This window comes from Epinephelus moara, chromosome 9 (genome assembly GCF_006386435.1).
Source record: "Epinephelus moara isolate mb chromosome 9, YSFRI_EMoa_1.0, whole genome shotgun sequence".
Classification (NCBI taxonomy): domain Eukaryota; kingdom Metazoa; phylum Chordata; class Actinopteri; order Perciformes; family Serranidae; genus Epinephelus; species Epinephelus moara.
Window position 1 is genome coordinate 18,720,172 of NC_065514.1, and position 132,253 is coordinate 18,852,424.

Sequence of the window (132,253 nt, forward strand, 5' to 3'; positions counted from 1 at the left end):
ATTGCTTCATTCGAATTCCCCCATGACCCTCTACCACTGTGCCAAATTTCACATGGATTGACCAAGTCAGTGAGGAGAAAAACGTGGAACAGACACACAGACCGACACACAGACAGAGTTTTCGTCATTATATAGTAAGATAAGATTACAGTCTTCTCTGGTGCTCATGGTTTCAGTAAAATGAAATGAACAGAGGTAACGATATGTAGCATGTCCATATTGACAAAAGTTTAAACATTTATATTATAATCTGGTTTTACACATCCAAAGAACTTCTAATTAAGACAGGCCTTTATTTGTCAAAATGTGTAGCCACATTGGGCTAGTATAAGGGACTGGGTGTTTAATTGGGACTAGGCTTTTAACTGAAGTTTTACTGTAGTACATATTTTATATTAATAGAATAATCTGTTAAATTTAGATTAAGGCCCTCCCATTAAGATACATTAAAATACATTAACAATTGTTTTCTCTTTAGCTTGCTGTTTTTAAACCTGGAACCCCAGTGGAGTAGCTACTGCTGCTGCACAAAACTTATTATTAACGCCCACTGGCCCAGTGTTCAGTTTTAGTGGGTTTTACACTAAAGACACATCAGGTACACATCAAATAACACACTCTTATCAAACTGACCAACCTAAACCACACTGCCCTCCCTCCATCACTCATTCTGTGTCGCACACGCACACCCTGGACCTGCTGCAATATATTATAGTGGAAGCAGATTATCTATCTGACCTTTTGTTTAAGGTGTTTATGTAACCTTATTATAGACAGGTCCTCCCTGCTCTGAATGAAATCATTAACTTTCTTACAGAAGCACTAAACATCTCTCTGTTCCCACTTTGTGTCTGTGTATGCTTGTTTGTGATAGTACTATTTCATGAAAGTTAAACTGGTGTCTAGCATTTAGCTGGCTTTACACCCTCATTCTTTTCAGGTTATCACCGACTACCTGTCTCTTAAATATGATAATGACAGTCACTGCTGTGGAAACTAAGAAAGGCACTGCGGGGTGACTGCATTTAAGATTGCATGTGGAGAAAGACGGAGAGTTGGGGTGCTGAGATAATCAGCTAGTGTCCTAACTAAATAGGGCTTTATGCCAGAGGAGGCCTTGTTTAATAAGGACTTAAAGAGCTTGTACAGGTAGACCTGCATTTGTGAGAGGGATAGACAGACACAGTATACTGTACATGATGACACATAGCAAACTGAAAAACCGGAAGATATTTATGGTAAACTAAAAATACTCATGAACGTGTAATGTTTTTTCATACATATCTGTATTTTTACCTTTGATTGAATAGGAAATTTACCGGAAATACAGGAACTACTACATGTTGATCAGTCTCTCTTTAAGACTACACAAAACCTGCTTAAGATTTCTGCTATTCTTAGCATTTATTTCACAAGTTTAATCAATTTATTTTGAATATTTTCTTGTCTGCTTTTAGGGTATAAGATAGAAGTAACCAAGCCAAGATTATGTAGATTTATTCTATTTATTTCCAGCCTTATTTCATTCTGCTGTTAATATTACTGATTACAGAGGCACTGCATGTACTGCAGCACACTGGCTGCTGGATAATTTGGCTCGCATATCCGTACTAGATGATCAGCTGACAAGTTTAGCATAGGCAGATCCCTGCTAACCTTCAGCACTATCTGCTGATGACAGAAGGATTGTATGGATTCAGCCCTCTGCCTTCTCCTCAGGGCTCTCCCTCACTCAGTCCGCTCATCCCGCTAACAGGGGGGATTATTTTTTACCTGCATTTGAATGTGTCCACTTTTGTTTTCCCCTTTTGCGTGTAAGACCTGCGTCGCATTTTCTTTCTGTAGGGAATTAACTGGATAAACTGGTGGCTGTGCTTTGTTTTGCTTATTCTTTTATATCTATTCGGAGAAGTTGGAAGTAGCTCGTTCGGGGCAGCGTTGGACCGAGCAGGAGCTCCGTCACTGAGCTGAAGAGGGAGAAGACAGGGGCATTTGGGAGAAGAGGAGGAAGAAGGAAGCATGGCTGCGCAAAAGGATGTGGAAAAGTTCCTCCAGGACAACCCTGCATTTGCTAAACAGTACTTTTCCAAGAAGATGAGCCCTGCCTCCATATCAAAGGTGTCAGGACTTTCAGAGAAACAGATTGACTTCAGCCAGTTCCAGGAGCTCTCTCAGGTAAATTTAATCATTTCAGTAATTGTTTATTATGGGGAAAAAGAGCATGAAGAGACTGTTGACCAAACTTTCTCGTAAGTGATTAGCCTAGCCATATAACTTATGGCAAAATTCTGTACTTATTCTAAATCTTCTCTACTGAACCAAATTCTAAAAAGGGGCTATTGTTTTGCTCTGTTTCAAGGTCGAAGAAAGCAGAATCATGTATGACCTAATCAAAGACATGCAGGAGAACATCAACGTGGAGAAGGTGGTGTTCAAGATCCTGAAGAGAATCACCGCGCTCATTCACGCAGACCGGTGCAGCTTGTTCATGTACCGGCAGCGGAACGGCATCGGAGAGCTCGCCACAAGGCTCTTCAACGTCAGCACAGATGCAGAGCTGGAAGACTGTGTGGTGCCACCAGACTCTGAGATCGTCTATCCGCTGGACATGGGAATAGTCGGCCACGTGGCCCTGACCAAGAAGACTGTTAATGTGAAAGATGTCACAGAGGTAAGAGGGGAGTGGAAAAAATGCACCAATGATCAGTAATCCTAAGATTAGAATAATGATGGCCTATCTGTAGTAATGCAGATGTTAAGCATATCTGTACTGCTGTTGTTCCTGATATTACCACCAGATGTCGCCACATCATTCAATTTTTAAATCCCACACAGTGGCTTTAACTAATGATTTAAAGAAAGTTAATTTCCTTTACAATTAAATCTTGATCTCGTAGCAAGCAAGCTGGTTTCTGAATGCCATTGTAGCTCATAAGAGTTAGGGTGATGTAATTAACTCCTTAATACAATGTGACTCACCCAAACTGCCCCTTTAAGAAGCTGTACTGTTGAAAATGTGACATACACACAAGATAAAACTGCACATAGCACATTTTTTATATAAAAATATCAACATACAACACAAAGCGCACCATTAAGGCCATTGTCAGGGAGTTTTTTCCCAGTCCTTAGTGAAAATAAGCTGTGGCAAGACTTTGCCGTATTCATACGGTGGTATATTTCCCCTAAAATATATATACGTAGTTTTATCAGACAGTTTTGAAAATTGGGCAAAATTGAATTCATCTATGTTTACCGCACCAACATGATGATGTTCAAAAGATGATCAAAATCCAAGATGACTAGCATGCTGCTGAAAGAATACACTGGACAATACTCTTGTCCCCAAAAGTAATCCCAGTGAAACAGATATAGATCAAACCTAAAAATAGCTTGTTGTAGATGGACAGGTGCTGATTGTTCACATTTGAAAAAGGCAATAAGGCTATGGCGTCCATCATTACTGAATCGTTAGTATCGTATAGCACATGGTTTTAAATGTATAGAATTAAGGAATTACTAAGGCGCAACCTACAAATTAGGGCTGGGCAACAGAAAGATAGATATCGATATTGTGATGGATAGATATCGTCTTGGTTTTTGGATATCGTAATATCATAAACAAGTGTTGTCTTTCCTGGGTTTTAAAGGCTGTATTACAGTGGAATTATGTAATTTTCTGAACTATTATTTGCCTTTACCCACTTAGTCATTATATTCACATTACTGATAATTATTTATCAAAAATGTCATTGTCACTGTATAAATATTTTGTAAAAGCATCAACAGTTAACCCTAAAGTATCGTTGCAATATCAATATTGAAGTATTTGATAAAAAATATTGTAATATTTTATTTTTTCCATATTACCCAGCCCCACTTCAAGTGATATTTCATTGGTAGTGGCTAAAAAAAGACTTTTGACTTTTAAGTAAAGGCTCATTGTAATGCAAACTGTGTATCATCCAACCATTACCTCATAGCTCACCTCTGTAAAAGCACTGTATGGAGCAGCCAAGATTTAAAACATAGTTTGTGCACACTGAGCTCCTCCTCCTCTGTTTATCAAGTAAAAACTAGCCAATATTTTGGTGCATATCAAACTGTAACTCTATCAGATGTTAAGTTTTGACAGTAGTTAATAGCATGACCTCATTGAACCTGTACATTTCCATTAATTACATTATGCTCACAGTTGTAGACGAGCGAAGGAAGAGTTAGTGACACGTATCTATACTTGACCAAGTGAGAGTGTAAATCCCCTTGTCAGACATAATCCATTTATTTCCAGATCCCATCAGCCTCTGCTCTAGCTGTGGATTAGACGCCTCTGGCATTTAGTCAGCAGTCAGCAGGAATCTAAAACAGATCAAAACAAGTTTACTTGGCACAGCTTCCATACATACTTGCCTATAGTAAAGGGGAGATATTACATTTTATTACATTTGTATGTCAAGTTTGTACTTTAAGTTTTCTGAAATGTTATGTTTAAATGTACAAATGAGCCATCTTCTAATTAAATATGCACTAAATATGCCTGGTAATTGTTACTCGCCAAGTTAAATTTACTGATTTTAGATTCTTCCCCAAAGGCATTATTGTCAAGTGATTTGTCATCCTGGTTACTGTTACAATAATGGTCATGGTATCGTAGAGGTCTGGAACTACCTACCTACCACATGACGTTATACAAAAGTACAAAAGTCTTTCATTCTACTTCATAAAAGCACTAATTTCAAGGTAATTAATGTCAATTATCTCACCATAGATTAGAAACACAATGAACCTCTAATACCTCTACTCATGACTCTACACCCTACAATATATTAAATGAAAATTACATCTATTATATCAGGTTAGAGAACATTACTGCATATTATATGAGCAATTAATGTAATTTTGGACAACATTTCTTCTCTAAAACTGTGCATAATAATAGTAATGTAAGCAATTAATGAAAGTCCTGCAAGTGTACTTCATATGTGCTCAAAACCTGTATTTTCTGTCTTTAAGAATCAGTACTTCAGCTCATTCGTTGACGAACTCACAGAGTACCAGACCCGAAACATTCTGGCTACACCCATCCTCAACGGCAAAGACATGGTGGCTGTGATCATGGCTCTGAACAAGACCACAGGACCACATTTCACTGCTGAAGATGAAGATGTGAGTCCCACAGCCACACACGCACCGCAGCACAAAGCACACGCAGCAGAAACGCAGATCTGACATCGGAATACAATCAGAGTTTATTCAGCGTTAACAGTTGTATAGAATCTGTGTCTGCTTTTGACTCAAAGCAAAAGAAAGTCCTTTATAGTATATCATATCGTGATGATAACTGCCACCAGTCTATCACTACAGTTTGGAGGGAATTCCCTTTGAGCCGACAGGTAGATCATTAAAGTCTTTACACGTGGCACCAGTGTGTGTTCGGTATACGTCAGGTCATTAATCCCAATTAGGAGTAAACTAAGCTTCAAAATGGAAATAAGCTTGAGGTGGTCAAGCCCATGCAACACTCCAATCTACAGCCGATTAATGACTTGATGGCTACACATCATAATAACCAACATAAATAAATGATAGACTGATACTTAATTAAACTTTCAAGGTAACAAACAAGTATATGCTATAGATATATATTATAGGGAATATCTTGATTTCTGCTGCTGTCATGCAGATAATATATAATACTGACCTTTAAATTATTTTGATTTTTGTGAATGATGACCCCGTCTGTAAATAAAGTCAGCACTTTATAATAACCACTATTAATAAATCGTGAATTAAATATTTGAATACTGAATATTGTATACATTCTAACGCTTTATATACCATATTAAATATTTTTTATGATTACAGAGTGATTTTAAACCTTTAAGAAATTGTTTGTAAAAAAAAAAAAAAAATCAATAAAAACAACGTAGACAGATCACAAATTTGTAACACTTTGCAAACCCTTAATAATTGGTTTGTAAACTGACTGTAAACATTATTTTGGTGGCTATTATAAAGCTGAATTGTTACAGTATTTAAGAGGGTACTATGATCATCAGTTGCAACTTTATAATAGTCGTCTAAATAATGTTTAAAGACAGTTTACAAGCCAGTTATTAATCATTAACTAATGCTTAATATGCTACATTAAATGTTATAAAGTGAGCAACAAAAAAATCTTAAAATATCATAAATGTTATTTCTACTAATAAATAGTTAACATTACTATATCATTTCATAATTTGTTTGTATATCAGCATGAAACTATAAAATGGGTAAGACATCATTAGCCAAATAAAAGTTCAGTACCATTTATCATCTGAATGACAGCAGCAGAAATCCGGATATATTATTATGATTATTATAAGATATACTATTTCTATGGTATATACTTTAAAAGCAATTTGTTACACTGAGTTACACTCAGACTCAGATTTTGGTTCATTTTTACATTGTAGTTTTAATTGTCAGGGTTGTTGTCTGCCAGAATATCATCATTAACTTTTAAATTAACTCATTAACAATATTCAAACATCTCTGGAAATATGACCTTTTATTTAGCATGAAAAACGCACTTTGTTTAATTCATTTAATGTTACTTTTGCTTTTTTTCCAATGCTTAGCCATTAAAAGATATAATATGAACAGATAATGGGGGAGAATCCAAAGGAAGAGAAAAGAAAACGTAGAGTAGAGGTGGAGAATTTACACAATTGTTTCACGTAGAGATGAGAAAGCTCCCTGGTTGGTGGGAAATTTGTCAAAGAACAACAGTTAATCTCAACATATTTCATGAGCCACAATATTGTCATGATGCTTAATTGTAATTCTGAAGGAAGCTTTGAGTCATGCAGTTATTTTGTAAAGGATGGTTTTAATGCTTTATCTGTCTTTTAAAGCAAGGAGAATATTTAATCAACACAGATTAATTTACTTTTGCATTATTTGCTGCAACGAGCAAAAGCTTGAGTTATTAAAACTGATGGGACGTTTTGGGTTTGTGTCAAAAAAACAACCCTAGTCATCTTATTATGCTGTATCCTATGTCCACACCACATCAACACATCATTTCATTTCGTGTTTTCATATTGCTTTCCTTCCTCTTGTCTGTTTAGCTTTTTTTAAAGTATCTAAAGATTGCCACTTTGAACTTGAAGATCTACCACCTGAGTTACCTCCACAGCTGTGAGACGCGTAAAGGACAGGTGAGGGATGTTAACGCGCAAATACAGAATTACTACATGCACACTGGACTGAATGCTTCACATGACTGCTGTATGTGCGTTGTGTTTCCTAGCTGCTGCTGTGGTCGGCCAACAAGGTGTTTGAAGAGCTGACAGACATTGAGCGACAGTTTCACAAGGCCTTGTACACAGTCCGAGCCTACCTCAACTGTGACCGTTACTCCGTTGGTTTACTAGACATGACGAAGGAGAAGGTACCGTGTCTTTCTGTGTCTTTAATATAATATTTTGTGTTTTGTGTCCTTGCAGTCGTTACCATGAAGCGCTGACTTTTTCTTTGCATTTTTGTGTCTGTCTTCCTTCAGGAGTTCTTTGATATTTGGCCGGTGTTGATGGGAGAGCAGGCACCGTACTCTGGCCCTGTCACTCCTGATGGCAGGGTACTGTTTTCAAATTTCATTTATCTGACATTATTCTCAACACTTTGCTTGGCAGTAGATAGTTGTTGTTTTTTTTACTAATCTTTGTGTTTTATTTTGTCCTTCAGGAGATAATTTTCTACAAAGTGATTGATTATATTCTACATGGAAAAGAAGACATTAAAGTAATACCGTAAGTAAATCTTTTTTTTTGACTGTTTGCTTTAGTCCAAATATTCATTAAAAATGCGGTCATGGATTAATATGACAACAAAATTCTAATAAATCAGCCCAAGTTATTTAAATCTGGAGTGTGGGACCTTTACATATAAATGAACATCTGCTACACTGTGAAAAGAAACTAATTGTTTTACCTTACAGCTTCTTCTCAAAGTCAGTCAACTCAAAATTTAAGGAAGCCTGGATGCTAACTTTTTTAAGTAAAACAAAAAGTGTCTTTGCACATATTTAAGCCCTTGACAAACAAGGTCACACAATGCTGATTAAGCCTATTATAGTCAGGGAAGTTCTCACTATTTGGCAGTACACCAGAGTTATTGTTTCTGGTATATGTGGCGACTTTTCCGCACTGTCACACCAAAAGTGACGTGTTTTATGTCAAACAGCCAGGGCTAAATGGAACAGGAAGAGGGAAGAAACAATAGTGATGGCGTAGCATCGATGAGTATGGTAGAAGCTACGATGGAAAATTCTAAAAGCGTCCAACAAAGGTTTCTTGAGTGGATGCTCCAGTAACTCTGCATTTAGAAGAAGGATTAAAACCATATGCTGAAACAAGGCTGATGTAGCAAGCCCACTTGCAGGCATACGTTATAAGCATGTGCTGACATTGTTTGTGTTATTATTCTCACTGTCAGGAGGGGAGACAAAAGTTCCACACTCCAGCTTTAAAGTCATTGACAGAGCTAGCAACATTATCGGGAACAGGGATTGAAGCAAACTTGATTTATGAACCATGTTAATGAATTGTAAATTGTATTTATTTTAAAAGCATCAGGTTCAGGTTGACCACATCTGTGCTCACATCTGCTAACTTCTATCTACTTGCCCGTTTCACACACAGCACTCCGCCTGCAGATCACTGGGCCCTGGTTAGCGGCCTGCCTACTTATGTAGCCGAGAGCGGCTTTGTGAGTTTCTTGTCAATACATTACCACAATCCGTTGAATCACTAGAAACCAAATGAATATAAATGCTCATCCTCCACCTCGAGCAATCTGTTTTTTCTGCCTCCTAGATCTGTAACATTATGAATGCAGCTGCTGACGAGATGTTCCAGTTTCAGGTAAGAGATGGCTACACTTAACTAAAAGGTCAGAGAGATGACTTTCCAAAAATAAGTCAGAGACGTTCATACACTAGGCCTATGACGTGTTTTTGCTTGTGTCTCCAATGTTGCAGACTGAGCCACTCGACAGCAGTGGTTGGACCATAAAAAATGTTCTCTCGCTGCCAATCGTCAACAAAAAAGAAGAGATAGTGGGCGTGGCCACTTTTTACAACAGAAAGGATGGAAAGCCTTTTGATGATCAGGATGAGCAGCTCATGGAGGTATAAAAACACTGAACTCTGTCACTCAATGAAATGCTTTTTTTTTTTGGATGTCTTTGTGTTTAAATGAGCAGTGTGCAGGGTTAAGTTGCATCTAGCGGTGAGGATTGCAGATAGCAACCAGCTAAAACTTCTCCTATGTGCCAAGTATGTTTTTACCAGGTGCCAAAATATCCACAGAGGTCTCTTCTTTCCAAAAACAAACAGACCAGGTGATTAAAATGGGTAAACACACTGGTTAAAGAAGTTTCACATTACAAATCAGTGTTTCTCTGACACTTTTCAGCTCAGACTTACCACTAAGTGTTTCTCTGACACTTTTCAGCTCAGACTTACCACTAGCCCAGCACCTGCTAATGTGTGCGCACCTTTTTTCTCTGATAATTTAAGATCCAGACGTTCAGGAGGTTTTTATCAGGAGCTGAATTATCCACATAGGTCTATTCCTCTCCAAAACAAACAGACCTGGTAATTTAAACTGGTAAAAACACTGATTAAATCAGTTTCACGGTAAAAATCTGTGTTTTTTAACTATGCTATTTGGCTTATTGTGGAGGGGTTTAGGACTATGGTTGCCAATGCAAAATAAAGAACAGCCCTATCATGAGCCAGTGTTTGGTTTGTCCATTCTGGGCTACTGCAGAAACATAGCAGTGCAACATGGCAGACTCTAGATGAGGACCTGCTCCCTATGTAGATATAAACAGCTCAACAATTTTTATTTTCAGGTGATTATACACTAAAGAAAATATACATATTATATTCGTTTTCTGCCAATATATCCCCCTAATCCTACACACTGGACCTTTAAAATCAGAAACTGAGATATCTTGGTATGAGATGGTTAAGAATGAGAATGAATGAATGATCCTCTCCTGATACACTCTGTACATATTATGCTGATCCCTGTTTCACCAGGCTTTGACACAGTTCCTGGGCTGGTCCGTCTTGAACACGGACACTTACGACAAGATGAACAAGCTGGAGAACCGCAAAGACATCGCTCAAGACATGGTGCTATACCATGTCAAATGTCGGGATGATGAGATTCAGAATATCCTGGTCAGCACTGTAACATTTTTTTCACCTATTAATTCATTATAAATATTGCATATTCAGAGTTTTATTGCATATTTTTCAGTTTTAGATTTATCAAAATTTCCAGTGTGCACTAGCACATTTCAACAAGGCAACAGTAATAGTCCAGCCTCCATGTTGCACGCTTTCTTTTCAGTAGGACTTCCTGTATTTACCTCTGTACTTGTGCTTGCTCTCAGAACACCAGAGAAGTCTATGGCCTTGAACCAAGAGACTGTGAAGAGGAGGATCTCCTAGAAATCCTGGTAACAAAGAAACTATGACCCATTGGTAGCACAGAATCTTTAAAAGAAGAGGGAGATTTGAGCAATTCAAATATTGTTGTGTTCCAGAAAATAATTTGTCTGTTCATCTCATATTCGAGCAGAACTGTCTGTCTGCCAGCGGTATGACTGTGCTGTGTACTTTATTTTATCTTACACTGCTATTGCTCTCGTTTCCTCTTAGAAACCAATGCTACCTCCACTTATTAAGAAGTTTGAGATCTACGAGTTCCGCTTTTCGGATTTTAACTGCACAGAGATGGAGCTGGTGAAGTGCGGGATCCAGATGTACTATGAGGTTGGAGTGGTCAGGAAGTTCCAGATCCCTCAGGAGGTGACCTAGAAGCACACGCAGCATTATTATTCATTATTACAAAGCACCAAGTCTTTGTCATTAAACAGTTCTCTTCTTACAGGTGCTGGTTCGGTTCATGTACTCAGTCAGTAAAGGCTACAGAAGGATCACATACCACAACTGGCGTCACGGCTTCAATGTGGGACAGACCATGTTCACACTCTTAACGGTATTAACATTGTCAAATCTATTTACAATAAGAGCACTTTTATTTAGATTTTAATACCTGAAAGCCTAAAAAAGAGAAACTCTCTACAAAATGTTGTGTATTTTATTAGTTTGATCACTTCGTGTGTGTCTCTGTGTGCTCAGACGGGAATGCTGAAACGGTACTACACTGACTTGGAGGTTATGGCCATGATAACTGCAGGCTTCCTGCACGATATTGATCACAGAGGGACCAACAACTTGTACCAAGTCAAGTGAGTGCTGCTGGGAACTTTTTCCTTTCTTAGTAGAAAAAAAATAATCCAACCTACACTTTGCTAACCATTCCCGGGTATAAAATCAGCCCCATTCAGAGAGGTACGATAACAACACTGCTGTGTCTGTGTGCCAGAATAATGCTGAATAATTGTATGATGTAGGTACGTACATGTCTGTCTGAATGTGTATGATTCAAGGTCTAGCTTTATTGTCATTATACAATATAAGATTGTACAATGAAATGCAGTCGTAGTCATGTCGGGTCTTTTTTAGGGATGTGCATGATTCATCAACTAGGCAATAAAATGTTGCTACCTTCACTAGTCGGCACCAGAAATACTACAATAAAGTAATTAATATGTTTTTAATGTACAGATTTACATATAAATACACATTGTAAGGACTATTTTTATTTTAAATCACAGGATGGCTGTTTGCAATGCCATTACATTCACCCAATGAAAATGCTCTTGTAGCAATCAGGCATGTCTCCTAAAGAATGTTGTTTTATATAAAGATTATTTGTTAACTATTATTTAGTGAGTTGTTGTTGGCAAAGTGCCACACATTTCAGCAGCATTTAAGTTTGGTTAGTGGAAAATGTGATTGACAATTTCAGATGTTTCTTATAATATACACGATTTATTATTATAAGAAACATTTTTTTAATTTTTTAATTTTTAACCCTTTCGATTAAATTGTGCTCAATTTTTGCCGTTTTCTAAATGTGTTTTCATACTTTTAGACTAGTCAACCAGTCTAAGTTTTAACTTCTGTTTAAACCAAGTCTTTCAGTCTTTAGGGACATCCCTAGTCTTTTTCAAGCTGACACTGTAAGTGTCTTTTTACACCTGAGTTTGGTTGTCATACCTTCCAGGGCACCGTTAGCTTCCATTCATTTTAGTACAGCATGACAATCAACTCACAAACACTTAAATTGTGCTGGCAGTGAGATATCTTTCACAGTGAACATCATGCAAAAAATAATAATTAGCAACTATTTTGGTAATCAAATAATCCTCTCAGTGATTTTTTGAGCAAAAAAGCCAAATATGCTGATTTCATGATTCTTAAATCTGAGAATTTGATGCTTTTCTTTGTCATACGTGATAATAAACTGAAAAACTTTGGATTTTTGGACTGCTGGTCAGATAAAACATTATTTGAGGACATCACCTTGGCTCTGGGAAATTGCATGAACTATGTTTCACTATTTTCTGACATTTTGTTGTCAAAATGATTAATTTATTAATTGAGAAAATAATGGGCAAATTAATCTATATTGAAAATAATCAGTTGCAGCAATAGTAATAATGCAGTTTAAATGTCATGCTGATTCTAAATAGTCTATACTAATGATGTATTCAATGTCCTCACATATAGCTTGGAAAAAATACGTTTTACATGAGTGTTAGTCAGCCTAATTTTCAAAGTATTTTAGAGCATTTTAAGTCATTCAGCTTCATTACCATCCACGAGTAACAGCTTTGATTACAATAAAATTGGAAATAATGTTCACTGTGGTAAATTATCTATTTCAAGCAAGTTTCAAGTTTTTTTTATGGTAGAATATGTTTTGACAGTTTGTAGTTAATAGGTCAAAACCTGCCAATGATATGATCCATTGAACAGCTCATAATGTTTGTACTGAACAGTTATACTTCAATCTGATGGTGACTGTTGTTAATCTGGTGTTTAATTCTGACAGATCTGGCAACCCTCTGGCAAAGCTGCATGGCTCATCCATCTTGGAACGACACCATCTAGAATTTGGAAAGTTCCTCTTGGCTGACGAGGTAAGAAAGAAGAAGTGAACGAGATAATAACTCGACCAAACTTAAACTCTTGAGGATGTGAAAAAGAAGCATTTTCAGCAGTCACTAACTATGACTGATGCCCATCTCTCTCGTCTCATCTGCAGACATTGAACATCTACGTAAACCTAAACAGACGACAGGTAGACCACGTGATTCATCTCATGGACATCGCCATCATTGCCACTGACCTGGCTCTTTATTTCAAGTCAGCACGATCTCATCTTTACTCACCCCACTTTATTCTCTCATTCTGCTCATTCTCTTATCTCCAGACTTTAAAAACACATCATGATAAATAGTAAAATAGCTCCTCTGCTGTTACCTTGCCAGGAAAAGAACCATGTTCCAGAAGATTGTGGACCTGTCACACACATATGAGGATGAAAAGAAGTGGGTCGATTTCATGTCCCTAGAAACAACCAGAAAAGAAATCGTCATGTGAGTACAACAAACATGTACGCAGCTCTTTGTTCCTTCACATTTCTGTTAGCCTCTACTGTAAATCTTTTCTGTTTCAGGGCTATGATGATGACCGCATGTGACTTGTCAGCCATCACAAAGCCTTGGGAGGTACAGAGCAAGGTGAGAAGCATAACAATTTCATAACTGTGCTGTATCGCTGTCGTGTTTGTGATCTGCGTCTCTACGAATGACTGTGCGTGTATCTTTCAGGTTGCCTTGTCTGTAGCAGCAGAGTTCTGGGAGCAGGGTGACCTGGAGAGGACAGTACTGGAACAACAACCCATTGTGAGTTTACAGATCTGAATGAATCTGTTATGTGTCTGTAAAGACAGAACCCCATACATTTGGCTTGCTGGTGCATCTTTAACCAACCTACAGAGGAAAATTTGTATTTTTGATTTGGGGGTGAACTGTCTCTTTAAGCTTCTTGACATAGCAGTGTTAAACTTTAACTCACCGGAGGGAATGTCAACTTCTCAGAAAGCAGGGGAAAATAGTTTATGTCAGGCAGGTGTTTAGAAATAACAAACTATTCCTTGTTGCTGTTATTATTGATTTCCTGGATGTCAATATGATGTTTTTGAGTGCCTCAAACATTTTGTCTATAACCCACCAGCCCATGATGGACAGGAACAAGGCAGCAGAGCTTCCAAAGCTACAGTGTGGTTTCATTGACTTTGTCTGCACGTTTGTCTACAAGGTAATGTTTCATGTTACATCTTGACAGATGAAATACGCAGTACATGGTCCTTTTTAGTTAAGCAAATAATTTATATTTATTTGGCAGGTCCCCACAGGTCTGACAAAATAAAAGCTATCTGTAGTTGTGAACAAACCATTAACCTAAACTCTGTTTTCATATTTGCAATCATTTTTTAATGTATTTTCTCTTTGACTCTTTTCCATTCAGGAGTTTTCTCGCTTCCATCCACAAATCACGCCCATGCTGGACGGCATCCTGAATAACAGGAAGGAGTGGAATGCGAAAAAAGAGGAGTATGAGGCTACACTCAAAGCCCTGGAGGAGGAGAAGGCTGCTAAAGAGGCTGCCACAGCCAACAAAGGTGCAGTGATTCTTTGGAATAATCACACAACTGTGAAATGAATTAAAACTGCTGTGATGTTGTTTGCCCAGTTGCTGTTTTGTGTGTTCCGTTGCATGCCATGTATCAGCTGATGGCTTTTTTTAAGTAGTGACTTTATGTGGAGTACCAACCAACATCCCAAGGAACTCCTGGACACTGCCAAGGTCATGGCTGACCCCTCAATGTTGCTGATCTACAAATATATTGACTCTTTTCTTTGATGTGTCTCTATCTTCCCAGCTACTACAAACAACACCGGTGGAGGCTCCGGCTCAAAGACCTGCTCAGTGAGCTAAAAAGGTCAAAAAGCCATGCACAAGATGGGACGGCTCACGACAGATGACTTGAGAATGACCCGAGCACCACAGTCTGTCTCACCGCCAAAAGAAAATGCAATAAAGTCAAGAGGACGGATACATGAGTGAATGCACAGCGCCGTAGTATTTCTTCAGAAAAACTGTCTCTGATCAGGAAAGAAAAAACCTGAATGATGAGTATCTTTAAAAGACACTAACCAGGTGAGCCAAAAAGGCGGGACATCACCACCCCCTTGAAAAACATCACAGAGGAACAACAGAAACAGACAGCCATCATCTACTTTAAATTTTAAGGTGATTTTTGAATCTCAGGTTCTCACTTATCCTCATACAGTGTCAGCTTCCTTATATTTTGAGGATTAATGTTAGCTCAGATGGTGCAAAGATGCAGCATGTATGTGTGTGTGATTGTTGAGAGGATAAAACTTGTACATATATCTGTGTAGTAAGTGACGCCCATGTGTAGTAACACGTAAGAGGCATACTGTTGAATTAATTCTTTGCTGCAAAGCCCAAATAACTGTAGATTGTATATCATGTTTGGAGCTCTGTTTTCAAACATACTGTATATTGTACATTAATGTAATACTTGTTTAAGGATCCAGAATGTAAACTCAGATAGATAGAACTGTAACTGAACTACTGTACATATACTCCAGATTAATTTCATGTTCACATCTTCCAGTCACAAATGAGTTTGTTTACCTTGATCGCAGAGAGCCAAAGGTAGATGACAAGCTCAACAAAAAAGTATAGTCACTTTAAATATTAAAGGATACGGCACAAAAACTTTGCTTTGCTGCCCACAGAGAAGCCTGTAGTTGCTTAATGACGATGCCTTCAAACAGTACTTACTTCAAAGAGAGTAGTAATAGTAGATTATTATATTTTATAAAAGTACAATGTCTTATTAAATGAGTGCACGTTGAAACGTCTCTGGAAATAAGCTGGTTCCAGTTAAGATTAACTTTGCTATGGACTGAATGATTGTCACTTAATGGTGATTCTTCGAGCATAATACAATAACAGGGGCAACTATGTCTCTCCAAGAGCAACAAATATATCACTTATTAATCCTTAATGGGATATTCATCTTCTGCAATCATCTCAAGTAGGAGAGGGAGTCAGCAGTAGCACAGCACCCTCCTTGTAATGATGTGTACATATTTCATTCCTCCCTGTAAATACATATGTAAAAATATTTTTCTAGTCAAACTATAGATGCTTATTTTTTAAATAGTGGGATTTGTAACTTGCAAATGAGTCATTGAGTAATTTCTAATTCCCTTAAATTATTGAATATCTTTTTTATTTATTATGCTTGCCTCCATTTACTAATTTAATTTACAAGTATTCCACATATGGAGATAAAGAGCGGGTGTATCAGAGATAACCATGTAATCTTAGGCAAACAATGTACCTTAATATGCTGTGGACATGCCCATTAACATTTTTAAGTAGACTTAATTCACTCTATGCTTGCGTCTTCAAGTGCTCCATGTATACAACAATGACCCAATAAAGCAAATGTATTTTTATGAGGTAACTGAGTGGATTAATTGCCTGGGATATTGAAACTGACACTCTCTTACATCGCTGAACATTATCATCACTTGTTAAAGACATATCACTAGTTTAACTAAAACAAAGACTGATTTTGTTTGAGTCACATATAGCAACATAAAATAGACTAAACCCTCATCTACAGTCAGCTGGCCATCTCAGCTACAATGCAATAGCATGCACTACATAACACTTTAAGGTGGACTTCATAATGAAGGTTATAAATATTACACAACACACGAGTATTGAGGGAACACTTCTGTCCACACTGCACTTTCTACTACTGGTGGCTGACCCCAATCCTGGGATTGCTGCTAAACTAGGCCAGGATTACAACCATGCTCTTTCCCCAGGCTCATCTCCTACTGAAGGACAGCTACACACTCTCACATGAACACACACACACACACACACACACACACACACACACACACACACACACACCTGTGCTCTAGGAACTAGATACGTGCTATAGTGTGTCTTTGTTATTGTATTCCAGAAAACTGACAAACTACACCTGAAGAATGACTTGAAAATGACGACCTAATTAATTAATGACACTAACTGTTTTGATGTTTTATAATTTAGTGTGAGGATAGACCCCTACCCTTCTATACACACAAAAAAAATCAAGAACACTGATTATTACATGAAAAATAATGTTTGTTTATTGAGCTTGGAACATAATGACACAGGTCCAGAGATCATTCATTTGAGGATGGTGTCAGAATTTGCTGCAGAGAGGAAAGAACAAGAGGGGAAAACATGTCATTAAGACATTTTGTGGACATAATGTTGGAACGTGTGATGCCTCTTTGGAATAAACAACAATAAACATTACTGTATGTTTGTGTGACAGACAGGTAAAGATACAGGAACAAAGAGTGAGTCCTGTCTTACCCTCAGACAGTTGTTTGTAGATGCGTTCCTGCTCCTCTCTGATCTTCTTCTCTGCTTCCTCAATCCTCCTCTCCTCCTCAGCAATGGGCTTTAGGTAATCTGAACAAGAAGAACACCCATCAAGAAAACCAATCATTATTTCAAAACAAATCCCAAACACTTATTTAGCGTTAAGCAGTGTGCAAAATATGTTAATGACAGGGGTCAAGCATCATGTGCACACTTTACTTCAGTTGTATTATTAACATTGTAGATCATAGCAGCTGTTCTTTTAAAGTAGATATAAATCTATTGCATTATTAAACATTCTTTGTTGGGAAATGTTGCAGTAAATTTTAAAAAACATTTAAAAGGTGAAAACTTGAACTCATCTCTGAACTAAAAGTAAGTGTAGTCCAGTAGTACTTTCTTATTTTTCATTTTTATTTGTTTGTTAAATGACAAAAGAACTGTTAAAATACTAAATGTTTATCTTTGGATAAGACTGTCTATTTTGCACACGGGATGGCACTTTCTTGTTTATTGGTCTTTAAAAACTTAAAATAAGTTTTTAAAACATGAAGCAGTTTAGCAGAAGATTAGTTAAATATATAAATGAGCCTTCATCTATGATGTGCAACTAAAATACAGCACCTTTATATCCATACTAGCAAGAGAAGGGCCAGCCACATATAGCCTAGCTGCCCTTTTGTTGTGAGTCCCATTTTTTTTTTTTTTTTTTTAGATTTTTTTTGGGGCATTTTTAGCCTTTAATGGATATGACAGACAAGTGTGAAAGGGGGAGAGAGAGAGGGAGTGACATGCAGCAAAGGGCCACAGGCTGGAGTCGAACCCGTGCCGCTGCGGCAACAGCCTTGTACATGGGGTGCCTGCTCTACCACTAAGCCACCGACGCCCCGTGAGTCCCATTTTTTTAGTGCATTTCCTTACCTTTCAACATGAAATCTACTTTACAATATCAATAAATACCAAGTAATAGGCTTCATTTGTAGATACACCGTCTCTGAATTTTTCAGGGGGTCATTGGTGTTAATTAAGGGCCCCAAAATCCCCTGTATTTCAAGCACTGGTTTTGTTTTATGTTCATGGTGAACTTGCTTCATGAAGTAGCCTCAGGATTTAATTTCAACCGCCCCCTAAATAATATATTTTTTAAAATAGCTCTTTTGAGTATCTAAGCATAAGTCAAGTATTTGACAGAATTCAGGGAACTCTACTATTCCCTATTTTTGTTGAACTGTAGCCACTGAAGTTTGGACATTTGCAGAAACCCTCTGCTGGTGCATGCACAGACATGAACTTACCAAACCTCTGTTTGCCATAGAACATGCCGAGCAGGAGGGCAGACCACCTGGCCGTCTGAAATCAAAATGATTAAAAGGTGTTATCAACTGAAAAAACTATGACTAATCAGCAAAGTGTGTGAGCTGACACATGCAGCAAGGCAAGTTGTTGATGAAGATATTCTTCTGTCACTGTATCCAGGCTTGGAAATGAACTTTTTTGTCCACCTGACACTGTGGCTGATGGATTACAAAATCTACCAGCCATTCAATGGATTACCATTGTGTTTTGGCAGGTAAGTGAAGCAAATCTAGGATCCATTTACGTATTTTACCAGCATTTGGCTGGTGGCTGGTGCCAATTTCCAACCCTGTCAGTGCTGAATATGTTTCTGCTGCAATACCTCATTGACATGACTGTCACTTTTAAACACAACTAGCGGAGAGATAACAACCTCTCTGATTTTTTGGGGAGGGTCTGTCTCAACAATAACCAGGGTGTGTCCACCGTTTAACAAAATAACGGTACACAACTGTTAGCCGTGATAAGGGCAGAGTCCACTTTATCTCTGACCTTTCTGACAAAGTGGATGACGATATTAGCTGTTCATTGATATGACACACTGGACACAGTGTAGCTGTACAAGTAGCTATGATAACCACGAATTTTGCATCAGACTAATGTGGAAGACGCCCCAGATTTTAACCTACAGATAGATGTTCACCTGTACAGTCTGTCAATGTCACTGCTAGCAAACATTAGCTAGCATGCTACTAGAACAACTGACACTGACGCCATAGCTGCGCGTCTAAAGGGGACAGCTGGCGTTTTAAATTAATTTATTTATTTAATTTTAATTGACAAATTAACAGCAAAGACAATCTTAAGGGCAAATAATGTGTGTTTTGTTACCTTGATAAGCGGCGACACTGCGACTGGAGGAACCATGGTGAAGCGATGAAGTGACTTCCGGGACAGAGCGGAAGTGCGTAATTTTTTTTTTTTTAACTTGACATGAGAGAAAAAAACGTTAAAACTACATCGTTGTTGTTGTTGTTGTTGTTGTTTTTTACCGTGTTAGCCAAATATATTTTCCCTAAATGCAACATTTTATTGCCCTTTTCAACAACAACAAACAATGGACCAAAGCAACAAACAGTAACAGTTTCAGTGGACCCACCAGCTTTACAAGGTAATAATGTCCAAACAATTAGCAAACAAGTGCACAATTAGCTTAATGAATACGTAGTGGCTCGAACATGAACATTTATCATATTTATTTGAAGTGATAAAACTAATTTAATGTCGCTCTAGAGGAAATGGGCAGGTTATACAACAAGTTGGCTACTCAGACAAGGGAAATATGCAAATGACTTAAACAAGAAAGTCAAACTAGAAATAGCCTTAGTCCAAACAAAAACCCTGTTCATACTAGGCAGCATCTCATCTCCTAACACATCTCATCAGTTCTTATATGAGACACAGTTATTTAATTTTAATTAATTTAATTTATTTTTTAAATTAAATTAAATTTAATTTAATTTAATTTAATTTTTATGTGAAAACCATTCAGGTGCTCTGCTGGAAAACATCTCAGGCACAATAAATATGTAAAATCTCATGCATGTTTCAGGGCCCCTGAATTGTTCAGCATTTTCCCACTTATTGGCACCTCTGGATTCATTCATGGCATGTTTACATGATATCACTAGTGGTCTTAATCTTCTGCTGCCAGTCAAGGGGACATGCCTCATCTAGCATCATCCACCTCAACTGTGGCACCACCTCACCTGAGTCAGTTTGGTAAAGCTGTGGATACAAGCTGCAAACAAATATTATTTTTTAATTGCTAATCTGCTATGTGCACTAATCAGTTTCCCATCTTCAGATCTGCTGTTTTGTTCATCCAGCTGTCCAAAACTGAAGAGAAAGTTAGTTTATAATAGTTTAAGACAAACAAACAAACCAAAAAAACTCATAAAATTGTCTGCATTTTTGCTCAAACAGGGACTCAAACAATGAATCATCACTATAGTTGCCAATTCATTTTATGTTGGTCAATTAATCAATTTTCAGTAATCGTATCGGCTATACAAATATACACTTAGTAGCGTTGGGTAGATATCCCAGTTATAGTTCCTAGATTTTATTATCTCTACTCTCTATAATATATCTCACAGCAAAAATTAAACTTCTACTAAATTCAAATCCCATTTCTAAGTTTGCTGTTGTTGTAGTTCCTGATGGCTGCCACTAGATGTTACAATTTCCCTTCTTGCAGATAAACTGCACAGAGAGTGTCATGATTGAGGAGTTGCAATTTCTTTGTTGCAGGAAAAGAAGGTGTCCATTTAGCCCTACACACATCACACACCTGCACTCACGTTACCCAAGTTTACAAGCATCTCACCACAGTGTACTGTGCATGTTATTGTTGGATATACTCATGGAACAGGATCATCCTTTAATAGCAGATGTGCTTTTACTTCAACAACAGGACAAACTAAGATGTGTAGAGGAAAATCATATTTGTATTCATGTATTTCCTTGTTGTGTGGACAGTATTGTAGAGAAACTTTGGCACTGAGACAGTTGTTTAATTTATGTTAAACCTTGAGACAAAGATGCTGAGGTTAATTTAGGAGCTGTTAAAAATTCAGTTGGCCTTACAGATGGCAAAGTAATACACATACAGTATCATATCATGAACATTAATTAAATGAAAAAAAAAAATAAAAATTAAATCACAAGTAATGTTACAACATGTAGCGATAAAATTGCAGAACAAAACAAAAAATGCATAACACCGTAAAAGCATACACGTACATACAATGCTGCTGAGTTTCCACTAAAGGCAGACAGAGATATGCAAATACTGTTGTTATAACAAATGTTTCCCACTTAACTGAAATGCTGCAATCAACATAACCCCATTAAATTGTTTTGTTGTTGTTTGAAGAAATTTAACAGGATCACATTGTTCAGATGAATTAAAGTTAGCCTGATTCCAAATCCCTGAAACATAATCTGTATGCCCAATTTATACAGGGATTACAAATGCTGATTAATAAATAACGAGGGGAAATGAAATGGTTATCAGGCTAACCAAAAGCAGCTCCCAATGTATACCATCAATAAACATAATAAATAACATGAACAATATCAGTGTAAGACAATAAACGTGGCGCAGGATGTTTCTAGTCGTTGTCGTAGATGCAATCTGAAAAGAAAATATAATATTGATTACAAATATAATCTCTATTATGAATCATGATTTAGGTTCACTGTGTGGATATCAACAAATTATGAACCAATGAATGATTAACGATAAATCATACCATCTCCAATATCGTCGTAGATATCACCATCACTGTAAACAAAAATGAACCAATCAGTACAGACAGCATAGTGTTGAGTCTCTCTGTGTGTATGAATGTGTGAATGTTTGAGGTACTCACTCCGTCACAATGTGGCCCATCGAAACATAACCAACTGTAAAATACACACAGACAGATATTAGACTTTGGCGGTCCAATTTTATGGTGCATGGAATGAAAAAAGCAGCAGTGTGGGAGTCTTGAATACATGTTTTGATTCATTTTCAGCAGATACTCACACTTGCCCTCCTCGTTCCGACAGATCATTTTGTTATCCACGGCTTTAACGATGACGTCAAGTTTCTCTCCTGCTTTGACAGGAAGTTCCTTCACACCCCACTTCTTGTTAGTGAGTGTTGGGGCGATGGTCACCTGGTACAGCACCTGTATCTCCCCGTCATACTGAAAGAGAATTAAGTCATCAGTATTGTGACTATGAATTCATTTCATTTTAAGGTCATTTTTTAGAACTCAAGTTCAACTTTAAATTCACTTGGATGATTATACTCAACATTGTAATGAACTTTGACCAAAAGTATTGTTCTTTTTATTTGTAATTTAAATATTAATATATTTAAAGTAGGGAGTAACACATTTTTTCCCACTGTAGAGCAGTCTAAAGTTTTTCAGCGTTTGTGATCTTGATAACAGCAAAACAGAAACAAGCGTAAAGACGTAATAGAGAGACAAACTTTAAACTTTTTCCTGAATTCCCTCTCCTCCTTCTCAAGCTTTTTCTGCTTCTTTGGGTCCATCTCTTCAGTCTTGCCTTTGCCTCTCAGGTGTGGAAGGCTGGAGAGCAAAAACAAATGGCTAATGGGTTACTCATAATTTTCTTTACTTGAGTAAAATATGTCTTCTTAAAGTTTGAAATCATGGATATGAAAGGAAATTATTGTAAGGCTATGTTATTGTAAGATTGATGTAGTTGTACCTGCTGATGGGAGGAAGGGGAGGCGCGTTTTGGGAGTCAACATCATCGTATATCTCCTCATCAATTGGTGCAGGTTTGTCTGTGACAATGTAGAATAAGTTAGTAATGTGACACGTTTATCGTTTAGACTTCTGACATTAGTGGGAACATTTTTATAACAACAATAGTCACCTATAAAGGATGTAAAGAGGAGGTGTGGGGCAATTTTAATTTTGACTGGTGAAGCTTAAAGCTGACATAAAAAGATATGCTCATACCTGTGATGGAAAGTGACTAAGTACTTACTTAAGTACACATTTAAGATACTTGTACTTTAACTGAGTATTTCTATTTTCCTCTACTTTATACATTACTTCACTATGTGTCAGGCATGAGCTTGGTTATTAGTTACTTTGCAGATGTAGATTAACTAAGTAAGTACTTAAACCATGAGTATGTAATATAAAATATATAAAAATGAATTAAGATCATCTCCCCCTTTACCAGCTGCAACATTAATGGACATGATGGACACATTAATGCATCAGATATTCTACTATTATATATGGTTGGGCTACTCTTACGTTTGGTACTTTAAGTATATTTTTATGTTAATATTTAGGTACTTTTACTTGAATAACATTTTTAATTCATGACTTTTTCTCATAAGAGAGTACATCTATAGCATGGTATTGCTACTTTAACTTAAGTAAAAGATCTTAATATTCTTCCACCACCGGCTCAGACCCATTTTAATGTCATAAATAAATTTAGATCAGTAAAAACATTACTTGTTTTAGATAAAATTCATAAAAGTGTCAACAGAGTTTTTCTTAAAAACAATTGTAGCTTTACTTGAACACCCATCACAAATTATGACAATATAATGGTAAAATGTAGCATAACAGAAACACAAGTAGAGAAAAGTCATAAAGTCAGTAAAATGATTCAGGAATCACAATTTTAAAAACAAAAATTAGCTGCTACGAGCTACTGGTCATATTAGGCCAAATAATGCTGTAGCAGCAACACCACAGTGTGTATTAAATTGATCAAGAGTATGTTTAATTGCTTATGAATTAAAATTTTTATATTTGTGAGAGTTATATCTTCTTTCAGAAATTATAGTCTCACTTTAATATTGCCTACCACGAAGCCAGGCAAGGACTTTTGTTTTTAAATGACCAAAGGCCAGTTGCATAAGGGTAGATTTACCCTGCTAAAAGGGCACTTCCACATTAATTTAGAGTACAGTATGTTTTCCTTTAGTCACAACATAGATTCAAACCAGCACATCTACTTTGTTTTTAAAAGAGAAGAAGAAACTCTGAGGAAGGACATATATAGTATCTTTTGTCCATTAAAACCCACTCAACACATAGTAGTATCATCACAGTAAGTGGTACCTGAATTCCCCTCTGCAGTGAACTGGCTGGGTGGAGGCAATCTGGCACAAGAGAAGAAAAATTATTAAAGTGTTACATAATTTATATCATCACAATATCATCAATTAAAATGAGGTTAATATGATTCAAAGCAGCCCAAATTAATAATAATATTCATGTATTGCAACACAGTATTTTAATTAGTACACTTGATGGTGTTAGCAGATGGTGCCTTGATTTTCTGATTAGGTTAATAGTCATGCATCGATTACAGACATGCAAATGACTCGGGAAGATTAGTAAAATCATAGATAATCAGCTACACTGATTGTAATCACAGAACTTTTATTCAGTTCGCAAAATAACATCCTTTAATGTTACTCAGTTAGAGGTGAAGGGGTTGATCTGACCTGCGGCAAAAATCAACATTCAAAAGCAAAACTTCATCTGAGAGGAACTGTTAAGTCATTAAAGGGGAACGAGGGCTGGAAGATGAGGAATTAACAACAGCGGACAGTAGATCTGTGATCAGTCTTACTACTGAGTGTATTTTACACTTTAGTGCTGGCTGGACGTCTGTTCCGGTCAAACATCCGCAGGAAGCCACGAGGCTTCGGAGGAGATGACCTGGAGTCCACAGGACTAGAGAGCCAACCACGCATGAATAGAGTTGCATTTCTTTTTCTGTATCATTGTTTAATCTTTCCTGTGAATCCATCTCAAGCATTTTGTACTGAAACACTCATTTCAGTGCGTTTAACGTACTCGTTTCTTGTAAATAAACAAATCAGTTCTCACCTGACTTCCAGGTTTGGATCAAGAATATCATCATATATTTCTCCGTCTTCTCCTGGTAGCGGGGGCAGGACAACTACAGGGGAAAGAAAACAAATACATATGCAACGTCATGTAACTGATGACATGTTTTTAGTGCAGACTGTAACAGAATATAATGAAATAAATTATCTGAATGTAAGGCTTTAAGCATACCTCCTGGTCCTTTGGTCCCACTGTGGAGAGAAAAGAATTTTATGCAAACATTTAAAAATATAGTAAACTTTAATTTCTTACAACAGATTAAAGAGGTGTTACATGTAATAAACAGGGTCCAAAGGTAAACTTCACTAGCAATGTTATGCACTTGTTAATTAGTTAAATTTAAAGGAAAACTTCACCTGAAAAATTACCATTTGTATATCAGTTACTCACCTCATGTTATGGTAAATTTGCAAAGAAACCTTTGTTTTTCGTGCATGCCTTAACAGTGAACGAATAATCCAAAAACTGCAAAGATTCTTGATGAATTGAAGTAAATAGGGGCCGTGTTTAACGAAGGCAAAACTATATCAAAACATGCGTTTACCAATGTCCCACAACTTTGCAGTGAAATCCAGGTCTAATTTTCCAATTAAATATTTAGTGCTACTGTAACCTACCTTTTTGATAAAACCTTACTATATTTAACACTTCCGTATACGGAATAGCGCGTCTAGCCCAGCATGTACGTATGAACTCTGCTTGTGCATTCCATTGAGCTGCAGTGGCACAATACTCATCCATGAGTGAGACTGGTAATGTGGAAGTGTTTTAGATAGTAAGGCTTCAGCAAAAATCATGTGTTTGGGAAGTATTGAGCATGGTACTGGATAAATTAGACTTTTTCTTCACAGATTAAGTGTAACACTGGCTGAGTAACATGCAAATGATCATTTTGCAGGTGAAATATTTATTTCAAGGTGCCGGTGGTTGGATTTTTTTAACCTTTGGACAGAGACAAGCTAGCAGTTTTCCCTGTTCCCAGTCTTTGTGCAAAGCCTAGCTAACCAGCTGCTGGCTCTAGCTTCATTTTGATCTGTTCCTCTAACTCTCCCCAAGAAAGTGAACAACGACAAACTACTACTTTAAGATTTTTGGGCCAAACCTGTAACAAAACACCCTGCCACATTGCAGTGTTAACTTGTCTGTGCAACTTACTGATGCAGAGTTTGAATCTCTAATTCAGTACCTGTCATTAGAGGGGACCACATCGATGTCATCGTATACCTCTGGCTCGTACGCCGGCTGAGCTTGATGTTTCTTCAGAGTGTTAAAGTCGATTTCCACTGAAGTGGTCTTTACATAACCAACTGTTAAAAACAAAAAGCAAAGTGAAATTGTTGATTTGATTATTTGATTTAAATTAGGAAGTGGGGTATGATTTATTATTGCATGTCTGTTGTGCAAATACAGGCTATTGAATGAGAAATTGAGAATAGGTTGAGAATATAAAGGTAATAAGGTTAAGAGATGTTACTAAAAGCCTTATCCTCTATTTACAGATGAGACCCGATGAGATGAGATGGATGGGAAGGGAGGACAATGAGAACAATGACGGATACATGTGCGAACTTACTGGATCCATCTTGCGTCCGTCCCAACCATTTCCCCTCTGGGTTGCCCTGAACGCGGATGATGTCCACGCATTCTCCCTGCTTCAGAGCAAGGTCGGTCTTACTGCTTTTGCAATCCACACGAGCCTTCCCTTGATGGATGACCTCCAGGGGCCCGACCAACTAACACACAGCCATGCACAAACACACACAGACAATAAAACAAAAAAAACAATAGATTGTTTTTATACAGATAAAACAAGACATTTGCCCTTTTTCATGCTAAGCTAACTGCCTGCTTCATACTCAGTTCAGTCTTGTTTACTCACTTTGAACTTCTTTCTGGCATCTTGTTCCTTCTTCTCACGTTCCTTATGCTCCTTCTTCTCAGCCTCCAGTCGTTTTTTCTCCTCCTTATCTTCTTTTTCTTTCTTCTTATCTTGTTTTTGTTCAGCCGCTTCCCTTTTGAGTGGAAGAGAGAATTGATAATAGACAGAAATTATAAGTTGTGACAGACTGATAGAGAAACAAAATTCCTTGCAAGATGTGGCTTACTTGGTGGCAGACTACAAGCTGCTCCTAAAATACCAAAACTTTTTTTACTATTTAAACGAGGAGAGGCTTTTTGTCAGTCTAATTGTATCTTAGCCTGTGTTAACTTGCACAGTTAACACACTAGCTGGGCTTTTCTGGAAATAGAAAACACAGACAATGCTGGAAACACAAATTAGAATAAGAGTTTATCAAGTAGGTAAAATCCTGAGGAAATACACTTGTTGCTTCCCTGTTTTGATCAACTCAACGTTCATCCAAGTTAGAATGAATGACTTCTTGTAGTGTTGCAAAACGACCACCAGAGGACAGTGTTGATAAAAGTTTTACGCTCTGGGCATATACACATTTACTCATAAATATAAACCTAAAACTAAACCAGATTTCAAGACAGGACAGATCCAATGAGGTGTGGGATGATAATCTAAGGATTCAGTGTCGAACAGTCTCTCACCATCGTTCATCCAGATCCTCATACATCTCTCCATCAGAATCATTTTCCTCCTGGGCCAGAAAAATGGATGAAAACAGCAGTAATTAGTTTACTTTTCTAAATCATACAGTAGATACTGAATGTCCTTTACACCACCTTTTCTATATTTGCCCCAATATTCTTTTCACTTTTCTTATTTCCACTTTTTATAGTCACATATATTTGCATGAGATATTTCACATTTTTAATTTCTACTGGATTACTGCTTTTAATGCACTAATCCTATATTTTTTTATTCACACATCTCTCATACTGTGTTCTTAGGTCAATCTAACAAATACTTCCATACCTGATTTGCTTTGTTCATCACTGAAAGTTATTCTCCTTTACAGTACTCATCTTTTCTTTCTTTCCTATTAACTTACTATGTTGTTGGTGTATGTTTTCACTACATAATGCACCACTAGGTTTATTAGTCACGTCTCTTTTTCAGGTCGAAGTCACAAATTTCTTTGCTGATTCTAGTCACTTTGTTAAGATAACTTCAAAGGTTCAAAGTCACTGACTCTGCAGTTCATTCACTTCCTCTAAGCTCAAAAGCACTTCAGTACAGTATGTATACAGTAAGTGAATGCATCACCGTACATACGACCAAAGCTCAACACTATTACTGAATGTCTTTAGTTCTGTAGTATTTCAGTCTGACGATGTCACGTTCAGTTTAGTACAGAACTAGCCTATACAAGCGCTTTACATAAGGTTAATAGCTCAGTAGGAGTCAGTTCACTTTGAACATACACATACATGTTCTTATCTGAGGGTGTGTGTCAGCCTCTGCAAACATAACTGCACTCAAATCTGTTTATATGTGAAAGTAAATCAGCATGTCTCACCTTTGGCCTCTGACTGGGGTGACCTAAAGAGAAACAATGAATCAACATTACATGAGGATTTGATCCTTTTGGAGTAGCTGCGATCATCATGATCTGACTCACACTTCAGATCTGACTATTTTTGGTCCTTTGGTAACAGTCACAGGGTTGCTCAAACATTTTATCACTTGATTATGAATTATGTAAAACAACATTTAGGCTCATGTGTTAAGTTTCACATATGGGAACTAGACTGTCTAGACAGTTATTGATAGAAACCGCAAAGAAATGTACAGTTTTAGCCATATAGTACATCATATGCAAATAACTGAAATAAGCACACCAAGGCAGGTAAAAAGTTTGTAACAGTAGGACACACTTATTTCCTTTTAAGTGTGTTTTTTGATATGTAAATATGGTACAAGGTTCAGCGCCGTACAGTCCTCGTCTGTCTTCCTGTGGCACTAAAAACATAAATGCCTTGTCACATAGTCATGACGCATCACAGTTGATCAAATAGTGACTGTTACTGAACCTGCAGGTGGTGGAGGCGGAGGAGCGCTGCTAAATTCATCAACATCATCATAGAAATCATCTTGTGGGATCCTGAAAATTAGAGTCAGGATTTACCTTTTGTCACAGTTTTTCAGAAAACATCACAGGATATATCATTTGTGAGTGTGTTTGTGTGTGTGTATAAATGTGGTGCTTACATGGCTCCAGGGTGTCGTGGGGGCAGACTAGGAACTGCAGGCTGAGGGGGTTGAGTCGGGGGCACATTGTTGCTAAGGTTACTGGGGTGAGAGGCCAGAGGAGGTGGGATGGTGGGTTTCTTAAAGGTGCCAGGACCTGCAACAAAAACGCATGGTGTTGAAATAGAGAAGTTATTGTAAGTGTCTTTACCAGCGTCCTTTAATGACTGCACATGGAGATAACGTTATCAATCACCAGAGGGGTAACTAGGTGGTTGACCATGCAGACAGAAACCCCAAGTCAGACAGCTCCCAACAAACAATTTGACAGAGTGAAAATACTCTGTTACCAGTAAAAGCCTGCATTTGAAATCAATTACTAATTTAATTTTTACTCCACTAGTTACTTTGCAATCTGCAAGCTACCTCAAAATTGTCCTATTACTATCCTATTTTCTCATGTTTTTACGTCTCATTTTACATCTGACTAATGACAGTATCCAGGACTGAGCGAGAGTGCTTCAGCCAGCAGCATCAAAATGGGCGTTATGGGGTCGTCGGTGGCTTAGTGGATAGAGCAAGCCCTATGTACAAAGGCTTCGTCCTTGCCCGCAGCGGCCCGGGCTCAACTCCAGCCTGCGGCCCTTTACTGCATTTCGCTCCCTCTCTCTCTCTCTCCCCCTTTCACACTTAGCTGTCCTGTCAATTAAAGGCAAAATGCCCAAAAAATAATCTTAAAAAATTGGCTGTTATATAACCCAAATGGGCATCTAAACACTGTTTTTGCCACCAACAGGCTCAGATAATTATTCTACCTTTCTGACAACATTATGGAAAGGATCCCAACAGAGATAGACCTTTTTGTTCAACCAGAAACAGCTCTTAAATCACCACCCCCAAACCCACCATAGTCCAGTCACATAAACAGTAATTTATTATCGTAAAACAGACGTCATTCAAAGTCAACAGAAAAAATAAAACTCACAAAACCATCTTGTTATGTCTTTCTAGTGTCCCAACAATCACCAACTCTGGTTTTGGTGAAACAATTCCTCAATTCACCAAGTTAGATGTGAAAATTTGCTGACTCTACACACGCACATGTACTGTTTTTTAAATGTGTGTGGCTTTGACAATAGCGATTTTGGGGCTGTAATTGGTTTTAAGAAAATGATCTTACTCTTTGAATGAAAGGTCTAGCTCTGGAGGGTATTTTCCATAATGTTATCAGACACTTGCAATAACAATCTGAGCAGTCAGTGGCAAAAAGAGCACTTTTAGTGGATGTAAAGTGACATGCACACATGCCCAAATGGTTACATTGCAGCCTTTTCTGCAGGTGCCGGCTGCAGCAGTCAAACCAAATACTGGACCAGTTTTAGAAACTGTGGTTCCCATCAGACACACATGGGTGTCCAGATTAAATGATACCAAAGTGACCTTTTAAGTACAGTACTTGAGTATATGTTATCAAATCACAAACTGTAAAATGATCAAGTGAAGCATCAAAACTGTTATATTTGATCAGCCAGCAGCCATCCCTCACTTCTGACTGGCAATCAATTCAGATCAGGTGTGTGTCTAAAAACAGAGCCTCTCACTCGAAACTATCCCTGTTTGCTAGAACTTACTTCCTCATGTGGTGAAACAAACTCAGCTGTATCAGAGCGGAGAGCGAAGGGGGAGGAGAAAGGAGAAACAGGACAGGGAACTTGGCTGGGGGAAATAGAGGAACCAAGTGTGTTTCTGTGACTTTGCTCTCTTATCTGAAGCTCTGAATAACTGTGCGGCAGCATCTGTGTGACTTGCACTAATTTGTGTACAAAATGCAAATTCAGATGATTTACACTGTACAGATCTTAAAATGCAAACAATAATTGACTTTAAAAGCTCTTATGCACAAGCAGAATTTGTGTTGCAACTTGGTCAGATAATCTCAAGTCAACTCTGCAGGCAACACATTTCTGTGTCACTATGACCACATTGACTTGTGAAGCAAGTCCTTTCACAGTTTGTCAAAAGTAGTGCTGCAAGTGACAGCGAGGAAATCCACTTAAGACAACAAAATAAGAGGAACCCCTTCTTTATCATACTGTAACGAAACCTGCAAACTGTTAACTGCCCTCGATCTTTTAATCTTTTTGACAGCAAGCGCCTGGTGGAGCTTATAGTGTGTTGATTATATAATATGGAAACAAATTATGCGGAAACCTTTTGCAGTGGTTGGTTTGCTGTATATGTTGCATGCTGATTGGGAGCAGGAGACCAAAAACAAATGACCTCAATGCTGCCAGATATAGTTGAAGTATTCCTGCCCGTGGGGCCACATGTGTGTACCTGCTGGCTGCCAGAATTACTCTCCTAAAACTTTGTTTTCCAGCTGTTGAAGTCAAGTCATTCTTTTAACACGTTGCCTTCAAATTCATAAAAATTAGATAGGAAGGCTATCTATACTGAAAAATATGTACTTTACAGTGCATTTTTTACCTTATAACATTGTGTGATTTACATTTTGTCTGGGAAAGCTATAGTGTTTGACTGAATAGTAAGTAAGTTCAGCTTTATTTATTCAGATCAGTATCTCTTTTGCAGCAGAGACCTGAGCACAAATTACCGATGCAAAAGATCAAAGCCAGATAAGTTAGTAACCTACACCGTGCCATGAGTCATAAGTCCATATTTGTCCATGCAGTCCAACCCTACCACTCTAAGAAATGATTAAAGGAGCTGTATGTGACATTCACAGCATTAATATAGCAGCAAACAACTTTGCTATGCAAATCTGTACTGAAGTAATGGTGAGTCTCTCTGCTCATTATTGTGGTAGTCGTTAAGGCCAGGCATGCATGTTAGGGCATGTGAGTCCTTGTGTGTGTGTGTGTGTGTGTGTGTGTGTGTGTGTGTGTGTATTCCACTGGCTAGCTAATCCCAGCTGCCCTGCACTGTACTCATACGGCTGTTACTGCAAATATAGTTGTACCAAAGAAGTGGGGTTGTATGATGTCAGTGTATTACATAGAGTAGATGCTAAAAGAAAAAAGCTAGAAGCTAAAAATAAATCACCTTTTCTTTAGGTGGCTAAAATACATTTTGCTGCGGCCCCTTGTCCACAACAGTGCATTGCTTAGTTTCCATGGCTGTACTCCTGTCTGCTTTTACAAACTGGGGGCGTGTTGACCACTATCTACTGTCGGTAATACACTGACTATAGATGAGTACCTAATACAACCCCAGTTCAAAAGATCCGAACTATCCCTAGAAGATGTTATTATTTGGCGAAGCAACTTGGACACTTTAAAATACGACTTAGCAAAATGCAACGTTGTAATGCATTGCACCACAGTGACGACTGATAGATGCAAATACTGATATTCCCTTATTGGTGGTTACCCACTCAAAATCAGTTGTGTCATTGTTAAACAAACAAAGCTGTTAATTCCTGCGAATGAAGGCCTACTTACCATTATCCGAGGCCTCAGCACCTCTTTTAAACCTCTCCAGGTCGACTTTGGGGGGTCGGTTGGGCTTGGCAGGAGGAGGGCCCAAAGCTAAACTGTTGGGGAGGGGGTTACACTTTGGGCCTGAAGTGGCATCACTGTTAATGCTGTTGGACTGAGGAGAAGGCTTTGGTGGCTTCTTTATGCTAGGTTTTTTACTGGCCGGAGGTTTTGGAGCTGTAACAGAGTTATTAGCAGTGACGAGTGGTTTTTTGATTTCGTCTGCTTTCACGCCACTATCTGCCTCTTTGTTGAAGAGATTCTGAGCAGTCCTGAAGTTGGAGGGCTTAGGAATGGAGTTTACTGGAACAGAAGGTTTGTTTGCAGTCTCCGTGCCCGCACCCGCCATCTCTTCATTTTGCTGCTTTAGTTTTACAATGCTGCTGCGCGGTTTTTGTAAACCCCCACCACTGTCTTCTTTCACCCAGCTGGGTTTGGGGTTGAGTGGGGAGGGTTTCGGAAAGGCAGGTTTGGAGTCGGACACGGTGGAGCTCAGTGGGGGCTTGTTGAAAGGGGGCTTCTGTAGAGGACCTTTAGCGTCAGCGGCCTGTGAAAAAGCTGGCTTCAATGGTGTCTGGTGTTTATTAGCTATGGGAGGTTTGTTGTTGGTGTCCTCCTGCATGTTTCCAAATCTGTTAGCCAGGGCTTTAGTTTTGTTTGGTTCATGTGCGTCTGTGTCACTTTTAGTTGATACTGTATTTTTCAGAAAAGCGGGTTTTGGAGGAACATTTATCGCACTGCCTGAGAGGCTCTCCAAGACCGGTTTCTTTGCCTGTATGGTCGGGCCGGAGGAGAGGGTGGGGTGCAGGGATTGTTTGACATGTCCAAGCGGTGTGGAAGAAGTCTCGTCAGTGCTTCCCCCACTCGTTTGAAAGCGAGCCATGATGGCCTTCACATCAGCTTTTCTTTCCTGGAAAGAATAAAAGAGGTTCAGAAGCAGAGTTAAAAATCAAAACACAAACCCAGAATTGAAAATAAGATGAGGATGTACTGTGCATGCCAGAATATCTAATGACTTCACTAAACAGAGGTCCTTGAACAGAAACAGAAACTGCTGGACAAAGTAAAAGAGGAATAAAAGAAAACACGACCATCCTTAGACATGGAAGTTAACATGGGAACAGAAAGTTGCATAACTTCAAAATACCTTATTTCCAATCAGGGCATTTCCTTTTCTTATTTCCAAATTTTCATCCCATCACTGCAACTCCCGCTCTCTCTCTCTGTGCTTACTTAACGGACTTATCTGTTTGTTCTCTTTTCTCAACTCATTAACCACACAACCTTGTATACACAAACCATGGCAAATACACATAGAACAACTTCACACACAGCTGTGACTCAGAAGGTACAGGTCGACCATGTTAAATTGTCCTTAATGGGTAACTTCGGTATTTTTTAATCTGGACCCATTTTCCCATGTGTTTGTGTCTAAATAACCAATAGGATCAACATTTTTTTTAAAAAACGGTCCAGTATGGAGCGAGATTGCTGCAGCCGGGGACCGTGAAACAGGCTGTAGTATAACCACTCATGGCATTTGTGCATGCCACTTTGTGCATGTTTTTGCAACTGACAGGCTCAGATTATTATTCCAAGTGTCTAACCAGAAAGACCCCCCAAATCACCATCGCAAACCAGACTCCATTTAAATAAACAGTAATTTTAGCATGTATAGAAGCAGCATATTTTCACATCTAACTGGATGAATTAAGAGTTAATTTCAACCAAACCGGAGTTGGTGATTGCTGAAACAGTGAGAAGGTGAACCAAGACAGTTTTTGTGAATTTTATTTTGTTTGTGCTGACTCTGAATGGAGTGTGTTTTACAGTAATAAAATTGGTGAGTGTGGTGATAGTGATATTAGGGCTGTTTCTGATGCAACAAAAATGATTTTTCTCTGTTGGGACCCTTTCCATAATATTGCCAGACACTTATAATCACAGTCTGAGCTTATCAGTGGCAAAGGCAAGCACTTTTAGTGGACGTAAATTGAGGGGGGAAACGTCTGTTAACGTTAAACTAATGTTAACAGCCCATTTCATTTCATACTGAACCAGTTTCATTAATTGTTATCTCCAGTAGTCACTTTGACACAAAAAATTGGACAATGGGGTCCAGGTTGAAAAATACCTAAGTTACCCTAAAGACACTGAACCCCAAATTACTCTTAGCAGCCAGGCTAGCACCTTCGCATGGCAACCATTGATGTGTGTGTGTGTGTGTGTGTGTATGTGTGTGTGTGTGTGTGTGTGTGTCACTATCACTCTGTTATTAACTGCCAAAATGTTTGAACCACCCAGGGCTGATGGTGATGCCAAGTTAGCCCTAATTTATCACCTTTATCTTGTTGTTCTCTTTGGTTTTAACAGGAAAGTAATAAAATCAAATCTCCCCATAATTCTTTTGTAAAAATAACAGTAATGATTCTACTTCATCACATGATAAGAGTGCTCAAAAGCACCATTAGCAACCAAAAGCATGTGTCCAATACTCTAGCTGACAGAGTCCCCTTCATTCATTGAATTTAAAGCTCTTCATTTGACATAGACGCTATTGCGATTGGTAATGGATCATACTGTACAGAGGGCAGCATGGTGGTACAGTGGTTAGCCCTGTTCTCAAATCAAGATGGCTCTGGGTTTGAACCAGCCAACCAGAGGGTGAGAGCAGAAAACCAAACTCAAATGTATGTCACAAGCAAAGTTAAAATGTATAAATGAAAAGCAAATGTGATATTTGAAAAGAGAAGGTTTACACAAGCAGATAAATAAAAGTAAGAGTACCATAAAATAGATAAAACATTGACTATTGAGCAATCAACTAGCGAACATAGGTCATCATTGCTGGTAACAGGTATATAAAGAGCTTTATTACTTCTCAGACAAATGTTTGTATGACTTCCTGGAATATCTTCTATCAGTGTCGGCAAACTGAAGGAACTTTTGTTAAGTATTTACTGTTGATGAAGAGGGGGAGGGATATTTACAATGTTCCTGTTTTGAGGTTGAGCGGGCCTTGACAATAGCTTATTAAAATTAAAATAAGCCTATCGAAGGAAGTATATAGTGTTGCTTTGGCTGTGACATGAATGGGTAAACCATTTAAACATCTGGAAACTGAAAGTCTTATCAGCAACCTGAGTTGCGCAGACCATCCAAAATGTTGCATCTAAAATGTGCCCAATATAGCAGGTTTGGTCCAGAATCAGTCATGCAGCAGCTTCACAAGCTGCCACAATGAACTGACCCAGGGGCAGCCACACCTATTTTAATGAGGCAGGTTTGAATGGAGTCAGCACCCTACCAGGAAGTAAAGATAACAGCACGAGGACACACAGCTGCTCCTATATTCCTACAGCACAGCAGTGAAAGCAGGAGAAAACTGTACAACGGAAAGTACAGATGTACTGCATGAAGCTAAATGGGAAGTTAAACCACATTGAGCATCAGATCTGATAATAATATTACACACATCACCCGACTAGAATATTGTAAAAATAGTCACACTTACACTAAACCTTGTAGTTTCCAGTAATAAAAAGAAGAAGCGACAGTGTGTGATTGTAAACAGAGTGATGCATTATGGTGTCTGCGTGCGATGGAAAAGCCAAGTTAAGCTTTGTATAGCCTGATATTACATACGGCCTCTCGGTAGCCTTTTAAATCACTATGAATAAGTTGGATGTCTCCTAAAAAATATATTTATACACTGAAATTTGTTTTTTTGGTTTATATGTTGTAGAAGAAGTTAAATTGCTGCCTCTACATTCACAGGCAACATCTTTTCGGGTCATCAAAGTGCTTTTGTATGGCATAGAAGTTGTAGTAAAAGATTTTGGTATTGGTGAAACACAGAGGAAGAGGAGCTTTTCTTAACCTTAACCTGAGTTGCCTTAACTCAACCATAAAGAAACTTAAATCATGCTTTTGTTGCCACAAGCAGATATTGTGGGGAAAGCAATGTTCAGTTTGAACTTTTGTTGCATTGCAGAATATGTTCTTCGTAAACTTCTGCAAATCAAAATATCCATCCAAAATGTAGCTACAAACACTGCTTCAGTTTGAGCTCCTGAGCTGTACATGGGCACTAGTGTAACCCAGAAGCTGTTTATTTCATCATAGTAAAAGGACAGTTCACCACAAAATCAAAAATACATAGTTTTCCTCTTACCTGTAGTGCTGTTTGTCAATCTAGATTGTATTGATGTGACCTGCCGAGTGTCGGAGATATCAGCTGTAGAGATGTCTGCCTTCTTTTGAATATAATGGAACTCGATGGGACATGCAGGAACTATTTTATTTCTTCCGCAACTACACCCACCAACTGTATCACCATGTTGATGCATCTACTGCTAGCTGATCTAGCACCACTGAGCTAGCTAACATTACACCTCACCTGAAGAGGATGGCATGAACATGGACATCTCACACTGTCACAAGCACGAGCCTCTATTATGTAGATGTATTATTATGTAGATGCACGCTTTTTTCTGCTGGCTGATTTGGGTGGTGGTTGTGAGTCGGTTGAAAGAAAATAGTTCCTGCATGAAACTGCTCACAATAAGGTCTGTGGATTATCTTGAGTATCAGCTCATGACTTCTGGAAAGAGACTTTACTGTTGAGTTTTTCAAATGTATTTTTTTGGTGCTTTAAGCACCACAAGCTGAGTGCCATCTAGTTCCATTATATTCAAGAGAAGGTAGACATCTCTACAGCCAGTATCTCCAGCATTCGGCAACTCACACCAAAACAATTTAGACTGATGAATAGCACTATAGTTAAGAGGCAAAATATGCATATTTGATTTGGTGTTGAAATGTTCCTTTTAAAACATTGCTTCAGTTTGAGCACCTGGGCTGTTCATAGACATTCATGTAACCCAGAAGCTCTTTATTTAGTCATAGTTAAGCACAATACAGTACATTACAGCATACTGGGCATGTGTGTGGGCAATGGAGAAGTGGATAATGTTGGAGGATTGTGACACTTTCCATTTCATTGTGGAAAATTGTCACCATTTGATGGTTGTAAACATCTCACATTTACTAAATTCTGTACGACAGCAGTCAAGCTAGCCATAGCTGTTCTCTTTGTTGAAAAGGCCACTGCCAACTTTTAGTTTACACCAACCACTCAAGTCAAATGAAAGGTTTTGGGTTGTGTGTCACTTTGATGGTGCCAGTAACATCCTGTGGCGGTGGCATAATGACGGGTGTTAACACTTAGCCTGAAATGGTGTGGTTGCATATGAAATTAGAGGAAAGTTCCCTCATCACGCTTCTCTTTCTCAACTGCAGTAAACTAAAAATTACCCAATATGTTCTGCACCAGACGGTAGCAATTACCGCTTCTCTAAAATGATTGTGCAGTTGCACTTTTCTGAAAACTTAAAAATGCTTTCAAATCCTGGAAAACCCCATTAACACAACTCAACAGAACCACAGACTGCAGCCAAGGTGACCATAAAGTTAAATCTGCACCTCCAATTTATTCTCTTTCTTTTAGTGTGAAAAACAGATGATGAACAGCCTTAGATGTCTTCAGAAAAATAAGAGCAATTTCATTGCCTCAGTTTTTCCATATTCAGTCAGTCTACCACTCACTATCTCTACATGTTTATTTTTCCATATGTTTTCTCTCTGTATAGTAATGCTGGCATCACCACACCAAACTGAAGTGGAAGTTATTAGGGAAGCATGTTTAGCTATCCTCTGCCTTTACAAAGCATTAACATTTTAGAAGTTTTGGCAGCACCTAAGCAATTGAGTACTCCACCCACAAAATGACCATTTAAGAAGAAAAAGATATACTTTATTAATCGCCAAAGGGAAATTCAATTATTTTCATCCTGTTGTCATATACACACAGGCCCGAAATACACACACACACACAGATGGGACCTATACATGCAGTAAATGGAGAGATGTCAGAGCGAGGGGGCTGCCCATGGGGCTCTGAGCAGTTTGGGGCTCAAAGGTACCTCAGTAGTATCCAGGAAGCCAACCGGCCCTATAGCTAACACTCTGTATTTGGCTTGGATGGGGACTTGAACCGCCACCTTCCGGTTTCCAACGCAAGTCCCTACGGACTGAGCTGCTGCCATTTGTTTATGAATCAGTCATGCTGCATCAGTGAATTTGTTAACAAAACTTTTTTCTCGCATGCCCCGACAGAAAACAGCAAATTTATTGATTTATTAATTGATGGGGGACCAGTTTAACAACAGCAAAGCTATTACATAACACCTGTTTACAGACTCTCACACAACTTGCGCAGTATAATCCAAGTCTCATTGTTATCTAGTTGTATGCTCAATAAAGACATAACCTTACTAAAACTTTAGTATTAAAAAATAGTTCGCTCTCTTAAAAGCCAGACTCTAATACCAAAGGGCTTTTTGCACAAATGCATGTGTTTGGGAAGTACTGAGCATACGACAGGATAAATGAGACTTGGAGTTGTGTGAGAGTTTGTTGTGATGTAGTTTTGCTGTTAACATGTTCCCCAATTGGTAAGTATGTAAACATCTTCGCCATTTTCTGTGGAGGTATGTGAGAAAAACAAACTTTTCTTCATGAATTCAAGGTAACTCGGCATGAAGAGTTGGTTTTTCACAATAAGTATTCACTGTTTTTTCAGAGAAATGTATTCTGGTCTGGGTGGAAAAGCCTGAGAAGCAGTATTTTACATGAAGTAGCTAGTCACTGTTTAACTTGCTCCTGAAATCTGATACCTCTTAGCCTTCACAAGTGCATCAATATTAGGTGTGGGAAGTCATCCAGTGCCATATTGGACCCTTTGGCAGGTCAAACAAATGTAATGAAGTTAGGGTTTATTGTAGGCTGTTGTATTAGACTGTGTTAGTTTTGGCTAGGTGTGACTGATAAACTGACACCTGACTGCACATTCTGGTTAAGCACATGATTACATTAGTTTACCCTGTATACAATCCATTGTTTTAGCCCAGGGTCACTTTCATTTGTGTCAATTCTTGAGGAGAAGCGAGAACCACAGCATGTTGGCTTCAAACACTTAAGCCGCTGGATGATTCAGTGTTCAGCTAGTTGTCAGTAATTAAGCACAAGTACAAGTCCAATGACTGAGTGAAATAAGTCTTCTGGTCAAAGCAAAGAGGAACCATGATTTCTATTTCCAGTGTGATGAAAAGCGGAGGACAGAGTTGTCTTGCTCAATCAAGTTGACACTTGAAAAAAACTACCCTATTGGTGACAACTGTTTTTACAAAGTATATGTTAAGAAATGAAACAAAGACATAAAATCTAATTAAGATAATCTCATGGATCTTAAACATTATATTAGGATAACTAAAAGCCCACACATCACTAACGTGTTTGTTGTCCAGGTACTGTTGAATGCAAGCGTACTATTTAGATATAGTCTATAGTCTAAACACATTCAGTAACTCAAACATGACATTGTTAAAATCATGTATACAAAAATGAATGGGCACTTGAGAGTGTTGTTGCAAAGAAATACTCACAATAACCCTTTATTTACATTTCTGATCGCAACTTCCTTACATTAAATCTTACCAAGGCACTCCACAGTAGTTCTAAATATTTTTAGTTGACAGTTAAAAGTTGCACTCACCATACTGGGGACAGCAATCCCAGGCACCTCTGCTACGTCTGAATGGTTGTCGTAAAAGGTGGTGGAGAGTGTGTTTGCTCAGTCTATCTGTGTGAGTTTCTGTCGAAGAGAGAGGTACCGTGGTTTAGTGAATGACAGAGAGTGTGACAAAGCATTAAGTGTGTCAGTCTGTGTGTTTGTATGTGGGGGGGATGTACACTCCGACTCTGTCGGTGACACAGGCAGACTACTTCCTCTCTGAGTAGTATGTGTGTTCTGTATGGGTGTGTGAGTCTCACAGCCTCTGTTATCTGCGTGTTTTAATCTCATTAATTTGCCTATCCCTGGCAAACTCCAGTTTCCCTCTGTGCTCAACAACTGATGCCCACTCACACGGTGGCAGGTAAACAGAAAAAGCATTGAGAGACATTTTCCTTAGCAACCATGATAAATACTTTGAATATGATGATTTTAGGTTTCAGTTTTATGTGATCTGTGCTCTGAAAAGTGTTGTATAAATAAAGTTAATTATTGTTATTATTTTGGTAAGCAAAAATATGGAATGACTAAAAGCTATATAGTCATAATAAGCAACAGCTGGTAGACACTACAGTAAAGAACCTGGCCATATGTGCTGCATAAGAGTAACAGTCCAAAGCTATGCTACCAGAGCTATGAGGCAGCACTGAGCAAAATACTGATGCAAGCATGGCAGCATGCTCACAATGACAATGCTAGCATGCTAATGTTCCACAGGAACCACGTCCACCATCTTAGCTAAGAGTGTAAGCATGCTAAAATTTGCAGATTAGTATCATAAAGTACAGCTGAGGCTGTTGGGAGTTTCCGTAGTTTTACAGGTAAATAATTTGGTCATAAATCAAAGTATTGGACAAGTTAAGATTTTGACCTGATGATGGCAGTAGAGGTAATGTCAGGGGATCACCACCATGGGTTTACTGAAATCAGTAGCATTCATAATCTGGAGTCCATAAATGTCTGCACAAAATTTCCCAGGTGTTCATCTACAAAAGTACTGTAGCTATGGAGATATTGTGGTAAATTAGGATCAGATGTGAGCTAACTCTGGTCTGTACTGATTTTGAGTGTTGACTCTGTAGCTACTTTGGACTTGACAAGGTTTTGGTTCAGTGTCAGCCGGTGTATGTTAAAGGAAGAATTCACCCACAAAATGATTATTTATACATCAGTTAATCACCCTGTCATATGTTGAAATTCATGAAGAAAATTGTATTTCTCGTGTCTCTTTGGTGAATGAGGAATCCAAAAAATGCCAACATTCTTCATGAATTGATGTGAACAGGGGCCATATTTAACAACAGCAAAACTATATCAAAACATCTGTTTACAAACTCTTACACAACTCGTGCAGGGTAATCCAGTGCTGTGTCTCAAATCACATACTCCTGTACTTACACTTAATAGTTTGAGTGCATAAATGCGTTCACACTCAGAAGTATGGAAAAATGCAGTGCACTATGAGTACCTGGATGGTGCACTCAAAACGGTCAAGAAGTGGAACTATGGACACTTCTCACCCTCAATGGTCGCCATCTTGGCTACGTAGCGGAAGGGGAGGGACCACTTTTCAAACTGGAAATGGCGGCCGAGAACTGTGCGACCGTGAAAGATTGGATTGGATTAACTTTAATAATCCCCAAGGGGAAACTGGATTGCCACCATGGCCAACATACAGTACAACAATAAGACATAGACAAAATATACATATATAATAACGTCACCTAGGAGGGCAGTGGTCCAATACAACAATAGCAAAATGACCAGAAAAAATAAATAAAAAAGTAAAAAAATAAAGATTAAAAAGAATAAAAAGAGTACAAATGCAATTTAAAAGTACAATGTACAAGGACGAGTATAGCAGCAGGTTATAACAGCAAGAGAGTATAGCTGCAATTTAAAGTGCAATGTACAAGCAAATATAGCAGCAAATTATAACAGCAAGAGAGTGTCGCTGCAATTTAAAGTGCAGTGTTCAAGGGCGAGTATAGCAGTAAGACATGACAACAAGAGAGTGTAGCTACAATTTAAAGTGCAATGTACAAGGACTAGTATAGCAGCAAGACATGACATAAGCAATCCAAATTAAAGAGCCTGGTTGCTGCATTGTACGAATACATGTGTTTTCACTAAGCACCACCATACTGTTGTCGGATATAAGCCAGCAGTATGTTTATTGGGTTAATTTAGCAGTCTGTAATGATTTGGTACTGCGAACAATAACGTGAATGCTAATGCTAGTTTGCTAACTAGCTAATTTGCAGTCATCATTTCCGGTAAGTGCACAACAGCCGTGTTTGGTTTGAGACAACACTACCCTGTCGAAATTTGCGCACTACTCCAATAAGTACACAGTGCACATAGTATACTACATGGAAGTGTACTAAGGGAAGTATGTGATTTGAGACACAGAACAAGTCTCATTTATTCAGTGGTATGCAGTTTTGCTTATATTATACACAGCCTAATTTTTCTCCAATTTATCAAGAATTTTCTCCCCGTTTTTTTGGGTTCTTCATTCACCAAGGAAGCATGAGAGAAAAAGTTTTCTGTATGAATTCAAAGACACATGGATCATTTTGTGGGTGAAGTATTCCTTTAAAGGTAAACTATGCAGGATTGTTGGTTACTGTTTGTGAACATGCTCACCATAAAAAGTGAAAGTTAAAGCCAACAACAAATTCACTCTTGTTTAGCGTTTGGTGGCGCTACATTTGCTTTTTTCGGCATTGTGTCTCTTGAATGCCTGCTGCTTACAGTCTGGCACTTGGTCACTTTCTTCTTGTAAAGCCTTGAACTCACCTGAGCACTGTGGGGGCACACGCCATAAACATCACAATAAACACAGAAAATAGAAGAAAATAGGAAAATACAGGCAAATGGCAGAGTCTTTGCAAATAAATACGCCGCCACACACTCGTGGGTCACAAGAGATGATTGAGAGGGATTACCTCTGTATGAGCCCATACATTGTTTTTCAGAAAAACTGTGCATAGTATAACTTTTAAGTTCTGGCACTCAGTATGTTGTGAAAGGTTGCTTTAATCACCCTGACTAAAGAGAACACCAGACAGTAGTAGGGGTCAGAAAAGGTGCAACACGCTGCTGTTAGCTGTCGCTTTGACTGATATTTGTAGCATCAACACTTGTCTTGGTTATTTTTTTTTACGTCATTTGCTTACTGAGGTGTTTTCAAACCTTAAATTATCTACTTCTACTTTCATCTTATTTTAAGATGCTGCTGCACTTGCAAGACTCAACAACCACATGTGTGTAGTGGTGGCTTTTGCTGTTTATTTTTACACAGGTACATTTCCCCTAAACTGAGTCTGCATATCTTCTCATCTTGATCATTTTACTGAACATTGCCTAAGGATATTTTCGGTGTCATGGCTATTCACTATTCACTTAACTGGGCCCTGGATTGGTCAATGTCTATGTGAAATTAATTGCTGTCTTCTTACTATAAAATGAGGTTTATTTTTTGTTTATATGGCCTTTGATGACCTGTCACATGTTCTAAATGATAGAAAAATGTTAAAAAAGAAAACAAAAGTGTTACTCATAGGACAATATGACTGCTAGATAACGGAAAAAATAATAATCACAGTTATTTAGTCATGCAGTTATTGATTGAAAAACAGGTTGGAGGTGAAATACACATACAGCAGCCTGGCTGAAGGTGAGTTTGGGCTTTCAGGGAGGGGCAAAAGGATGCCGCTGTAAAGGAAAGGAGTGTGCTGGATTATAACACAAGACGAAACAAGAGCATCATTGCAAAACAGAATGGAGCACAATTCGTTTTTTATTTCAGCTATCGTGTTTTCATAATATTTGAAAGCCAAAACAGTGATTGAAAATGAAATTCGATTAGTCACCCAACCCTGTAGTACAATGAAATTAAAATGACTATGGAATAGGGCTGCATAATATGACATGTTTTTTATCATCATCACAATGTCAACTCTGACTGTGATATTGCACTTAAGGATTTTTTCTAGTTAGTCTAAAGAAAGTGTCAGTAGAAAACTGCACTTTCAAATATAACTGTCATTCTCTTTCATGCCTTCACACCAGTGACAGCTCTGGCCGGAGGCATTGTGTTTTCAGGTTGTCCGTCAGTCCGCACATCTTACTCTTGTGAAAGCAATATCTCCAGAACGTCTTGAGGGATACTTCAAAGTGAAACATCTACTTTGACTCAAGGATTAACTAATTAGATTGGCCTCTGTCTCAGTCTTGTGAACGCAGTATCTCAGGAAGGCCTTGAAGGAATTTAGACTCAAGGATGGACCTCACAAAATGAGTATTTGGCCATAACTCAAGAATTCATATGCTAATTATGACAACATTTTCCCAAAATGTCTTTAGAAAATAAAATAATGAAGTGATTACATGTCAACTTCACTGTTACATCATAATGTTCGATAAAGACACCTTTCTCACCATTACTCAACACCATAACTCAGGAACAGAAGAGGAGACATTTGGTCAGACTCTGAAATCGTGACACTAATCTTGAGTGTCCACTTTGAAACTGTGGTGACTGTATAGATCTTATGCGCTGTCGGGTTGAAGACGTGTCTGAAGCAGGCACGTTTAGGAATTTGTAGCTTCTTTTCAGCAACATCCATATTTGAAGCATTGTCTAGTGTCATGGCTACGTATGAGTCTGGACAAGACATGGATGTAAACTGTAACTGCAACTTCACTGGTCCGTGGAGGCACACAACCACAAGGTTCAGTTCCCATGTTTTTGTTGTTTTTATTTTAACAGTACACCAAAAGCTGCAGAAAGGCAGGACTATGTATACTTTAATATCTATTTGTCACAGGTAATATTATTATCGTGATGTTCAACATCGTTATCGCAAATGTTCCTAATATCGTGTAGCCCTATAATGGAAGATCTGGTGCAGTTTTTGGGTACGCTGATGAACCACTGAAAGCTGTTGCAGACAAGCTGAATTATGCTTTTTTTTTAAAGAACTGCTATAAAAGAATATCCCGAGGCATGCAACAAGCCCGGCATCAATAACTCTTTGTTTTACTGACCCTTAGGTGTCTGAAGACTGCAGCTCTTTAAAAAACAGATGTTTAGTTTAGAGTTACAGCAAAGAACATGTGTTTGGTTTAAGTACAATTTCAATTTCAACATCACAACATTTTAATAGAGCGACTTTCCTTTTATATACTCACTATATACACAGTGAATGTGTTTAAAGATGAGTGGACAGAAGTGTTGCCAAAAAACACAATCTGCTCTGCCTTGGATGGACTTTGTTCCTGTTTCACTGTGCTGTAATCAACAAATAATAACAGAACACCATATTTTCTTCAAATAAAAAAAGCAGTTCAAGGTTGCACATATGCTTTCATCAAAGGGATAGTTCAGATGTTTTCAAGTGGGGTTGTATGAGGTACTTGTCCATAGTCAGTGTATTACATACAGTAGTTGTCAGTCGACATGCCCCCAGTTTGGAGAAGCAGCTGGGAGTATCACGATGGAAGCTAAGCAGTGTATTGCTGTGGATGGGGGCAGCAGCAAAACATAGTTTAGCCACCTGAAAAAAATCTAGTGTGAATGTATGCTATATAATATTTTCACTGCCTTACCTGGACATAGACAGCGCTTTGTGACAGGGAAGCCGTTAATGGCTTCAGTTCCCCATCTACGCTCTCATCAAAGCCACCAGACTTCATTGACAAAAACATTAATTTTAATTTGCTGAACATGGGAGCCGCAGATCTACCACTGCCACAGTCAGCTAGTTTATTTGCGTCATTGTGTGGCTTTTGTGAATTCAAACTATCCCTTTTAAACACCTAAGTCACACAACAACACAAACAAACTATCTGATCAAAGCAGCAGTAGACCAGCAGCTCCTGTGTTCAGCAATGTTAAATTACTGTTTTTGTCAATGGAGTCTGGCTTTGGAGAGAGCAGTATAACAGTTTCAGTTTCCTGTCAGAAAGGGCTGTCTGACTAAATATAGGGTACTTTTAAACTAATATTCTTTTTTTTTTAGGTGGCTAAAATACATTTTGCTGCTCTGACCCCTCCTCAGAAGTACATTGCTTTGCAGTACTGCCTGCTTCTCCAAACTGGGGGCATGTCGACTGCCATCTACTGTAGGCAATACACTGACTATGAATAAGGCCCTCATACAACCCCACCTGAGGAGACTTTCTTCAATAAAACCATTTCAATATTTTCTTCTCTGCTTTTGAAATTTATTATATGCAAACATAAAATATACAGCTTAATAATTGTGGGTCTGTGAAGATGTGAGTCCTGCTCGTGTGAGTCTTGCAGATAAGTTTTCAAGGTCTTTGTTTATGAGCTTGCTTTCTTTACACAACTGAATCTTCTTCCTCTTGTCTCATTATTCCTCTGACCGGTGATACAAGTACGTCTCATCCAGCCCGTCTTCGTCGTAGCCGTGATAAGGCCCCCCCTCACTGCCTCCTCTCCCTCTGTCCTCAGGGCAGTGGATCCCCAGTCTCTTCTGCAGCTTCTCCTCCTGGTGGCGCAGCTCCATGGAGTCCACCAGGTCGTAGATGTTATCCAGGGACCACATGGGTGACGGGAACCACGCCTTGACATCGCTATCCTTCCCCACAACGAGCATGCTGAAGTAGTCCTTACTGATCTTCAGCTGTTCTCTCAGATTGTTGACCATGTCCCGGGATAACGGCTCCACCTCACTCTGACTACGCCCTGGAAGAAGAACGATCAGGTGAAAAGTAAGTTGTGCATTTTACAAAACACAAAAGACAACTTTGTATTTCAACTATAAATGTAAAAACGTTAAACATATTAGCGTATTAGCATCACAGTCCCATGTACCCGGACTGCCCCACATGACTGTGACTCACCATTTAGAGGAAAGAGTTCAACAGTTCCTGATGCTTTGTCTCCAGTTCCAGTCAGCTTCAACATGGCAAAGTGGCGAATACCTGAGGAAAGACCCGAAATATTAGGTCAGTATAGGTTAAATATAAATAGCTGAGTCAAGGTTACATTTCCATATTGCACCAAAAACCTCAGTAGATGTAAGTGTGGTGTGTTACTGACCCAGGTGACACTCCTGTCCGCTGAGAGCAGAGAGCTGCTGCTGGAAGAAGTAGTCGTCCTTAGATGGAGCGGAGATGAGCAGCAGTCTCCTCTTAGACATGAACCTAAACATCCATTACAATGGTGATATAAGTTTGAATGTTGTAGTATACATCAGTCAACCTCATTCATTCAGTCAAGATGTGTTGAGACATAGGTTGTGTAGTAATATCAGACTATAAATTTATAAAGTTACATTCAATATTGCTCTTTAGCCAAACAGTTCTAATCATTTAATCAATATTAAGAAACAAATAATGATTATGGAATATCAGGGCATGTTAAATGGTGAGAAAAGTCTTCGATATGATTTCTGAAGAGGCTCCAGATGCTGTTTGTCTCTATATAGTATCAGGTAATAATGAGCACTGAATCACAGCATAGTACCTAAGCAGTGAATTCTCAGCTCCAGGATTTTGCCTGCCTTTGGAGCAGGACGGAGGACTCCTCCTTTCCTTTTCTTTTTCTGAGCGCCTTGAGGGAAAGTTGTCAATGTACTCGAACAGAGCAGGACCTGATGGAGGAGCCTCAAAGACTCTCTAGGAGAAAGAGAAAAGCTAATTATAGGTGGGAAAACAGTTTAGAGTTTAGAGTCTAATAACAAGTCAAGTCTAATTAAGTCTGTTTGTATTACATTCCTTTTAGTGGTTTTTGACAACAACAACAACAAAAAAAAAATGTAAAAACACAGCTATGACACAGCTTAATTTTAAAACATTTTGTAAATCTCTTACTACATAAATAAATCTCTTTTAGATTTTAACAAATAAATGAATGGCTTGCACTAGCTTTGCCACACAAGTCTGAAAGAAATGTTGCTTGTTTGGCTCGCGCACTGACCTACAAAGTCTTGGCAGACGAGGTGAATATTGTTCTCATTAATGTGAGCAGCTGTGAAGCAGACTGCTGGCAGGTGTGATCAGGAGTAAGACAAGTGCTGAAACAAGTATGCACGCCTATCAAACCTCCAAAAAGACAGAAGAAAGTGCAAGAGGAGACTGTCTTACACTGGGCTTGATGTCGTAGTCTGTGACAGTCATGGAAAAGAGGTCAGGGGACGACAGGCCGAGCTCTGCTCTCAACAGAGAGATCAGGCCTGAATCTGAGAAACGATCCGATTGGTCACTGAGTGGAGGCTCCGACTCTGAAACACACAAAACATTTGAATGGATGATGTGAAGGGAGTAGACAAAATACCGGGGATACCATAATGCAGATACTCAACTTATGGTACGTGGCCCACATCTGGCTTGCAATTGGGAGCTAGGTGGCCTGCTGACCATTTTCTAATTCACAATATAAATAAATTGATTCAAATTGTTTTTTGTTTTGTTTTGTTATTGTACTTAGATTAGAACTAAGATGCTAGAGTGCATAAAAAAGCATTAAAATAGAGCTTGTTTATCAAAAACCCTCTACAAAGTTCTGGGCTAAGCCCCACAATGTCCTCAAATGGAAGTCAAATGTACCCACAGCCTGTAAACACACCACAGCTCAATAACAAATGTTGGCAGCACAATCAAAGAGCAGTCTGCAGCTGAATTTTTTTGGGAAGTAAATTGAAGTAAAGAGGATGAAACTTGAAAAAACAACCACCAGTATGATTCTTGTTACAGCGAATGCAAGCGTGAAGAAATACACAGTTTCAGGCCATTACTGTACAGGGAATTAAACCTCTGCTGCTTTACCTATGGAAGCACCGTATTTGCCTTTGGTCACACCTTAGTGGAAAATACAGCGTGTTCCTTTTTTGGCTCGGAATATTCTGTAGTAGTAGTTGTATATGTAAAAAAAAAAAAAAAATAGATAATACATGCACGAGATTTTCCGATTACTTGAATCACCCATAGAGAGAGCCTAAGCAAATGTTTTAAATGCAAATGTTCAAACAAAAAACATCATTCACACACAGAAATGTACCTACCGAGCTGGTGGTGTTGCAGCGTGAGCGAGGCGTGACTTCCTTCGCCCACAATGGTTGCCACGGTGATCTTCCTAATTGCAAGGTCACAGTGTTGCTTGTCGTTGTCGTCCCTCTGCTGGATGTACAGTGTTGCATCTCTGCTGGGCGTTGCGATCAACTAGAATCAGTATCAACACACAAACAGATACATCATTATAAATGGATGATTATGATGATACTAATCAGGTGCATGTATCTCTAAAAAGTCTAATGTTTAGCATGCATTTACATCAGGATTAGATGCCAAAAGAGAAAGATCTCACCATTAACCTTCTTTTGCCCTTTAAACCGTCCAAAAACTCCTTCAGGGCTGCTTTATCCTTCTCGCTGGCCTCTCTGTTGGACTTTTTCCCTCTTCCTTTCCCTTTCTTCCCTTTCTTCCCTTTACCCTTTTTCTTGGAGCTCTGCTTTTCCTGTGTGTTATCCTTTACATTCTGCTCTTTTTTATCTTCTCTGTTTTTCTCTCCATGTCTTCTCTTCCCTTCTTCCACAGCGGGGTCAGGCCTGCAGTAGAATAGAAAAAAAAATACTTTGATGTTCATCCAGCTCTGAAAAAACCCACTTCTGTCTGGTGTAAGGGGATGAGGAGGCATGACAGACCAGATGTGAACACAAATCCAAGCAGGATTTAAGTGAAATCAAACATCCACACTCTTACATCTGCTACGCTTTAAAAATAGACAAAAAAATAAAAAGACAGCACCTGACTTTCTTTACTTCTTCATTGCTCTTTGACACAGGTGGAGCAGGTGGAGGGCTGTGCACTTTTTCTTGTCCGTTAGAAGTGGCCCGACTACCACTGCTCAAGTCCTTTCCCTTCGTGGACCCCACTATAGGCGCCTTACGGATAACAAACCTTGACCGTCCACTCAGTATGTCCTGGATCTTACTCTTCAGGGCAGCTTTTTTGTCCAGAGGAGGTTTTCTTTGTATTGCCATAATTGAAGTCACATTCCCTCGCCTCTGAGGGCTCAGTACGATCTTCTTCTTTGTCATTTTCCTTTTCATCACAACCTTTTTTTTAGAGGTTCTGCACCTGAAAACAGCATCAAACAGCATTTCGTCAGTGAGGATTAGTGTAGATTTTTCTTCAAAACTTTAACCAAAATTACATTAAAAAAAGACAGATAAAATTGTACTGCATGATCACTTGAACAACACACATCGACATCTTGCATGACAAATGTGACACATTCTTTCCATCTGTGAATCAACAACTCAAGACAAGTGACAACCTGAAGAGGAATTATCCCAGATTTTCCAAACTTACATCAAAAAGTACCGCTTTAAATTTAAAGTGGACTGAATGAACTTATAAAATTCTCCCTAGGTTCTTGATTAGTACATTGAATGACACAGACCCACTTTACACCTTGTATTTAAGTGCAGTTTGGGTTATGGGATTTTAGTGGGATAGTGCTTGACCACATGAAAATAAAGGTGTAAATGCACCCAAAACGCATTGATCCAATCAGTTAAACCACCTCCAGAGGTTGTCAGGGATGCATTGTGCCCACATTGAATGCAAGTTGGGTTTTCAATCAACATACAACCAGCGGGCGGGAATACATTCCAAATCGGCAACGCAGCAGCAGCTCTGCTGAACCTGCGGGGGCGCACTGTGGCCTCTTTCTCATCTGATTCTAACAGTACTGTGGTGTCCCCCTTATCTGTAATGTATTTCTTCTGTCACTGCCTTTACAATCAGGAGGACCTGTTTAATTTGCGTGGACGACTGGTTTGGATGTATATAACAAACAAAACTAGGGACCAGCAAAACTCTTTTTTAAATGTTTATTTCTATGCTAATATTGTCTCTGAAAAGGCAGACAGTATCATGATTTGTTGCCTATGTAATTGTATTTTTTTTTTAAATAATGACAATAATTTTAAAAAGGTTTCTTATCATAAAGCATGTTGACAGGCAGGGACGGGGCATGTTTGGACTGCAGAGCCCCTCTTGCGTCACGGGGGTCGTGGAAGTTACATGCCAAGACGACACTTGCTTTCAATTTGGTCTGACAAAAGTATACAAGCAAGACTTGGCAATTCATATTGCAACCAAGCAATTTAGGAAGCAATGACGAAATGGTGAAGAAGGCTACCATAGGTCCTGCACAGAGTAATCGGATCTCAATTGGATCTCACGCATTTTAATGCAAGGTTTAAAGGGGGTCACAACAGTGGTATTACAACCTCAAGTTGGATCCTTTTCTTGTCATTTTCTCCAGCTTCCTCACGGGGAACTGATCAATGAGCTCCAAAATCGCCTCTACACGAACCGGATACGGGAAGCGTTCGCTGACCCGAAGGTTTTTCTTCATAACCAGCATGGTGAACCCTTCCTCCTGAAACAATTGGTGTGATTTAAATACTACAAGTCAAGCAGAAGTGCCCACAAATCGGTAGTTTCAGAAAAAATTGAATTTAAAGAAACAAATAAAATGGACTGTAACTTGTTTATATCTTGTCAAGAGACTGACTGATCACCTGGCCAGTTAGCTCCAGGTAGTGCAGCAGTTTGCTAACTGTGTCAGGGTCCAGGCTCTCTACTGTGGCCTCTCCTTGGAAAGTTGTTTTCTGGACTCGACCCTCCATCATTGCGTTCTGGATGATGGTAATGATGAATGTGTCTCTTTCTGCGAGACGGCAATTTAACCCTTTCTGTGAGAGACAGGAAGTGACACAAAGAGGCAAGACAGTTAGAGAGATTGAAAGGAGGGAAATTGCTCTGTAATATTTTCCCAAATTAAATCTCCAAAGGGTACATCATAAAAAAGTACAGTACCTGCTCCATGTCTTCCAGCTGTTTTTCCATCATACGAAGGTAGTTGTCATTGTGTGATGGGGCTGTTATCACCCACAGTCGCTTTTTACCTGGAAGGGAGGGTGGAGGGTCAGTGGAGGTACTGTAAGTTGGTAAATAGAGGAGTAGATGCATCAGCTGATCAGTTCTTTTTGTCTTACCTGCAAAGTCAGCCAGGAAATCCAGCTCTGGAGCCAGGCTCAATGATGACTCTACGACTCGTCTGTTGTCTACATGTTCTTCCTCCAACCCCAACCCCTGCTCGATCCCCGGAGGGAGGTCTGAATAGTCTCCCCAGTCCCTCACATTTGGGTCCAGCTGATCCTTGGGCTTGCTGCGACCGATGCCCGGCCAGGCGGTAAGCAAACTTGGGTAGCAGAGGCTCCACAGAGCTACAAACAACAGCAGGGGCCAGTGTGACTTATAGGAATGAAACATCCTCACTGACATGGTTGAGTGTTTAGTTTGCTGATCAGCTGGAACTGGTTAGCAGCTCACAAATCCTCCTCTGGTTACATAATACATTTGTGTAAGATCATCAGCAGTACTGTTGCATCTGAAACAGACGAGATGGATTCGCCAGCTGTTTAAAAGTTACTTAAAAGTTGAAATGCTCAACATCGTCAGTCACCAAACTGAGAAAATTCCCATATGCTGATCCAAAATGAAATCCGCATTAAAGGCTGAAGAAGTCTGTATCCTTAAAAAAACGGGTGGACCAAATCTGAATCCGAATCTCAGTGGTAAAATGACAGCAAAGACTGCAGTGATGTTAACCCCTCTAACCAGCAGAGACTGACCGAGGAGACTTCCCTCTTCTTGCACACACACACACACACACACACACTCCTGGTTCAGATTATACCCCAGGATCGTTAACAGGAAACTCCTGGAATTTTCTGGGACTTCAAAGCATTTTATTGCTGAAAAATCTTTTTTTCCCTGTTTCTCTCTCTTTGCATCTGCCTCTCTCTCTCACACACACACACACACGGTGTATGTGTGTGGTGCTGCTTTGTACCACAGCTGACTGGTTTGGTGTCCATTATCAATAAAAAAAACGATTTCTCACATGCAAAAACCACACAGCTTTTAGTAGAATAGCTGGTGTGAGAAAGCAAATGTCCCGCTGAGTATTTGATCAAGACGTTACTAAATGCCTAGCTGTATCAGGGATGCTGCTGTGATTCTGACCTCCCTCTGGAGTAGGACAATATCCCTGCAAGGATAAAATTACTTGCATTATTACACCAGGTGCAGATTGATTGTATTTGACAGTTTTGTATTTTAACATCTGTCGCTATCCATCAGAGACAAGCACAAACCTGACCTACTGCAGGCTGCCTCACAGAAAAAGAAATACTGAGTGTTGACAGACTGAGGGAGTAAAAGTGGGAGATCAGAGTTGGAGCGGTTCATCTTAAAGCCATTTGTTCAACAGGAGTAAAAGCTTTTAAATGAAGGTATATACCTGCAACCATAAATAACCCAGACAGGCTGATGGACGTTGGAGTCAAAAGTTCACGCCAGTTCAAAGTGTTAAATCGTGCCCTAAGGCAGGTTAACCCTGAAGACTTTCTGCCCTCCCACTATGCGCCTCATAAAGGCTTTACCAGCTAAAACCAAAGCATGAAACTAGTCATCCCTTTAACACTAGATGCCCAAAATGCAGGGCTTTCTAGGTCTGCAAAAGATAAAGTGATTATGGTGTAAAATAAAAGTAAACATACACAAATAATATAGCATATTTACATTGTATTCAGTTGCTCAAATAAACATATAGGAAGGGGAATATTGTTGGGATCATACATCTTTACCCCTTTTTGATGTGAGACCAGGATCAGTCACCACAAGTCCAGAAATTTAGAAGGAAATTGATGTACAACAATCCAACATCAGTCAATAGACATTTAACAGTTGAACAGCGTCTCCATTCTGTCCTTGATTTTCATAATAATAAGAAAAAATGGAAAACACATATGGCCTGAAAGAGAAAGAGCGGACAGTTTTCAGAATAAAAGATGGATATGCAACTAGTGACATGTTAGAAACACGTGCATCTACTAAACAGAGCGACACTTTGAAATGACTGAAAACAGTGACGAGTTACAAACAGCAGTGTTCCTCCACCTGCTCCTTGAGCCCAAAATAAACACATGTTGGTTTAGCTTACAGTTTTAATGTCACTCAGGAAGAAGAATAAATGAAGAGAGAATAAGGGGAAACAAAGAAAACCAAAGACGTTCAAGCAAAGCCAACGCAATTAGAAAAACCGTCTTTCGGGTGAAACGCTGAAATGAGAACCAGGCGCAGCAACAATGCATTCCACTCTCTGAGCCTTATAAAGAGAACCAGATGACCAGTATATGTGTGAGAGAGAGTCTATATACTGTATACAGGACATATATCATGCTGTAAGTCAAGGGATGTTCTGGTGCAGAGGGAGTAGATAAATAAAGAAGCTATTGCTCCTGTTGCTTGAATGAGTGTCAACACAGGTTCTGTCTCAATGCTAGCTTTTCATTAGTAAAGATTTGCAGTTAAAAGAAGGCAAACGACCTTTAGATGCATTTTGTCCCTCACAAGCAGCAGAATTTATTGCACATTGGCGCTGCAATGTGCATATGCTGTCAGCAAACACATCATAGTGTGATGGTGCTAGAGAGGAAAGAATAGGCTCCACGTCACTGACCTTATATCTTATTTCCTTATGTACCATGGAAGTCATTAAGCATCCAGACACATGCTGTCCAAAGTCTAAAACGTCATTGATAATTCTACGTAATTAATGATTACTGTAATTAGTTTATCAGACCAGGTTATCTGTGTCTCATTTTCAGAAGCAATATTACAAAAATTAGACAGAAGGCAAAGGAAATTAATTCACACGACGTATGTAAAATAGTAAAAGAGAGAGAGAAATGGAAAAAAAACACCTCTTCCTCTTCCTTGCACCACGTGTTTGAACTGTACCACTGCTTATAGTGTGAAAGGATGTGATTAGTGCATGAAGAGGGCTGGAGGGGGCCAACCAAAGTTCAACTAAGGGTAAATTCCTGGACTATAGGCAGTTTATAGTATTATTTTGATCCTTTCTGTGTTTTTGCAAAGCAAAAAGAGATACTGCATTTCTCAAGACAAAACTTTAGTAACATTAGAGATTTGTTTTTACTTAAAATACTGCTACATATATGAAAGTATCCCATCCGTTCAGATATCCTATAAGCCTACATCTGTTTGTCATGATGCTCTGCTTTAGATTAATGTACAACCCCAACTGATTCAAAGCCCTCTTTGCAGTGACCTCACACCACCATTCCAATGATTAAATATCTGAAAACAATGGATTTCATACCGTGGTGTGTAATTATCTCCACAGTCTTACAACGAGGGCCAGGCGTTCAAAAGGGGAATCAGGGTGGCGCTGCCATGCAAAGTGAAGATGCATACATATTTTAGATAGCACATTTAGTATAAGAGATACGAATCGCACCATGACACCGAAAAGCAGCTAACAATTATATTTAGAACATACCACAGTACACTACCGTTTTTTTTCCCCGTTAAAGGGGTTTTTTTGGGGAGTTTTTCCTTATCCGCTGCGAGGGTCATAAGGACAGAGGGATGTCGTATGCTGTAAAGCCCTGTGAGGCAAATTGTGATTTGTGATATTGGGCTTTATAAATAAAATTGATTGATAATTGATTGATTGAAAAAGGAATACATCATGGTCACATTATAACAGGAAATCACACCTTCTCTAAAAATACAGGTGAAAGGGGGCACTCATGATACTTAAAACATGTTTTAAGATAGTGTACAATTTTGGTGAACAAAGCTACTTAAAAGTAGATTTAACATTACCTTGTTACTGTGACTGTACCTATTTAAAAAATACACAGACATCAAGTGTCCAGCTAACAAGCTTTTAGGCACAACCCTCCCTCCAAGATGGACAGAAATGTTTAAAGAAATTGCCCGTTGTATGCTATGTGTAGGCCTATCAGTAGATGTACTTCTTTTGAAATGCCTGAACATAATATTGCAGTGGGAAAATGTATTTCCAGAAATGATGTAATCAAACATGTTGGTACTTGTATCTGTAAGCCTGGGTTACCGACTAGGCAAAATTAGCAACTTCCTTTTGCCCTAGTGCCCCAGCGGCCTCTAAAGCCCCATCCTCACTATGTGTCAACTGGTTTGTGCTAATTGCACAACATCAACTGAAGTGAAAATGGCTTTAAAGAGGAACTTCACCTATTTTCAAAATTCATGTGCTATTCCTATGGTCTAAGAGAGTCCAAAAATATCAGTAAAATGAACAACTCTCCCAAATCCAAAAACTAAAAGTAGAGAATGAATTGGGAAAGATGTTTGTGATGACACTGAGAGCACCCGAGGGATGTTTCAGAACTGAGAACACAACAACAGAATAAAGCTCATTTGGATATAAAAAAAAAAAAGAAAACAGATGTTCTGTTGGTCCATAAAATCAGGTTTGTATTCACTGTCTATGCAGCAGCTCCAGACCCTATAACAGGGATCAGCAACCTTTACTATCCGAGGAGCCATTTTTGGCCAAAGAAGCTCTCAAATAATCTGCCTGGAGTCGCAAAACATATTTGAGCCTTATACTGAGGGTAACAGTAAGACTAAATTCACCCATCAACATTGCTAATAGGTCTAAATGAGCATTTATTAATATGTTTTCTCTGCAGTGGCTATTTATGTTTGTTTGGTGCTTTAACTTTGTAGGGTTGGCAGTAAGAGCAAACTAATATGTCCACACTGTTAAATTCTCTATTGTCCTCCAAGACTTTTTTTTTATTTTAAATCTGGAATCCATAGCTAGCTTAGCCAGGGAGATCCAAGACAAGTCATTGCTATTGAGGTCCGGCAAAATTTAAAGGAAAATGCGATAGGCCGTATGACGCACATGAAGTTGATGGAATGTAAAAACATCTTTTATTTTGTGTATAGGCTACACATTTTTACAACTGAGACTGTAAGAGTCACTCAAGACTATCTTTTTTTTGCCAAAGGCACAGGTTGCCTACCCCTGCTCTGTTACATCACAACTTTGAGATTTACTTCTGTGGTTTCTGGCTTCAACAGAGAGCAGCTTATGCTCACAAATAGTAACTGAACTTTTCTCAGTCACGGGAATAGCATACTAGATTTCTTGAGGTGGTGTTCCCTTTTAAGGTGGTTCCTGCTCTATTCCAACACCAAGAGGACCAGTTGATCTGTACAGGCTGTATCCCACCTTATGCCCAGTGTGAACCGGTATAGGCTCCAGTACCCTGTAAGTCTGCCAAGGATAAGACAGTACAGATGATGGATGGATGGATGGATGGATAGATGGATGGATGCTCATTTATTGGGATTATTCAGGCACGTACAACATATGTTTAGGCATATTCAGATGTAGGTCCATATGCAGGTACATTTTTTAATGTTGAGTTCATTCAAACCTACATTTAAGACTCGGGAAATCAATTGAGGAAGAACTTAATTTTCAGTGATGCCAAGCATGAACAAAGACATTAAAACAATCAATTAGCAAATGAAGAACCATTATGCATCTCAATTAAAACAAATGAAATCATATAAAACAATAGCAATAAATGAATGCTAAAAGTAGTTATACAGGATGATAAACATGTGAAAGTGTAGATGTATAGATATAAGTATTTACACTTAATTAAAACAAGATCAGAAATAAGGCATTTAAAAGCCATAGGGGTGACAGAGCGTCTAAGTTGGAGGTCTTTTGCAGATTATTCCATGTATAAGGTGCACTGTAAGAGAGTGACATTCTTCCTACTTCAGTTCTGCTTAAGGAAATGTGAAGCAACAACCTGTTCTGTGAGTGAGCACAAGAGTTATGTGAAGTCAGATTTAAAAGGGTTGACATATAGGGTGGAAGCATCTGCATCAAAGCTTTATAAATGAACAGATACCAATGCTGTTCCTGCTGCACAGCCAAATGTGGCCAGCCAACCTTTCAGTAAAGGTGGCAGTGATAGGTGCTGTACGAGTGGTAGACAACATCCAGAGATTTCAGTATAGAGGCAGCAGCTTTTCCATGTAGAACATCGCCATAATCCACAACAGACAAAATTCTACAATTCTTTATACAAAAGGAAAACAGTTATTTCTGTACAGAAAGCCAAGTATTGTTCTCAATTTGGCAGTCAGAATGTCAACGTGGTGCTTACAACTAAGATTGTCGTCCAGCCAGATACCAAGATGAACATGTGTTGTTGGACTCTATGGATGTGCCATTTGCAGAATAAATATTGAAAGATGCAGTATGAGTAGCCTTGGTGAACAGCTTCCAGTTGTTTTTTTATGAGTTTAGTACTAACTTATAGTTATGTAATTGAAATTTAAATTGGAGTTTAAGTTTAGTATAGGAGGAAAATAAATCCTAAAAACAACAATGAAGCACATTTTTAGCCCACAGTGCAATGGTAGTTTTTAAATAGTAAAACAGCGCCTCTCAGTGGAAATATACAGAGTTGCAGCTTCAGTAAGTTTTGGGACGCCATTTCTGATAAAGTAGAATACACGTGGGCTCTTTATCAGTTTCTTCAGCACTGTATTTATATTTGCATGGTTTGTGTATTTAGTAATGTAGGCCTACACGTGCATAGTGCTTGCAACACAGAGATTTTAACAAAGCATGTGCCTTAATTAAGCCTTAACTAATAATGTTAGGGATTATAATAAAAATATTAATATTAATATATTCATTTTTCTGTCAAATATTAATATGTCACGTTAACTGTTACTAAAAGAGATATATATATGTTGGTGATGTGTTTGTAATGGCTCGTCAGTGACAGTGACAGCATATCAAAAGTCATCGGATATCCTCTGATGCTGCTCATATGGTCCAATAACACACCGGCCTCTCTCAGCAGACATCTTCCGGGTCGACAGAGAGTTCGCCTGTGCCGCACAGAGCACAGAGGACTATTTGCAAAGGTCAGTCGACTTGTGTGCTGATAACCTTCCCACTCTCACTTTTCACCGTGCATTTGTTTCGGTTTGCATGTCTTTGCGTGTGTGGGGAGCTTTTTGACTCATACATCGCCCCGGTGCACGAGACAGATGTGTATTAGCCGCCAGCTAAAGCGCGAGCTAGCTCATGTTAGCTTTCATCCCCGGCTAGATTTGCAGACAAAAAAGAGAAGTGGCAGGATGCAGCTGGCTGCAAAATAATTATGTGAAATCCATTAGTTTGTACCCTGTAAGTTGTCTGGATAAGACAATTGTGAGCGCGTGTTGTGATGTGGCAGTCGGTGATTTCAACGGTTTTATTGGTGCCTTTATGGGTCATAAACGTTAAAAGATGCCGTTAGCCAGAGGTTTATGAGAGCCGCTCCACTCCTGACCCGGGTTTAATCCGGTACATACATGACAAAGATGCAAACGTTTGCTATATGATGCCGTGTTCATCTCCGTTCAATGAACTAACGTTATGTTGTTTACAGAATGTCAACTGAAACTGTATGAGTCATATCTTATAACCGCGATGTTTTTTTTTGCTGACGTGGTGGTTTCAGTTTTTCTGACATTAAACAAGAGTCCTGAACTCATCACACCCAGCCTGCACTGTGAGGAATCAATGATGTCTGCTCTGCTCCAGGCTTGTTTTGGGGTTTAAATAGTCTCTCTTTCACATCGTATATGCTCATATCAGTTATCAAAATAATCTATTCTCAGATCAGATTATCAAGTGGAAAGATTTGCTGCTTTTCTTTGATGGTAACTTTAAAATATTTTGGTTTTGGATTGTTAGTAGGACAAAACGTAAAACGTAATTTTGCCATGTCAACCCCACAGACTAAATGACTGATAGACAAAGCAGAGTAGTAATTGACAACCTGCTTTCAAACAACAGACCAGACCCACTGCATAGTTTGATGTGCGTATGCTTTGCACTTGAATTATAAAACATTGATTAGATGATGATATATTGATCCTTTGACTCAGCTGCATTTAAGTCTACCATTAAGGTCAGTTCTCCTGCCAAGGCTTCACAGGCTGCGTAAGGGACACAGTTGATTCACATAGATTTTTATAGTGAACCTAAGATTTTATTACAACTTTGTGCTAATTTGCAAAGTCGTAAATGCCTTCTGGGACTGCAGCTGACAGTTATTATTATTATTATTTGTTTGAATCATCAATGGATTAGACTGTTTGTGCAACTACTCGATTGAATATTTAGTTATTAAAGTGTCAGAAAATAGTGCAAAATGGTCAAGTTTCTAACAGACTAGCTATTTAACCCAGATATTAAATTACCAACTGTAAAGAAAAGCAGCAAATTTTTATATTACAGAAGCTGTAACTAGTAAATGACACACACATGTCCTTGATAAATGACTGAAATGAGTAACAGATTAGAAAAAGTTGTTACACTACATTTTCAGTTAATTGACAAATCATTCCCACTCCACTTTCAGCACTAATGTGTCGTGGTGTTGATTGGTTTCACTTCTAGTTTGGGTTTCCCTCTCAAATCAATAGTCTGTTTTTGACCTTTTAACTAAATCGGTCTCTTTACTTTGTGCGCTCTGTGGAATTTATTGCCAGTCTATTCTAGTTTAAACCCTTCTACACCAGACTAGCTCTCCCAGTCTATCCCAGTTCCATTATCTCCCTTTAAAGTAAACATGCTGTCCCTCATGCTGTTTCCTGCCCCAGAGTCATTTGGAAGGCTGCAGCTTAAAGAAGTGTTTGTGGTGGTCTGTGATTTTATTTATGTACACATGTGTAAATGACATGACAAAATGTGCATATGCCTGTGGGAGAGCAAATAGATTCATAATGTGGCTCCAACAGGCAATTGGATTTGAGTACACAGGCATGTAGGAAAGTGTGTGACCTGTTGCATAAACATAGTGTGTGTTTGATCTACACAGGAACAGGGTAGGACATGTTTCTGTGGAACGTGTGTGCACAACTTACAGTACATACTTTCTCAAATGTGACAGTATGTGCAATTGAATTAAAGCTAATAGTAGTGGAGTCATTGAGACTCACAGATCTTTGACCTCTCTCGTTCACACACTTTCATCCTCCTGTTATTCCTCTTCACCCCCCTCCCCTCTCTTCCTGCTCTTATCTCTCACCTGTCTCTTCCACAGGAGGGGTGCCGTCTGTCCTGTTGAGCTCCTCCTGGTGTGTGAGTGTCGGGTGTGTGTGCACCATGGCGAGCCTCCTGCGTGTCGTGGCGGCCAGCTGCTCGGCCCCTGTGTTCAGTGGTGTATCTTGCGTGAAGCTGCAGAGCAGCAGTGGTATCAAATCAACATGCCTTCGCTTTTTCAGGACCCATCAAGCTCTGGGAAGATGTGCCAGCCCAGGTAAGACACCGGCACACACACACACACACAGTGATTTGGCATTAGCACACATAATACTTCACAAAAAGCATTTAACGTTTTTATCAACAAATGGTCAAGAAATAGGTTCTTTAAATGTCTACATTAATGAAATAATAGTTAGTATTTTGGTGCCAACTAGCAAGAGCAGCAAGAAGGCAACACAATATTGTTGCAGAGATCTCCACTGAGGTTGCATGATCTTGCAAACTATGCTGTGACAAAAGGTCATCCTTAAGAAGCAAAGAGGTTGTGATGGTACATTTAAATCTTTACCAGTCAGCCTTCAGCAAATGAAGCATCTACAAACAAAAATATTAGATTAGATAGATAGATTAGCATCAGCGACTAGCTCGTACAGCTGCTGTGTATGTATGTGGTTAGTGTGATACTGTAGATTGGAAATTTTTCTGCTTGATTGTTCACATGGCTGAAAATTAAAACTATTGTTGAGTTTGCACACATTAGATGACTGATGCAAGCAAAGATTGCCCTGAGAGCTGAAATGATTTGTCAAATAATTGATTAGTTTTGACAACAAATTAACCATTCATCTTTTTTTTAAAAATCCAAAATGCCAAACATTCTCTGGTTACAGCTTTTTAGTTATGATGATTTGCACCTCTTGTCCGTTTCATATCGTTGTGCCGTTAATCTCCTTGAGGATCCGGCTGTTGATCGAACAAAGCAAGCAATTTGATCACCTTGGGCTTTGAGAAAAAGCAAATGGCATTTTCACAATTTTCTGTAGTTTAATCAGTCATTAAAAGAAGCATTAGCTGTAGCCCTAATCACCTCTCTGGTTAATTGGTTAATGGGATTTTCCACTGTGGCTTAAAGGGGATGATGGTGGCACCAGTAGGTCTAAAAGCAGCCATGTTGAGCAGATTTTTCTAACTTTGGAGAGAAAATGCTCAGGTACAAAGTCATGTATGTTTGAGCAGTTACATAATCACATTTCTCATGACGTAGCTCCTTTTTTATCGGTACACGTCACACCAGCGGAGGTGAATGGTACAGACTTGTCTGTATTCACAGTCGTGTGTATCTGAAAAGGAAGCAAGATAATAAAGGGATGGGTTAATTCATGGGTATCTGGCTGGTTTTCTTCTTGTGGACTCTAAATTTAAAACACCTGTTACGCAGCAGTTGAGGTTACACGTGGTACTACTGATAGCAACATGAAAACACCAGCTGTGTGCATTCTCATGTGCTCGTCTATCAGGTGCAACATTGCAGGTGGCAGCATACTCATAGTGTAGTAGCTACTGCTCATCATTAGAGTGGACAGACAAGTATGCTTATTCATGCCATTGTCCTTTGTTGGCCCTGGCAACTGGTGAAACAAATCTGTCGTTAAGAGTAGAACACTACCCATTCATATCTGGTTTTACATGCTTATTCCTTTTTAACTCCTCTGTCATCTTATTTGTTATGAAGAATGTAATCGCCTGTGTAGGTGAAGTAGATAAATATAAAACTAAACAGAGGACATCTTTCCTGTTCATCTTGTTAAAAGTTTACTGCTGCTACCTGCATTTTCTTTCAGTCCTAAGGTCACATTTAGGACACTGCAGTCCTCAGGCATTAATTATCCATTCCCCATGCTCACACTCTGTACTGCGTAACCTAGAACATGTGTGTGTGTGTGCTTTGAAAGCTAGCACCAGCTGGTTGCAGGTGCTTCATGTCTGTGTGTGCCGGTGTTTCTCTGTATGTGTAGGTGGGTGTTTAAGGGGAACTTGTGACCTGGTTCATGCTGACATTCCTGCAGTTCAGCAAGCACCAGTAACAACTGGCAGCGTCTATTCTGGACACACAAGTATCAGCTTACAGGCTCGTAGAGGAAGGAAAACACACCACACACTCCGTATAGATGTGGTCATGGTCTGACCTCTGGGGAGTCTATAGGCGCACAGTATAGACTCTCAGGCAGTGTGTCGATATGAGGCCAGGGCTGTCCCGAACATCATTTTATGGGCGTTGAAGACTCAGTGAGAGATATCTGCAGTCAATCAAAGCTTTGATTGGGGGCGACATAAGTCGGACTGAACATCACTTTTTAATGAGTCAGTGCAATAAAATAAATAAAAAGAATATATAGCCAGACAGCTGTTACGTGCAGTTTCCAGGTGATTTGCCAAGCTTGTTGTAGATTTGTGATATACCAGTTACCTTTGGCATGTCTGGCACTCGACTTTTTAGGGGTCAACTTTTGAAACTATTCCAGATGCTTGACTTTTTCTTGCTAATGTATGTGTAAGCCTGCCAAGTGTGTTTAAATTGTCCCAGTTTTAGCAGACTGTTGCAGGCACTCCCAACTTAGATGTACTGGAGATGTTTGTATGTGGGACTAGTGTTGTGACATGAATACAGTAATTATGCTCTTGGTCAGCAGTTGCTACTTACGTAAGTCTGTCTGTTTTCACTGTTGAAATTGTGATGCAGCACCCTTACAGGGCGTTTAAACTGAAAACAGGGTGCCACTAGTGTACTTATGGGAGAGTGCATGGTGAGAATCATTTGTACCTGTCTGTGTACAGAATCCTCATTGAAATAAACAAGGGAAGGTGTTTAATGGTCTAATAGTCACACAGTGGATTTTACTTTAGGTGTTTCCTACCTAAACACATTCTGTGTATCACTGGGTTAACAAAAGCGTTGAATGCATTTCCTTATGTAGCATCAGGTGACTCTTACTGTATAGAAATGTAAATGCTGTCTTGTGCTGTGGAGCTTTTTGTGTAACAAGTTGTCAGAGGACGGGTCTTCACAGCAGGGTGAGAGGAAAGGCAAGCATGTCAAAGGCTCATGTGTTTATGTATAGACAAGGAGACTGAGGGGAAAAAGCTGTGGTGGAATTTTCCATAGGAGCTGACACAACATGTCACCTGCTCAGACACTAAAAAAGACACAAAGTGAACTGACTCAGAATAGTAATAGTTTGGTGTCTTTGTATCTCTATTGTCCCACCTTCTTGACTCTGTTTCAATCTTTTTGTAGTCCCATTAACAATTTCATGCTCATCATTAGATTCCCCTTTATTCTCAGACATGTTGAGTTAGGTCTGTTTTTAAATGGCTAAAGTCCAGAACAACATATGAAAGCTTTCTACCCGTATATTGCAAACAACAATGCAGTTTGTTGTTTTGTGTCTGTACCGTTTTAGCCTTTAATTGATAGGACAGCTTAAGCATGAAGGGGGGAGAGAGAGAGAGAGAGAGGGAAGGACATGCAGCAAAGGGCCACAGGCTGGAGTCGAACCCGGGCCGCTGCGGCAACAGCCTTGTACATGGGGTGTCTGCTCTACCACCGACGCCCTGATGTCCCCTTAAATGTCTGACCTTTACTCCACTGACTTGAGTCTGTGCAAAGTTGGTCACTAGAGAGGTGTTTGAACATTCCTGTACTGAAGGGGGCAATGTCTGAGTGCTTCCCTAAAATCTGAGATTCAAATGTAGGCTGGGTAGCTAGATTAGGTACATCACCAATACATGTAATGCGTATCAACAGGAAACAGATTCAGCACAACTCCAGTAAATAAAAAACAAATACAATGACACAGTGAGAGTTAATTTTCCAAATAATTTTAGTATTTTCAGGACGAAGGGCTCACAGTGTTACATAACAATTCCATCGTGTGAAGACAGGTTTTTAGATACATTCAGTCAGACATCCTAAATACACTCACACAAGTGCAAGATAATACAAAAATATATCAGATATAAAGGACATTTGATATAACACGATATACAGTGGTTAAATATGGCTGAAATATTATAGGGTTCAAAGAAAAAGATAGTGATATTATTTCAAAGTAAAGTGAGGAAGTTTTCACAACAAACATAGACTGTGCTGTTTTTGGATGTAAACTGGACCCTGGAGCTTCTTTCCACTAACTACCATAACCCCCATCATAGCAAGTATTCTCATATGTTTCACAACCATTAAGACTGTGAACCACGGCCAGTTAGCCAACAAGCTAACAAACAACTTAAACAAAAAAAAAATGCTAACTACACTTAACATACTGATTTGTCTAACAGTTGCCGATTGCGGTTCACAACATACTCCTCATCTGAGTCAATGTCTGGCTGAATTTCAAACATGTTTGACTGAAACTCTCTGCGGTTTCCTGTAATGCTAACACTGGCCATCTTGATGCGCGCTGCTCTTTCACAGGTCCAACTGGCATGAGCAGTACTGGAGACAGAGGAAAGCGAGAGTAGAGGCCAGATCCAGAATTTCTTAAAGAGTAGATCTGCTTTTGGCCCCAATTTGGAGGGCTTTTTTTTATAACTATTATGGGGGTAAACCATGTCAAACAAAATATTTGCATAAGTACATACATTAAATTTGAAAGGGAGGCTTTAAATATTGACAGGCTGGCTGTTATGGATTTTTTTTGTTGTTGTTCTTATATGCCATGTAATATCTTAAATTGCTGTAGGATGGATTGGCATGAGATTTTGTACAGGCGTTCACGTTCCCCAAGGAAAAAACTTGAAAGAAAATCACTAAATACCTGCAAAACTCATGACATTCCCATCTGCCTCAGCCTTGTGCAGTGCTAAATAGCAAATGTTTGCATGCTAACACACTAAAGTAAGCACAGCCTCAAAGAGCCACAGACATGGCTGTAGTCTCTTACTGTTGTTGCTGGACACTGACCTTGTCTGCCTACCAAGGCCATTGCATATAGAGCACAGTATGTACAGCTTTTACTCCGCTCATGGCTGTTTCTTGAGGAGACTGACTCTCCTTAAAGCTCAAGGTATCTGCCTGAAAGAGTATTTTCCTCTGTGCTGTTGTAATGTTTGTAATAAAACTTATTTTTCAAATGATCTGCATGTCTTAAATCATGAGTTTTGACTTGTGAAAGAGATCCACTCGATTAACAAAACAACTGTGAAGTATCCTGTGTATTGTTTGTGTATATTCCTGCTCTTATGAATAATGAAATAATACAACAGCTGTCACTTATCTCACATGCTGCTCTATTGTTTCTCTTTGCCTGCAGGTATTCCATACAAACAAATCACAGTCGGTGTTCCCAAAGAAATCTTCCAGAACGAACGTCGTGTAGCACTTTCTCCTGCTGGTGTCCAGGCGCTCATTAAACAGGGCTTCAACGTAATCGTGGAGTCTGGAGCAGGAGAGCCTTCCAAGTTCGCTGATGAACATTACACCCAGGCTGGAGCAGCAATTAAAGACGTTAAGGATGTCTTGGCGTCTGATGTGCTGGTTAAGGTAGGATTTAAGTGGAGGGCGGAGTATTAGATAATTCACCAACACCGGAGGGAGGAAAAGGTTAATAAGGTCAGGGATAGTGGATTTGTTGCAGCCATCCTATCACACACTCTTCTGTCCTGACCTTTGTTAACCAATATCTCTGCTCCCAGGTTCGTGCTCCTGTTTTCAACCCTGACCTGGGTGTCCATGAGGTGGAGCTGATGAAGGACGCAGCCACTTTAATCAGCTTCATCTACCCAGCTCAGAACCCTGAGCTGATGGACATGCTATCCCAGAAGAAGGCCACCGTCCTGGCCATGGATCAGGTGCCTCGAGTCACCATAGCCCAGGGTTACGATGCACTGAGCTCCATGGCAAACATTGCAGGGTATGTACATGGTGCCTTCAAGGGAGGTCATGTTTACTGTGTTTGAGAGGTGTTTGCTTGAATGACTCACTGATGTGATTTTACTGTCTGTGTAAGAGAGACATTGCACTTTCATGTGTTCAGATATTAAAAAATATATCTGTTCAAGTAGTTTCTACTGTCATAATTTAACTTGTTTAAACACAGTACAGTTCATATCTGTATCCATATTGCATTATGTTTCATTACCTGTGTTGTCATTTCAGGTACAAGGCAGTTGTTCTGGCAGCAAACAACTTTGGTCGCTTTTTCACTGGACAAATCACAGCTGCAGGGAAAGTGCCTCCTGCAAAGGTGAGTGATACAAGTGTGTGATTCTGTAGTTAGTGATTCTTTTATTGGCAAACAATACAAGTATTATCATACGTGTGAATGTGTCAGTTTTAACATGCCAAATCACTGTACTGACCATCCCAAGCTATTTCATGTATGTGAATAGGTTCTGATCATTGGAGGTGGTGTTGCTGGATTGGCAGCAGCTGGTTCTGCCAGAGCCATGGGAGCCATTGTCAGAGGATTTGATACCAGGTTGGTTTTTGATGTTATACTGTGTGTCTGAATGCAGATGAAATGAACACTGTCTTTAACAGACTGTATTTGAGCACAAGTGCAGAATTAGATGAAATTATTATCTGCTAATATGATCAGATTAGGGGTGTAACAGTACATGTATTTGTTCCATACCATTCGTTTCGGGATGTGACATCTATTCGGTACCCCTCATGACCCAAACAGTCAAAATAGTCTATTAGTGTGTACTACTGGAAAGTTTTGGCAGCACACAACAATTTGTGTCTAAATGTATGCCCACATTGTTCAGCTGTAGTTGGGTATATCTGTAGAAACACTCAAAACATTTCATTTATGACGGCATCACCTGAACAAGACAAAAACAAGCTGCAAGGCAAAGTCTTTCTCTCCTCAGTGTTCAGGCAGTGTCACACTGCAGATTCAGACTGTGCCGAAGTAATAGTTCATGCCAAGAGTGTAAATTGCTTCCTGTATGCACCCAAATTTGCATATGTTGTATGTTGTGCAGTACCAAATTTAAAGCATACAGTAAATGTGCTACAATGTGCCTTCATGTGTATTTTAGGCTCAACATTTTAGTCAGTTGTGCCTGCCCTGTATAAATGTGTGCAAGCTGTAGGTCAGGAATAATCAAGTAAAAGTCTTACGATAGAGCATTACATTTCTAACATGTATGTTATTTATTTTTATTTATGTTTTCTTATTGTATTTAAGTCCCTTAACTCTTCAGGAAATAACTCCAGCCAATGAGCCACCATTGAATGTTCACATTTTCTCAAAAAATAAAATTTTCTGTATGAAAAATGCACAGGACCATGGCCCCAAAACTGAGATACATACAGGAACTTGAATTTTGTGTACCATTACACCCCTGGATCAGATTTGTTTATCTGGATAGGACTGACAACTGCAATGGCAGCATCTGATTTACTGTACATGCAATCATAGTGTATTAGAAGCCTTTGTAGAAAAAAATAAGACACAAATATGGTTTGAAAGAGTGACAACAATATTGCATAATTTCCACATGATTTGATCGCAATAGATTATAATCCTTAAGATTTCATTCCTAGGGGCAACAACACTCCTTGAATGCCAAACAGACTTAGGTTGTTTTTAAAGAAAAGAAGTCCGTCAATTTTTCCGTCATGCCATGAGCATCCAAAGTCTGTGTGTCTGTGCATGAAGGCAAGCAATGCTGTCTGCATTACCAGTCTAGCAGAGATATTTTTCCTTCTGCCTGACTAAAAATCACCTCTTCCCCTCATTTCCCAGAGCTGCAGCTTTGGAGCAGTTTAAATCTCTGGGCGCGGAGCCACTGGAGGTGGACATTAAGGAGTCAGGAGAGGGTCAGGGAGGCTACGCCAAGGAAATGTCAAAGGAGTTCATCGAGGCAGAGATGAAGCTGTTTGCCAAACAGTGTCTGGATGTGGACATCATCGTCACCACTGCTCTCATCCCTGGTATGCACAGAAGCATGAACTCATACACAGTTAACACCAACTGCAAATGTCAAAATTGCAGAGGGAAGCAAACAAAGGTTTTGGTATGAGACGTGTATTCTGGGCAGGTAGTCAGAGAATTTAGAAATAAAAAGGACCAATAACAAAATGTGAAACAATAAAAATAACTTTAATGGGAACATATTTTACAACAGTTTCTCATTTGTTCCATTACATTGTGTGGCCATGTATCCACAGCAGCTGTTGTGAATATGTTTCATTTCTTGGGAATGTGTGTGTAAAGCCTTGATGTCCGTCTCCATTGTAACATTATAGGCAGGCGTGCACCCATCCTCATCACCAAACCAATGATAGAGAGCATGAAAGATGGCTCAGTGGTGGTAGACTTGGCTGCTGAGGCTGGAGGAAACATTGAGACCACGGTACCTGGAGAGCTGTCGGTACACAAGGTCAGTGTACATCACACCCATACGAAAAAGACAAAGGTGTTTGGGTTTATCTTAATTGTCATTGTGTTAAAAAGGGTATTTTTTATTTTTTTTTATTTTTTAGGGAGTGACCCATATCGGCTACACAGACCTGCCCAGCCGTCTGCCGACACAGTCCAGCACTCTGTACTCCAACAACATTACCAAGTTGATTCGAGCCATCAGCCCGGACAAGGACAACTTCTACCTCGACGTCAAGGAAGTGTTCGACTACGGGACCATGGATCACGTTGTGAGGGGATCCATTGTCATGCAGGTAGGAGGTCTAATGTGGTCAGCAGTCAAACAAACATGTAAGTATGTGTACAGCTGGGATGTCAGACAAATTTCTCAGCTGATAAGCAGGTTGCAGCACAGAAGAAAACAGAGTCCATGCAGTCATATGGAAAGTCATTCAAAATGCCCTGCAGGTCCCTCTCATGGTCACTAGATGTCATCCTAACAACACTTTCTACTGAGAGCATCTCCACAGTTGTTAATGTAGTGGTGTCCCCTTGAGCATTTCCAGTGAAAAAATGGGTTCTCTGACCTGTTTCTTACTCACTCCTTACTTAAGCAGCTAAAGTATGGAGTGCCAAAGTTGAGCTTGATTGGTGCAACTATTTAGTCAATTAGAAATTAAAATATTCAGGTAATTATACCCAAATGTCCCTACATTGTAACAATACAATTTCATTTCTTTTTTTTTTCTTTTAGATATTTTTTGGGGCATTTTTAGCCTTTATTTGATAGGATAGACAAGCATGAAAGGGGGAGAGAGAGAGGGAGTGACATGCAGCAAAGGGCCACAGGCTGGAGTCGAACCCAGGCCGCTGCGGCAACAGCCTTGTACATGGGGCGCCTGCTCTACCACTAAGCCACCGACGCCCCGTAACAATACAATTTCATACTAAATGACTATTCTTCAATACTGCTCTGCCCATTAATAACATTTGCATTATTTTGTTATCACTGTTGATGTACTGTTTGTATGTTATATACAGCTCTATATGAAGATCTGCCTTCTAACATGAGTGTTCATGCTGTTCTAATATTACAGTCTAAAATGCTCAAATTTAAGATCATTAAATTTTAGTAAGAGCCTGCTGATAATTTGCCCCATTGGCTTGTTAAAAATAGTGGTATATCAGTGCATATGTCGTCCAATTAGTAATAACACGACATCTGATGGTGCCTGAGGAAGAACAAGCTTAAAAGACACTGCAATCCAGAGCAGCTGCCTGTCCCGTTCCCTTTTTGTGTTCTGTGTGCTTTTAAGTACCTGCAGTTGAGCACATGCTGAGCAAATTAAATTTCCTCACTTTTTTATATTTAAAGGCTTCCTTTGTTCCTCTGTTTCCTCTTTTCCACCAAATTAGCTCTGGTTCTTGAACTGGTTACGTTCAGGATTCTTTGAACTCTGATGCTATCGAGCACATGAGCCTGTGTTTCCACTAGTCTTGAACGAAACAATTGTCATTAAGGATGCGTCATCAGCGGAGGGAGTTGCGCAATGCACAACAGGAGTAATTAGTAGCAGCAAGATGGCGGATCGCATGATTATCTTTGAGCTTTTTTCTGTTATTACAGATGTTTGTTTTTAATCAAAATTTAAAAATCAAGCATTGACCAACTATCAGTGATGAGATGATTATTTTTTGCTTAACTTCTCAAATGTTGCCTTTTACATCCTCTCTTTCCAACCTGTAGAATATGACACGTCCACTGATGTCTTCGTGGTTCACATTAGGTCAAGGAAAACCTGCTATTTTTTGGTTCCAGCTGGGAACCAACTTTTTGGGTTCTGAACCAATTTATGTTTGGTCAAATGCTCTGAACGGTTCAAAATTAGGAGCATGAATGGGAACAGAACCCATACATACTGGTGGAAAATGAAACAGTAAATGCCCCGATAACTATCTGGGTCACAGTTCTACAAATGTGAGGGACCCTTATAAAAATGTTTGCTTTTATAGTATGTGTTAATGTTAAAAAAAGTATTTTGTTATTCACTGTTTTTCCTTTATTAACTCTCTAATGTGGATATCAGTGCTGGCCTTTCTTTAATATCAGTGTTCTCTTAGTAAGGTGGACCCAAATCATTTAAATCAGTTTGAAGTCATAGATTTTGGGCCATTATTTTTGCTTTAATCAATCTAAGTCAAGCTTTGTTCATTTTTTTGGAGTAAACAAATAGACTTTCCATACCTAATCGCAATAACAGCCACACATCTTATAAATGATGCTGAAATGCAGATATCACTTACTGTGCTTACTGATCATTAGTTTGCTCACTTTGATCTTGACAGCACAGTCTAATGTTTCACAGATTTACTAATGCACCAGAGGTCATCGTACACCACCAGGTGATGAGATCAGGGAATAAAGTGCAGATAACTACAAGCCGAGCCATTAATATGGTGGTTAGGAAAGACTGATTGAACTTTCTGTTTGTTCTTTTTTCCCCCGTCTTTCTCCTTTTTCACATCATACCACTCTCTGTCTAATTATCGTCCCCTCCAGAATGGAAAGAACCTGTTCCCCGCTCCCCAGCCCAACAATGTGCCCGTCGCAGCTCCTCCTAAACCTAAGTCCGTCCAGGAAATGGAGAAAGAGAAGGCTACACAAATCTCCCCCTTCAGGGCTACACTCACCACTGCTGGCGTGTACACTGGAGGTGAGTGGGATGTGCCATTAATTTAAGATTTTCTGGTGAGGCAGAAAAATCAGGACGATGTTATCTCAGAGCTTTTCTCATTTACAGGGTTTGTTTTTAATTGTCTACATTGGGTCTTAAAGGGACAAGTTTATCTTGAGTGACCGGGTCATGGATTGGGGAAAGCAACATTACTGTTAGGTTTTTCAAATTTTTTGGCGTTTTGAGCAACACAAGCCGAGTGCCATCTAGTTCCATTACATTTGAGACAAGGCAACGGCCAATATCTAACACTCAGCAACTCACAACAAAACAATCTAGATTGATAAACAGCACTACAGGTAAGAGGACAAATATGCATTCTTGATTTTGGGGTGAACTGTCCCTTTAAGGTCTGTCAGAAGGTGAAGCATAGGTTAATAATCAGCTTTCTAGGTCACTGCTGGAATGTGCACAGGAGGCGAGAAGTGACACACACACAGACGCCCTGTCAGTGTCAGGAAGTGTGCATTGTAAAAAATAGTGTCATGCTGAGTGTGTGTTTGAAGTAGTGCTGCAGTGAGTGGTTCCCATGGTGCCACACAGCAGCGCCCTGTGTAAGTGCGCCACATGCAGTTAATGTGGTTCACACATTGTTCAGGCACTCAAGTAGTTTCCTACTTCACACCACCACACAGCTTCTGGTGTTAGCTGCTCTTTTTTTTTTAAAGAGTGAGAACTTGCTTTGTGCTGGTTATGTGCTTATTAGTGTGGCATGTAATGAAGTAGTTTTGATCATTTTAGATTGATTGTTGTGGAAATTGAGTGTTTGTTACATGCGAGATACCAACAGTCTTGCAAATATAGCGAGACAAATTGCTCTTTACCTGTCTTGAAGTCAAAAGGAAATAAGGACATCATGGGTGGTCAAGTGCCCACCACATCTACCACAGTCAAAGAAAATATGCTTATGACTGGGGACATGTACTACATCCAAAACTCATTTATACTAATTAAACTGCTACTATAAGCCCAGAGGAGTTGAGCGATAGCAGGATAGGAAAGAGAAAAAGCATTTCTGCAACACAGAATTAAGTTGGTCTGAGACACTCTGTGCTAACCAGGACCCCACCGAAGTGCACCAGGCTTTAAAGCCAGTTTTCGTAGTGGCCAAACAGTGGAATTACATCCATCATATGAAGCCCTGTGGCCCACAATTTCTTCCCATCGACTTGCATGGTGAAAAAGACGTCTGTAAAATCAGTAGATACATTTTTTTGATCGCCACAACCCCTGCAAAAAGACTCATTTCACTATCAGAAATGGATCCATTTGAAACTTCTAAAAGAGCTGCATGATTTAATCATTCTATTCCTATTTAAGTTAGCGAAGTGCTAAACAGTAAGTTGTCGGCTTGGCTTTTAGAAGTCTCTCGTGGGGTTGCCACACACTACGGGCCACACAGTGCAGAAGCAGTGCTGATCATCTGAGTAGCTTTATGCCCGTCAGCTGAACTTTTTTGGCTCCATGTGCCACTGAGCAGCTTTCAAAGGAATGATGGGAGGTCCTGCTTCCAGTGTGGTATCCAGTTCGCTTTATACATCTCTCAAAGCCCCCCTCTACCGAAAATCCATCTTGGCATCTCTCCACCGTCACTGCAGCCGGAGGAATGATTGTAATGGAGTATAGTGGCACTGTTTCCAGTAAAAGCTTCTAAACCAAAATCTTCACAATTGGACATGTTCCAGCAGGAATATGATCCAAAATCATGCAGAAATTTACAACATCTGCAACCAAGATTACACATTTCCCAGACGTTCGCATTGTGCTACATGTAGCAGTGCAGGCTACGCAATGTAAACACTTGCAGTATGTGCCTGGACACAAGAAATCTGTCACATGCTGACATCATCTTGCCTCGAAAGTAGAAAAAAACAGAGTATTCAGAACAGTCTGAAGCTGGAAGATTTTGGCCACATTTAAAATTAACATCCATCATTGTAACATTATATGACAGAAAATAAGGAAAAGCATAATAAGTCTCCTTTAACTTTGTCTTTCTTTGTTCCAGGTGCTGCCACTTTGCTGGGTCTGGGTCTGTCGGCTCCTAACGCTGCCTTCACTCAGATCGTCACCACCTTTGGTCTGGCTGGCATCGTGGGATACCACACAGTGTGGGGGGTCACTCCTGCTCTGCACTCTCCACTCATGTCTGTCACCAACGCTATCTCAGGTTAGTTAAGCGTGTCTTTTGCAAAACACCTCTCAGTCCAAAACACCACCACATGGAACATGCAGGAGAAATATAGTAATAAATCACCTTTGAATTCTAACACATTAATAGAAAAATCCGAATACAATATGTAAAACAAACCACAAAACATTCAAACACAAAATAAAGACCTAGCTAGAGGATCAAACGTGTCAGTGCAGCAGTCCCCGTCACCTTGCTGTTGCTTTTCAGAGCCCAAATAAAAACTTTAAAGATTGTGTCCTTATTGTTGGCTGCCGCTTAACACGGAGGGGTTAAGAGGTTACAGAGGTAAGTGCATGTGTGTGTTCTCGTGGCTTTGATCACCCTTGAGACCCACTCTGGGGTAGGAAGTAACACACCGTCGGTGATCTTTGAGGGTCAGGGAAGTCCTTTGCTCGTTTAACTGCGCACACAGTCGGACATGAGAGCTTGGCTGTGGAGCCCAGCAGCGCAACAACCAAGAGACAGTTTTCACTTCCTTTTAAAACTTTATTGCTTACACCTACACCCTAATTTAACATTCCCATCTTCACACCATCTTACTTGTTTATCTAAGTCTGTGCCCTTTTTATTTTCCGCCCTGATATCTCTTCTTCAAGTTCACAAAATGTTACTTTCTCAAATTTGTCAAATTCCATCAAAATCCCTTTTTAAAATTTTATTTTTGTTCGAAACAAAATGCACAAGTTCATGAGATCATCACGAATATCAGTAGAATACAAGACCGCAAATAAAAGAAATTATTAGACGTTATAGTTCATTTGAAGGTTTTCCTTTCTCCTCTCCAAGTTGACTGTCCTTCTTTTCTCCCTTTCCTCCCTGTTCAGGTATTTTCCCTTCATATTTGGCGTTACTTTATTGCCTTTTTTTTCTTTATTTCTGTCACTGACTGACTGTGGTTATGGAAACAGTGAGACCAACAGAATTCTGTTGTTGTGCCAGGCATCGTAAAGACACACACACACACACACGCACAATCACTCAGACATGAGGGAATCATATTGGAATTTAGGGTTTGAGTGAGGGACAGTTATATTCTTCATGGGGAGATTATTGTGTTACAACCAGTGGTGACTGTGACTGGTGGGTCATCTTAAATCCTTCAGACACTGGTCTGGTATCCAGTGGCTCATTGAGGTGCATCTTTATATCGGGTGTCTGATAGAAATGCTTTCATCTATTTGAGAGCACTGATTCACTGTGACACTCTGCCTGTAGCCTGGTAGCTGATGCTTGTCACAGTGCCACAACTACAGGACAGTAGCCCACCCAGTATATACGTGTGTGTGTGTGTGTGTGTGTCTGTGTGTGTCCACTGATGCCTATTGGCTTTCTTTCTGGCCTATCTGTTAGCTGTGGTGACCAAACTTGCCTTTGATCTCCACCGAAATGGTGTAACTGTACCATTTTGTTTTTTTAAGATCAAGTAGCCCACAAAAAAATATGGTGTGCCAAATTTAGAAGGCCACAGCTGTTATTTCAGTATGTCAGTTACATATTTAATCAACATTTAGGTAAATATACTGTCTAAGTATCTCATTATCAGACACCCAATTTTAAAGGACTTGGATCAGAGCGGGCTCCACCGATGGCGCCACTCCCTCTGTTGCTGCGTCCCTCTCTGGCCCGGCTTGTGCGCGAGCCATCTCCGCCCAAACGGGATTCGCCGTGATATACAACATTTTTAATAGTATTAATTAATTATTAACAATATTCGAATTATCAAATTAAGGTTCGAACTTATTAAAAATATATATATATTCGAAATATTTCAAACTTAAATTTTTTTTGACAGCCCTACTTCAGATGGGGAACTGAACTAAAAGTAAAACCTATCTACTGTTTTACCTTACTGAAGACTGGAGCTGCTGGTCTACCACTGCCTCGATCAGTGAGTGTGTCTATATTATCATGTGACTTTGGTGTTTTAAAGAGTTAGTTCAGATTCACCAAAGTCACACAGTAACACAAACAAACTCATCAAGGCAATTGTTTTCAGTGAGGTCAAATTACTGATTTGGTCAGTGGAGACTGGCTTTGAAGGGAGCATAGATGAGTTTCACTTTTAGTTCAGTGTCTGGTTTGGGAAGTACTGAGCATACAGCTGTATTAATGAGAGTTGAAATATACTGCACGAGTTGTGTGAGAGTTTTTCTAAGAGATGTTTAGATAAAATTTTGTTGCTCTTGAACAGGAACCCCATAACACCAATTTTTCAATTTTTTTTGTTTTGATTTTTCCTTCATCTGAAGCATGTAAAAAAAGAAAAGTTTTCTTCATTAATTAAATGCAGCACAGGGTGAGTAAGTGACATACAAATGATAATTTGAGTGGGGAAGTTTTGCTTTTAAGCAAGCATCATATTCGCCTTGACGGCACACAAAGGCTAAATGCAGAAAAAAACATGAAAATCCAAATGCATAAGCCCCTAATACTGTGTTTTATGAGGCTATTTACCAGTTTTATGAGGTAATTCAATCGGTTGAGATAAATATCTGATGTATCCAACAGATTTCATGGCTGCATCATCAACATAGGGACTGAGTTACAGACATTAGTTGCATTGAAAACTAAAATCAGCCAAAAAAGGAAGCAATCCAGATAAAAGTGTAGGGAGCCTGGTGGCCAACAAATAGTAACAACCCTGGTTGGTGTCCAGCTGGGGAGTGGGGACCTTTGTTGTATGTCATTAGCCATCTAATAAGAGATGAGAAGAGGAGCAACACAACTTTTGAAGATTTAAAGAAGATTGCATTTGAAAACACAGAACTAGATTGCATATGGGATTTGAGCTGTCTGAGTATGCAAGTATGAGTTTACCTCACTGACATTGGCTAGCGTCTGTGCCAAGAGCAAAACATGCTTGTCATTCGCCTCTGGAGAAAATTGATGGTGACATCCTGACATACTTTCAGGTGTTTCTGTGCTACAAACCAAATAAACCAAATCCTGTCAATTCTGTCATTTTTAAATCCTCATCACAATAACTTTTCATGTTTCCAGCTGTAGTTGTCTCTTTTATAACAGTGGAAATTTTAAATTAGCCTGTATTTACCTAGTAGAAGTTGTGAAATGATGTTTGGCACCATTTGAAACTTGCTTTGTTTACGAGCTGATACACACATGATTAGAAAGTTGACTTTGCTGGAGAGAAAAAAGGAGACTAGTGAGAGAGGGTCAAACGTGCTTTATTTGTGAAATTTATAAACTGTTGACCTCAAGCACCAACATACATACATACATACATGCATATACACTCTTTACCTGCTAGTCAACCTAAATCTCACTCAACCACAATTCCGTGTGAATGCAGGCTCCCGGGGTGCTGTTTGTTGCATCTTACTGCCTGTAAGTCATTACAGGGCTGATGTTATCAAGGTTTCCTGAGCGTCTTTTGGTAAATACNGTCAACCTAAATCTCACTCAACCACAATTCCGTGTGAATGCAGGCTCCCGGGGTGCTGTTTGTTGCATCTTACTGCCTGTAAGTCATTACAGGGCTGATGTTATCAAGGTTTCCTGAGCGTCTTTTGGTAAATACTCTCTCTCTCTCTCTCTCTCTCTCTCTCTCTCTCTCTCTCTCTCTCTTTTTTATCTCTTAATCTTCCTATTTCTGTCTTTTTCCAATGTGGGAAGCAGACAGAGTATTCTGGACTTAAAGGAATACTTCACCCCCCAGATGGCCATTTGTATATCAGTTACTCTCCCGGGGCACGCTGAAGTCGTGAAGAAAACTTTGTTTTTCTTGCCTGCCTCTGGCGAAGAAAGAATTCAAAAACTGAATTGGAGTCATGGGGAGCTGTGTTTACCATCAGCAAAACTACATCAAAACATCCGTTTGCAAACTGTCACAAAACTCATCTATGCTCTCTTCAAAGCCAGACTCCATTGACGAAAACAGTAGTTTTACCTTGCCCAACACAAGGGCTGCTGGTCTGCTGCTGCCTTGATGGGTAGTTTGTGTTATTGTGTAACTTTGGTGACTCAGAACTAACCCTTTAAAACACCAAAGTCACACAATAACACAAACAAACTAACTGATCGAGGCAGTGGTAGACCAGCAGCTCCGGTGTTCGGCAAGGTAAAATTACTGTTTTCGTCAATGGAATCTGGCTGTGAAGAGATCAAACCTAAGTTTCACTGGATAAATGTGACTTGGATAACACTGGTCGAGTTGTGTGAGAGTTTGTAAACAGATGTTTTGATAAAATTTTGCGGAGCCCTATGGCTTTAGTAACGAAGACTTTACTCAGTTTTTGGATTGTTCGTTCACCATAGAGGCATGCGAGAAAAACCTTTTTCTTCAGGCATTCAAGGTAACACGGAGTAATTGATACACAAAAAGTCATTTGAGGGGTGAAGTGTTCCTATTAAAAGGACAGCTTTAAAGCATCTGCAGATGTTAAACAATGATATTAAGGATGAACTTTTTTATGCCTGAATTGATGTTCAATTGTTTTTGTAACATCTTCACCAAAGGCTTCGGTGTCCTGGATAATGAACTCTGAAACTGGAGGTTCATAACTCCAAAGTATCCTTGTTCTGCAGGTCTGACGGCTGTGGGTGGTCTGTCCCTGATGGGAGGCAGCTACACCCCAACATCTACTGCTGAGACACTGGCCGTGCTGGCTGCCTTCATCTCCTCGGTCAACATTGCTGGTGAGTCACCCACACATAGACACCTCACAGCGATCCCTGCCAGTTACAGCAACCTTTAGCCAATAAAATATCAACTTAGGCTGAAGATTGAAGTGTTTTATATTGATTGTACAATAACATGCTTTCGAACCAAGTTCTGCAGCTGCCCTCTAACCACCTGCTCAGACCATAGTCGGCAGTGGCTCTGTCTTGGACCACACACATTCATCCCTGCTATTACGCTTAATAATTCCCATTATAATGACAAAGTGTTCCCGGAGTCATTATAATACTCATCACTCTCTAATAGTCCTGGGAAACACAGTGTTCCTCCAGGGCTGAGCCATGAATTTGTTCTAAATCCTCCCGTTAGCTCATAGCTAGACACCAGGGGAGAATTTGACGCAGTGAAAAGTTAACTTGCACAATGGTTTGGTTCAGCCTGTTTGTTAAAATGCACCAAAGCTTCCTTGAGTTTTTATGTGTGAGAGATGCAGGGTACCACAATGTTTTTTAAGTTCAAGGCCAGGCTGTGAATCCTGCCACAAATCTCGGGCCCTCTAGGCTCTGCGGCATTACTGTTCAAACCACCTATTAGTCTTTTAGATTTCCCTCACCGAAAGCATGCTGAAATACCACAGCCTTTATAGACATACCTAGTTTCATTTTTGATCTTCTACATGGGTTCGTTTCCACACGCACATTTCTAAGTGGTTTACCACATTACCCATAAACCCTTGGGAACAGAAAAAAACATTCCATGGAAAGGGACGAAACACAATAGTGAAATTTAGCTCCAATAAAACAGACCCTGAGATTTTTCAGTCTGCGCGTCTGTTTTGAGGAACAGGTCCCTGGCGATAGCTTCTTGTTCCCTTTGTGTCTCCGCAGCAGTATGATGTGGGAATGCATGGGAAACACCTGGGTCTGCTGAATATCTTGAGCTAAATATATTCAGTTTTTCACAATCTAAATGTCAGTATGTGTTACCAGGTCCCCTCAGATTCCATATTTTCTTTTTATTGCACCAGGCTCAGTCACTGAGCTAAATCTTATCTGGAACTCTGATTTTTTTAATTGCCTCAAAATATAATTGCATCCATGCTAGAAACAATCCAGCTGAAAGTCTTGTCTTGAAAGTTTTGATACGTAGTGGAATACTAGTTATTTCGGAGGCGCTATAAGTTTTTAGTCACACTAACAAACTAAAGTAAGATGCTTAACATTTGGTGCCTTTTCATGGACCCTAATATTCCACTAATAATCACAATAAAAATGACCCATGTAGCCATCTCAATCACAAGAGACTGGTTTTAATCCAGCCCAAAAGGATGGAATTTTTTAATTGGATAGAGAGGGGTGGTATAAACCTTCAATAATCCATTCAATAGGAAAATATTAACACCGAATATCCATGTAATAGTGGTGCAGTGCTTAGCATTGTCGCCTCACAGCAAGAGGATTTGCCCTTCTGTGAGAGGTTTGTACTGTATGTTCTCCTCATGTCATTGTGGGTTTTCTCCAGGTACTCCGGCTTCCTCCCACAAACCATGCAACAAAGACATGCAGGTTAATTGGTGACTCTAAATTGTCCGTAGGTGTGAATGTGAGTATGAATGGTTGTCTATCTTCATGCGTTAGCCCTTGGATAGTCTGGCGATCTGTCCAAGGTGTACCCCGCCTCTCGCCCACTGTCAGCTGGGATAGGCTCCAGCACCCCCTCGACCCCCAACAGGTTAAGTGGTTACGGAAAATGAATGAGTGAATGAACCATGTGAATGCTTAATCTAATTGTTTCCCTCTGGTTGGAATAAATACATTCCTTGCACATGTTTGCCCCATATGAGGATAACATTAGGTGACACAGGTGGTGTGTGTACAGCGCATGACATGCTGCAACAGCTGTTTCTACGCACCTCCCTGATTGTTCATAAATTCAAAAACTATTTAGCGTTCTGCTAGTGCCACAGTCTTATGTGACTGCTGTGATTCATTAACATAGTCAAAGTAGCCTTATTTAAGGTGGTTGTTACAAGCTAAATTGTGGAGTCTCTGGACATAACAATCATCTATTGCTACCAGTAGCAGTGGCCTGCATATGAGACGTTTATGGAACATTGGTAAGATATGACTTCTACCCTTAGTCTCCATGTAAGCTGTTTACATCTGTCATTTGTAGCTATAGACAATTACCTGGATTACACTTAAATTTTTTACTACTAAATTGGATAGGTTACTAAACAGGGGGAACCACTTCTTCTCCTTTTGTATTTTATGTATTGAATTAATTGAATTTTCTCTGTAAAGTTGAAAAAAAACTTCTCTCACTGTTAAATTCCCAGCAGATAGATGCTTTACAGTGCTTCAAGCGAAAAAAGTAATATTCTGATTAAATGTTTTGGAGCCTGTAAATGCACATCATATCGAATCCATTTTTTTTCGTGTTTGTGTTATCAGTCCAGTTGTTCTCTCATCATAATGATTTAATTCTGGTTGAAGACATGCCGTCCCTGTCATGGCACACAGTAGCTCAGTGTGTAGAGCCCAGCGCACAAAGGCAGTGTCCTTGCCACAGCGGCCACGGGTTCAATTATTGCTCATCCCCCATCTCTCCCCCTTTCGGGATTCGTGCTGTCCTCTCATTAAAGGTATCCATTTAACTGCAGCTTCTGAAAACATTAACCTGCTTGACATCAGTGTATTAGCAGGTCTGTGTACACATGTTAGCACGCTGATGTTAGCATTTAGCGCCAAAGCACTGCTGCATCCAGTACAGCCTCACAAAGCTGCATGGCTGCAGATTCTGAGGCCTCATGACCTGGCCAGTGTTGCTGATTTGCTTCTATTCTCATTTTCTTAATATAGTGTCAGCAGATCCCTTCTGGGTATAACTAAATATAGTGGACACTGGCTTTACGTTGTTTTAATACATGAACATTCCTCCATATTTAATATATTGACTTAGATTGGTCAGCAATAATATTAGTCAGATTATGTTACATGTTTTAACTCGGATAGTCTACGACTGAAAGTACACGAACTGCTAGGAAACAGGTGTTAGCCTCTAATTCACCTTTGTACGTATGGGTGCATGTGTGTGCGCGCTGCTACAGTCATGCCAGGGGGAAAAAAGGGAGACATACACACGGTAATGTGATCTCGTCCTGTAAAGCAGTGAGACACCGTCTGGTCCCGCTCTGACACTTTTGAGGTTTTCTACTTGAAATATTTACACTGACATAAAGTAGACTCATTAAATTCCTAACATTGGTTATTGGACTTGGCAACAGTTTTTAGGTATTGGCTTTAAAACACCTGTTGTCTAAAAATAGATATATTTCATGTATTTCAGGTGCCTCGACTCCCTGCCTTTATGCCCCCTTTTGCACATTTCTGCTTCTTCTTGTTCTGTAAAGCAGCTTTTAAACTGGATTTTGTGCCACTGTAACTTCAAATGTTGTATTCATTTTCTTTGTCTCTCCCCCCAGGTGGTTTCCTGGTGACGCAGAAGATGTTGGACATGTTCAAACGCCCCACTGATCCTCCAGAGCACAACTACCTTTATCTGCTTCCTGCTGGTGTCTTCGTCGGTGGCTACGCTGCTGCGCTGCAGTCTGGATACAACATTGAACAGGTGCAAGAGGATGTTTATGCCATGTCCCCCATGTTCTCCCAGATGTAGTACAGAACCCTCCAAGAAAATCATTTGGCCTTATTTCTCATTCTGTGGTCCTTCAATCCTTGTCTATAACCCCCTCTTTTTCCATTCTCTGTCTGCTTCTCTCACCAGATGATGTACTTGGGCTCAGGTCTGTGCTGTGTCGGTGCCCTGGCCGGCCTTTCCAATCAGAAGACAGCCCGTCTGGGTAATGCTTTGGGCATGATTGGAGTCGCAGGGGGGGTTGCTGCCACTTTAGGTGCCCTCAAACCAAGTCCTGAGCTCCTAGCACAGATGAGCGCAGCCATGGCTGTAGGCGGCACTACTGGTGAGTCAGTGTGAATTTATGTCAAATGAAGGAGAAGACAGACTTACAGGCAGACTCTAATTCTTGCAGAGTGTTGCAGCAGATGTAAATTAGTGGACACTGGTTTGTATGTGTGCATTTATTCCAAGCTTGGCCAGATTAAGCAGCAGGTGTGCAGAGCGCAGAGAGGTTACATCAAACACAACATGACTAACTCCCCGCCAGACTCAGGATGTCTGTCGAAATGGTCAGCAGCATGTATTACTCACTCTTTCACTCGTTCGGGACAGTTTGATCATTTAAATGCTAATTGTTCCAGTAACAAAGCAGAAACCTAGACTAAACTATCCACACAGACAGTAATGCTCGTTTCCAGATACAGCAATGGTGGAAAGCTTCCTGGAGGACACACAAACACAATGCAAACACACACACAAAGTGTAGACCCACTCACAAACAAGGAATTTCCCAGAACAGGCCTCATCAGCAACACCTGGTTCCTCAGATGGACCCACTTCCCAGCAGTCCTCTGAGTGTGTGTGCACGTGCTTGTGATTTGCATGTTATTAGCGTGTGGGTCTTTCAGGGCCACTGCTCATTCGTTATCTCTTGCTTTCTTTCTCCCTCTCTTCCTTTAGGCCTCGCCATTGCTAAGAAGATCCAGATCACTGACCTGCCCCAGCTGGTAGCTGCCTTCCACAGCCTGGTGGGGCTGGCGGCCGTGCTCACCTGTGTTGCTGAATACATGATCGAGTACCCCCACTTCGCCACAGACCCTGCAGCCAACCTCACCAAGATAGTCGCCTACATTGGCACCTACATCGGTGGAATCACTTTCAGTGGCTCCTTGGTGGCGTACGGAAAACTGCAGGGTGAGAGAAGCACAGTCATATGTATAACCTAAGAGTGTGGGAGGGAGTGTGCCGGTGGATGAGCTCAGACAGGTAGGGGGGAGTCAGGTTTTGGAGAGCTTTGTAAGTGATGATGAGGAGTTTGAAGTGGATACGCTGGGAGATTGGGAGCCAGCGGAGGTTATGAAGGACAGGGATAATGAGTGTTTGCTAGAGACTAGTCATGGATGAATGGAAATAAAATTAATAAAGAATATATACATATAACTTAGTCAAGGACAACATCATTATAAATCCAATTAATACCTAAAATAAGTGGGAAGACTCTATTGATATAATGTTCCCACGGAAAGATGTATTTAATATTATCTATAACACTACCCAAGATATCTCTACATGTATAATACAACTACAGATATCACATATATTTTTACCCACTAACAAGATGCTATCTATTTGGGGTCAAGAACAAACTTGTTTGTGAAGGTTTTGCAGTGATCTGTGTGTTTGTGTATGCTTGTGAGTTTGTGTGTGTGTCAGCATGTGTTGCATGACTACATGACCTCCAGATATGTATGTATGTATATGTGTCCCATGCAGTGTGTTGCTACATGTTGTGTATAATATTCGCCTTGACAAACTTAGAAGAAAAAATTACACTTGCAGTATGCTGATGCACAGGCAGAACTTTTAATGCTGATATGGTATTCATCAGCACATTCATCACACAGCTGATGACATGTGGAGACAAAGAGAAGGTCTTAACTGCATATTAAATGTGGCCAATTATGTGTTCTGTATTTGCCTTTTTATAGTCGTCACTTCGCATGACACACATCGGAAAACCTTGGATTGGCCCAAGGGTTGTAAAAGGAACATTGCGTTTATTGATGTAAATGAACCTCGCTCAGAACTTAATTTTCGGATTACTGGGGTTTATTTCATGTCAGCTTGGCCATGCTGCAGTTATCAACAAGAGCAGGTCTGATGCTTCAAACCAACTGCTGCCTGCTGTGAGGGGAAAAGAGAGCGGGGAAAAAAAGTTCATTGGGTTCATGCGCTGGCACCGGTCCTAGCAGCCACACTGTAATTTCCATGTTGACTGCAAGTGTTTCATGAGGGCAAATTATGCATGAACATGACATTCAGTTAATGACAAGTCTCAAGTGGCGGCTGCTGAAGGATTAATCTAACGATATACAAGCCTTTTCCGCTGTAATGAGTTATGCCGTTTTTAAGACAAGTTCGCAGCTGATTGATAATTGATATAAGTGTTTATGTGCAATCAGTTATTAGTGGTTCTATTAAGTCCCTTTTCTTCCTCTTTTCTCCATGCAGGTATTTTGAACAGCGCTCCCCTGATGCTCCCTGCTCGTCACGCTCTGAACGGCACTCTGATGGCAGCCAGCATTGGTGGGATGATTCCCTACATGATGGATCCCAGTTACACCACAGGCATCACCTGTCTCGGATCTGTCTCTGCTCTCTCCGCTGTCATGGTATGGTGTGTGTGTGCGCGTATTTCTGTGTTCTGTGTTTTTGCACTCAGTGAGACCCATCAATAGAAAAATCTGCATTAAAATATTGCAAGTTGGACTTTTCTTACATGCTGACAGACAGAACATTTTAGAGTGTTGTTAAAAGACTTCAGAAAACTCTGGGAATGGGAAAAGCATAAAAGAGTAAAAAATGATGCCAGAAGAGGATGTCGTATGTGAGGAAAAAGACAGCAAAGGGGATTTACTAAAACAACATAGTCAAATAAAAAGCCTCTTACCCAGGTAAGAGAAGCTGTGCAGACATTTAGTCAGAGTTGAGCTGTTAGTAGTCTGGCAGCCATTATGGCAAACAGGTTTGACTTTGTAAAACTGCCAGGGACCTGCTTGTATTGTTAAGTAATGCTTAACTTTTATTGTGCTACAGAGTTTGTCAGAGACAAGGATGTCCATGGTCAGCAGTAGGGTTGGGCAATAAGGCCAAACTACTATATCACAGTATATGTATATCTATGTCACAATAATGGTTGTATATCGGAAATAGGGAAATGGCTTAAATGAGATGCACCGTATTTCATCACATTTGACTATTTCCTTCTTTTATTTGGAACTTGCATACAAATAAAAACAACAGCCTCTCGCGAGATGACAGCTGACTTAAAACAAAAACACTCAAAACAAGAAAACTTGAATTCTTAAAAAATGGAAACAACAATTTTATGTGTTAAAGGTTTCTGGATTTACAGCTTCTCTCATCTCCTCCATGTCTGCCCGAATCGCATTACATTGCAAAGCAGCTGGATTTACAGGATCGTGCCAAAATCAAGAATCTCTTGCATGAATGGCAAAACATTTAAGAATAAACAGCAATTAAGATGAGATAAGATAAGACAGACTTTATTGTCCTGGAGGAAATTTGTCTTGGATACATGCCGTACCTGCCGTTAACAGATACAAAAAGTGTACACCGTGCACAGAGCTGTGGCTATTCACAATCCCGCACACACTCAGTACCTACAGTGCATGTACGGACTGCCACTAGCCAACAAATTGCATGCTGCCCATTGCACAACACATCTGTTTTACATATATGTATATACATATACAAATGTACACAAATACGTACACAGACATACATATTTACAACTAACTACTAACTACACATTCACATTGTGAGGTTAAGCTAGTTAGCTCTCATCTAAAGCTTTAATGGACAAAGGGACAAAAGAAATTTTACTTTTACGTTTTGTAATATTTGCACAGGAGGTAATCATAATTGACACCTGTGGGAAAACATTTTTAAGAAGCTTATTTTTTAAAGGACTTTGAGAAAAAAAGAACATTTCACCCATCTGTTTTTAATGTGTAATCAGAAGAAAAACAAACAAGAATTATATATAATCAAATATTCTTTAGTGCTACTGTAGTCTTGGTAGGCTGTGGTAGTTTATCTCCGCTGATTCTTATTGCACTTTGAGTTTTACAGCATCTGAAAATCAATTCTAATGATGTTAATCCAGGCGGAGCAGACAGAGACGGAGAGCACACACTAATGCAACTACTGTTAAAAGGAAAAACAAGTATACACAGTGACATGTTACAGTTAGAGTATTTTTGCGTGCTTTGCAAATTTATGTGTTGCTTGGGAAAAACAGCACCTGGAGTCAGTCCCAGATAAAAATGATCAGTGCTTTCCGGGAGAATATAGATGGATATTATTTCAGTTTCAGTTTTACGTGAACAGCTGATCTCTAATCAGCCTTTAAAGTGCGGTGTAATGCATCATCTTATGTGCGTGCATGTGTTCCTTCACTCCTTGATCTCGCCGCTGCTCTGATAACTATAGTTGGCCCTTGTTAAAGAAAACCTGCACAGATGATAGAGGGACGGAGAACAAGTGAATTTGATTGTGAAAAATGTGAGTGAAGCTGGAAAGGCTGTTTCCTCCGTGGGGAAGAGAAATGGTTGTGTGTTTTCAAGGAGATCCTAGCGGGGTTCAGGCAGTGCATCACTGAGGTAGCAGTGGATAAAGCTCCTCTCCTGTTTTCTTCTTCTTATCTTCTTCAGGGTGTCACATTGACAGCTGCTATCGGAGGCGCTGACATGCCAGTGGTGATCACCGTACTGAACAGTTACTCAGGCTGGGCCCTGTGTGCCGAGGGCTTCCTGCTCAATAACAACCTGCTGACCATCGTCGGAGCTCTCATCGGGTCGTCTGGAGCCATTCTGTCATATATTATGTGTGTGGTGAGTGAAACACAGTCTCAGCGTGGTTGTTCCTTTCCTGTCCACAAGGAGGGACTCTAACTTTACCATAGCAGAGTATCTGATCTGAATATAAGTCTCAGGTCACAAATGTGTGTTTTTGAGGAGGTTTTCTTTTTAAATTTTCCCTGATTGCTGTATTTAGTTGTACTCATTCAATAAAGTAAAAGCAAAAACTAATGTAATCATAAAAAAGTAACAGAAACACAAAATATCTTCCTCCCCTCACAGGCCATGAATCGTTCACTGGCTAACGTGATCCTGGGAGGCTACGGCACATCCTCCACCGGCACAGGAAAGCCCATGGAGATCACAGGGACACACACAGAGGTCAACGTGGATCAGACCGTCGACATGATTAAAGAAGCCCAGAGCATAATCATCACTCCAGGTAGGGCGCACACACAAACACAAGCACACATACACACACTTCAGAGGTCTCGTACTTGAGTGGAAAAACATGGTACTTTGACTTTGCCAGCCACTTTTTTTTTTTTTCAGCATTAGCAAAGTGTGTTCTGTTTATTTAACCTTTTCTTGACCCGTGTTACATCACCATCTTGCTAGGCTAATTGACAAGTCATGGTGGAGTGGCCACACACACACACACACACGGGTTTCTGTGTGGTCGTCAGTCCCACGTAAATAGACATTCTACAGTGCAGCATATATATATGCAAGGTCAAGGGAAAATTGGATGGAAATGAGGGTATGCTGGGTTTATGTTGACAATTCAAATGCTACGTTCAAAATTGGCTTCTTGTTCCTTTTTCGGGGTGAGAGCTCTGGGTCCAACCTTTGTTCCAGCTGCATTCTTTTTTTGTTTTGTTTTTTCATTTCACACATTTTCAATATTTGACACCTGAATACGTATCTGAACCTCCCACTCGCACTATTTTGATCGTCCTTGGTGCTGCTGTCCTTAAGCCATCATTGTGTGGCCTGATGACATCTCAGCCGTCTCGCCAGACTGTTCCAAAGAGTTGTTTTACTCACGTGGGTACACATAAACACAGACTAAAGGCATCCAGCCTGCAAATTGGTGATTCCAGTCACAGTGCTGAGTGCCTATATACAAAAACTAACTCTTCAGAGGAAACCTCTACAATTTACAAGAATTAAAGTGGTTGAACAGAATACAAGTAGAGAAGAAGTGATCCTCGTAGCTGCGTCCAATGTAGATGAAACCAATTTCTTTTTTAGTTTTTGAGACGACAAAGAGGGACACGTCTGACAGCTGAAACCAAAAACAGGCCCAAGACATTTTTGTTGGAAGCAGTGGGAGAAATAAGCGGAAATGAAATTTTTTATTTTTTTAAGCCTTTTCTTTAAAATGGTCTGCAAACAATACCACACCAAGACGAGACGAATAATAAAATGCCAGACATGTCTCAGGAGGATTATAGACGAGCATAAACCAGCGAAATGTGAGGAATAGAACAAGTAGAAACAAAACATAATAAACGAGTTAAAGTAATTTTATGAATTGAGTCATTTGAAAGATATCCATCAGTCACCCAGTGAGTATGGTGATATTTCTCTATGTAGTTGCAACATTTTTATGAGTCGTCAGTGCAAAGTTTATATATAAGATGACGAAGTTAATACATCACATCAGTCGATCTGTGCAGGTAATCGTTTGCAAATGACATCAGCTGCAGAACATGCACAGTCCTAATGCATAACTCTCCTCTTTGCCCTAATAGTGAGCACTCAGACTAGTATTGTTACTCAGCGCCGCCTTTCAGTCGGTCCCCTTGTTTCCATTTTGACCAGTCTCCCTAATTGGAGCCGTCACAGTCACTTTCCCTGATTGACATCTGTGGAAACGGTTAAGACTCTGCCTGATAAACATAAGTGTTTTCCTGGCTTTGTCTGGCCCATCTCTATGTGGCCTGGGTCCACTTGTTTTTCTTGTAGGAGAAACTCCAGGGAGAATATTAGAAGCACAAGGAACGAACCAACTGCGATGGAGAGGAAAAAAACCCCCAGTAAAAACCATTATATTGTTGAGCTAGAATGCAGACAACCATGTTTCTTTTAGTTTTTTTTCCTTTCTCTAGTCTATGCTGAATTTGAAACCTTGTCATTTTGACGGGTGTGATGTACCCAGACAGATTCTGACTGTTTGTTGTGACAAAGCTAGTAAACACCACTGGACCGTTTGACGTGTGTTTGTGTGTGTGTGACGGTGTGATAAAAATCAAGTCCCACACACCAGCAATATTGAACATGAAAGGAGTCTGAAGCTTGGGGGAGAAAAACATATACTGTGTATAGAGCTCAGTGCCAGCTCTGTACGAACAGGCAGGTAGCATGGTGTTATATATACGCTGTATAATCTGAATGTTTAATGTTGGGCTGCACAGTGTATCTTTTTTTAATCCTCATTGAGACTGCGATATTACACTCTGGGATTTTATATGCAAGGTCATTGCATGTTTTCCTCATATCATGCAGCTCTAGTTTATTAATAAATACAGCACATCATTTAAACTTTTGCACATTTCTGCACAAAACTACTATTCAGGCCTTTCACTTTAAAATTGATAAATTAAAAATACATTTTTACGGTGTTTTTTCCTATTTTATTGTGATTTTTTTTTTTCAGTTCTATATTTTTGTTTCTTGACTTTTATTTTATGTTTGTTGATCTGCACCAAGGCAAGATCCTTGTTTGTGATCATAATAAACATAATTATGATTCTGTTTCTAAAGTTTCACAGTTACAGACAATGCCCAAATAAAATGTATATATGAGAGGTACTTTTTTGCTTTATTTAACCCATCATCTGTACCTGGAATCCTCATAGCAGCGACAGTATCATCGTTAAACCATATTAAAGTTTCAGAGAGTGAGTCCACAGTGCAGTGTGTGTGTGTGTGTGTGTGTGTGTGTGTGTGTGTGTGTGTGTGTGTGTGTAAGGTTTTATTCGAGAGCACCTCAGTTGGGAAAATCTTTACTAAAATGGTTTGAAACGTGGTTGTCCAGTTGAAGGTTGCTTCCTACCAACACCACCACATCACCTGTCCATCAGACTGCTGCCTGTCACAGATGACTGTTTGTTTGTACAAGTTGCTTATCACACAGAGTGCACTTTTTTCCAGGTTGGGATGTTAACGTTTGGCTAAAAAGGACTTGTATTATGCTTGTTTTATATGCTGGCTCTGTGTGGACTTACTGGAGACCAGGGCTGCAACTACAATTATTTTCATTACCAATTAGTCTCCATATTATTTTTCGTAATCGGTTATTTGTTTTGTCGGTGAATTGCTGGAGTAGCAAAAATGCCCATCAAAATTTCCCAGAGCTGAAGGTGACAGATTTAAGAGGAAACAAAATCAGAAAATGTAATTGTATCGACATGAGAGTTTTTACCCTCACTTGTGGGAGCTGAGCCGGTAGGCGAAGCATTCGATTTACTGGTCCATCTACGTCCCAACCCTCACCTGCGGAGCTCTGGGTAGTGACCGAAAGAATGAGATTGCGTATACAAGTGGCAGAAAGAAATTAGAGTTTTTGTCTCAGATCTCAAAAATGGGTTTTGGACCAGTGCATTATGGCACAAAATGTGAAGTTCACATCAACTTGTTCTTATGTATTGTTGTTTTGAACTCCTCAGGTTATGGACTCTGTGCTGCAAAGGCTCAGTACCCCATTGCTGAGTTGGTGAAGATGCTTAAAGAGGCTGGCAAGGATGTCAGGTAAAGGCTGATAAAACAGTCATTTACATTAAATGTGCAGCAACTAGTGTGTCTCAGGTAAATAGCTGTGGGGAAAAAGTAGTATGAAATTAACAAAAATTATTACAGGTTGGTGGATCAATAGATGTAGGCAGTATGGATGGATTTATGAAGATGTAGACATGTAGTTTAAGGAGGGAACAAAATTGGGGGAAACAAAAGATGAGTACTGAACCATTAAGGACAGAAAAAAAGAGTTGGGGTTTTGGGCTTGATGACGGGAAGATGGGACAGGGCATGTAGGAAGATGTGTGTGTGAAGAAAGAATGAGAAAAAGGAAATGCGAAAGAGAAGAGAGGAAGGACAAGGTACAGCGGAAGCCTGTGTAATTGTCCTGCCTCAGTTGTTTGATCCTGGCTGTTGCAGCTGCTGCTACTTAGAGCATTTGTACTTGATTAGAGGAAAGTGGGTGGTCAAAAAAAAAAAAAAAACCTTCACCCTGATCTCTTACTCTTTCTCTCCTATTTTGCTCTCCTCTATATTCTTATGCATTCTCTCGTCTTCTTACTCTTCATATGTGCCTGCCTCTTTCTACACCTCTTCCTCAGTGTGAATGAACGAACCATGTGCTGTTTTACGCCTCTTCCTCATGCACACTACAGCACATTGACAGTATGGAGTTTGGAAGCACAGCACACTTTCGTTTCCCCCCTCCAACACGAAAGGTTTTGCATCATACCACCTTCCTCTAATGCATGTAGACTGTATGGAAGGAAACTGACTTTTCCAATCGGCAGCCAGATCCCAGAAACCGACGGGCCATCTGCACCGTGAATCCTCCTAAACTCACCCAACAAACAGAAAATAAATCTCCAAACGGTGGTTGGTCCGAGAGAGCCAGCCACCAGAATTCAGTGGCTGGTGTTAATTTCCGACCCTGATGACATGACATGGCTAATTGAGTTTGAGAGCTCTGTATACCCAGTCACACACAGGCGTACCCACTCAACAAATAATACGTAGTGGAGGAGTGCAGTGGGAAGTGTGTGTGTAACCAGACTATAATCACAAACGCCTCTCAACTCCACTTGTCCAAAATCTCCATCTTATTGTCTCTGACTCAGCCCGAGTCCATTCATTTTGATCCTGTCTGTCCTCTCCTTGACTTAAGAAAGTCAAGAAAGACAATAACTTAATCTATAGAGGAGAGACTATATTTAAGTGTTCATTAAAGTCTTTGTTCACAGGTTCGGTATTCACCCTGTGGCCGGCCGTATGCCTGGTCAGCTCAACGTGCTGTTGGCTGAAGCTGGTGTCCCATATGATATTGTCCTGGAAATGGAAGAGATTAATGAAGACTTCCCTGGTAAGATCCAGTCCTGTCTGTCTTTTACATATCGTACCTGCCATGACTTTCTTAAAACTATTTATTGTGTCCCAACATGTTTGATTTTGCTGCAGCTTCTTTCTGAGAATTGACAGGGAACGCTGTTGATCTTTTTGACATTTTAGGAATCTGACTAGGCGCGGGCGATAACTTTTTTTTCATACCTACCTGACATTTCACAGGGGTGTATGGTAAAAAAGAAAAAGGAAAGGCCGAGCAGCTGGTGATAGAAGTCATTGTAGCATAGAGTTGGCCGTAGGGGTGGGCGATGTATCAGTTATACTGAGGTTATACTCAATGTATCACAGCTAGCTTTTTCCATGTGGAAAGTATAAAATGACTATCGCAAATATCAAGTATCATTTTTCACTTTTTGTTTGTTAAAGCCATTGGCATATGACTCGCTTTGGTGTTTCAACTCTCTTGCTCTCTCCCTCTTAAGGACACAAAAAATTAAAAAAGACTCAAAAACATGTAGGGCTGTACTTAGCCCAGATGTTCTATATGAATATTTGACTATTGGTTCCTTTTTTCCAAATAGAATTCGAGAGTTTGAAGGGGGTCAGCGGGACGTTCAGTGTGACAGTGACATTTACATAATATAGTAAACAAGCTAACTACGTTAACGACGGATTCAAAAATGTGCAACATCATTTTTTGCCGATACTAGACATCAGGCAAACCCCAGAGACTGTATTGTATTAACGACTACTTGACTTAAAGGAATCTCAGTCGACTGAGGTGTCTCCAGTGGATGATTTAAATCTCCAACTTTCAGGGGCAGCCCTACAAACATGATTTGCTACATGCACTCCGCTGCCCATCCAGACCACTCTCCTGGGAGATGGTGTGTGAGAAGCCGAGGCGTGTTTTGTTTTCGCAGAGCTCCAGACCATGACTATTCAGTCACATTTTGTGACCATGGAGCACCAGTGTGACTTGTAAATATTATTAATATATGAACTAGAGAGCTGTAAGTTTGTTTCCCGCTCACAGTGAATAAATCTGGTTTATAACAGTTTAACTCTGTAGTAACTGCTAACAGCTAACTGTTGACCTGAAGCTTTAAGTTCACACCAAAAACAAAAACACTTCCAGCCCAAGATGAGGCGGATGCTTCAGAATAGTCAGTGGTTTCTTTGATTTATTTCATTATAACAATACTTTGATCATTTTTATTGTAACAGTAGTTAATTTTGTAATTTAGGTTTTAGTAGTAGTCTCCTTAGTTTAGGGGAGATTCTGAAATATTGAGATGAATATATCTTGTATAGCAATATAGTCTAAAAATATTGCGATATCATTTGCAGGCCATATCTCCCAGCCCTAGTTGAGCAATGTATTAAAATTTTCCAACTGGCCACCGTGAGCCTAGTCTGTAACGTTATCCCCACCGTTTGCAATCACCATCTTTCTCAGCTCAGCTGCCTGTTCCACCAGTAGACACTGACCTCTGGTGGTGCGAGCTGTGCACTACAACACATTGCCTCAATACAGCATCTTCGTATCAGTTTGTAATAATAAGAGGAGCATCTGTGTTTTTGACCGTATTGAAAATCATAATATTGAGATTTCAAAATACCCTGGGGAACAGTAATACTGTGATACCACCCAAGCTTAATATAGAAGAATAAGTTTGCTTTTTTACGAAGAGTTGGATGAGAAGATCAACACCATTCTCGTGTTTGTATGCTACATAGGAAGCGAAAGCCAAGAGATGGTTAGTTTGATATATAAGTCCAAATAAATAAATCTGCTCACAGCACCTCTAAAGCTCAAAAGTTAATATGTAAAATCTTGTTTGTTCAATCTGTACACAAATGTGTTAAATAGACACTTGGCCAGGACTTGCTGTACTCTCTGCTGGTTGCCTGGCAACCTCACAGTGACAACAAGCCAACACTGATACAATTTAATAACTTGAGTTATTGAGCAAAAGACTGGATGGGATATATAATGTCATGGAGTCAAAGGCTGAAACAAATAAATCCAGTAAACATGAGGTCGAAGGATTAAGAGCTGTTCTCTAATTTTAATTCGTTGGATGTCCAATCAGAAACGGACCTGGTCCTGGTGATCGGTGCCAATGACACAGTAAACTCAGCAGCCCAGGAAGATCCCAACTCCATCATTGCTGGCATGCCTGTGCTGGAGGTCTGGAAGTCTAAGCAGGTGAGACATCTGGTACATGCATGTGCGATAATGAGGTTGTCCTGAAGCCTAAAAAGATAAAGAGGAATGGAAGATTTTACAGCAACTGGACTGCTTTTTATCGCCACAACTGAATGTTGCAGTCCACACCCGTAGAGGGGCCTCCAACTTGAAGACACGCTCACACACACACACACACAAACCCAAAGAAATGCATACTCACATTCACACACACACACACACGCGCTGAGGCTCACATACATAGCCACAGATTGTTACAGTTCCAGGTGCAGTCCCATCCTGATCCCATTAGTGGTGACTGTGTCGCTGTGGAATGACGACATTCGGAGCATCCCGCTGGCACCGCTCCGAGATCTGGGATTTATACTGCGCTCCCACTTGTTTCCACACACACACACACACACACACACACACACACACACACACACACACACACACTGTCCCCTGGGGAAATCATAGAGGACATTCTACCTAACCACACGCGCTCATGTGGATGCACACAAAGACACATGTACAGGTGCACAGATTAAATACATAGACAAAAATATGGGTGTACAAAAACCACACTTTAAAAAGTCAGTCATAAGTGCCCAATTGTGCATGCATGAGTCATGTGAGAACACACACGGACAAACTACTTACATACGTTACTCTTGGACTGTTTTTGAAGTCAAAGTCAAGTCTTCACTGAATTCATGTTTTCCAGAACACACTACACAGCATTTTTAAAAAAAAATGAAATTAATATTAAGTGTGTTAAAGGGACAGTTCAACCAAAAATCAAAAACACATTCCTGTTACCTGTTGTGCTATCTAGCAGTCTAGACTGTTTTGGTGAGCTATTGGCTGTAGATCACGACCCAGTTACTCAAGATAATCCATAGACCTTGAAGAAAGAGATAGTAGTGTGCAAGAGGACCGTCTTTGTCATATGATACTCAAGAAAAAACGCAGGTGCTCTTGAAGAAAAAACGTTTAGCACATGGAAAGAAAAAATGAACTTCAGCCACTTGTGCGTGGAGCAGGAACAGATGCATTTGAATTAATTGAAAAAGCCTTTAATTCAAAACATGGCTGCTTACATTAAAACACCGACCGGTTTCGACCCTAAGGTCTTCGGTAGGGTGCAAAAAGGGGGGATAGGAGTAAAGCAAACATAAAGGCTTTTTACCTTAATTCCAATGCATCTGTTCCTGCTCCACGCATGAGTGCCTGAAGTTCATTTTTTCTTCCCATATGCTGATCCTTAGACCTTGTTGTGAGCAGTTTAATGTAGGAACTATTTTCTTCCTACCCAACTTGCCAGCTGTATTACAGCGCAGAAGGAAGTGTGCATCTACTCATAGACGATAGGCTTGTGACAGCACGAGATATAATCATTAATGACATCCTCTTCAGGTAAGCTGTAACATCAGCTAGCTCAGTGGTGCTAGGTGAGCTAGCAGTAGAGGCACGCTTCCTTCTGCACAATGATACAGTTGATGGGTGTAGTTTGGTAGAAAGGAAACAGTTCCTACATGAAACTGCTCTCAACAAGGTCTGTGGATTATCTAGGGTAACTGGCTCATGAACTCTTGAAAGAGACTTTTGAAATTTTTGAGTTTTTCAAATGTTGTTTTTTGTTTGGTGCTTTGAGCAACACAAGCCGAGTGCCATCTAGTTCCATTATATTGGAGAGAAGGCAGACATCTCTGTGGTCCATAAATAGTCTAGATTTATTAATAGCACTACCGATAAAAGGAAGAATTCTGATTTTTGATCTTTGGGTTAACTATCCCCAGCAGCTGTTGCTGACTTTGGACTTTAAAAAAAAATTGCAGCTGTATTTTTTAACCCAAAGTCAGTGAAAAGAGGTTATTGAGGAGAGAAGGCAGGGACCAGGGGAAATTTCTGGTTCTACTTTAGAAAAGTTGGCATAGTCTGCACAGAATTTTCATCCCCCCAAAATTCTTTTTAAAATCTTCCTCTCCAGTATTGTCACAGCTAATCGTCCAATTACAACCTAATGAATGTGTGTGTGTGTGTGTGTGTGTGTGTGTGTCTGTGTGTCTGTGTGTCTGTGTGTGTCTGTATGTGTGTGTGTGTGCGCACATGTTTGTGACTGGATCTCCTACCTCTCTAGGTGGTTGTGATGAAACGTTCCCTGGGTGTGGGATACGCAGCTGTCGACAACCCCATCTTCTACAAGCCCAACACTGCGATGTTGCTAGGCGACGCCAAGAAGACTTGCGATGCCCTGCAAGCCAAGGTCCGCGAGTCCTAGAGCCAGTAAGGCGGACACCCTCACTCAGAGCACTCATGCAGCGAGGAAGGTTGAAGACAACAAGTCAAAGTTTTTTTCCAAAACGATCTCCACATTAAGATGATCTTTGTCCGATTGTGACTCGGCCAATTGAGCAAAGATGGTTTAAAAGTTTTTGACACACCCCTCCTGTCATCTAGAAGTTGCAAATTTTGTTGTGATAGATACAGATAGTTTTTCTATTAGTGCTCCCACTGTGGTGATGAACTTAGACACAGATTTACAGGCACGTCTTTTATTTCTAGATGCAAAAGGAAGGGTGTGGCAAAAATTAGCATGTGGTCTGGGGAGCAGCCGGCAGTGTCATCTTCATTTTAGACACCTGTATTAATGTAAAACAATCAGAGAAGTAGATACGTTAAGAAGTTAGTAGGCCAAATTTCACCGTTAAGATATTTTAGGAAATAGTTGAAGGAAAATTTTAGATGAATCGGATTTAAAAAGGAACAAAAGCAGCAGAGATATAAAGATGAAACCCCAAGAGAAAGAAGTATAAGAGCATTTAGCACTAATTTTCCACACTGTTAAGAGTTTTCTCCTGCTTCCTTTTATTAGGTAATTTACTGTCCCTGTTAATAGATCTATTTATTTCTAACCTCCTTTTTCTGTACAAGCAAAAAGAAAAAAAGCAGAATAGTGCAACATTTTTGTAAAGTTCCTTCAGTTCCAGTTTTATACAGTATTGAGAGATTTTTCTATTTGGTCTAATAAGTATCATAAAGCTACAACATCACATTTTAGAAATCTAGTCATACTGTTTGCTTTTTTTCTTTTTCATTTCCACGTGTATTGTGATCTCCACCTATGCCTCTAGTGCAGCAATCACACATGGATCCAAAAACACTAAAGATCCGTTCAAGCCTCAGCTGTCAAGCATTTAACGCAATAAACCAAACCGATCTGAGCCCACAGCTGTCGTGTAACGCTAGTAAAGACTGGACTACTCAGACAAACAAACACTCTTGTAGCTCTCATGGCTGGATGGATTTTATGGTGTTTTTGAGCCAGGTGCGTCCCATCACCCTGTGTGGTACTGATGTTCATGTGATGCTAGCCTTTGGTCTTTACGGTAAAGAAGGGTGTGTCTTTTTGTAAGTGAATGTCCACTCCGATATGTGTGTCCTCATTATTTTGTCTAGAGTGAAATGAAGGATCACTGTTTGTAAACTAGGACCAGATGTTAACTTGACTGTTGTGTAAAGAGACTAAAGCAACATAACACTTATTTCATTCAATTCGTCGCCACATTTCAGGAGACATGAATTGTTCAATGGTATTTTTACAAATTCCTAAAATGAATTTCCCTTTTTTTTCTTAGCCATAAACGTGTCCCGCTTTTACAGTAAATCTGGATTATGTGGCCCAAATATAGATGGATAGCTGTGTAACCAGTTGAGTAATTTGCAAATGATCATTAACGCTACACCAGAGACTTATTCCCTCAAGTTTTAATTTTTGACTAAGGTTTGGGTGCTGCCATTCTTATTACTTTTCAGTTTTGATGGTCATGATAGAGTAGATGAATTTGTAAGAAGTTTTTGAGGAACAATGAGCTAACAGTTCAGCAGTCTTTGTTGTCTTTAAAATACGAGTACTGTACGAAGTTTCATCCTGGGACCTGATACATCGACCATGACAACTCTCCTACCTCTCCATAAAGCGACCAATAACTTTCCAGAAAACCCTCGTCTGACCAGTTACCTTGGACTGACTCGACCACGATCAGTCACTCTCCATCCTTATACCTTAACTCAGCCAGTCACTTCTCATTTATCTTAAACCTGACCAATTTGCCTTCTGTTTTGTGTTACATTCTTTAACCATCAGACCTCAGTTTGCCGCTGGCTAGTTTACTGTATGTTCTGCAAGTGTAAAGCTGCCAATGTCATTAGTGCTCATGAGGGGTTATTGTTCTTACATGTCCATTTACACAAACACAGTCTTTAGGGATGATTAGATTGAGATGTTTGCTTGATGTTTGTAGCTTGTTGCCATGTTTGGATCAAATTTTGGGAGATGGAGGATATGAATAGTTTTGCCGATATGCCCCCTTATTATCTCGTCGTCGTAAGGAGAGTATTTTTGTAAAGAGGCACCGTATTTGTGCAGAGCAACAATGGGGGTTTTGAAGTTGTACAATGTTTCGATGCACCATGCAAATGGAGATGAAATGTACTGTGAATGTTTTGACCCTTTTGTTTATCATGGAACATTTTCATCCCTAATAAACCTGTATTTACACTAGATGTTGCCTTAAGGTGGTGTTTCTTCCTTGACATACTCTTAAAGATGCAACTGAATTCCCTAATAATAAACAAGCTGATCCACAAGGTTTTCCTTGAGGTCTAGCACAGCTTTGACGGTAATGCTACCTGCCCAATTTCGTACAGCGGGTTTGAAAAGTCAAATATTTGCAGCAATTACCTGGATGAAGGATCATGAGGGCACGGAGTTGTAACCACATTCACACACATGCTTCATACGCAAGGACGTCTACAGGTCCTTAAAATGTCTTGAATTCAATTCTATAAATAGTTGGCCTTAAAAGTCATTCATTCATTTTCAGTAACCCCTTATCCTGTTAGAGGTTGCAGGGGGCTGGAGCCTATCCCAGCTGACACTGGGTGACAGGCAAGGTACACCCTGGACAGGTCACCAGACTATCACAGGGCTGACACATAGAGACAGACAACCATTCACACTCACACCTACGGCCAATTTAGAGTTACCAATTAACCTGCATGTCTTTGGACTGTGGGAGGAAGCTGGAGTACCCAGAGAAAACCCACGCTGACACGAGGAGCACATGCACACTCCCCCAGGGCTCCCCCACCCGGGGCTCGAACCTTCAACCCCTGGTTCAAACCAGGAACCCTCTTTGCTGTGAGGCAACGACGCTAACCACTGCATCACCATGCAGCACGCCTTGAAAGTCATTAGATACAAATGTGTATTTGTGAGGTTAAATTGCCCTAAACATTTTATCTGACTTCATTCATCCATCTTTTAATTCCTTTCTGTCAAAATGAGTCAAGCTCTTCTGCAATAAAGTCATAGACAAACACAAGTATGATGCTGAATGTGTTAAACCGTGTGGACCTTGAACTAATAACTAAGGAGAAATCTGGACTAGTTGGGAACCACTGCTGTGAATGTTTCAGTGAGAGTTTTTCTGTAGGCATTTCAGCAGTGTCATGTTGCTGTTTCCAAATTGTTATGACATTGAAATGGAAATTGAATACAGCTGCAGTGCCCACAATAACAGTGTAACTACAACACTTTTTTTCCAAACTGATACCAAAACTTTTACTTAAAAGCAGTCACGATAAGCCGCTGAAACGCAGCTGAGAAGTGGTTTCTTTGAGCCCTCGTGCCACCAGTGTCATGCAATGACCATCCCTCCTATTGTGAAAATGAAGTTATGAAATAAACACAATAGCTGTGCCTTGATGAGATGATAGTGGGAAGAAGATACACACGCTGGTTAGGAGAGCCACCTCTGCAAACTCAAAGTATCCTCGTGCAACAGGAGGGGATCGCATGAGTCCGTCATGAGGGCTGGGATAATGACTGAAATGTAAATATCAGTTTGTGTGACATTTTCACCTACAAGCGGCACTTGATTGCTATTCATCAGTGGAGAGCGAACTGACGGTACTTAGAAGAGGGAGTGGTGCCTGCGGAGATGGAGCAGATTAGACCATAGATAGATTTATGAGGATGGGGATTGCATGTGTGCGCGATGAGGGTGGCTTCATCCTGTAACAAGTAGCACTCAGACAGGCTGTTATCTGCTCTCAGGGTGGAGGGGATCTGAGGAGAACTGTCAGTCCCACAGCACAGGCGAGATGTAGTGATAGTGATAAAAGAAAATGTCTTGCACTTATTTTGTGAGCATCATCTGTCCGAATTGTTACCTCCATAAATGTGAGTAAAAGTTATTCGTTTATCTATATAAAATGTACTTTTTGCAGATATTTATTTCTAATGATGGGTGCATGCGGAGGTTGTCAGGTGCTGACTAAGGTCGTGTGTCTTGTGGTGTGTGTGACAGAGAGAGTGATAAGTGGGAGAGACAGCATGAAGATCCACGGCCTGATAAGAGCTGAGGTGACAGCCTCCTCAGCTCAAGCTGGTCTTTTGTCACACCGCCAGTATTTACCCCGAGCGCTAAAGGATAGCCAGCATGTTTCAGCCACAATGAGCCTCCATCTCTTCTACCTACAGGGATAGTCTATCCTCCCTGAAAAAAACCAAACACGGTTTGTTTTGCCTGGCCTTGCATGCAATTTGATGTAGAGGGTATTTAATTATTTACGATGATAGGGAATGCTTTTGAATCTATTTGATGATGAGACACACTGTGTAGATTCCATGTGTGATAAGGTCAGTGAACATCTACATGCGTGAGAAGACATTTGCAGCTGTGGATGAGGTGTTCAGATTATGTTATTTAAAAAGTAGAAATATAAATCAGAATGTGAGTTCAGTATAAGCACAGAAGAAGTTTAATCAGTTATATGATACTGTAAGAAAAGTAGTCAGGATGCAGAAACTGTACACACTGATGAGTATGTTATCTCTCAATGACAGCTTACCGGCTCCGAACCATAGTTGGGAACATGCTGGCTTGTTGACATTAATTTTAGCTTGGCTCATTATTAGCTGGTAATTAGCTTCTAGCAGTCTGGACCACTCTGCAGAAGGAACGATGGCAAGGCATTCAGGTGCCATTCACAATCAATGGCTTTATTGCAGTCTTCACCACATAACAACCAACATTACCTTCTCATGAGGTTTAGCAGTAGCCCTGAGCTTATCTAGACACTTAATTCTGCTGACTATCATCACTGTTTGTCGCCTGGTGTCTTCACCATGACACCAAGACAGCTGCTTCCCCTCACATACACTGTGAAGTACACGTCACACCCTCAAAGGTTACCAACAAGGTCATCGCCCTGAAAGGAGAAAAACAGTAAGCCGCAAACAAGTAGATGGGTCTCTCACAATAAATCCTGTTTTATAAACTGATCACAGTTTGTACAGAGCATCTTAACCTGGAGTCGAAGTATAGACCATGGTGCTGCTATACGTATGTCTAGCACTGGGGGAGCACTGAAGTTTATGGATTTACTGTTTATTAGACAACAAATAAGATTGAGAGTTAACTAGATAGCACAGCCTGATGACCCTTCACCTCACTCCCTGCCATCAAGACACTACTTCCTTGCAGGAGTGACGGCAGCTTGGACCTTAGCTGCTGCAGCACCTCCAATTCAGCCAGTGTAAACCCCAGCCCCAGGGTTTACAGCAGGGTCTAATCTGTGTAACTGCAGCAACAGAGGTTTGCTGATCTGAAGGGGACTCAGGACAGTCAAGAGGGCAGTCAGGGATTAGACCAACTTGACGATGCACATAACATCATGTCCTTTGGATTTTAAAGGAAAATCAAGCCTGAGTCATGTATAGAGGTCAGCCCAAATGCTTTTATAGGCAACATAAATACATACACTGTAGTTCAGGTACCTAAAGTACATGAGTAAATATGTCTCCACCACTTAAAATACATATAGATATGTGCATATGGCAGCCTTCATTTTAAATAGCCTATCAGATTAACTGTGGCCCATGTTGTAACACTCATCTAATATTGTTAAGACAGCAAAGCATTAGATTTTTTCCCTTGTAGCTATGGCATGTGGTTTTCTACTAAAGGACAAAACGAGAAACAAACACAATTGTTATGTTGATAAAAAGGAGCCTAATGAGCTGTAGAGGCAGTATTGTATCTGCTGCAGAGTAACTACCAAACACATCCTGGGCTCTGTCTTAAACCTGGCGCGAGGCCACGCACATCGCATGCGCAGTACTTTCCTGCTATATATAGGGTCCATTATTGTGCTTTTCAAAAGGGTGCAGGTGGGTAAAATACTACATCTGTAATGAGGAAAATATTAAAGGGATAGTTAAACATTTTGGCAAATTCGCTTATTGCCGTAATCTCTATAGTCATATGGGTAGGTACATTACCTTTAATTATCAGTGCCTGTTGTTCTGAGATCGGTGGGGCCTAGTTGCCCGCTGCTCAGCGCACAAAATGGAGGTGAACGGTATGGCTCCCTGTCTCCCTCAAAACTCATCAAATACACCATCAAATGCTTCCAAAACGCTCTTGTGGACAACTTGTAGCTTACATATTCACCACGCTATGAAATAATAATGTAATATTACGAGACAAAGTTGTTTTGAAGCCAAATACACAGCCGGAACTACATTCCAGACATACAGTACTTGCTGGGCGGAGTGATTTCAAACAGCATATGTTTAGTATTTGCTTCATGTGTCGTAATGTTACTTAATTATACATTATTATTTCATAGCGTGGGGAATGCGCAAGCCATGTGTTGTCCACTAGAGCGTTTTGAGTCATTTGATGGTGTATTTGATTAGTTTTGAGGGAGAGAGGGAGCCATACCGTTTACCTCCATTTTGTGCCCTGAGCAGCGGGCAGCTCCGCCCCACCGATCTCAGAACAGCAGGCACTGATAATTAAAGGTAATGTACCTACCCATATGACTATAGAGATTACGGCAATAGGCGAATTTGCCAAAATGTCCAACTACGCCTTTAATTAGGTCTACATTCTCTGGAATGTGAGCACAGCTGCAGAATTCCGGCTGTGCGCATTTATCCACGAAGAGCGGAGTAACTTCATTAAATATTACAGAACAGGTAGGTTGTGTTTCTTCTTTCATGTTTATAACCACACTTTTTGGTTTTGCTGCTTGAATGTCCCGCTATATTTGCTCAGAAAACCACAAGAGTCCTCCAATCTGCCGAGTCCGCCATGTAAACAGCAGCTGGCCAGGTGGAGGCGCACCTGGCTTTTATAGGGGAAATGACACTGATTAGCTGAAGTCTTGTTAGGCACAAACACACCCATGAATAAATGCAACCCATTTGCTCCTTATGCCTTACTTTGCGCACAGATTATGCAGGGCAGATTATTATATAGACCATTTAAGACTTTTTGTAAAATGGCAGTCAGTTTTAGGTTTTAACACCCGTCATAGCTCCGCCCACTCCCCAGGCGACCAGGTGTTTCCAAACTGGTAATTAAGTCAGCCAGCTAATTACAGTACATGCGTGAAAGTGCAATGTCGCATTTTGTAAAGACTCTAACTCGGTTTTAATCGCTTTATGGCGGCTTTATGGATCCATAATGTGGGTGTCAGGTGTGGGCCTCAAACACCACTTCAAGTCCAAAAGGAGTTTCCTGTGTTTTCCCCAGCTTTGGACCGCCACTACTTTGGATGTCTTTGCTGACTGATGCCGAGGACCCTGCTTCACTCCAACCACCCGAGTGTCTTCTTCTTGTAAGTCATGCTTTAAAATTCTAACATTGTTTTCTGCTCGCTGTCAATGCTGCTATTGTGAATCCATTTGTAGAGGATTGAGTTTTCTTTTGGTTGCTCTTTGATGTGTGCATTGAAGCAATTAACCACGAACAGGCCCTGCTCATCATGTTGGAGTATTGTAACAGTTATGGGGTTAAACTGGTTTTGGCATTGAGATTACTGATGTTGTTTTGGGCGGTTTTTGGCTCAGTGTTATGGAGATTATGGTGACAATGGCATGTTGGCATGTTTGGGGATGTGGCTAAACAAGAGTGTTGTTTTTCCACATAATGCTTCACTGGCACTCAGCATGGCTTTTTTTCCACATTCATATTTTTGTCCACACACTTAATATTCTGCTGAGCATTGGTGAAACCATTAATGTGTGTAGCCTATCTGTCAGCTTGCTTTAAGTTACTGATGTTCATATGATGCTGACTTCTAGTTGTGGGGTTTATGGTGCTGCACTCCACTGCTCACAATCACAACCTTTGAGTCACACAGTGTCAGAGCAGTGTTGATAATCTGTTGTGTGTAAAATAATGCTTAAAAGGTTGTCAGTTTTGAGCCAATGTGCCATGCACCTGATTGGTTTTAACCTGTTGCTGTATGTCAGGTGGATTCTTGGATTTAAAATGTTTCCATCTGCATTCGCACAGTTTATTATATTATATTAATATTGTGATATGAGACGAGATGTCATCTTAGATTTGGGGTATCATACTGTTGTCTTTACCTAGTTTTAGGGGCTGCAAGTGATGTAATTTCCCAAACTCACCAGACTGTTCTAGCTTTATCATTTATTCAGGATCCCCACTAGTTGTTTCCACAGTAACGACCACTCGTCCTGAGGCAAGACAAAACATCACATCATCACATTGTAGATAATTTACGACATTGACACATTTGAATAAAACCAAAACACCAGACAGCAGTCATTATCACACATTCACAGTGTCATCACATCAGTAGATCATAAAACCAAACCAATAGAAGCCATGACCCAGTCTCATAGAATTATGTAGAACTGCATGAATTATATGTGACAGCACAAAACATGGTTATACACTAAAGTGAGCACTACTAATCAAAATACCATTCACAAATGTTACATCATATACCAGTAAAACAGGTTTCGTTTTTAATGATTGCTGTTCTTAGTTCCTTTTTAAAAGTAATCCTACTAGTAACCTGGGTTAAGTATAGTGGTAGTTTATTCCAGTGTGAATAAAGCACTGGTCTTCAGTACGGGTAGTGTAAAGCTTCCCATGCAGACATGACTGCTTTCAAGATGGTGCTTATCAACATGGTGACATATTGTATATGCATGCAACCTCCTCCATTTTACGTAGCCTTGATTTATTGTATGCATCTCTATTTAATTACAAATGCAAAGTCACTTACTCATCACTGCATTTCTTTATGATCTGGTGGGCTGGACATCATTGACCATTCCCACACAACAGCACTGGTATATTTTTATCTATAAAGCAATATTTGGGCAAACTTTTGGCCTACCTCTGCACCCTGCTGTGTGTCAGCTCTGGTAGTTACCAGCTACACTCCTCCAGGTGGTTGCTTTTTAATGTACCCGAGGTTTTACCATGGACATGGAACAATCCAAAAAGATCTAAAATTAGAAACACTCATAACCATTGATGAATTTAAGGGCATCATAAAGGATGTGGTGACAGAGCCATGTGCTTGATTTTCTTGAGAGGCCACTATGTTTGAATAGTTGTTTTATTTTGGATTTTTGCATTACATGTTGTATTTGTTGCATTTTAAATGGGTTTTGATTGGCTGCTACCTCAGCCAGGTCTCTCATATAAAAGAGATTTTCAATCTCAATGGGATTTTCTGATAAAATAAAGGGTTGTAGGTGTGCAGGCTTCTTAAGGCATCGATAGTTTTTATGTACTGGATCAGGCTGTACCCACAATACTGATGATTATTTTCAGAAATCTCTGTGTAAATATGTTGTGAACGCACCAATAGTCAACCTTACAGTATCATCATCGCAATACCAGTATTGAGGTATTTGGTCAAACATATTGTGATAGTAAGTATAGTGTGTTCCTTGCAGTGCTGTGTTTGGGAACGAGCTGCATGCTAGGGCAAAGCATCCATACCACAGCATCCTCAGTTCTGTGCTCAGCTTGGTGTGTGTTTGCCGGCAGCAAGGATGAGGTCATAGCCTAGACGCCAAATATCAACTCTGTACATATTCTGATTTCACATTAAAAATGTGAATTGGCTGACGTAACTCGCTCCCCAATCCCCTGAAACTATGAGCAAATCGTGTTTGAACGCTGCAGAAACATCTCATCCTCTCTCCCTCACTCACCACTATAGGAGCCGCGCTGGTTCCAGCACTGTTAGTTCAAGGAGCACATTTTAAATCAGTGCTACGCAGACAGGCTCGAGTCTCTGCAGTGTGTTTGATCGTGTGATGAGCGCCAACCTCAGACCCCGCAGCCCTCAAAACTATCTGCAGCTCCAAACCCACAGACCCTAGTTAACTGAGTGTGTGTGTGTCAAAGAGAGAGCGCATAGCCTTGTGTACATGAAGTAATCCTTGTTGAAAGGCGTGCAGATGAAACTATGTGTGATTGGAGAGATTTGTAGCCGGGTTCCCCACCACAGATGAAGTATGTGTGTGATTGTGTGTTCGTGTGTGTGTGTCAAAATCAGGCCAGAGGATGTGGCTGTGCTATGGGATGAAACCTCTCCAACAAGCCTTTATACCAGGATCAACATCTGTTTAACATGTCTTCCTACCAATTGACAGTCTGAACATGAACTACATACTGTATTTGCATCTTGCAACTGACATGCAGCATGGATATACAGTATACAGCCTGAGCAAACCACAGGCAGCGTTATTTATCATTCATAACTCTGGTCCCAAATCAGAGAAATCTGTTCTCGTAACCCCACGGCACAGTCTCATTAAGCGACATTGTTGCTCGTTACATCCATACTGGACAGAAACATGCCAACGACTGATCTTAACCATACTTTGAAAAGACATTAGATTCAGTCATGCAGCTTCGTATTTAAACTTAAGCTCAGCTAAATATGGGGTCTTAGGATAAGGACTGCGGTTTCCCATTTATTCCCTGTTCAGTCTGATCTTGCATAAGAGGTCCAAAAATAAATCTACCATGCAGATAGATTTGTTATAGCTTTGTGTGTTTGTTGTGTTGTTATGCTGCTGTCTGCCAGATTTCCTTGCTTAAGAGGTCTTGGACTTAAGTGGGGCTAACCCTTTATTAAATTACAGAGACAGTTCACTCCCAAATCCAAAATACATATTTTTCTTTTACCTTAAAGCTTCAATCAATAGATGATGGTGGTTTACTTAATGACATGAAAACATACTATAAAAGCAAAACAGATTCGTGCTTCAAGCTGTTCATATTGGCAAATAAAGATATACTGTGTATTTATTTTTATTTAACTTTAAAGGGACAGTTCACCCCCACATCATAATGCACATATTTCCTCTCACCTATAGTGCTATTTATCAGTCTAGATTGTTTTGGTGTGTGTTGCAGAGTGTTGGAGATATCAGCCGTAGAGATGTCTGTCTTCTCTCAAATATAATGGAACTAGATGGCACTCTTGCTTGTGGTGCTTAAAGCACCAGGAAAACACATTTGGAAAAACTCAACAGCAATGTCTCTTTCCAGAAATCATGACCCGGTTACTCAAGATAATCCACAGACCTTGTTGTGAGCAGTTTCATGCAGGAACTATTTTCTGTCTACTGAACTACACCGCAAACCGTATCACAGTACAGAAGGAAGCGTGCATCGATCTACTCATTAGGTGTAAGAATTGCCAGATTCCCCACAATATGATAATATCGCATACTTCAGTCATGATACAATATTGTTGTGGTTGTGAAAGTTTTGCAATATGCTCAGTATTGCAATAATATATATTACAATATATTGTGATTTATTACCTTTTTGGACTGTACTTAATGTCTCCAAAGGAAAAATTGGTTAACAGTTGTTTCAATTTATTAAGATAAAGTTTTAGAAAATGAAGTTCCTCACTTTATTCATTTGTATTCCAGCAAAATGTAACTAGTGCACTGAAAAAGCAGTTGAATTTATTATTCTAGCAGGCTACCAAAAGTTTAATTTGCAACATTAATAATTTCTACAAAAAAAAAAAATTGACACTTGGCGTCCGTGTATTAATACAATTTTGCAGCACAAAATATTGCAATATATGCTATATCAGTCCCCCCCCCCACCCCAACTACTCATGGACGAGATGCTCATTCTCTTGACAGTGTGAGATGTAAACATTATTGCCGTCCTCCTCAGTTGAGCTGTTACGTTAACTAGCTAAGTGGTGCTAGGTGAGGCAGCAGTACGTACATGTACGCTTCCTTCTGCGTGGTGATACAGTTGGCAGGTGTTCTTCGGTAGAAAGAAAATAGTTCCTGCATGAAACTGCTCACAACAAGGTCTGTGGATTATCTTGAGTAACTGGGTCATGATTTCTGGAAAGAGACATTGCTGTTGAGTTTTTCAAATGTATTTTTGGTGCTTTGAGCACTGCAACTCAAGTGCCATCTAGTTTCATTATATTGAGAGAAGGTAGACATCTCTATAGCCAGTATCTCCAACATTCGGCTACTCACACCAAAACAAACTAGATTGATAAATAGCACTACAGGTAAGAAGAAAAATATGTATTCTTGATTTTTGGGTGAATTGTCCCTTTTTAATGTTGAGTTAAATTAAAACAGTACATTTGTATTTGCAACATGTGCAGACTTTAAAATGAAGATGTTCTACTTTTATAATATGTTTTATTGTTTTTAAGTAAACAGCCATCATCTGTTGAGTAAAGGTTATAAGCTGTATCAAATTGGAGATCCATCATGCTAATCTACCTCTGTAGCACTGGTCTTGTTATATCTACAGGTAGAGTGATGGTGCATCATCTGTCTGTTACGAATGGTGGACCTCTCTATGAGAGGAATCTCTTTCATCCTTGATCTCGAGCATGTTCCCTCCCTTAATGTCTAATCTGATCATCCCCAACAGCTTGTTTGGAGAAACTGTGTTATTGAGCGGTGCCTTAAAAGCCCCCAGACCCAGGCCTCTTGGATACATCGTCTCGTGGACACACACAAACATACACAATGTCTGCCCCAGACTGTCCTCAAGTCGTTTTGACTGTGACAGCCCGAGATAAATGTAGGCACACTAACCTGTCCAGTGAGCAACACAACTGGTCTCTTTACTGTTCGGTTTGATTGCTGCTCAGGCCTGGCTAACATAAACACTGTGGGAGTGTGTCCTTTTAAGCTGCTTTTATTGTCCAGCTGCTTCTCAACCTCTGGATGTAAATTGTTGAGAGGTTGAGATGGAAGGATGAGAGAAGATGGGGGAATAAGGCGGGGGTGAAAAGAGGTGAGGGGGTGGTTAATGTGGTGGTAAGAAGTGAGGGGATGGGATTTTCTCTGAAGTAAGTCAGGAATCATTTAGAGTTGTGTGTGTGTGTGTGTGTGTGTGTGTGTATATCTCTGCATCTGTATGTTTGTGCATATGTGTCTTTAAAGCGGAGGCATCACGATGTTCAGAGAAACAAAATGTTTATTGAAACATCTTCCCAGACCACTTAGCATCAGTTTGTTATTGTCTTGTGGCGAGGCGAGAGTTGTAGGGGCAAAAAGAAACGCAAAAAGAAACAAATTGTATTTACGCTGAACGGTTGGGAAACCCAACCTATGCAAATGAAGGGGGGGGGATCACACTGCGAGGCTTTGAAGCTGATGTAGCCTCACTGCGGCTGTCAGACACAAACACTGCCATGGAAATCCTTGAAAATATGTCTGCTATGCAACTGTGGTGCCTGTAAGTATTTATGTGCTCATAAGTTGTCATCATAGAAGACTGTCCGTCCTGAGAGAGCATATATTTTCCTTATTTTCCCCATGCTTCCAGCTTGAAATGTGTCCACTTAATGTATCGTAACAGTCGACAGCATATTAGGCTTTTCTTCTTCTTCTTCTCTTTTCTATTCTGGTTGAGTATTTATACTCTGCTCTGGTTTTGATCTGTCCACTTTGTCCAGGAAGCTGTCTCTCATTGCACTCCCATGGGAACAAAAAAGGAAAAAAATAATAAGTTGCTTTGCATAGTTTTTACTCTGTTTAGACTCATGTCTTGTATGAAGATTCCCATTTAGTGACAGTTAAAGTTGATATTTGTATTTTTTGCTCTGTCCGTATATAGGCTAAATCTCTTGCGTGTCTCTTGTGTGCAAGCAGAATGCACATGGATCTGTGCAGTGTGATAAAATGTTTCCAACAGCCTATAGTAGGCCTACTCAATTGGCAGCCCAAGGGTCACATCCGGCCAAGAAGCAACCTTAGAGTGGCCCAACATGCATGTATCTGGTATGTCTGATATATCTGATAAAATATGTAAACTATATATGTTATTTTAAAGTCACTAATGAGTTCGCCGTCTTCCTTTCTATAGAGTAACACATGCATACTACCAATCGAGCAGGATGTACAGATCTGTATAGCGACTCCGCCAATCATATCATTCACAAGTGTTTTTTCATGTGACACAGTTCTTACCATGCTGAGAAATGTTTCAGAACATCTGGGCTGCAGTTGAATAGTCAAAAAATACATCCTCTTTTCCTTTTCCTTAACACTTTACCTTGACCTTGAAGGAGAACATCGTAAAGTGAGGTGTGTGCGTGTGAGTGTATGGGAGAGAGAGAGGGGAGAGGGAGAGAGGTTCTGGTAGAGAGAAAGTGTGTCAGTTGTTACTGTTATTTCCACTTGTTATATTTCTATGCATTGAAAGCTCTTTTTTTATTTTGCCTCTGTACTTCGTGATGTGTCTGGGTCAGATATGTGACCAACTTATTTATTTCTGTTTTCATTTCAAAAGCGAAATGATAAACATTGCAATTTCTTTACTACATTCATATGCATTTGTTTAAAATTGTACTTGTACTCGTCGTCCTCCGCTACCCGGGTCTGGGTCGCGGGGGCAGCAGCCTCAGCAAAGAAGCCCAGACAGTCCTCTCCCCAGCCACTTCCGTCAGCTCTTCCGAGGGAACCCCGAGGTGTTCCCAGGTCAGCCAGGTGATGTAATCCCTCCAGCGTGTCCTGGGGCGGCCCCGAGGTCTCCTCCCGGTTGGACATGCCCGAAACACCTCCTAAGGGAGGCGTCCGGAAGTCGTCCTTACTAGATGCCCAAACCACTTCAACTGGCTCCTCTCGATGTGGAGGAGCTGCGGCTCTAGAGTAGAGCGTCAGACTGAATTTACAAATGCACCATGTCAGGTCACTCACTCTCCGGGACCGCCAGTGTTACTTGAATAAGGAAACACTGACCAACGGGACCAGACTGGCCGACCTGTATGCTCTCACTCAGTGGATGGATGATTTGACAGGATTGCTGAAGGTGGGACGGCCGACTTTGTGGTTGATTACTATGCCAATCTTTCAAAGGAGGACGACACTTCAACGGTTTCCTCCAGTTTGTTTTGCTATCGAGCTAATGTTAGCTAATGCACTAAAAAGTTAAAGTTACGGAGAAATCCAACATTCCTCTTAATACCTCCCCAATTTCTAATTATGTGGACATGATAACCCTTGATTCACATAACGTTATTCATCCCTACAACAGGAAATACTTTCCCCCTAACCTGATATGAAGTGTGTGCTACACGTGAGCATTTTTGATGATCCATCCAGTCCTTTCGTCTTATCTCATTTACTAATTTAAGTTTCGAGTCATGACTCCTTCTATTCTGGCTCCAGATAACACAACAAGATGACATTTTAAGACTCCTATGTAGCCTACAGCCCTGTGGTGGTGAGTCGTGTTTTGCCTCCAGCTAACAAAATGATGACATTGTGACGTCGGCCCTAAAAGGGTCTATATGTAGTTGAATAGCTCTGCCCTATAGAGTGATGTAGAACAAAAGCAGCTATTATTGCAGTTTCATACAATAAATATCGTAAAAGCTGTTGCACATGTGCTCACTGTTGCATTAGGTATGCGTTGTAGGTGTCCTGTATGCTGACTTAAGTTAATTATGTAAACCAGAGGACAATAGCAATGCTTTTTGTATTCTGTTAAGAGGCATTCTTTTATATTGTGTACTCAATTTGCTATGTGACTGTTGTGTGACTGCTGTTTACTGAGGGGCAGTATTTTGTGTTCACCATAGTGAGGCGCAAGTCTACAAGTATGCTGCGTCATCACATTTTTTGTTTTAGGCCATGCCCAGTCATGTTCTGTCAGAGGTCGGAGTTCGTTTCCTCCATGACTGAAGAAAATGTAAGGTCTCCAATAAATATGCCGTACAGGCTAAAGATTATTGTTGCCTCCGTCAGATTATTCCCCGAGTTCAGCGCTGGTGAGGCTGCGGACCTCAACATATTCCATGCTAAATGTGTAATATTTGCCAGACAAATTTACTTGTTTTGTGTTGTGAGAAATCATAAGCTCTTTTATTGTCATTCATTTTATTAAGATCTTAAATGATGCAAAGGCACATATGGTGTGGAGTGGAGTTTGAGACAAGTGGCAAACTGCAGTTCCTCTAGTGGCCACTGGAAGCTGGCTCCAAAAGCAAGTCAATCCCCATAGACCCCCATTTTAAAATGCCCAACATTACAGCCGAAATAAACATGTTTACAGACTGGAACATACAAAAACAAAAAGACTGTTTTCTATAGCTAATTTCCACCTTCATGGCAACTGTACAGGGATGAATTTTAATTTAACTCAGTGTTACGGGGCTAAGCTGGGCTAAATCTTGGTTGTTCAGTTTTATTTTGGTATATTTATATACCATGAAGAGTGGTGGTGTGTGGTGAGCGTCCGTTTTCAGTCTCCTCTCTTGTCCCTTGTCCTCTCCAGGTGATGTCTTTTCTCTTTTCAAACCTCCGGGCTCAAGTCCCGCCCACAAATCCTCCTTAACAGCCCTAGCGGCTGCCAATTTGGGTTGATGACCCCAAAACCCCACGCCCCCCTCACGTGTGTGCTTCAGTAGGTCCCTACCACCTGACCCATAGATGCCCAAGAAGACTGAATCCTAACACTCAGCTTAAAGTTACTCACAATTACTGGGCATGGTCACTTTGAGTGACCTGCTGTCTGCTAGGCATCACCTCGATTCCTCAGTCAGATCCATCCCTCGCTCCTCCAAAGCTCCACCCTCTTGTCCAGATATGATCACTTCTGGCATCAGGCTTTAAATCAGGAGTCCACAAACCAGTGGGTGAAGTCACGGTGGCTACATCCATTATTTTTATACAGTCTGTGTTCTGAGGTTGCATTCAAACCATGTCTGCCTGAACCTGGGCCAGTCTGGCTGTAAAATGGCTCATCTAGTACAGGGTGGTAGTTTGTGACCTAGAACAGCTCTGTGTGTATTTGTGTGTAGAGAGAGAAACATAGCGTCAGTAGTTGCTGCTGTGATCCATCTGGTCCCTTTTGTTCGTTTTTGAAATGGCCCGTCTCATTGGTCTGTTTGAATGTTTATTGATCCTGGATGACCTGATGACGAAGCACCACACAATCACGTACTGTGTCACCTGCTTACACAGATGCACATACACAATTATTGCTGTCCCTGCGGTCAGTGGCAAAATACCTCTGCTCTATCAACATTAGACAGTATATTAAACAGTTAAGTTCTTTTTCTGTTTTTGTCAGCTCTGACATGGGTAACTTATGGAGTTGTCCAGAAATGACCTCAATCATTCGACACTTTGGGAATTGTCACATAATGTTTACTTAGAGGCCTTTTTATGGGCTGTTTTTTGCTGGCTGTGGATTAAATCTAAGCCTACAGTTTTAGTATATGGACTTGGCAACAGAATGCTTTTACATCTGCTGCAGGGCAGTCCAGGACAGTGCACCCTAGAAATGAAAAGGTTCCTCGGGGATCCTTTAAGGATTCACTAAAATGAAACACTGTTCAAACCTTTGGAAAACCCAGGAAGGGAAAAAATGAATGATGCTCTGATGATGTGTTTATGATGTACAAGAGTTTGGCGGCTGCATGAGTTATGCAAGATGGTGATGAAATCAGTTCCCAGTTGCAGTAATTATCTGTATGACCTGAGGAGACGGATAATGGACTGGCTTGTAATTGTAGGCTTGTAATCCCTTTACACTGTAAATACTCCATGCTCCAGAAATTAAGCTCATAAAGGCCCTAAGGCATTTTACTACAAATAATATTATGCATATTAATAATACCATGTAATCTGTCTTTTGTGGAAGCCATCTCTAGTCACAGCCTGCATAATGTGAAACAGCTTTATTTACATTACAGATAACATGAAGTTCTCATCATGTTCAGACTGTTTTGGCAGAGTTGAAACAAACATAAATGTACTCATCTACAGACTTGTAATTGATTTTAACACAGTCATGTTCACAATTTAGTTGTAAAAATCTTCCTGCATGTGTGATATTAAGGCTGTATACCTGGTACACATGAATTAATTATTGTCAGGCTTGGACTTAATTGTGTATTGTTTGTCCACCAAAGGGTTCTTACTGAGGCCAGTGTACCTTTTTGAAATCTTTGCAATGGGAGAGCTGCTTATCCACAGTTTTCTTCAAATGGCAGCAGCATGACCAGAAGCTGAGAATTGCTTCTGTGCTGAGCGCTGCACGTTTGGCATTGTTTTCTGGTCGCTGAGAGATGAAAAATGTTACACTTGGTCATAAACTTGGGTAAATGTCGTGCTCATCACTGTCACTTTACCCAACTGTCCATTCAAAATCGAAGTGGCGCAGGGCAAATACCACAAAGACCAACCGTCACTTTAACAACAATTGTGGAAACATTAATACTGCTGGCCTTGGCACTTTTAAGGGTAATGACCAAATTATGGTGGCACTACTCAGTACTGATTCACTTTAATTCCATCCAGGCCAGATTTGGGTACCTGAGAGAGCATTTGGGTGAGAATCTTAAACTGTATTTCAACCTACCAAAATAGCATATTAAGGCTTGCAAAAAACATTGTATCAAATGCCAGTCATGTTCTAAAGAAGGAATATGCCCTGTTACCATCACACAGAAGATATGTTGTACCACAGTTTAAGAAAGTTAGACTTCAAAGATCTTTTGTCCACTGGTCAATTCTAAAGTTCAATGAAGATTCACAGTGGTTGTGTATTTTTGTAATGTTTCTGTGGTGTTATTTTCTGTATGTTTCTCTTTCTCTTGTTTTTGTGATCGGGGCCTGCTGTGCCGTAAGACAAATTTTTGTACAAGCAGACAATAAAGTATATCGTATCGTAATGCGGAGTTTAGAAGTTTGTCAAAGCACCCCGAAGTCTGGAAGCCAGTCACCAAGCTCCGTCAGCCATTTCGTCAGCTGCTCCGTCGGCCACTCCATCGGTCGCTCCGTCAGTCGCTCCATCGGCCACTCTGTTGGCGTCGAACTGCCCCAATACTTTCGGCTTCTGGTCTTCGGCTTCCATAGTATTTCAGTAATAGTCTAACATAACTGCTAGATGATAGACACCTGTAACGGTTCAACGGTTCAAATTCGAACGGTATGCAACCCTGTTTGCCACATAGACCCTCTTTCCCTTCTCCCTACATGCTTCAGCCTTTTGTTCATCCACAGAAGGGGCTAGAGCAAGTACTCTACCCTGTGCCAGAATTTTTACTTCCATGGATACTCCACATGTGTCTCAGATGAAAAAACACTCTGCCTCGAGGGCACTCTCAAGCGCTCCTAGATAGCCATATTCAGTAGAGCAGCTGGCGTCTTTAGCTTGGGAAAAAAAAAGAAGCTTTTGTCCGAGAGTTTGGTCAGACAAGAGCATATTGACTGACTGACTAAAAGTTGTCAGTCCCACTGAAAAACAACTAAAAAGACAAATGCATCAAAATATAACTTTGCAAACATTTAGGCTTATTTTCACATCCAGCAATGATTCAGTTTATTAACTTCGAAGGAATGCGCTGGTCACAAAATGTAATATAAGAAATAGAAAGCGATGACTATCAGGTATGGTGGAGGGTATACAGGCCAGCTGTTCAGCGTTTAAAGAGTTGTCATCATGCCTTTATTCAAGCAGACACGCTCACACTGCCTCCCTCTGTCTCATCATACCCTGCCCAGCACCGTAAAACACATGCAGCCTTATCCAGTGACATGGTGGCCACTTAGGTCTGTCATCTGAGGTGTCTTTTATCTAAGGGGGAACTCCAGAGCTTTCTGGTGAGAGTCACCAACCAAAAAGAAGGTCTGGACTGTCGTGGAGATTGAATCCCTCGGGATGTGACCTAGTGTGGTGTCCTGTATCTGGTTAGTGGGTTGTTAGCGACTTCACTTCTCTTTTTAAGGTGATGAAAATTTACTCATTTCTGTTAATGATTGAAATATGGTCTAATCAAGAAAACTGAAAATAAATAAGAGGTCTTTCAATACCATGATTCACTTACGGGTGAAGGGAAGAAATGATGCAAATGAGTCAGGAACAAGGGTAAAGGACATACAGATGGTAGCAGATGTGGACATCTCTCCGTCCATACTCCCGCTCGTCTTTCCTTCCCTTTCCCCCCTATCTGCAGTGATGTAAGTGTTTTCCAACACTTCTCCTGTGGTATCTTTTTGTGGCATGACCTGCATATCTGTGTTAGGATGGTGCAGAAGTGATTAAAAGACTGAAGGAACAAAGAAGAAAGGAAGAAATTGAGAGACAGAAGCTTGTGTGTAAGAAAAGTAAAGAGGGTAGGGTGTGTGTGTGTGTTTGAGAGAAAAGCGTCTTCAATGGGAGTCAGGTATCAGCTGCATAACCTCTTCAGTGTCAAGGGGGCCTCATCATCAGCAACGTACACAAAAGAGCGACTGACACAATGAAAGAGGGAATGAAAGAGGGATAGGGTTTCACAGGCAAGGCAAGAAAAAGAAAACATCACATCTTTCTCCTCCCTTTCTCTTTCTGTCTCACTCACTTTCTGTCTCTGTCTTCGTGTTTGTAAAACTACAAAGGGAGAAACACCTGAGCCCCTTATTTGGGCAGCACTATGTCACAGAAGGAATGTGCCACTTGTGTGGGGTTGTGGGTGTGCGTGTCTGTTTGGGTATTTGGATGAGAGCGTCCAGCCGCAGCCAGCATACCTCACTTGCCTACCTACATGGGAGGCTTTGAACGCTCCCCAGCTGTATGGTGGCCCATTCAGTGATCAGTGGCTCATGTAAAGTGTTTGATCACACAGTCTGAGTGGGTATCTGATGATACCTGTTTGTTGGCCAGGGAGAGACTCAAGTGTTGGCTTGCTGATATTTCAGACTGATACTGGTGTTTCAGCTAAAATTGGAAACAGGGCAGCCCAGTCACTAGCACGCAACAACAGCCTCTTATTTTGATGGACTACATACTTTTTAGATAGCAATCTTTTAGGGATGTCCCCGTCTCTTTGCCCCCAGTCTCAATCTGAGTCATTTAATATAGAGTATTTGCCGATACCAAGTCCTGATCTGACCTGATCTTTTCACAAAGTAAAGTATAAAATAACAAACCCCGTCTTTATTCTTTTTTGTGGCCTTGTTGCTGTCACTTCTCTGTCTTTTAAAAATGATCCTTTGTCTTTGTTGCTTTGGTGCAGCCTTTGCAGGAGTTCCCTTAATGAACTGTATTCCGTTGAGTGTTTACTTTCGTTGTCTGTAAATCTTTTGTTTGGGTTACAGTAGTTAATTAATTGAGTTAAGACTTGAGTTAAGTCCCTGGAAGCAGACTTACCAATCATAATGTAACATCAGGTCGACTCAGACCAGGGTCCGACAACAACACAGCTGTGCTCCATTGACTTTAATGCAATCGTTTCAGATTTCCTTCATTTTCAGGCTGGTTTTGTGGATTTGGAGCTAAATGTGCCAGGGACATGTCATGTATTAATGATACTCGTTACCTGGAGAGGTTGGAAAAAGATATATGTTTCTTCCCTGTTCCAAAACCAAAATCAGACCCTGAAAAATGTAGGGTTAGCTAGCTAGCTACTGAAGATATAGCCTACTGAATGTATACACGTGCTGCTTTTGCTTTTTAATGATTATAACAGTGAAACAAAGACCCATCCTGCTGTACAGGAACCAGTGAAGGGAGACAGGGAAGCTTTGCTGATGTTTAACCAGCTGTGTGTCATCGCAGTGTCTGCAGAGGAACTGTGTTTGCCCTCCCCTGGAGCTTCGCAACAGTCCACTGGCAGAGGTCACACTGCTGGAGGTGGCACTGGGGCGAAGCCAAACACCATTCATCTGCACACACTGCGATGCCACACAGCTGGTTCAATATCAGTGAAGTTTTCCTTTATGAATGGAATGGAGGACAGACAGCAGAGAGTTGAAAAGCTGATGCACTCGCTGTTTTGCTGTGCGTGAAAGCTTTCAGTAAAAACTCTTGTGTGACAGCTGACTTAAAATAGAGGATCAGATGAGGCTCAGTATGGCACAATATAGCCAATACAGTGCGTTAAAATGCCTAGATCAGCCCTGATTCTGATCTTTGAGATCGCCTCTGGATATGCCTAATAGTTTTACTACCATCCAAGGGTGGATTATGAGCCCCTGGGCACAAATAGGCTAAAAACCTCACCACCTTTCCTACATAGGAGCAAAAAACATACTTTATGGTTGTTGTTTTTTTTTTGTCATCTCTTTATAGTCATCATGCATCTTTTGTGGTTTTGTGTGTCTTTGAGGTCATTTTTTAGTTTTGTGTCTCTTTGTGTTTATCTTGAGTCCATTCTAGGCCTGTGCATGTTAATTTGAGTGACGTGTGAAGGCCAGAGGGCCCCCTGACACTAGGGCTCCTGGGCCTGTGCCCGGTAGGCCCATTCAGTAATCCGTCCATGCTACTATGCAATATTAATCAACCATGATGAGTCCTGTATATGGCCAATAGCAGCTTTGTGCCCTTGTTGTGCTTCACACACTGTGAACACATGTAGAACAAAGCATTATTAGTGATCCAGTAAGGTAAATCGAGGAAACTCCAGAAAATCCTGTCTGTTTCCTGATTTCCCCCTTTTTTATTGTTTTTATTGGTTTGTATGCAGGAACAAGTTGTAATGTTGGTATTTTCATCAGGCCCTGAAGGCAGCATAATGATAATTTGTTTGGAACGCTCAGAGTAAAGTTGGCGAGGCGTGAAAGAAAAAGATACTCATAAAATGTGCTACAAATACAACCTAACAACAAACACACACAGCCTAGTCCAGTGTTACATGGTGCTACATAGACATCAACCCACAGGTGAGCAGTACACCAATGCCACTACTTTTGAGACTCCTGATAACCAGTTAATAAAGTTACTTAATAAAACATGGAACAATAGATATACAAATATGAATTTGGACAGCACTACAAGTAAGGGCTTTTTATACAGCTGTCATTTTGACATGCCATTGCAGGAAAGAGACAAGGGTCAATAATTTATCTGGACTGTACCATGTTAAGCTTTACTAGTTTAGGTGCCCTCCTACTCTGCATGCTGGCTTACTGATACTAGGGCTGCTCGATATGCGAAAAAAAAAATCATAATGATATTTAGACAGATGTTGCGACTGCAATATGAACCACAATTGAATGGGAATGGTAATATTTGGATTTAATTTTTTAATTTTCAAAAATATAAACATGATGAAAATGTGATTTTTACTGGGGTCTGCACATAACAAGCATTTTCCCTCACATCTGGAATATGATTTGTTGACTGGAGCATCTCTGCAACACCACAATGCTTCATTTATAATGGTATGTTGTGACACATTTTAACTTTTATCGAAAAAACTGCATAACCTGCGATTTGGATGTTTGACATATTGTGATTTTGGTAATATTTTGATTAATTGTGCAACCTTAACTGGTACATTTTACTTTTTATTTTGTGTCTAACTTTTAAAAATAACAGAACATTCCCTTACATACGACCTCTTTAAAAATTATGATTTGAATACCAAAACTTACAGCCTTACCTGGTACACTTTAATGGCAAGAGTTAATAATAATATAATAATAAACTTTATTTATAGAGCACCTTTCATGCACGAATGCAGCCCAAAGTGCTTGAACAAAGCAACATCAGAAACAACAAAACAACAACAGTTAAAAACAACACATCAATTTAAACAACATCAACAAAACAAAACAATAACAGTGATAAAAAAAAATCAAATCAACCCGTATTAAAAGTCAAATTAAAAAGATAGGTTTTCAATTTCTTTTTAAAAATAGCTAAGGAGTCTGCCATTCTCAGACCTAAAGGGAGAGTGTTCCATAGTTTAGGGCCATAAAAACAAAAAGCAGCTTTACCGGTTCTCTTGTGGGACACCGTGGGAACAACTAAAAGACAGGCAGTGGAGGATCTGAGAGTTCTTGTTGGGGCATAAAAAGAAAGGCAATCGCTGATATAAGACGGTGCTAAATTATTTAAGGCCTTATAAGTGAGTAACAGAACTTTAAAATCAATCCTAAAAGAAACAGGCAACCAGTGCAATGATGCAAGCTGAGGACTAATGCGATCTCTTTTTTTTTGTATTTGTTAAAATCCTGGCTGCAGCGTTCTGAATAACTTGTAGTTTCTTCAGTGACTTTCTAGGGAGACCAGTAAAAAGGGAATTGCAGTAGTCCAAACGGCTAGTGATAAAAGCATGTACAAGTATTTCAGCATCATCCTGAGTTAAAAAAGGTCTAATTTTGGCAATGTTTCTAAGGTGAAAAAATTATGTTTTTGCAACTCTGTTAAAATGGCAAATAAAATTAAGATCAGAGTCTAAAATCACTCCTAGGCTTGTAACGTGATTTAATCTGCTGGGACAGACTGCCAAACTTTGACTGAAGTTTCTGCCTTTCTTCTAGTGGACCAACAAGTATAATCTGTTTTCTGCTCGTTTAGCTTAAAAAATTTTTTTGTTCATCCAGATGTTAATATCTGTAAGACAGGAAAAAAGACTGTTTAACGCACTAGGGTCTCCTGATGAAACAGAGGTATATATAATTGCATATCATCTGCATAACAATGATAATGTACATTATGAAGACTAATTATTTTACCTAGAGGGAGCATATATAGAGAAAAGAGGATCGGACCAAGGATGCTGCCCTGAGGTACACCATACTCAACATCAAATGTCTGTGATACAGAATCACCTAGGCTAACAAAGAATTTCCTGTCAGACAAGTAAGAACGAAACCAGTCAAGCACACACCAGAAAGACCCATCCATTTCTCAAGTCGATCAAACGCAGCACTCAAGTCAAGTAAAAAGAGGACAGCGGCGTTATTCGAGTCAGCTGCGATTCTGAGGTCATTAACTACTTTTAATAAGAAAGTTTCTGTACTGTGGTTAGTGTGATAGCCAGATTGAAATTTATCCAATAAATTATTAGTGTTAAGATGATTAAATAGTTGATTTAAAAACAATTTTCTCTAACAGTTTACCGATAAAAGGGAGATTTGAAATAGGCCTGTAATTGGCTAAGTCACTAGTGTCGAAATCAGGTTTCTTGAGCAAAGGTTTCACCATGGCTGTTTTAAAAGCAGCAGGGAAAATACCAGACTGTAGAGAAGTGTTGACGATTCTGGTAGTATCATTAGAAAGGCACAAGAGACTGGATTTAAAAAGTTTAGTTGGAATAGGGTCTAGTGAGCATGTGGATGACTTCATTTTGGTTATAGTGGCACTAATTTCACTATCTGTGACTAAATTAAAAGATGTCATAGATGGAGGCTCGCTAACAGGTAGATTGCAGATGGTTGTTGAATCTGTGACCAAAATACTGGACCTAATGGTATCAATTTTTCCTTTAAAAAATAGTGCAAATTCTTGACATTTACTTTCTGAGTTTTGATCATTTAAGCAAGGCATCGGTGTTGGATTTAAAAGAGAGTTGATCATGGAAAAAAGGACTTTAGTGTTGTTTATTTTCAATAATGATTTTTGAGAAATGGGCCTGTTTTGCTTGTTTAACAGCATTATTGTAAATTATATTTAAGGATGTCAAAGTGAACATTTAGTTTACTTTTCCTCCATTGTCTCTCAGCTCTACGACAGTTTCTTTTAAACTGGCAAATAGCGTCAGTTTTCCATGGTAGCTTATGGGTTATTAACGGTAATTACACCTGTGCTTTTTCCTGCTATAGTCAAAATACCTGCTGTGATGATGATGATGTTGATGGTGGCAGTGGTTGAACCTTTAAACTCTTGTGAAACCCTCATCATCACTCTGGGCGTATAACTCAGATGTTTCTGAAGCACAAAGCAGCAGATCTTGTGGTTGTGGGTGTTTTATTTTTGTGCGTGAGGGATGGACAATAGATATGTCGTGCCAAACAGAAGAGGCATGACAAGATGGAACAGAGTCGGTGCACGCCTGTGTTCCTGTCCTTGCTGAAAAGCAATCTGCCACTTTCCATTATTACTAATGAGATTTATGGGCACACATACAGCATGCAGATTTATTTGTTGATAGATAGAATAATTAAATAGAGAAGATAATCGTGGTAATGAAATATTGGTCTGTGCATTGGTAAATGCTTCAATTTATCTCAGTCTCTTTAGTTTCCACTCTATCCATGTTTCCCATACTTTAATCAGCAAAAACATAATTACCATCTGGGATTTATTGCGCTAAGTTGAGCATATTAGAAAGTGCTGACAGCAAATATGCCACTATGAGCTCAGCGCTGTGCAGATTGAGGAGATTTTATTTTGGCATCACGGCTGTGTTTTGAAAAACATCTCTGCCTGTAAAGTTTTATTTATAGGCAGCAGGAACGAAATGCAAAGGGAGGTTTACTGTAACATTATATTGGGAACCATAAGGACGCAGAACATGTGGCTGAGTGCTGCAGGTGGGGAGAGATGTAAAGCCGGCACCTGCAGTAAAGATTGAGGTGAGGTTTTGATGGCTGCACGTCAGCTTACCCACAACGCAGTGCATCAGACTTCATCTCATGTGACCCCCGTTAATTATCACACTACATGATGGTAACAGACAAGGCTTTTTTTTTTCTTTTTTTTTTTAGTGAGTGTATGAATACATTTTATGACAGCTCAGACTGACTGAAAGCAGACGGTAATAACAGAGCAATCAATGCCCTGCCAGCTGAACAGACATGGATGGTATACGACAGACTTTGACACAATGAATAGATTACAGGCAGAGAAAAATAACAGCGGTTACATGGAGCCAGACGAGAAAGTAATTTTAAATCAATCACTCAGATAGGAGAGATGCTTTGCCTCGCAGATGTTTTTGGGATTGTTTTTGTTTTTTCCAAATGTGCCTAGCAGCGAATACAAGCCAGTCTGTCTCTCAGATTGTTTTTGGGATTGATCGACCAACAACAAACAAAAACAGCTTCTCTTTTTTTTTCTAATTTTTACAATTCCTGCTCTGCTAAATCACAAGTTTAACCAATTTCAATGAGAAAGAGAATCTCTGGTACTTGTTTTGTTGTCATGTTTTCACTTATGCTCAGTCTAGCAGCCTTTCACTTATTCATCTTTATAAAGTCTGTGTGTAGTGCAAGGGGCTGCTTTGATGGAATTCTGTTGCTTTGGTATTGGTGAAAGGAAGCTTAATCCAAGAAGGACGAATAGATCCATGTGCTTGGCGGCTTAAAGTAGTTTGAAGGATTTAATTTCTCTACTGTGGTTTGGATTGCATCTTATTCGTATCACTTTGGACGAGAGTATGAATCAATCTAAACATAGGGGACAGGGTGTGACCTGCAGTCTCTTCTGTTGAAGTCAGACATTTTGTACACCCAACTATCCAGCCCAGCCCAGCGTTGCTAGATGGGAAATTTTAACTAATACGAGAGGCTTAAAATGATCGGATTTTGAGGAAATGTATCGTAAGCTAGTCATAACCATTAGAACAAATAGCCGTAAATGTGCAGTTTTACAAAGTGCATATTTAAACAACTTGTTAGCACGTCTACAAATCTACCTACATTGTTTTTTTGTTTTTCTTTTTAACATTACATAGCTATGATGTGTGGAAGGGGTTTAAGTCCATATGTCCATTAGTCCGACAAATTATGTAATAGCCTACTATTACAAAATTAGATTACAAGACAGCAAAACTGGAAGCCTTTTTAATATTCTGCCTGAAAACAGTTATAATATGATAATATTTAATTGTATAGCACTTATTTGAACAAGGTTACAAAGTGCTTTACAGGGTGCATTAAAATATTACGACACAACAATACAATATTTGAAAAGAAAAAAATAGTGTGTACAGAGGCAAAAATGGAACAAAAGGAAATAAAACACAAAGGTTACAAATCACAAAAGTTCAAATCAGGCATTAAAAGGGAAGCTTTATTATAAAACTGTTTTAAGCAATGATTTAAAAACAGGTAATGTGCTAGCCAGCCCTTTATCCTCAGGCAAAGAATTACAGAGCCTTGAGGCCATTTATGGCAAAAGCCCCGTCACCTTTAGTTACTAACCTTGATCTAGGGACGACTAGTGAGGGCAGGCTTGAGGATCTCAGGTCATGACTTGGAGCATAGGTAGTCAGAAGCTCAGCTATGTAACTGGGGGCAAAACCATGTTGAGCTTTAAAAGTTATTAAAAGAATCTTAAAATCAGCCAAAGGAGGGAGGCGAGAAATGGGGTGATATGTGTTCTATGATTTGTCCCAGTTAAAATACGATCTACAGCATTCTGCTCTAGTTAAAGCTGAGCTACTGTAGATTTGAGGCATGTAAACAGAGCATTGCAGTAGTCGAGGCGCGAGAATACAAAAGCATGAGTACGCTCTTCTAGGTCAGTTAAAGCCATAAGCTTTAAAACAAGACTTGAATACAACATACCTTCAGTGAGAAAGTTTAAGCTTCAGAGGGACAGCCAGGTTTGCAACTCACGTTCATCACACCCTACCTTGAGCGCGATTGGCTGGAAAGAGGACCTGTGAGAAGAGATGCATAAACACAGACGTAATATCCATATTTTGTTACCTTATTCATGTCCAGATTTGAATTACCAGTTGTAAGCATCACAAAATAGTCTAATAATTGTACTTTAGGCAACCAGGTCTTGAAATCCAGCACTTGGCAGTGACTTATGGCATCAGACACAGCCGAACAAAGCCGTCCTTTCACATCGGCATGATACAAGGCTGGTCACCGTTATAGTTAACTGCCCTCAGCAGCGTCAGGGGAAGGTGACAGCACAAGAATGCAAGTAAAGGCGACGAAAGCCCAAGTTGGGCGGGCAGGAAGGGTGGTGGATGGGTCCAACAAACACCGACTTTCACTTTGTGGAGTGGTGTTCGCGTCCTGTAAGATTATAAAGCCAAACCCTGTTCTTTTTTCCTAAACCTAACCACGTGTTTTGTTGCCAAACCCAACCACGAAAAACCCACAAAAAAACGGCAAATCGCTGTGTTGTACCAATGTAGTGCTTTTATTTTGAAAGACACTGTATGTAAATGGTAAATTTCCTGTGAAAACGGAAGTGTATTTTGAAAGAAGACAATGCATGTAACAGGTCGAACATGACACAATGTCTCAGACCATCAACAACCAATGCACCCAGGGTACCTTTCATGTTATCTCTGGACATGGAAAGTCCATGACCAACTTATTGATCATGCATCACATAGAGGGCATACTGTTCGATAATTATTGTACATCAGGCACGCTGGCGCAGCCTCTCCCCTAAGAGGTTTTGTGGCATTTTAACATCAAGCTACTTTTTGCTTTGGCTACTTGCAGAGTCCTTTACATGACCACAGCATGCCACTTGACAGGAAAAAGTAAACACGGCTCAATTGAGCGTTTGGCTGAATGACCAATGCTGTTGATTCCTGGTGAGGGTAGTCTGGCACAATCACAACACACTTTTGAAATGAATAAGATTTATACATTATGTGGTACTGATAGAAGATGACTAAGAGAAAGGAAGACTTACAGACACACCATCATACAGAAATATACAGAGAGAGAGAGAAAAATGAAATGTGATAGAAGTAGGGGAACCCCTCATTAGCATGACAGTCTGATGAGTCAATCCTCTGGATAGTAATAAAACTTAATTTAGAGATTTTTTTTGTGTGTTTGTGCAGCCAGGCCACACACTGCAGCAGGGCTGCTCCGCCTGCCAAGAGAACACACCAGAATAGGAAATATTAATATGAGGCCACGACCTGCCTGCGTGTGTTCGTGCGTGCAAGTATGTTTCAAAGTGTTGGTGGGTTTAAAGTTGTGTGTGTGTGTGTGTGTGTGTGTGTGTGTGTGTGTGTGTATGTATTGGATAATTAGTTGTAGATGTTCCTCAGCTGTTGTAGTGAAAGCATGGAGGGCATGATGAAGACGAGCTGTGCAGAGTTAAATCGTACAAAGAAATAAAGGGCATAGGTTGTTTATTTTGTTACGCGTAATTGCACTTATCGTGTGGTCGTTGGCTACTTACTGTATGGTCCTCAATTTATACTCCTCAGTTGACTTTTGGGTCTGTTAAATAGCAAGTACGACTTTTGATTCAATCCAGAAGGTTCAAAGAAAAGACTGAAAGTGTGTCTGTAGAGTCTGAACGGCTCCAGCTAGAAGGCTTGTTTTGGTGAGTGCGATTGTGGACCAAGAACATCTTGTATTGGGGGTGTGAATCACTAGTTTCATCATTACTGTATATCGGTTCTTTGGATAACAATATGATATTTGCTGATATTACAAAGTCTGCCACACTATAATTTTGATTGAATTCAGGGGCCTGTGATTGATATGACACGATATTATATGCCCATTTAACACAATCAGTTACAGAAGAAGCTGCCACCCCTTTAACTTTGGGCCGTAAAATATCAACACATAGATGATTGTAAAGAAGTGTAACTGGTTAAGTACAGTAAGGTTTACATTGACTCCACTAACACGCATAAAAAGTACAGGGGATAAGTCAGCCTTTCTGACAGAAATCTTTTCATTTTAACCCAAATCAAAATGTTTTTCCTAAAACTTAAAGAATATGTGGTTAAAGGTGAAGAGTGTAAGATTTGGGTTGCATCTCGGGATGAATTGCAGCCAGCTAAAACCCCAGCTATAAGTTTGTCAGTGTTCATTGTTCGGGAGGCTTAAGCTGTTAGCCTGATTATCATATTCCACTCTAAAACAAACAATCTGCAATTTAAATTGGTAAAAACACTGATTAAGGCAGTTTCACATTACACACCAGTATAGCTCCGATGCTGCTTGTTACAGATGGGCTTTTAACTAAGGTGGCCAATGCAAAAATGCTAAAATGTGAATGGCCTTATCTAGAGCCAGTGTTTGGTTTGTCGGTTCTGGGCTACTGTAGAAACATGGCAGTGCAACATGGCGATCTCCATAAATGAGAATCTGCTCCTTAAATGGTTCACCCAACAATTATTATTTTCAAGTGATTATACATTAAAGAAAACATACTTCTTATTAGGGATGTCCTAATAAGGGATGTCCTCGGATCGGGTATCGGCGCCGATCACGCTATTTTTACAAAATCAGAATCGGTAATAAAAGATTGGAGGAATCAAAACAACAAAAATGGACAGGTTTTTCATACATGTTGTTCATTGTTGCCTCTGCTTTCCAATGTATGATACTTTCAAAATGCTGACATTTTTGCTGCCATTAGCATGCTGGCTGTCCATGCCAAAACAACAAGTTATCTGTCTGAACGCCACTCCCCCGCCTGCCCAACGTTAACACGCTCATTTCGGCACTCCTTTACGACAGGTCTACTGTAAATGAGTGTGTTTACGTTGGGCAAGCAGGCGAGTTCAGATGGGCAGCTAGTAATGGTAGCAAAATGTCAGCAATATGGAACTTTTATACATTGGAAGGCGAAGGCAGTACAACAGCCACTTGTAAAATGTGCAAGTCTAGCATTTCACAAGGGGGAAAAGACCGAGCTCATTTCAACACAACCAATTTGATACGCCACCTGGAAAGGAAACATCCATCACAGAATGGCGAGTTCGAGGCAGCAAATAAAAAGCCACAGAACCAACCGACATTGGCGGATGCTTTGAAAAGGAAAGAGAAATTTCCCCAGGACCACGATAAAGCCAAAAAGATCACAGCCAAGATAAACAAACCTTATGGGACAACTTGGATGCATTCTTTTTTTTTTCTTTCTTTCTTAATGCTTTGCAAAGTATCGGATCAGAGTTGGTATCGGACTCTGTTTCAAAATAAAGGACTCGGTATCAGATTGGATGCAAAAAAAAAAAAAGTTGGACATCCCTACTTCTTATACTTACATTATATCCCCTAAATCCAACACACTGGATCTTTGAACTCTGAAGGCAAATTTTTGCCATTGAACATGGATTTACAACAAGATCATTGAGCAAAAGTATAATATCAGTTGTCAAATGTTCGTAGACAAAACAAGTGTTATTTTTGCTAGTCACCCATTATTAGCTTAATTTATTGCATAAATAAAATAAAAATACTTATTGCCTAATTAATATTATTTATACTTTTTCTTGCGCACAGTGGGTTTAAGCCGCTGCATCTCTCTCTTGACCCATATTTTCTCAGAAATCATAAAGACTGCCACGCTGCTGATTTATCCTCGAGTAAAGAATGTTTATCCTCATTGTCTTTTTCTTGGCTGCTTGCCATTATCTGCCCGGTGCTGTTTGACAGTGACACAGACTTTTAAATAAAGGCGAATCCTAAAGATGATGATATTAATGGATGTTTTCACCTTGCATCAAAGATATTGGAGCGTTTATCATTGAATCGAATCATTGATCAAGATCGAGGGATAGTTTCACCTCTACCACGTACACCATACCACAAAGCTGTGTGGAATGTTTGATGACTCTGTTTTTCCCCCTCACACACACAAAAATTGGTTTAGCTAAGAAGGGCCCCATTTCGTTTGTCAATATACAGATTCAGTTCTGGCTCTAGGGATGGGATCACTTGGGTCCAGACTGACCTAACTATTAGACAGATTGCCATCATTTTTACAGACATTCATGGCCCCCAGAGGATGGATCTTACAGACTTTGGTGATCAATTACAACCTTAACAGTCATATTTTGGTACATGCTGAGAAAACCTGACACTGAAGCATGTGAATTCATATTTTCCAGCCTTTTAGAGTCGTTTCCAAGCGTTGGAATATTGTTCTTGCACAATGGGTGTGCATTTGACTTTGATTTTGAGTGTGGTTTGTCTGGTTGCCTGATAAAATATGCACTAAATCATGGAATTCTCTCCAGTGTCTTTCCTGGTGATAGACTAAACCCAGAGACCACAATCAGTTCTTGTTGGTCTTCAAATAATTCTTGAGATCAGAGCTAAAGAAACACTTGTCTGTTCAAAATGAGTTTTCAGAGACTTGGAAATCAGATTTAGAAAAGATGGCTATCGGATCTTTAAAACCAGAAGTGGTCAAGCATTCATTTGACACAGTTCATGCAAACCACCCACAATGCACATTGCTAGCAATAACAAATACATGGAAAAGTGAGAAAAACTTGCCATTTTAAGGCCAAATATGGTTGTATAGACATTTAAACCCATTCACTCTCAGACCCCAAAAGTCCCAACACTGCTGATGACTCAAGCAGAAGGCTGTGAGTCAACAAACAGAATCAACATGTGTTACTGCTAAGGTTTTGGACAGCTGAGTCGAGATATGTCAAAATGAGCAAGTCTAGATAGGCATGACTCTGTTGATAATCGTTTTGAGAGACAGGTCCTGAACTTGCGTAACAAATGGGATATGATATTACACTGTATGTGCTCACAGAGATGATGTACTGTACAGTATGACAGAGCCAAATGATGATGGAGAATGCACAAACTCCAAGCCTTTGAAAAACATTATTTGTAATGAAATGGAGGATAAGTTCTTTGTCATATCGTACTCACATGCATGTGTCGATATTTCCAAAATAGCGTTTTTGTTTACAGAATGTGATCAGCTATTAGGACTGTCAATAAAAACTAATAACTAATAGGCAGGGCCGATGTTTATTGTTTGCTGCCAAATAATTTTTCCATCATCTGCTCACATTAGTTCAGGATGTTTATTCCAAATTTTCCCCACACCTGGAATTTGATGTGTTTTTTTCCAGTGCAGATGTGTGTGTGTGTGTGTGTGTGTGTGTGTGTGGGTACTTCATCTTTGTTCCTGAGCAGAATTGGCGGTGTGTTTTGAAACGTTACCCCTCACACCCCGGTCTGCACATGGATTGCTCCACATGCCAGCTCATCACCAGGCCTGGAGTACGTGTGTGTTGGGTGTGTGTGGGTGTGCACGCTGATGTGTGGGTGTTCCTTGATTAGCCTGTAGTCTATGGAGGTATAAGGTTAACTACCAGTGCAGCACTGGCTGAAAGACTACCCAGGAAGGTGCATCATCATCATCAATGCTGAGCTGATGACTTCATGATGACAGTAATATGAAATGCTGACTTTTAACTTCATCTGTTTCTCTTTTCTCTTTCATGTCCTTCACTGGATTTAATTAAAACTTTTCTTTATTAGGAAGCAGTTAATCCCTCTTTACAGAAGGGATGCACCGATTCTGGGCCAATACTGATGTTTAAAATAACAATTTGGTCGATATCAGATACTGATGTTTTTTGTTATTGTTCTATATTCCCCTTTTTGCGTAGGGAAACAAAGAAATTATCCTATTAAAAAAAACACTGAACTATTTTAAAGTCATTCAGCACTTCATTACTTGAGCACAAATTCAATCACTCACATGAATCAAACTTAAAATAAACCTTCTTTCTTCATTTAAAACAATGGACTGCTTTAAAAGCCTTTTTACTATATACAATATATGCTAATTCCCTATCTAAAATGAACTTTATATTGCTGTTAAAACCATCAACAAGTTTCTCCTTTGAAGAACTGTTTCTCGCCAGAAATGACATTTTACAGCATTACATTTAAACTCATCATGAGTAGGGGTGGGTGATATGGCCCTGAAATAATATCACAATATTTCAGGGTATTTTTGCAATAACGATATTCTTGACGATATGACAAATTAGTAAAAAATGAATAAAATAAATAAATGTATTAATTTAGTTTTACATATTAACCAGTTTACCTTTTAAATATTCAGTAAAAACTAAACAAAAATAATCTCTTTTCTTTAGTTTGTAAATAACAACAGTAACTCAGAGTGAGATTCAGATTCTGTATACAATATTAATAGTACAACATAATAAAATCTACCACAAATTACACATTTAAACAGCTCCCAAATACACTAAAAAACAACAAAACAGAAATCTCCCCTGGGATCTAATATATATAT

General features: G+C 39.9%; 4 protein-coding genes and 1 long non-coding RNA gene across 6 annotated transcripts; 2 read left to right on the forward strand and 3 right to left on the reverse strand.

Annotated features, from left to right (window-relative positions):
• The first annotated feature begins 2,019 nt into the window (after positions 1-2,019).
• On the forward strand, positions 2,020-15,818 carry pde6b (phosphodiesterase 6B, cGMP-specific, rod, beta). Its single transcript, XM_050053199.1, has 23 exons — positions 2,020-2,175; positions 2,360-2,671; positions 5,014-5,166; positions 7,116-7,205; positions 7,298-7,438; positions 7,550-7,624; positions 7,732-7,796; positions 8,688-8,754; positions 8,862-8,909; positions 9,026-9,175; positions 10,094-10,237; positions 10,453-10,518; positions 10,721-10,870; positions 10,953-11,060; positions 11,204-11,313; positions 13,026-13,113; positions 13,239-13,339; positions 13,465-13,572; positions 13,653-13,716; positions 13,807-13,881; positions 14,213-14,296; positions 14,507-14,660; positions 14,922-15,818. Exons 1-23 carry the CDS (start codon positions 2,020-2,022, stop codon positions 14,975-14,977), a joined length of 2,565 nt encoding a protein of 854 aa, XP_049909156.1. The 3' UTR covers positions 14,978-15,818.
• Positions 15,819-17,203: 1,385 nt separating this feature from the next.
• Positions 17,204-19,741, reverse strand: LOC126395625 (uncharacterized). The gene is made up of 4 exons (XR_007570473.1): positions 19,658-19,741; positions 18,766-18,820; positions 17,462-17,560; positions 17,204-17,295 (listed from the first exon to the last, which is right to left on the reverse strand). It is a non-coding gene; the product is annotated as an uncharacterized LOC126395625 (long non-coding RNA).
• Positions 19,742-21,327: 1,586 nt separating this feature from the next.
• LOC126395813 (FYN-binding protein 1-like) lies at positions 21,328-40,607 on the reverse strand. Of its 2 annotated transcripts, XM_050053543.1 has the most exons (19): positions 40,451-40,607; positions 32,800-33,745; positions 29,360-29,495; positions 29,182-29,252; positions 28,668-28,690; positions 27,796-27,845; positions 27,119-27,251; positions 26,813-26,972; positions 26,426-26,546; positions 25,411-25,430; positions 25,219-25,291; positions 24,976-25,062; positions 24,442-24,482; positions 23,057-23,135; positions 22,815-22,914; positions 22,362-22,524; positions 22,204-22,237; positions 22,084-22,115; positions 21,328-21,965 (listed from the first exon to the last, which is right to left on the reverse strand). In XM_050053543.1, exons 1-19 carry the CDS (start codon positions 40,451-40,453, stop codon positions 21,943-21,945), a joined length of 2,295 nt encoding a protein of 764 aa, XP_049909500.1. In that variant the 5' UTR covers positions 40,454-40,607; the 3' UTR covers positions 21,328-21,942. The 2 variants fall into 2 exon arrangements, with proteins under 2 accessions (XP_049909500.1, XP_049909501.1); XM_050053544.1 differs by lacking the exon at positions 24,976-25,062.
• Positions 40,608-44,266: 3,659 nt separating this feature from the next.
• On the reverse strand, positions 44,267-53,153 carry ccdc80l2 (coiled-coil domain containing 80 like 2). Its single transcript, XM_050053108.1, has 12 exons — positions 52,516-53,153; positions 52,337-52,425; positions 52,039-52,212; positions 51,745-51,896; positions 50,252-50,584; positions 49,812-50,052; positions 49,510-49,666; positions 48,593-48,729; positions 47,973-48,124; positions 47,547-47,650; positions 47,348-47,428; positions 44,267-47,189 (listed from the first exon to the last, which is right to left on the reverse strand). Exons 1-12 carry the CDS (start codon positions 52,802-52,804, stop codon positions 46,855-46,857), a joined length of 2,244 nt encoding a protein of 747 aa, XP_049909065.1. The 5' UTR covers positions 52,805-53,153; the 3' UTR covers positions 44,267-46,854.
• A 6,043-nt stretch (positions 53,154-59,196) lies between these two features.
• nnt (nicotinamide nucleotide transhydrogenase) lies at positions 59,197-99,765 on the forward strand. Its single transcript, XM_050052881.1, has 22 exons — positions 59,197-59,347; positions 61,519-61,734; positions 66,773-67,002; positions 67,155-67,372; positions 67,618-67,705; positions 67,851-67,939; positions 69,218-69,405; positions 69,721-69,854; positions 69,958-70,149; positions 72,396-72,549; positions 74,579-74,740; positions 79,310-79,420; positions 82,888-83,033; positions 83,190-83,385; positions 84,003-84,236; positions 85,554-85,714; positions 87,779-87,958; positions 88,208-88,367; positions 91,600-91,681; positions 92,908-93,026; positions 95,104-95,219; positions 97,342-99,765. The coding sequence occupies exons 2-22, from the start codon at positions 61,581-61,583 to the stop codon at positions 97,480-97,482; spliced, it is 3,255 nt and encodes a 1,084-aa protein (XP_049908838.1). The 5' UTR covers positions 59,197-59,347; positions 61,519-61,580; the 3' UTR covers positions 97,483-99,765.
• Positions 99,766-132,253: the final 32,488 nt, after the last annotated feature.

Excerpts from the sequence above, each read along its gene's own strand:
- pde6b (XM_050053199.1), top strand. The coding sequence starts at position 2,020 with ATGGCTGCGCAAAAGGATGTGGAAAAGTTCCTCCAGGACAACCCTGCA. Across the intron at positions 7,206-7,297 it reads GTGAGACGCGTAAAGGACAG|CTGCTGCTGTGGTCGGCCAA; the intron begins GTGAGGGATGTT and ends TGTGTTTCCTAG. Across the intron at positions 13,340-13,464 it reads GACCTGGCTCTTTATTTCAA|GAAAAGAACCATGTTCCAGA; the intron begins GTCAGCACGATC and ends TTACCTTGCCAG.
- LOC126395813 (XM_050053543.1), bottom strand. Across the intron at positions 29,253-29,359 it reads CCACGACACCCTGGAGCCAT|GATCCCACAAGATGATTTCT; the intron begins GTAAGCACCACA and ends TCTAATTTTCAG. Across the intron at positions 23,136-24,441 it reads CACTGCAGAGGGGAATTCAG|ACAAACCTGCACCAATTGAT; the intron begins GTACCACTTACT and ends ACATTGTCACAG.
- ccdc80l2 (XM_050053108.1), bottom strand. The coding sequence starts at position 52,804 with ATGTCAGTGAGGATGTTTCATTCCTATAAGTCACACTGGCCCCTGCTG. Across the intron at positions 50,053-50,251 it reads GAAGAAGTAAAGAAAGTCAG|GCCTGACCCCGCTGTGGAAG; the intron begins GTGCTGTCTTTT and ends ATTCTACTGCAG. Across the intron at positions 48,730-49,509 it reads GCTGCAACACCACCAGCTCG|AGTCGGAGCCTCCACTCAGT; the intron begins GTAGGTACATTT and ends TGTGTGTTTCAG.
- nnt (XM_050052881.1), top strand. The coding sequence starts at position 61,581 with ATGGCGAGCCTCCTGCGTGTCGTGGCGGCCAGCTGCTCGGCCCCTGTG. Across the intron at positions 70,150-72,395 it reads GGGGATCCATTGTCATGCAG|AATGGAAAGAACCTGTTCCC; the intron begins GTAGGAGGTCTA and ends CGTCCCCTCCAG. Across the intron at positions 87,959-88,207 it reads TGTCATATATTATGTGTGTG|GCCATGAATCGTTCACTGGC; the intron begins GTGAGTGAAACA and ends CTCCCCTCACAG.